Source organism: Emydura macquarii, unplaced genomic scaffold, assembly GCF_026122565.2.
Source record: "Emydura macquarii macquarii isolate MOO-44397 ecotype Brisbane River unplaced genomic scaffold, CSIRO-AGI_Emac_v2 contig_3343, whole genome shotgun sequence".
In the NCBI taxonomy this organism is placed as follows: domain Eukaryota; kingdom Metazoa; phylum Chordata; order Testudines; family Chelidae; genus Emydura; species Emydura macquarii.
In genome coordinates this window covers 6,878,340-7,000,235 of record NW_027133480.1, presented here as the reverse complement: position 1 = coordinate 7,000,235, position 121,896 = coordinate 6,878,340, and the positions used below count along the sequence as shown (strand labels likewise).

The 121,896-nt window shown below is 39.9% G+C and overlaps 2 protein-coding genes across 2 annotated transcripts; one reads left to right on the top strand and one right to left on the bottom strand.

Moving 5' to 3' along the window:
- The first annotated feature begins 2,488 nt into the window (after positions 1–2,488).
- Positions 2,489–17,523, top strand: BNIP3 (BCL2 interacting protein 3). Its single transcript, XM_067533467.1, has 6 exons — positions 2,489–2,689; positions 8,027–8,210; positions 9,413–9,497; positions 13,911–14,017; positions 14,119–14,268; positions 16,308–17,523. Exons 1-6 carry the CDS (start codon positions 2,644–2,646, stop codon positions 16,357–16,359), a joined length of 624 nt encoding a protein of 207 aa, XP_067389568.1. The 5' UTR covers positions 2,489–2,643; the 3' UTR covers positions 16,360–17,523.
- A 13,328-nt stretch (positions 17,524–30,851) lies between these two features.
- Positions 30,852–73,362, bottom strand: PPP2R2D (protein phosphatase 2 regulatory subunit Bdelta). The gene is made up of 10 exons (XM_067533468.1): positions 73,238–73,362; positions 72,700–72,795; positions 53,858–53,955; positions 46,386–46,551; positions 41,503–41,615; positions 38,431–38,608; positions 37,334–37,498; positions 35,571–35,740; positions 35,397–35,488; positions 30,852–33,003 (listed from the first exon to the last, which is right to left on the bottom strand). Exons 1-10 carry the CDS (start codon positions 73,242–73,244, stop codon positions 32,724–32,726), a joined length of 1,365 nt encoding a protein of 454 aa, XP_067389569.1. The 5' UTR covers positions 73,245–73,362; the 3' UTR covers positions 30,852–32,723.
- Positions 73,363–121,896: the final 48,534 nt, after the last annotated feature.

Below are 121,896 nucleotides of genomic sequence, written 5' to 3'. Positions count from 1 at the left end.
CTTAGGTATACTTACAGTGAAAACAAGAATAAATTTATCATCAGAGAATAGAGATTCAAATGATAGTAAGTAAAAATATTGGAAACATATTAAAAATCATAACACAATTTCTAGAGCCTAAACTTAATTCACAAGACATTCCCCCGTTTCCTATACCTTCCCCCAAGTCCTTTCCCCAGGGTTTTCAGCCAGGATGGCTGAAATCCCATTCATCAGATAAAACCTGCTGGAGGCTTGTCACTAACTGAAGGATGCCTGGGAGTTCATTTGCACTCCAGTTAGACCAGGCCAGACCTTTGTACATATGCACAGAACTCCTTACATATTTTATGTACATTAATCTTGCAATGGTTATGATGACCAGCATGACACAGGCTTTCATTAGAGACCTTACATGGCATTCTTTTGATAAACCCAGTGGATCCTTGTACACCTGTGTACTCCTGTGCCCTTTACCAATTGGCATCAAGAGGTTTTTGCGTGACAGAGGGAATTTATTTGGCATAGTAAATGGGCATATAAGTAAGACTAATGGGTTGAAAGTAAAGTTAAGGCTGAAGTTCAGGGGAAATTTCCTGACAGTGAGATCTATTAGCCTGCAGAAAAGTATGCCAAGGAAAGTGGGAGAAACTTCAATGCTTGACACATTCAAACTAGAGTTAAACTTTAGGAATGAATTAAATAGGTGGAGTCGAATTACCTGATTCAGAAATTATATAAAGTGATTACTGTTAATGTCATTCATTGACTAGCAGGGCATGTAATCCCATGATGTACTAAATTTGCAAAAAATGGAGTGTTTTCTCTTAATAAGCGAGCAAGTGAACACCATGCATTGTTCCTTATGTCATTAGGGAATGCAGTGTAACCACTCAGTTCATATTACATGAGCTCAAAAGGTCTCATAAAAGTGATAAAATATGAGTGGACAGTTCCTATTCTTTCTGTGAAAGATTATATGGAATTAAAAGAAAAAGATCATCTTTCTATATGCTTTTGAATACTCATTTATTTAATGAAATATATTCTTGCTATAGAAGTCGATAGGATGGAAAGAAAAAAACCTATTACAGTTTATAGGATTTTAGAATAATTTCTATAGAACCCTATTAGTTTCATCCCTATTAAACTCAATAGAACTTTTCCAAAAGGTTAACCTTTTTATTTTATTGATTTTATAGCCAAAATCTATGTTAAAATAGAAGAGCTTGTAAAGAGCAGTAGTTTTAGGTCAGACCCTTAATTTTTAAATCATTTTTATTTTTAACTGTTCCTGGAATTTCTGAAAACAGTTTCAGGTGATATCAGGAATGTGAAAGGAGCAGCTCCTTGTTGTACCTATGTTTCTATTTTTTCTATGCAACACAACAGTGTTTTCATAGCTGTGCAGTGATCTAATTCTTATTACATTGTATTTATTAAATGTGTGCTCACAGGGTGTTGTAACTACATATAATTATGAACCCTTTTGCCACCAATAAAGCGAGAGTGCTGAAAGTTAAAAAAAAAATCAATATAAAATGTTGTTTATTTCCCAAAGATGACGCAAAAGCAATTTACAAAACTGAGATTTGACTATGGCACTTCTGATCAGAAATATGTGTAGCACTGTAGCGTAGAGATTTCTTGCAACAAAAAAAGGGATTTTTTTCCCCCCATGGCTGTAGTAAATCCATCTCCTTGAGAAGAAATAGCTAGGTTAACAGAATAATTTTTCTTTTGACCTAACAGCATCCACAATGTAGTTTAGGTTGATCTGTCACACAGGCTGTGAAATTTTTCACAACCCTGATGTGATGTAGCTAGGTTGACCCAAGTTTAGGTGTAAACCAGGCCTACAGTGGCTAAAGGCCAGTGCAATTAATAAAAAGTAGGGAAGGTAAGTAAACAAGTCGCATAGTAAGCTGAGGAATGAATAAATGATCCAGACATTAGTGCTAGAAAATGAGGTCACGCCTGTATGCACAGAAATCGATGCACATTAGTACGCTGGGGAACCACCTAGCACTTTGATTTCTCATCCAATCTGAAATGAGGCCACTGCCACTGGCCACACCAGCTATACTTAGCGTCCAATGCAAACCAGCCCTTGTTTGCCACAATCAGGAGTGTGAGTTGTAACTTTGGAGCTTCTTGGGCAGGGTTTGCGGGTGCTGGGGGTTAAACTCTGTAATGTGCAAAACGATTTGTAACAGCCTTCCCCCAGAGCGGAGCGAAAGAGCAGGCGCCACTAGGACCCCGAGGACAGTGACTGCGCGAGTCAAGCAGTGCCTGCAGCTGCCCTTGCTGGCTGGCTGAGTGGCTGCTCTCTGGCGTCCAGCTTCTGTGCTCGTTCTCTGGCAGCTCCCCGGCTCGTCCTGAGTTCGGCAGCCAGCGTGTTACAGGCGCAAAGGGGGAGGAATGTGATGACAACCAATCAGGACGGCCCGTTCCCTCGAGACGTCATAATCACAAACAAACCCCCAGAACCTGCAGCTGCTGCAGCAGCAGCAACAACAATAACAGACCGTGTCAGCTGCTGGTCAGTGCCCGCTTGTGTGTACGTGGTGGCAGGCAGCAGCAGCAGCAGCGTCGGCGGGAGAGAGCAGGCAGCGAGGGCAGACTGAAAACAGAAACGCTCCTGCTCAGAAGCCTCCAGAGATAATGTCGCAGGGCGAGGGAGTCAGCCTGCAAGAGGAGAATTTACATGGTAAGAGCCACCCGCTGCCTGCGACCTTCCCCCTTCACTAGCAATGGCTGGGCCCTCGAGTTGGCAGGCCTTGCTAGGGAAAGAGCCCCGCCTGCGCTCAGGGGCTACTGTTCCTCGGTAACAATGGTGCAGTCAATGTGAAACTTGCCCAGCACGGATAAAAGGTCAGCACTTGCAAACGGACGGTGTGATTAGCCCGCCCTGCGCAGGGAACATTCAGGGCTGGAGCAATTAACTCCACGTCGCGTGGGATTATTGTACCTGGGCTAGACACAGGGTTAATGTGAGGAATTGAAAAGTCACACAGTCACTGCTTTGACAATCTCACCCTTACCACAGAAATTACATTCTTTTGCCATCAATAGCCCCTATTGATGAAAGGCACTTGGGGATACTGTATACAACACTGCCTGATATCAATTGTGTTCCTTAGATTGTGAGCTCCATGGGGCAGGCTTGGTGGGTTCTTCCCCCGGGAAGCACCTAACACACTGATCTTTTACAGGAATGAAATAATAATGAGCTGTCGTGTAATGTCTTTATGTTCAAATTTACCGGTTCTAGTTTTGTCATTTGCACCCCTTGCAACAAACTAATAATTTGACTGAATATATTCTTGTTTCAAAATATTTCGGCAGCATGGATATGGAAAAAAGTGAGATTGAGTTAGAACATATGCATGTTTTACTGAGGGTGAAAGAGGAAGTGAAATCACGGCATGTATTTGCAATACTTTTTGTTTTAAAAATATGGAAATCGGTTTGCAGAAAATCTTAAATGAATCCTTCCTTATTCACCTCAATTTGGAGAAAGTGGGTATTTCCTACATACATGGGAGGTTTGGAAATAAACAAAGTCTAGTGTACTCAATATTTCTGACTCTTCTCTGGGATTTCTCTTTGTGTCAACGTGACAAACAGAGAGATTTGGTTTACTTGATTGCCCACTGTATTTATGATGACTGTTTAGGAGTTACGCAAGTTGCAAACCACAAGAGGCTGTTTTGTAACTCTCAGGGCCTTGGAAAATTATTTTTTTTAAAGGGACCCAGATAGTCTTATTTCTCTTATCACTGACACATGCAATTGGACACACATTGCATAAAAGGACTTCACCCGATATGTCTCTTATTCATCTCTTAGTTGGAAAGGCTGGAATAGGCAAACATTTATATGGGTACCACATCTGGAATGGGACATGAGGAAAAGTTTGCCTGACAAACCCATGCTTAACATCTGGGATATAAATATCAGGTTTTCTTGGGAAATTAAGTTCTATTTTATGTATCTTGAGTTTGTAATTTTATAGCAGTTCTGGCAGGAGATTCTCAGAGAGCTCATGAAGAGGGACATCTACTTCTCCACCAGGGAAATCAACGCTGGCTCAATGTCTTGCTGACAACGGTGATGAAATATTCTGAATAGGATGAAAGAATGGAACACGTTCAAAAAGCACTGAAATCTCAAGCACACAACCTCACCTCTAAGGACAGCTAGATTAGGATAGATTCTCAAGAGACATGTGCACCTTGGTAAAGTACAGAATGTGTTATTTGCAAAGCAAAAGGTACTGAGTCAGAGTTAAGAGGGTGTGTGATCTAGTGTAATTGCACGTTACTTTTGATGGTATGTTGGAAGTGCAAAGAAGTTTGTTGGGTAGGCGAGGATTAAGACAATGAGCATTAAGGCATGTGAAGGAAAATTGTTTTAAATGGGGATTTCACTGACCATGAGGTTTTGATGTAGAGAGAGACTCTTCTAACTGTAAAATAGAGTTTTGCCTTCTCTCATAGCAATTTACCATTTCAGACTTTGGAATTTTTTGCAAATGTTCTGTGCACTGACTAATTTTGGAAGTATTGTACTAAAGGGATTCACAAATCCAGTGATAATCCCACAAGGGACTCCATGCCTTGTCTCATGCTAGTCCTTATTCTTGCATAATACTGCCTGGTCCAGTGCACCAGTTAACATTCTTTTTCTTCAAATCCCTCCCCATGACTCATTCCATTCAGGTGGCCCTCCAGCCCCGCTCCACTTCCACCCTCTTGTTAATGTTCCCATTCTTTATAAAAACATATGTCCTCTGTATCTAATCTCTATTGCAGCAACTCATTTATAGTAATCTAGCTATAGCTCCAATCACTAGAATATCCAAATGCACAGAAAAGAAGAACTAACATGGTGTGTATGTAAATATAAGTTTTAGCTCATGAACTTTTAGTGTCATAACTCTTGTCCTCCCTATATTCTGTCATACATAGCTGTGTTGTGTCTGAATTATGTTTTAATTGGTTTTAATTAGTTTGCTGTTTGAAGCAGTTTTGCATGTCTGTGGAGCTGAATAAATAAGAAATGATCATTAATAATGGATTTGAGAGCTAGGATTTTGACAATTTTAACACTATTACCACTAGCCATTATCTGATGCTCTGTCTGTACAGTGCTTACAAATCATGCCCAGACCTCTTTCATCATGAGAACACAGTTAAAACATATTTTGATCTTGTTCAAAGACTAAAAGATGGAACTGTGATTTAACTCAGTTGCAGCTGGGGGCTCCTTACACTTGCATCTGTTGTACAGATGGGCCCTTAAAGGCTGCAGAAATAAAACAGGTCTTCGGTATTATCATAGCATGCTAATAGAGAATTACTTTTGATTTCCACTTGTTTAGAATGGCCTAATATAACCATTTACTCTAATCAGATATTATTGTGCATTCTAATAATTGCAGGTATACAGAAATATTTTAAAAGTCTAAAATCAGTCATAAACACTAAATTATCACTACACTCTAACATTGCTGTAAGTCAGAAAGAATGAGTGGCCATTTGCAATCAGAGATAAAATGCTGAGTAATTACTGTGATTAAAAGGTTACCTATTCAAACATTAACTTAGCATTAAGGTAACATCTTTCAAGTTCAAAGTGCTTTAAACATTATTTAAATAATCAAATATAATTATTCTATAAAAAGATCATGTCCAGATTCACAATAGTAAAGCATGTTAAATTATTTGGGTACAAAGCTGACAGCATGTGAGGTAGTAATCAGTTCATTGCATGTATGTACAAAAGCAACCTCTATATTTCTGGTGTGCTTTGGACAAGAACTATTTGATTAATATTTTTCTAGCGTGCTAGCAAAAACCAAAGATTTAAAGTATGGTACTTTCACCAATAGGATTGTATTATGCAAGTATAGTCTGTATTGTCTGATGGTTGGCTGAGTTAGGTAGTGTCACCAGCGCACCATCTGTTGATGAGCTGTTCTTTTTCCCTGTAAAGGTGAATATGGACAGGCATAGTTTCAATTTAAGTTCTTTCATATCCTACACAGTAAATGGAGGAGCAAAAGGTGGGCGGGGGCTGGAAGAGGCATTTGGAGCAAGGCAGGACAGGATGGAAGCCAGATCATAGGCTCAAACTGCTGAAGGTGCAGAAGCCAGGACCACAGTCACATCACATCCACGCTGATGACTCTTCTGAGCTTTTTTCAGGAATTCCACCAGGACAAATCAGAACAAGGAAGAAAGGTTTTTGTAGAGACCGTCAGATAGATGAACAGTTAGGAAGGCAACAGGTGGTGGTCTTGTGAAATGTTTTCCCCAACTTTGGTATCCCAAGTTATTTTCATGCAAAGCATTATATGGATATCCACTTTTTAAAGGAAGGGTATTAAAATTGTCCAATTAGTTACCCACTACACAAATTGACTTGACTGGATTCCTGTCTTATCTCCAACATTCAATCTACTCAGAACACAGCCAGCAAGATCCTCTCTGTTGTTTCACTCCAATTACATTTCATACTTCACAAATCTCTGCTTTGACTCCACTCCTTCTGCGTTCTATGAAAGCTGCTGATTTCATTTCTTTGTGTAGGACATGCCCCCTACACTCTGCTCAAGCCTCTGCCCTACCTATTTCTTTTCCTAGTCATAGTCCTGATTTTTTGGCTTCATTTAAACCTCTGGTAAGAATTGTCCCTCCAGTTAATACATGCCCCTACCTCCCCTTTCCTCATTCACACATTAAAAGTCCCACCTATTATCTTCACCAAAATGCAAATACAACTCCACTGTCATCTGCCTACTTGTGTTAATTGTATTGTGCCTGGAATGACTATAGATTATAAACTTTTCAGGGTAGGGACACTATATTATGTCTATATTTACTATTGTAAAGGTCTGTGTATATCAACATTTTATATAAACAAACTCCATTGACTCGTGTGTATATATATATAATTATTTAAGTATTATCCACTTAGCTGATTTTATAAATGAAGAACCAACTCTAGGTCCTTTGATATACTGGTTGGTGCATTAACATGGAAGTTAATTGTTACTGAATACATTTTGATAAGACAAATTAATATGTCAATGTCAACTGATCTTCAATATATTTTAGGTAGCAATAGCTGATCTAACATTTGCCAAACATCCCTTATTGCCTAACAGTAATGCTTTAAAATGTGTTTAATGAAAAAGTTAAACAAGCACAACGTTTTGAATAAATTAACTGTTAAAACATTGGCAGAGGAAGTCAATTCTTGATATGAGAATCCATATCTTTCAACTGCATTGACCCATGAAGATGTACACAGTGGACTATCCCAGTGACTTAAAATAAAAGCTTCTCTATCTAAGCATAGATGTAGACACTTTGTACTATCATGTTTCTCCTGTGAATCAGAACTGCATGACGTATTAGCTTTCCAAGAAAAGCAGCTAAGCATTTGGTAGGCATTCTTCCCCACTTCATTAGCTGGAATACTAAAGGCATTGGGCAGAACTTTAGTGTACATTTTGCATCACACTGAAAAGTCACCCCGGTGGGAGATCTGACAGTCTAGCTCTTAAAGCTCCTTTTACACAGTTTGTTGTCCACAAGTGTGCAGTTGCCACAAAACAAACCATATTACACAAATGTATGACGGCCTGATCTAAAGCCCATTAAAGTCAATTCAAAGACCCCTATGGACTTTAATGGGCTTTAGATCAGGTCCGTAACACACAGGAAAGTGGCATAAAAAGAACAAACAATATGAACAGTATCAGTATATTTACCATGGGGAAAAAATGTCTTTCGATAACTATTTTGAATATAATCGAAAGGGTTACAGCTTTAGCCCTTTGAAAGGCTTGTTACAATAGTTTTACTCTTAACCAGCAATAATCTGTGTGTACCAGGTGCACCCACTTCATAGAAAGCGGGACTGAGATTATCACACCTAACTTGAAAAGTGTTATGTGGGTGTTGGTCTATTTTTTTAACTTTTAATACTTGTCTCTGTGGCTTTTTCCTGTTTTGTTTTTAATTCTGCCGAGCAGGTTCCTGGGTGGAACTGCACTTTAGCAGCAATGGAAATGGCAATGGTAATACTGTCCAGCCAACAAGCCAAGAGCAAGTACCGGACTCTATTTCTATTTACAATGGGGACATGGAGAAAATACTCCTAGATGCCCAGCATGAATCTGGAAGAAGCAGTTCAAGAGAAAGCTCACGCTGTGATAGGTAGCTATAAATACATTATTACAAACACGGCAGTGCTTACTATAAGTGCAATTTTCCGTGTATGTGTGTGATTACTTATATTGTGCATGTGTTTATATACACATACATTTATGTCTGTATAAAAATTCACAACCAAAAGGTAGGTTTCTTTTAAACATAGGTTAAAAATAGGAACACTGTTTCTGCAGCAGCCCATTCTGAAACCATAAAGAAATTATAAGCCATGGAAAAGTCACCACATTGTGAAAGGGCCTTCTCAAGGGTTTTGACATGCTGTGACTTTGTAGGGAAAGTGTATCAGCATCAGATGCGCTTTGCACAGATACACTGCTTAATCACTGGCAATAGTCATGCTTTAATAAAAGAAAATCTGATGATTTCACCGCCCGGACTAGCACATGGTGGCTGCCATCCTAAGAGATTGTATAATCAGCCTGTGCCGAAACAGTGCCAATGCCATTCCTAAGGTGTAAGGTGTTACTTTATTAGCTGTATGGAAAAGTAATGGTAAAAAGGGGATGATAAAAACAAAATGTGTGCTTGTGGTGCTATATTTATTTAGAAGACTTTAGGTCATTGCTGAAATGATGATGCTTTGGCTTATATCTAATTTACAGACCATAGAGCTTTCTAGTAGCAGCATATAAAAACAATTTATATATGGAGCAGCTCTCATAAATTGACTTTTATTTCAATGGGGCCATGACAATTTACCGCAGTGGAGGGTCTGCACTGTAAAGTTTAATTTGATTGAAGGAACTGGAAGGCTTATGAAATGGGCAAGAGGAGGTTGAACCTCCCATTTCTAGGTGGCTGGTTTGAATGCAGGCCAAAAGCCATCATTGTCTATGGTCTATCTGCCATTCTTCAGTGATATTTATGAACTGTGTTGTGGGGCCAAATCCAGTAACCTTGTAGACAAATGTCCACATCTGCAAAAGTAAACCAGCTTCCTTCTTGTCAGATGCAGTCAAATGAGAGTGGAGGGTGGGGGTTGTACTGCGTCCCTCCATTAGGTCGGGGTTGAGGCAGATTAGTGAAGAAGCTTGTGCTGGTCCTGCCCATGCTGTAACTGCCCAGTAGGAGAATCTGCAGCTGTGCCAACAAGGTTTGTTCACTAACTTTTAGCTCCCTGCATAGAGAATTTCAGCATGAAGAATGTAATGAGACCTTTCCCCCTCCTTGTGCTTCTCTTTGCAAAGCCCTCCTCGTGCCCAGACGCCTCAGGACATTAACAGAGCTTCTGAAACGGAGAGTCACAGCAATGGAGAGAAGAATAGCTCTCAGGTAAAAGTTAAATCGCCTTCCTGTGAGAATGTGTCTGTGACTATCACAGTTTCAAAACTAATATAAAGCATACATAGAAAAGATGAGACTGATACTTCAAAGACTAAACTACTGAGTAACTTTACTCCTGAGAGATTCCTTAGACACTCAGGAGTTTAAGAGTATGTGTACACTGCAATCAAACACCCATGGGTGGCCCATATCAGCTGACTTGGGCTTGCGGGGCTCAAGCTGCAGGGCTGTAAAATTGCAGTGTTGATGTTTGAGCTCAGGCTGGAACCCAAGCTCTGGGGCCCTGCGAGAGGACAGGGTCCCAGAGGACAGACTTCAGCCCAAGCCCAACCATCTACACTGCAGTTTTGCAGCCCAAGCCAGCCACAGGTGTTTTATTGCTGTGTAGACATATCCTAGGACTTCGTAGGATCAGGCCCCATATATGGACAGTTCTAAGCCACTAATTTGCATAGTCACTTTTTGAAAACATGAGCTGTGATTTTCAAAAGGAACCTAAGGGAGTTAGGTGCCCAATTTCCATTGTCTTATTGGCAGTTTAGTGCCGGAGTTCCTTAGGCTTCTTTGAAAAATTCCATACACATAGGTAAAAATGTTCACCTTCAGAATTTACAGTAGTGATTAGGAAGAATGGTTCAGTAGGTAGGCGACAAGGAGACCTGCGTTTGATTCACAGCACAGCCACTTACATCTTGGTGTGACCTTGGGCAAGGTCACACAATCTACTCATGGTCTCAGTTGCCCGTCTGTACAATGGGGATAATATTTCCCTACCACACAGCAGTTTTGGAGGATAAAAGCCATTAAAATTGTGAGGTGCTCAGATATTACAACAGGGACCATATATAAAATATAGATACATCAATATTCCCTGACGTCATATAGATGACCTGCAAGGCAGAAATGTCCTTCTCCTAACATGACTGTCACCCCTTTGCATTGCTCAGGTTTATACCAGCAGGTGTTTGTTGGTTTTATTTCTAAATAATAATCTGCTGCAATGAGTGCATCATGAATTTAAAAGGAATAACTTTGGGCCTAAAAAATCCTTCCTTTGGTCTGTTAGAAATTATAGCCTCAGAGGTAAATTATAAAAGCAATGAACTGAGATTAAGCCATATGATCCGTATTCACTTTAATAACTGGAACTGAGTAGGTACATTTCTACTTGTTGCTTTGATAATTTACCCTTAATATTTTATATATTAAATATATTAAAACATTTATTTATTACTTTTGAAATACTTGAGATACTGTTGGTAACAAATACATCTGGTAAATCAGGATAAGAAAAGGATATTCATTGGAAGCAAAAAGTCACATTTTATGTACTGAATATTGTCAAGTTGCTGATATAAGGCTAAAATCACAGGTCTACACAGTCTCTATTAGATACTTGCTATTCTTCTTTAAATGTTTCATCTAAAACTCTTTTGTAGATAAAGTGTGATCAGTAACTCAGTTAAATGTAAGGATGACCTCCCTATCTATCTATCCTATGCTTTAACCCAAGTAATCAGCTGTCTGGATGCATCGAGAGTTTCATCCGGAGTATTTCTATATGCATGACTTGTAACCTGAATGACATTAGCAACTTTCACCATAATAGTGTATACATACACACATCACTGAGAAGAAGGTTGGCCTTGTGGTAAAGACTTTGTACTTGGACTCAGGAGATCTGGGGTCATTTCCCATTTCTGCCACAGATTTCCTGTGTGATCTTGGTCAAGTCACTCTTTTTGGACCTCAGGTCTCCATCTGGAAAGTGCGATACCTACTACTTCTTTTCTCTTGTCCATTGTCAGATTGTAATGTTTCCAGGGCTGGGGTTGTTGGACAGCACTTAGCACAATAGGGCTATGATTTCAATTAGGACCTCTAATTACTACCCTAGTACAAAGGAGAAATAACAACATATGGTAAGTTATTTGAGAATACCAGCATAACAGTTCATTGTGCCCTCACATGTGCTGTATTTCCTCTAAATCTAAAAAAGGAATGCCACTATACTTGCCTTTAAAAATAGAAAATTAATTTGCATTTCCTCTATCCTTTCTCTCCTTTTACTCCATCTCACCAAATCATGTATCAAATGCACTGATCCCTTCTGAGGTGGTTTCTAAAGTTACTTCTCTCTCCTCATTTAAATGTTTCTCAAAGACCCACTTTCTCTGCAGCTCCTGCAAGAAACTAGCTGACTAAATTATCTATGTAGGTACAGTCCAGGTATATATCATGAGTGAACTGTTGATATATTACACACAAAAGAAAACCTCCATTAAAAGAAAATAAGATTGCAAAATCAAGCATTTGAAAGTCACAAAATGCCAGAATTAAAGTTCTATACGACCTTAATTTGCCTCCCTGTGTGTACACATTATCATAGTCTTCGCTTACCTGATCACATACTTTCCCCCAGAAACACAGGACCCCTGCCTCATACAGTGCATACTTAATGAGCTATTCAATATTTTGTTTTCGCCTCATTGTTTAATGTGTGGCCTCAGGCCTTATTTTCTGCATATTATTCCAGTGCTGCTCTGAAGACGGAATTATTAATTTCCTCATGGGCTTTTCTGTAGTGCTCATTACTGTGGTATCTGAACTCTTCACAAACATCAATGAATTTATTTTCACAACACCTCTGTGAGATGGGGATGTGTTGTTATCCCCATTTCACAGATGGGAAACAGAGGCATGGAGAGATTAAGGTAAAAAGTATTTTGGTACCCAATTTGAGATGCTGAAGATCTTATTTTTCCAAGAATTTAGCATTACATAGCTATACGTTGAAAGCACAGCTCCCGTTGCAGCTATGAACTGCAAATCAGATGCAAGAGTCTCAAGTCAGGCACTCAAAAAAAACAAGGAACATAGGAGTATAGGACTGGCAGAGACCTCCTGGGTCATCAAGTCCATTCACCTTCTATTGTAGGCAACTCTGTTGTATAATTGTGCTCATAAACTTATCAAAGTGCATCTTAAAACTTGTTCAAATAATTAGTGACCAAGTGTGAAAAGATTTAAGGTTTAAGGTGATTTGCCCAGTATCACAGGCATTCTGTAGCAGATGCCCCAGGTCACTATTCAACTACTTTACCATGAAACCATCCTTTTCTTTCCCTGCTGTCCCCTGCCTCATCCACTACACACCTTCCAACTTCTGCAACACATAAGGCAGAGATTCTCCAGACAATCATCTCCTTCTCTACTGAATCCTGATTCATCTTCAAAGCGAGTCTATCCTGTGCACAGAATGAGGCAGGGGTCCTATGGAAAAAATAAGTATGTGGTCATGTAATTAAAGGCTGTATCATAATGCATATACACAAGGGGACTGAATTAAGATTGCACAGATCCTCAATTCTGGTATTTCCTAACTTTTGAGTGCTTGACTTTGTAACCTTAATGTGGTGGGGGGGCTTTTTTGTTTGTTTTTTTCCCACCATGTTTGCGTGTAGTTTCTTAGGTTTTTAAAAAAGCAAACTGAAAACACGGACATTCCATAATGTGGCCTCATATTGAAACCCTCATGGGTCAGCCGGCTTGGAAGTTTTAGATCCAGCATGCAGACCTTGCCAAGTGAGCTAAGGGAGTAACTGATACAGGTTGTTGTCTTCTATATGGCGCACCACTAGAGCAGGATGAGAGGGTTTGCTTGGAGTTTCAGTTATTTGCTGACAGCAGTGGAATGATGAGACTAGGAATCTTGGATTCCATTCCAGGCTCTGGAAGGGAGTGTACTCTTGTGCTCATAGATCCTTCTGCCTGTTCCCACCCCCCAAGTCTGACACCTTCTAACCCATCTCCCTCAAGCCTGTCTGTCACTGTCAGAGTCCTATCTCTTCCCTATCCCTGCCTCATATCAGTCCCATTTTCCTCACCTAGCCAGTCCCCATATCTGTTCCTCAGTGCCCATTTTTACAGAAATGGCAAAAGGTACAAAGGCCACCCTGCGCCAAATTCCAAGTCCCTGCGCCAAAGCATGGGGACAAGAGAGCTTTTCACATTTTATCATCATGGGCATAACAATTTTTTCCCTAGCCCTGTTCTCAGAAGTGATCGAACCATTTTGGCTGAAATTTTCCAAAATAAAATAAAATAAAAAATAATCAGCCTGAGGTAAACACCCAGCATAGAAGGAAGGCATTGAATACTGAATTAGAGGAAAACGTGGATACTGCAAGTGAACTTGAGAATTAGCAGGGGGTACAGATCAGAGGGCTGCATTGTGACGGTACAACTTGAGAGGGTCTTAGGTTGGGGAAAACCAGAGAGAGTCCTTGCAGAAAACAGTCAAATTCTGTAAGTCAATCTAGTTTTTAAAAGGGTGGTGGTGGTGGTGGTTTGTGTAGTCACAACAGTCCAATGCACTGATTGATAAAGACTTTGTTTTAGTCTGAAGAAGATTTTCTTGAAAGAAGAAAAGAAGTAGAAAGACTCTTGCAGAAAAATTCAGACTGGATATGGGATTGGTCCAGCAGGCCTGAGAACATCCCACCAAAGTGAGTGTCCTCAGCATCTGTAATCCCTCTGATAAGGCTTTTATTTTTCTGGTGGTAAATTTATATGGTAACATGATGTTTGTTTTCCCTTTCTAAACTAGGGAATTTCTCTTTAAACACCCCAAGCGTGCTGCTTCTCTCAGCATGAGAAACACAAGCATGATGAAGAAAGGAGGCATATTCTCAGCAGAATTTCTAAAGGTTTTCCTTCCATCTCTGCTTCTCTCTCATTTGCTTGCCATAGGGCTAGGGTAAGTTCTTTATTTTTAAAAAAAGAAAGTCATTCTACTTTAGCTTTCTCCCATCTATTCTCTGAATAGTGTCATCCCAACCTTCTTCATATGCTTAAAATGTAAATGGTACAACCACAGTGATCAGTTATTCACTAACCAGTATACACTACTTTGAAGCTATTTTATCACAGAAGCAAAATAAAACATGGCCAGACCTGGCCAGTCATCTTATATTTTGCAAGTCTCCTACCTGTTGCTTGTGGCATTGTTGCATGGATCGTTTTTCCTCAATGCTTTTCTCTTTATTTGAGGCCTTACCTAAAGAACGGTCAAAAGTTGAAGTTAGGAATTATACAATTATACAAATTATACAATTCGTAATATTCAGTTCTGTTGTGATGGGTGGATTTTAACTTTAACTAAAAAAAGCCAGTGAGTTTTATTGTGCATGTTTCTGAAACACATGACCTAGTATAAAAACAATGGGAGGGGTCTTCTTCAAAGAGCATTGGGCCAGATCAGAACAACCTTCAATCACACCTGTAGGAAAGGGACTAGGGGAAGAGATCAATCCCCTAATTCCATCCACCCAGGTATCCCCACAGAATATCTGTCAGGGAATCTGTGGGAGGCGAAGCCCATCTACATTAAGGCCCCATGTCCACTCAGGCCCTCTCCCATGGAGGTTCACAAGGGACTTCCCACAACCCTTGGGGGGTGAGCTTTGTAGAGAGGAGATACATGACAGTCCAGAATTGTCTTTTCCAAGGAATCTCTGTGAGGCTAATGGGATGATTTGCTTCCCCACCAGCCCCATTCTTCCTACCCAGTCTCTGCCCTCTCACTCACCTATGTAGATCCTGGAGGCCTCTGGAAGTTCCAGAGGTGGGGGAGGGGGTATGTGTGTGTGTGTGTGTGTTTGTGTGTGGAAGGTATGCCACATTTCTCAGAGCCATTGTATTATAAATAAACAAGATAAAGCTTGCTCATTCCACAGGGTAACATGACTTGTTCTGATCTCATACCAGCGTAAATAGGCACTAGTTTTCTTGCAGTCCAAGGGGTTACACCATTGTAAAGCTGTTGAACATGAGACAACAATGAGGCTCAATAACTTGAGTATGGCAGTGCTGTTTACAATAATCCTATTGGCTTGTTTTCAGCATTCCTTCCCTGATGGACATTCCCTTCTTTCCTCTCTGTTCACACACCCAATCCAATGCATTAGGGTCAGACTGGTAAGGGAGAAGTACTTGAAAGGAACACGCACTTCTAGGTGTATGAGGGTGCAGATTAGTGATCTTCATGTACAAATCCTAGACACTATTAACTTAATAAAGTAAAAACTGATTTTAAACAAACCAATCTTACTTCCCCCAAATCTTAAATGTGTTGAAAATCACTTAAAATTAGTCTACAAAGTTGATTATATAAATAAATAGAAATGAAAAACTATATGACTGTTCAAGATTTTATAGCAACACACTGAAGTATTCCTTCGAAGTACAAACAAGACTAGTGTAACATAATATGTACTTCATTACTTGACTTTCCAGAATTGCTCTGAACTTGCAACATTCAGCTCACTTAGGCACACAATAGCACAAGATCACAACTTGTAACACCTTAATAAACTGTTGCGTTTAAATGGGGTCACAATGGTAATATTCATAGCGGTCATTTCTTTCAACTGAGGAGAGCAAATAAATATAGGACAGAATGTAGAACAATAGTGAAATAACGAACAAATAATAAAAAGTGATTGATGAAAACACTAAATCAAATAACAGTGGGTGTAACACAGCTGACACTGAGCACATTATTTGCCTCTTAAAATCCGGTGTGACTTATGGGACAAGAGTACACACAATTACGAACAACTGAAAATAGGTGTTTATAACAGAAACTGTTTTGTAATCTTAACTATAGCAGGTGCTGAAGCTGCTATTATAAGTTACATAGGTAGTTATCTGATGAGGGAAAAAGCATTCCTTACATGCTGTACAGTCTTTTTAAAATGAATGCAACACTTGTTCACATATATTCTCTGCCCCAAGGATTTATATCGGAAGACGTCTGACAACCACAACTACAACCAGCACTTTTTAAAGGGAGGATGAATTCGGTCAGGCTTGAAGTAATGACAATATCCATCTGGGAATACAAATGGTGAATGGCAGGAACTTCTGAGCTAGTGATAGCTACATTGAGCTGTACTGTTTGTTCTGTAAATGTGTTACTACTTTAGTAGTAGAGTAGAAGAGATACTGAAGCCAAGCAATCATGTATAATTTTTAGATCAATTTATAAAGCATGTTTCAGATTGATTAATATCTGCTGTGATGCTTGCTGGGGAAATATTGAAAATTAAAAAAACCTGTGTTAAAAAATAAACCCTTAGCTTTCATATACTGATTCTGATGCAGGTAGGAATTCATCTAAACCATCTAAATATTTCAGAAAAAGAAAATATTATCATTATTAAAGTGTGGCCTTATATATGCTATTAGAGAATCCTATGATTTGATTTGAGGTGACATCATTTACTTAAAGTTTTGATTAGCTATTTTTCATTTTGCATATGAGAGACATGAAATGTTAAGACATTCTCTAGATGCTCAGCTGGTACATACGGCGTAGCTTCAGTGGAACTATGCTGACTTATAGCAGCTCAGAATCTGGTCCACAAAAGCCTCAATTAAAATTTGGTCCTCAGTGCCTAACACATTATTTTCTTTGCAGTGCCCTTTATTATTTTTCAGTTAACTAAAATTCTTTTGCTGTACCTTCTTGCAAAATATAGCTTTTAAAGAATTTTTTTGATTTGTTGGCAAAAAATCGTATTTCCATCCTAAATTGGCCTACTTCTCTTATAAAGCTGAAGGAACAGCATACATGCTTATTTATATGTATGAATGGAACTCATTTTGATTCAGGAATTTCATCTTACTATAATAAGTCAAAAAAAAAAAAAAAGAAAAAATCTTTGCCAAATTCATAGGAAGTCTTATGTATTTTAAAAAAATATTCTGGATTCAGAGTTGTTTCCCCTTAAGGCAGTGTCTTTTATTATGCACACGCGGGTGTACACGTGATCTGCAGACGCAAAGTCAAATCTATTTTGTTTGTGATAACATCGTTTAAAAATAAATTTGCTCCTAACATAGATTTTCTCTTTATCATTTGGCAAATGTTGACTTTTTTCTTTTGTGCTTGGAATGGAACTGAAATTAATGTGGCTGTTTACAACAGCTCCATTAACTGCACACGGTGTTTGTGTCCTATCACCAACAGTGTCATCACAGCTATGGGGAATAGTTTCTGCTGCAAAGGCAAGAAGTGGCACTCATGACCTGGGCCCCAATCCTGAAGCCAGTTATACATGTTTATCTTTGCGAGTCAGACTCCTCGTGTATGAAGTTAAGTACATGTGCCTTTGCAGGAACAAGACTTGTTTTTGTACTTTTTTTTTTTAAATAATGTTTCAACTATGGATTTATATGATTTCTTTAGTTTCTGAATAATCTTTCCCATCAAATTGTAAGCATTTGAAAATAGATGCAATTTGGAACCTAAAAATCCTGACACAGTTTTACTCATTATAACCCTAGCTGAGCTCTGTGTGGGTAGACACCTGAACTTCTGCTGAGTTCATTCCATGATTGGGAGCCAAAGTCATGAGGAATTATAACTGATGCTTTTTATTCAACAATTTATTTTGGTATTTGAGTGGTTGTCAGATGAAATGTCCAAGAAAAAAAAGTATATTTTAGTGTAAAAGTCTTAACACCAATTATTGTATGTAATTTTTAAAAACAGAAGTGAGCACCAGGAGGTTTGTTTTCTTTTTAATTATTAATAGTAGGTAGCAAATAAGCTTATATTCTTCAAATTGCAGGGGCTTTTTTCCCATGTAGTCCGTGTGTGTATGTATATGTATCACATCTTTATGTGATAGGCCATAATTAGAGAAATAATTTTTAAGAAGTTTAGCAGAAGCTGTGAAATGCATTTGAGAGAGACTTTCTGGTACCATTGAATTCAGTTAAGCATTACCATAGTATATTGTAACATATCACTTATAAGAAAAATACCAACCATTAATAAAAGGAAGGAAATATATTTATAACAGAAGCAAAGAAACCTAAGAAAATGAAGCAAAATCTAACACAGGGAAACAGAGTTACCATTGTGGCGTCCTGCTTGTGGGAAGGATGCTGGGGAATGTAGCTCTGTGGACACTGACTTCCAGTTGATTAAGTGTGGCTTAAAACCTTTTTTAGCTCAAGTGTGTTACCCTGTTGAGTCCAAGCTCTAGACCCTCAAGACTGCATAAGAATCTGTGCCACAATACTGTTTGCATGCCATGAGGATCTAAAATCTGTTCAGCTGCATTTACTGCACCACCATTTTAGGTTTTCTATTGTTTTGTTCCATTTCCAGTATAATTTTTCCCATAAATTAAGATAATTTGAGTTGCCAAATACCTCTCATTTAGATCATCCCTTCTGACAGGATTGATTTCTTTGCCCCTAACTGAATTCTTGTATGTAGGTGACAAATAAGTTGTTAAAAATAAAGAATAGCTTTTTCAGCAGTCTAAATAACAATCGCTTTTGAAGCAAATTTCACTTACTCTGCCGAATATATCCATGTGGGTCATTTATTAGGATTTTGCACAAGCCCCAGCATCCTCAGCATCAGAATCAGGACCCCGGTGTACTAGGCTCTATAAAGGCTTACAGTCTAGGGTCCTGCTAAGTGCATCAGAGCCTCACTGATTGCAGTGGGGGCTGCCAGCAGATGCAGGGGTCCATCTTCACAGAGCTTCTTGCAGGACTGGGGCCTAAAGTGAAGCTAGATGCTAGACAAGATGTGTTACCAAACATTGCAAGCCAGAGGACTGGGAGAGAGAAAGAGGATGAAGGTAACAATAGGATCACCTAATTACACTGGCCAGCTATCTGCAAAACTTGATGGTTCCAAATCAACATTTGGGAGATTTTTTTATTTTAAATACCTATTATCATCTATTCCCTGTGTCACAGAACTTAGCTATCTCACTGTACTTAACTCAAATGCCTAACAGACAATGGCAAGGAAAGCCCTTTTGTCAAAGATTCAACACTTGTTCCCATTCAATGAAAGGCTGAGCATGCTCTCAATCCATATCAGTGCCACCATCCTCCCCCCCAAAACCTCCAGCCAAGGTTTCTCGACATGCAAAATGAACTGATACAACAATTGAAGGCATGAATTAAAAGTGATTGTTATTTCTGTTCCAGTTTGTGTGCAGGCAATCCCTAAGACAAAAATCAAGAAGAACTTTTTTTTTTTAATTTAAAAAAGAAATACAAAAGAGTATAAAGACATCTTCTCCCTCTTCAAGTCTTCTTGAAGGGTAGGGCTCAATCTTTAGAGAGCAATACAGAATAGTCAAGTCAGTCTATTCTGATACTTTCAGCAAGAATAAGTGGATCAAAGGCGGCATTTAGCTTTCAGATTCTCTCTCTCAGATAAATTTGACACATCTTGACAGTGCTGTGCGTGGGTAATGTAACTCACTGGGAAAATTCAAACTCCAACCTGGCTCCTGTTCTAGCACTTCTGCTTCTGGCATAAAAATAAAGGTGATTGATTCCCATGGGAGTTGCAGGTACTCAACTCCTTTCTAGATCGGGCACTAAGTCCTTGTTTCTGCTCCAGCTCAGAGCCCCGTTTACTGCAGTGAGAATCCATCCACATAGAGCATTTTGCAGAATTGGGACCTAACTTTGCTGAAATCTAGCACAAGGCAGAAAAATAGTGGAAACATCTTTTCTTGAGGCTTTTCAAACTACATTGAGCAAAGCATTATAATACACTCTCTGCGACCAATTCTAGTCCAGCAGAGGAGAAGGGTATAAATAATTTCCATTGACAATACTATTGAAAGTTATATGCTACATATGCCAAGACTAGTGGGTCCATTAAAATCTAGTGTCACAACAGAGAAGAGGTCCAAACATACCTAGCTAATAGTAAACCAACAGTGGGAAAAAAGCAAACAGCATAATTAAAGTTAAATATATTTTTATTTGTAGCTAATCCAGGAGACAAGGCCACCAATTCAACAGAAAAGCTTTGGTAAGGAGTAAAAACCATGATAATAAGTGCTAAACAATTATTGGCACTCCTTAAATTACTTAAAATAGTAAGTACCAAATGAGAGATGTTATCACTTCAGTTTCCCCCAGTTCCGGGATCCACGTTCAGTAAACTTGTCACTGTTCTGACATGCTATATAAATCATGAAAAGTATTCGAAAGATACTCACTTTACAAAAAAGTGACCTTGGATGTCATTTTAAAAACCATCTTACAGGCAACTTCTAGTATTATAGACAAGGGATTATAGGACCAACACTTCAGACTCACTCCAGACTCTAAATGTTTAGTCATATCAGAGAGTTAAATTTACCAGCAGCACAAAAAACACCCACAGCCTTCTGAAGTCTGCACCACAGCCACAAAATTTCTGCTAGATAAAATCCTTAATTGGCAGAAGATCAGAGATTATAGTGAAATCATTCATATTGCCCCTGATATATGTTATATAAATGAAAAATGAAGATCAACTTGGCCAAGTAAAGATTCACTAGACTACGGGGGGGGGGGGGGGGAGTTAACCATCTGACCTTTTCACATGGTTGAAAAAAGGCACAGCTGAAGGACAAATATAACCACATTATCACAGCAGTATTAATCTAGCACTAGTATTACTATATTGAAAATTTAACAATATTGCACTATATGGTATATATACATTATTGTAGAAAGTACTAAACTAGCTCTATCTTGTGGTCAAATTATTTCTTTCTTTTTGTATATGCAGTTCCTACATGGATTTCCTGCTTCAACTGCCAGTTCATTTTTACAAGCCTAGAGTGTCCAGAATACTCTACAAATACACAAATATAACTAGTGGACGGCTAGAGTATATATTATGGGCTTAGAACTCTCATTATATCCTGGGAATTAAACAAAAAAACAAACAGTCACTTACCTTACAGTACTGTATAGTACATTAAGTTAGGAGCAATAGATCACAAGTCCCAGCCGAATAGAACCCAGGGACCTCTCATTTGAAACAAAAATCATAGCCCTAGTTGATAAGCCACTTGCTTGCCACCTAATTGGTTTTCCTTATCAAATACAGGACAAAACTTTTGGTTTGACTGGTTACAATTTCTATGTAGTGTATCCTTGATCTTATTTTCCATAGGGTCTTTTGGAAGGATGTCCCCTTCTGAAGTTGTGACTCATGTCTTTCACTGGTGAGGCGGCTGCTTTACCACCATTGGGTTGCTGTTTACAGGAGGGACATAACACACTGCTCATCCTGGTCTGGGGACCCCTTCAGCCAAGAAGAGGTATAATACAAATACCTTGACACTGGGGATTAGCCTGTTTGCTTGATCATCCCAGGAGCCTGGAAGGATGCTGTCTGCTCCGCCAGGATCCTAGCACACTTGTAAATACTATAGGAGACACCTCTCTGAGTTTTACCCATTAAAAACAGGAGTCGTCATGAAAGGAGGAAGGGATACACTTACCTCCCTGTAAGTGATGGTGTGGCTGTGTGAAGAATGGAGTCCTCACATGTCTCTGCTCTGGACACAGACTGCCTGAAATGCTCCTCATGCTTAAGTGTGGAGTCCGCCTGTGGAGCAGGGAAAGGGCAAAAAGAGACTCTCCTTCTCATTTGTCAGACTCAGAGCCCCTTTCCCTAGCAAAGTGAGGAGCCACAGGCTGAAAACCAGACTAGTAAAAAGCCCATTACACTGCAGCCCATGGCAGAGTTTCACAGGAGTGACAGGCTCTTCTGCAGGCCCAGACATGCTGCAGGGTAAGGAAAAGGTAGTGAGCCTGTTCCTGAACGCCCTGATTGTCCCTGTGAAGATAAAAGCCCCAGCAAAGAGTTTCTCAAGGGAGAAGGCAAAGAAGGGGTTTAAACCAATTTTTACAGCATGTGCTCATTAACAATATGAAATACCACCTTCTGAAGTGGGTGCTTGCTTTTGCCTTTTTGGGACCAGAACCTCTGGAGTTTGCAAGACTTACCCATGAGCCAATTGTGGGGGGTTCCCCTCTCCATGGGAATCCTCAGGGTCTTGGTTAACTCTCCCATGGGAGTCAGCTTCAGGTGGAGTTGAGGCCTACGTGCCTGTCCAACTCAAAGACCCGTTCTCCAGCAGAGCAAGGGTCAATAGCTTGTGACAGCAGAGCATAGGCTGCCCTCTCAAGCCCATGCCCTCGCAAAGTGAGAGTCGATGGCTTGTGACAACAGGACACAGCTCTACTTCTGATGCGCCTGAAAAACTGCCTACAGCACCTGTTGAACTGAGCTCAATACTCCTCGCGCTTCCTTGCTGCAGAAGTGGAAAGCAAAGGCAAACCCACTCAATAGGTGCTGTACAAGAGAAGCCAGATGGTTCAAGTGTCAATATGCTGGTAATTCCTAACCTCAGGAGAGGGGGAAAGGAGCTATCAACTGAAATTAGTTAATATTCCATGAAAACTAATAAAAATTCAAGTTTTAAAATAAAAACGGCCTGGAGAAGCAAAACTGGTAACTTGTTCCGCCACCAGAGAGAGAAAATCTGGTGACCTGAGTCCTGAAGCCTCTAGCAACACTGGACCACATCCAAATTCGGCAGGTGGGGAGTATTTTTTATTAGTGATGAATGAGGAAAGAAGCTAGGCAAGGAAAATGGACATTTTCACTTTTCACACTTTTATAGAAATGCTACGAGGGTCAAGCAATGACGTGTTCTAGTAGAGAAAGAGTTAGGCACATCTGGTACAGTTTGAATTACAGGTATCAATGGAGAAATACAGAAAAGCCACATAATTGCATCATATGTAATTTATATTTAAATATGTTATTTAAATTAAACCATGAAATTAAATAGGTTTGATAATTCCATACTCAATACCATGAAATATACTTTTTAGCATGAGTGTCTCCATAACACTGTTCATAATTCATTCATCTAGTGTTAAGCATACCTAGATGCCTTTAGCATGCTGTAATTTCACATTTTGCAAGTTATATTAAAATGGGGTATTAGTCTTTTTCTCTCCCTTCCATCTGCCCTACCAACAGAAAGTCCCAGTACTACTAATTAGTGTAAGATAAGTGATTTTGAGAAAACAGTTACCTGAAAATGTATCTACTATTAGAAGTTTAAAATGCACACTGCATGAGTACAATCTTTATGTTTCAGGGAATCATATTTTAACCAAGTGAAGCACTCTGTTATATATATTAATTACTTAGACTTACAGGAGAGAGATACAAAAGCAAATACATTGATTTTAATTCTCTAGTTTATCTTGGTGCTCAGCTCCATAGTTTTCCATTGATTTTTCACCATTAACTTACCTACCAACTCTGTTCTCTGACTCCTCTCCTCCCCTCCCCACCCCACACCTTCTCTGAGGAAGGTAAGCTGGTTGGCTCTCAAACCTGAGCAGACTTCTGTGAGTAAACTCCTCCCCTCAAAATCCTCCCGAGGCTGCCATACTCCTTCATTCCTCCTTCGAATAGGTGATTAGGGATAAATGGAACAAGCCTGATAATGGGAAGTATATTAAGAAGAGTGACCTCAGGCTCTACAACATCCAAAAACCAAGGACTCCATTGCTGGTAAGGAAGGTTGATGCTGCTGTAGTATCCCTCCCTAGGGATATGGTTATTTCCTCAGCGGGGGAGTTCTCCCTTAAGACATCCACAGATAGAAAGATGGAGGCCACTCTCAAGAAGGGCTTTGAAGCCTCCTCCATCACCTTCTGAGCATCCCTGGCAGCTATGTGCTTTGCAGGAGCCTCTTTTTCCTGACTGGAAGATATCAAAGCCCTTAAGCACAGAGATCACCCTGAGTTTGGCTCCACTTTAAAGAAAGTCTTCCTAGCAACAGAGTTTGTAGCTTATACCTCAATGGATGCAATGAGGTCCTCAGCCCAAGCCCTGGCTTCCAGCTTAGTAGCCAGGAACCACGTATGCCTCCAACCCTGGAAGGTGGATATTCACTCTAAGCAAGTCGTGTGCATGGCTCCTTTGGTTTTGGAACCAAGGCTAAGGTGGTGACTGATAATATGGCAAAATCCAAACAGGCTCTCCCTTCCCCACTAAGAGCCCTCAGGAGAGAATATAGACCAGCCTTCAAAGAGAGGCGCTTCTCTCACTCTTCATCAGCACAGAGGTACCAGCAGATTCCCAAAGGGAAAACAGAAGGATCAAGGTCTGGGGGGGGGAAGTCTCAAGAGGGACCTCAGTCCCCCCTCTCCCCAATTCACTTCATGACAAAGATTTCAGATGCCTCCACCCAGAACTGAATCTAGGAGGCAGGGTTTCCCATTTCCTAAAGGAATGGTTTTCAGATAGTGAGCCAGGGATACTCCCTGAAGCTGGGGGCTTCACCCATCAGTTCTTCATCCAGTCACCCAGCTCTGATGATCATGTCAAACAACCCGATTCAGAACAAAATTCCTCATCCTCTGGATAAGAGAGTCGGAGAGTGGTCCCACAGAAGTAAGGTTCTCCTGGTTCCTTCTGATCATCATCATTATGCAGAGGCACATGGAAGGGTATCAGAACCATTGTCAACCTCAAAGGGCTTAACAAGTGGATGAAGAAAATGAAATTTCAGAGGGAGACCTTGGTCTCTGTGGTGTCATTCCTGTCCCAAGGGGACTTCTTGACTTTAGTAGAACTAGCGGATGCATATTTTCCATAACCCCATCAGACTGTGCCACCACAGACTTCTGAGGTTTGCCATGGCAGCAAACATTATTGAGTACTGAACACTCCAGTTCAGCCTGTCCTTGGCCCCTGGGGATTTAGAAAGATGGTGGTGGTGATGATAACCAGACTCAGGTTGCAGGGAACTAACACATACCCTTTCTGGAATGACATCATGATCAGACCCTCCATCGCAGTCAGCAGCACAAAGGGCCACGTCTTGGATGTTTAATCATCTCCATGTGCATGGCTTCATCATCAATGCCAAGAAAAATTCTCTGTTTCCATCCAGAAATTAAATTTTCTTACTCCAGAGCCACATAAGGCCTACAGAACACTATGCCTCCAACTGCCAGGACTCCTGGTGTCATGCATAGGAATCACTCCATGGGCACAATCACATATCAGAAGTCTTCAAGCCTTCATACTGAAGCTGTGGGATCACTGCATGGAACAAATGAAAGAAGTACAGGTTTGAATACAGGTGTTCAACTCTTTACAGTGGTGGTCAGCCCACGACAATGTCAGCAAAAGCATGCCCGTCTGCTTTCCAGATCCTTTAGTCCCCACAACCAACGCCAGCCTGGAGGGCTGGGGAGCTCATTTGGGGACCTTAACAATCCAGGGCCTCTGGAGCCGCAGCAAAACCTCCTCGAGGTGAGAGTGGTCAAGCCAGCGGATCCTGAGGGGAAACTAGGTCCTGGTTCAATCAGACAATCTGACTAAACAACCAAGGGAAAACAAGGAGTCCAGCACTGCACACACAAGCAATAGACATAATGAGGTGGGCAGAGCAGTTCCTCCTTTCCCTCAGAGCGATCCACATCAAAGAGGACCTGAACCAAAAGGCAGGCGTAGGGGCAACAATTCCAAGTGGTGCCCGAATCAGGAGGTATTTGATCTTGCTGTTTAGATGTTCAGCCTCATTCATCAAACTGTGTGAGAATCATAAAAATGCAGAGGCCAAAATACTTCACAAGGGGTGCAGACCCCAGTGTGACATTTTGGGGATCACCCAGACCAGTGAGGGGTTGCGTCACTGACTGCCCTGTAACTCTGGGAGCCTATCCGACTATGGCTCAGAACCCTGACACCAGTAGCCAGCCCACAAAGCAAAGGTTTCACTTTGGCTTCCACCAGCCTAGGTACTGCTTGTAAGGTGACCCCAACGGCTCTATCAGACAGATCTCCCCAACTTCATCTCTCCAGAGTTCTTTGCTACCAGAGTCTCAGACTTTTCTCTCTGGTTAGACACCCCCAAAGGTGTGAAAACAGCCCCTCATCAATTCACTTTGGCACATACACTCCACACAATTTGCACACCACAGACTTGTTTAGGGTAAAAAACAAAAAGTTTATTTAACAGAAAAATCAGATTCAAAGATGAAATAGTAAAGTAAAGCACACACATACAAGTAACGCAGAAAAACAAAGATGCTACTTCAGACTTCACACTTTTATATCTGACAGATTCCCTTTTCTAATGTAAGTAACCTATTGCCTCTGAACAGTTTCAGAGCGTACCCCGTATCACAGAGGGGATGCAGCATTTCACAGATTCTTTCTCAGAGGCTGTCCCTCAGTTTCTGGATGAAGACTTGTTTTAAGGCTTCTTTTAAAAGGGCTTTTTTCCTTTCCCCCCTCCTGGCATGGGCACTCATGGTTACTATGGGCAGGGGAAATTCTACCTGGGATGACTCAGTGTTTTCCCCATTAACCCTAGAAGCCCCTCATTTGCCTTTGCTTAGGTTGTACAACACTAGATGTCCCCTTCCTGCCTGACTCCTCCCTCCTTGCTTGAATGACTGCTTCACTGTTCTGTTGTGAGGTGATGCTGAACTTGCACCAGTTTACAATCATAATTATGTATGAGAGACAGACAGATATACAGATCGTGGTTATGAACACATGTATGTCAATCACCATCAAATTCAGAACTTTAAAAGCTTTCATAAAAGACCTTACTTGACATATTTATACATAGTAACATTGTGTACAACCAGCTGATTTAATTGCTTATTCTTTGGGGTTTGTTCAGACTCTCTAACCTCCCCTTGGGAATTCTGGACCCTGATTATCTCACCCAGATCCATGGGTACAGATTCCTTATCACACAGTTGGCCACAGGGCCTATGTTACACATTTTCCCTTTCCAATACTGGGGAAGGTGGTCCAGAAAATAAAATGAGAACAGGTGATGATAATACTGGTGATTCCTCAATGGCTGAGGAGATCTTGGTTTTCAGATCTGATAAGAGTTGAAACAGGAGACCCAACTCTAGCATCCGTGGAGACCAGACATCCTGTCACAATCCTCTCTCTTTTCATCCAGACCCAAAATAGCTTCAACTTAACAGCCTGACTATTGAGAAGGAAGCACTAGACAGACTAAGTCTGTTCTCCAGAGTTAAGACATCATTTTTTTTATAGGAAAGTATCCAGACTAAAAGCATATTCCCCTGTCTGGGCCAGATTCAACAACTGGTGCTGAGGGAATGTGAATCCCAGAAATCCAGGAATTCCAACCATTCTGGGACTTTCTCCAAAAAGGCATCCAGGCTTTCACCCCAGTGCCATTGTGTCTGTTCTTAGTTGTGTGCTATTTGCAGGATCCTCTGGCTCCCTGACAGACAATCCCCAGGGCTAGACGTGAGCAGTTTGATTAGCTAGAGTAGCGTGTCAGGCCACTCTTCCCAAATGGGCCTTCTGCTAGTTTTGAAGTCTCTGACAAGCCTCTGAGTTCAGTGTCAGCCTTTTATTTAGCTATTATGACTTGTTTCTTAGTAGCTGTCACATCTGCCAGGAGAGCATTAGAACAGGCATTCTTATCTATACAGAAGCATTACTATGTGTTCCATGAGAACAAGGTGGTACTTTTGACACCAGAATTCTTTCTTCCTAAGGTCAATTCCTCCTTCCACACTTCCCAAGAGGTTGTGTTTCCTTCATCCAAAACCACACCATCCAACTGAAAAGGTGTAGCACCTTAGATGCCAGAAGAGCACTGACAATCTCTCAAGTGTACAGAATCTACGTGAAGATTAGGCTCCCTATTTGTGTCCTTCCACCCAAAATGCTAAGACTCAGAGCTTCCAAGTCCTCCATTGCTAAGTGGATTACACTACATAGCATGAAAGCCTACAAATCATCAGAGGCTCTGTCCCAGAAGGGATCTAGGTGCACTCCATGAGATCTTTAGCAACAAATGAACAAATGCATCTACCTGGAAATTTGCAAAGCAGTCAGTTGGTCTCCAGCTTCATTAAGCACTACAAGGTGGGGTCCTTGTCTTCTGCAGAGGCCTCCTTTGGGAGGAGGGTGCTGCAAGACAGTGGCCCAGAAATAATACTGAGTTCTGCATGAGCTCACAAAAACAGCAAGGGGTGGGGAGATGGCTGGGTGGGTAGTACTTCTTTCCTGTCAAACTTTTGTTTCATAGTCCCCCCCACCCCCCATCATATATCACTGCTCACTACTTCCCAGATGTCTAGAATTGTGGGAGACACTGGGCTGCAAAACAGAAAATTTCTGATAATTTATGGTAGGCAACCTTTACAGCTTGGAAATTGCTCCTGCTTGCTGCCGGATGCGTTGAGAGGGTGCAGCCAGGTTGTTTGGCACCACCTTGATCCATCTCTCTGAGCTGCAGAGAGAGGAGAGCAACCCCAGGTGTCGAGAATTGTAGAATAAGCTGCTAGTTGAAAACAAATTATCAGTAAGAAATTTTCCATTTAATCTATAGCCCTCAAAAACACTTGATCCTCATTTTACAGATGGAGAAACTAAGGCACAGAGGGGTGAAATGACTTGTCCAAAGTCACCAAGCAAACTGAACCATGAATAGAACCTAGGTCCCGAATCCCAGTCCACTTCTCTAGCCACTATGTAACACTGCCTTCCTTTACCAAATGGAGTTTTATACAACTGATTACTGCATACAAATCTTAAAATGTTCTAAAGGGAAGATTCTCTTTGATCTGCCTGGTGCATTTAAACATCAATACATTATATGGGAATGTAGGGAATAGAGTATCAAAAAATAGGTCAAAAAGGAAAATTTTGAAACGTTTGTAAATATTGGTGCAAAAATTCAAGATGGTTACATTTTTCATTTCCTCACATAATTGAAAATTACTCCCTCCTAAAGAGTTCTCCTCCTCCTCAGAAACATTTGCATTGAATAAGGATCTTTATTTCTTAAACTGGATATTTTTGCCTGCCAGGATGAGAGGTTGGAACTTAATTTCTCTTGCAATATTTGTAGACAACACTTCTAGACTTGGAAGAATTCAAATAAAAAAAAATTGACAGATTATACTAATGTGTATTTTTTTCAAAGTATTTTTTTTAATTTTTATCAATTTAAATTTTCATAGTTGTGGGAAATTATGGGAAGGTGTCAGACAATTATTTATGACAGCAGATACTGAAATTCATAACGTTAAAACTTTATAACAGTTAAAATACAAACTGTCAACATCAAATGTCATCATACACTAAATAGCCTTAAATCAAACTCTAAGAAGTTCTCAAGGAGTATTTTTCTTACTTTACCTACCTGCAAATTTTGATTATCAGTGAAAATTTTTTTAATCAATTTGTGCGTACACTATGAAATCGACGTTTATCAACTTTTACCGATAAAAATCTAATCCTTTCAGTGCTACACATATTTAACACTAACAGTATTTCTGCTGCTTATACCTCCCACTTGAAATCATACTATAATCCTGTCTCCTTAAGTACTTGAGATACCATGGTGTTGGGTGCAGTATAACAAACTACCTAGAAAAGAGACCATGGAAATTCTGCTCCCACTAGCATCAATTTTCAACTGGAAGTTTTCATCTTGATTTCAACTGCATCAGGATCAAGACTATTTAACTTGAAGAGTAATATGGTGTTACAAACTGATTTCAGACACCAAAACATTAACTGATTTTATTAATCTCAATTTTTATTTTCATGCAAATATTTGAAAATTGGAGTGGAAGAATCTCATCCACCAAAACAAAAGGACAAGGAAAATTGTTTCCAAGTAAGACGCATGTTGAAAGCTTTTCTTGAACTACTATCAGCGGTTTAACCAAAAAAGAATAATTTTTTAAAAATTCTATTCTTTTACATGAAGTAGCCAAATATAATATCTCTTACAAAATCTATTAGTCTTATCCTCAATCGCATCTATGGTTATTTAGGGTTTGCTGGGCCCAACTACAATGGCTCTATAATAGGCAGCACAACAGTATTTACAGTCATCCAATATGGCGAGATGTCCTTCTGAATTAAGGATCTGACCTAACAAATACTTAAGCCTGGTTTACACTAGAAAATTAGGTTGCTTTAACTACATTTGTCAGAGGCGTGAGAAATCCACACCTGAGTAGCTTCAAGCCAACCTAAGTCTCTGTGTAAACAGCATTAGGTTGACAGAATAATTCTTCCACCAACCTAGCTGCCATCTCTAAGCAAGATGGATTACCTGTGTTGATAGGAGAACTCCTCAGTCAGCATAAGTAATTTCTACACTGAAGCTGTGCCGCTCTAGCCTTTTAAGTGTAGACAAGCCCTTACACATTTAACTTTACCCAGTGGAAAATTAATGGGACCATTCAAGTGAACAAAGTAAAGTGCATGAGAAGTGTTGGCAGGAGATTCTATAGGCTTCTGCTACATATATTTGATCATTTTTCTTTCCTAAGAAGCATACTAATTTAATATGGAAGTCTATAGTGAATTATGTTGGGGGAACTCAGCTAGAATTTCAATTTCAGAAGCAAAAATAAGTAAAAAGTTGTCAAAATACACAGAGCAAGTTCAGGTAAACATTTAAAATTTATTAAACTTTTTGGTCAAAATAATTGAACAAATATATACAATCCCATTGTATTAGCTCTATTATGTATTTTAAGAACAAGGTCAAATCTAATGCTTAAATGACCTAGTTCCACATTTCAAGATTTGCAAATAGTGTCACAACCAATATACAGTATAAGATTTTTTTTATTTAAACTTTATTTGTAGAACCCCCAAAAGTTAGTTGTATTTACTAGCTTATTGTGAACAAGAGTGGCACTATGGACATTAATCGAGAGGGTAGGAACAGAGACATTTTTCTCTTGCATATCCATATCTGATTTAGTAATCATAATACACCTTCATTTTATTAAAAATGGAGTGTAAACCACACTTCTGTATTTCATCAGGGAAGCTCAAAGGGTCTAATTTTCAGAAGACGCCTCTGATTTTGCAGGAACATTTTATAGCCCTTATACATCTAGGTAACTTGATGCTATTAAAATGTGCCTGCAATTATTTCAGGTACAATTTTACACCCACACCTGTTTTGGGTGAATAACTGATGGATGAGTTTTAGGCCCTTTTGAAAAAAAAAAAGAGTACCAAGAATTATTCTTTAACCTCATGTGACAACAGAAACAGACATTACCACAAATGCATTTCACATCAGTACGTAGCCTCCATATTGCCCAATCTCATGGTGTCAATGGATTAGAATGTTAAAATTTGTTATTTTGTATTGCTGCTTGGCATAAGTTCATTTTTTTAACTGCAATGTGAAATTCAATATACGTATTATGCCAAATTATTAATATTTAAAATAAAATGTTTTTTCCAAAACAAAAGTACTAAACAGGTAAAAAAAGTAATGCACATAAGGTATGCGTCTATGACAAACATTTGAGAGGCATCTGTTATACTGGATTCTTAATTGTCAAAGCAGCAATTTTGTTGAATGTTTTATGGTATTTTCCCTTCTGTGTAAGGTGATCTTCTCTTTCTATTATGGCTCTAGATGTCCTTTTACCAACCTTTTCAATCTCCTACTTTGTGTATAAAGTATGATGTAATTTTACAGAAAACCAACACAACATAATCTAATGACAATTTTGTGGAAACTAATTTCAGAGTTTGAAATATTTCATATTACATGAAACTGTTCACACCTGCCTGTCAAAAATAAATGTTCTGGGACAAACTTGTCAAATCTCCCTATCAGAATTATTTTGCACAATCTCAATACATGCAATAAAAAAATAAAAAGACTGAATACATACTTTCAGATTTAAAAACACTTTTTATAGTTTGTTATTTTTATTAAGTGGTTTACACCAGAAGGTGTGGTTAAAGATACAGTTGGTGAGTAAATATACATGGAAACCTGTCTACAAACCCAACTCAAGACCTACCTAAGTGCTCAGAGATAAAAACATCTAAGCCTAGATAAAGGCCAGAGAAGGAATGTTTACAGGCATAAAGCACAATATATGTTTTGAAAGGCCCAAATATTACAGCAGAGAAAGAGCGCGAGAGATAGAAATTACATTTTTATGACAAGTTTTCTTCTTGGGTGTTAAATTTTTGGTCTATAAACTGGAAAGGAAGGCTCAGACTTAAATAAATACATTTGAGTATTGGCCTTTGAGCACTGTCCATCAATTCTGCTTCTAGTGGGCTTTTTCTCGTTGAAAATTGCAACTCACATCCCCCCTCACTGAAGGCAGAACTACACCATGAACTCAAAACCAGGCAAGCTTCTCTCCTTTATCTATAAAGGGAAGTAAGTGCATCAATGTTCTTTACTGGTAGGACAACAAGGCCTTCTCTTTTACAGAAACAACTGAGCTTAACTATGCAAGAAGACGACTTTGTCCTCAAGTAAGTCATCTTTAGTTAATTTTGTCCTGGAATATATACAAGTTATTGGTGGCAGCTACAGCAATGATGTTCTCTGTGGGGTGCCATGCTGTATGAAGGATCTTCTTGTTGAAGTCCAGACTGTCAACACTTATCTCATCTTTCTTTCTCTTACCACCTGTACACACTTTGCGTGGCTTTAAGATGGCACGAGGCTTGCTACTCTCTCTTGATGCTTCTAATGTAATATCCCGTCGTGTGTTACGGTCAAACATCCTAAAGAAATTGTTGTAGGAGCCAGTCATGATAGCACTGTTTAAAACCAGAAGAAAGGGAAATATTTACTTAGATTATTACACACCATAATATGCTATTCCATTTAAATGTTCCTCTAATTTACTTCTTCTGTGCACAGAATGAATGACTGCTGGAGCTCAAGTTTAAGACTAGCACCTTGCACTATATTTGTTTTCCTCTTACTTTATGTCCTTCCTCATTGCTTCTCCTTTGATCCATCTTCCCACATCATTCATTTCGTATTCCATATTCACCACTGCCTCCTCTCTACCACTCTCTCCCCATCTGCTATCCTACATACCCTCTCTCTTCATTCTCTCCTCTCTTACACACAGACAAATCACTCATGAGCTTTCCCTGCTCCAGCCCTCTGGATCAGTGCAAGAGAAAATGGCTGGTGAAGAAGCAGCACCCTCCCCTTCACAGATGACAGCAGAACTTCCTCTATTCTTCCGCTCCGACTATCGCTTCCCTAGCCCTACACTCTCTTCATTCTACAGCACTGGAAGCAGACAGGGGAAAAGGTAGTCCTTGAACCACCATCCCACACCAGCTAGCAATACCAGAAATGCAGGGCAGCTCTCTTGCACTGCAGATACTTCGATGTGTATTTCAAAACTGGATTCCAAAGCCACGCCCCAGTTGCCAATTATCTCATACCCAATTGTCAAAATCGCTACCTTCCCCTGGTGACAATTATAAAAGTTAATACTATATCATAGTGGAAATTTAAAAATTGACAATACTGTTAAAAAAACAAGGAATAGTATCCTGAGTGGATTACACTAGAGAATGACGCAGTGAGTGGGAAAGAACTTTTCTGGGGTGGAAACAGTGCCACATAAATTGTGTGACAAAGACGAGATCAGAGCCTTAATTATAGCACTGGTTTGTTTATATATAACATTCTAAACCTATGATAGCTCTTTTGACTTTGAGAAATCAAAAGGTAACGCAAGTAACCTTTTGCCTGAAAAATTCAGAAACTGCTCAACCCTGTTGAAAGGTATTTAACTCATGTATTAGCAAAAATGTAAACAGACTGACACCACTTATTTTTGGAACTCGATACAAATAGGGTAGATTGCTAACATTCTAAGTGAGATTTTTGCTATGACCCTAATAATAAGCTCTTTGTCATGATTACAGGTGTAGCTGCACCTCTGTCCCCTTTCTCATCTCTCTGAGTGCACCCCTTCAGGTATTATGCCTCATTCTTTTACCTATTACAGGCTGGATTTTTGCAATGCTTCCACTCCTTGACTGGGACCCGGGCTACAGTACCATATCAACCATTCCTACCCTGCAGATCTGCCTGTGTTTGGGCACCTGTGGTTCTTCCCTTAGGGAATCTGTGACCAGTCTATATTGACCAAACAACCTTCTTAAAACAAAAACATTGTTTATTTTGCAGCAGAAACAAAGCGTTAGTTATTTTAAGATCCTTTTTTCCTCTAAGTCTATATGCATGTCTATTTTACTTAAGAGTCCTATCATCCCATGATGGTGATCTGGGTAGGTCTAGCTTCTCCAGACATCCCCAGTGAGCTCCTATGTCACAGTCTAATTTTAATCTGGTTCCCAGTAGGTTCTCTCTCACCCAACAGCATGTCCATCTTTATACCCTGCTACAGTTCTTTTGTTCTCTGGTATTTGGCAAGTTTTGGTCAAAACCTGGCTGTGTGAAGATCGAGGTAGAATCAAGCTAGCAGTTCTGGTATCGTCCCTTAACAACTCTTCAGCGTTTAACACTTAGCTATCTTGAGCCATTCTTCTCCTTCCTGCCTGTATTTCAGACAGACATACTCCTAATTGAGTTAATATATTAATATTTTCATACAGTAAACACCCTCAATAATCAGGCGAACATACAGTATCAATAAGTTCTTAAAGGGCAGCGTGAAATTCACCACATTCTTGTATAGCACTTATTATCCAGAAATTTTGAATGTCTGCATGCATTGTATAACAAAACATGTAGAAGATGTAAAAATTTATTATTGTTTAACTTTGACAACAAATTTAAGTATAAAACCCAATAAAAATGTTGAAAATAAAATTAAACAAAAATTGATCTTTCAAAATATTGAAAATCAGTTCTTTGGTGGGATTATTTTAAAAAGTTATGTAAAATGGTTTCAGAATAGTTTTAAACTCATAATCCCAACAAGCTAATTGTATGCAACTGCAGCAATAATTTAGATTAAAATAGGCTTCATTGAGAGAAAGTTTACATTGGCCTTGCCCCCATTTGAGGATGCAAAAGGTGAACAGAATTAAGACCCTGATCTTGCAAAGTGTATAGAATTCAAAGGACAGTTCACACACTTAATATAAGCATGTGTAAGTATTTTCAGGACTGGGAACTAAATTTCTGAAATTAACCTTATTTCACAAGTTAACCTTACCTATCAGAACCATTCCAGCAGCACTCAAACTTGTCAAAGATGCAGTCATTTTCATACAGAGAACAAAGCTTGCTTCGAAGATATTCATGAACCTTAAAACATTTAAGATGTATTAGACAGGTCTAAAAAAAGAAAAATATAGCTTTTTTAAAAATTAAAATATGAACACTTTACCTGATACGTCTCTACAGGCCTGTTTTCCATATTGAGATCCCACACTTTAACTGAAAGGTAGTCTCGTGTCATCATGTATCGACCACTGTGACTGAATTTTACATCAGATATTGAGGAAATAATTTCTGAAAAGAATGATCTGCTGCTGGGATCTTCAGGTTCTTCAAAAACTGTAAATTAAAATGTAAAGTAAAATTGAATCCAATACACCACAATTTTACAAATGATAATTCTATTCAGTATTTACATATTTTAAAATTGTGGACCTGAATACTAAATCCCCCATTAAAAAAAAAAGAGAAAAAAAACTGTAGCCCTGCTAATTAGTTTTTTTGTTTTTAAAAGGTGATCTTTCTTTAAAAAGGCACTACATTCTGGTAGCTAGAATCACTAGATGCTAAACTCCAATGTGTTCTCCCATTAGGACATATCAAGAAGCTGAAATTCCTGGAGCTTGGGGATGAGCATTAAGGAGGAGGAACTAACTCTCTTCCCACCCCCTCCACCCAGCCAAAAAAATGTATATGAATTTCAATTCAAAAGTCACTGTGTTCGCATTCGGACTACTGATTAGTCTCTGCTTTTATCATAAAGTAAAACTAAAAAAAATTAAATGTGAAGCAACAAGAGAAGTCAACATCTCCAATGTACATTTCTTTTACAGATTCCACATCTTTTAGTGGTGCTGAAGGGTACATGTTTTATTTATGTGTGAATATAAATTGCATCACACACAAAATGTACTGAAAGAGCAAGTCTGAATTTACACTTAAATTGCAATCAGGATCTTTGCTTTCTTGAACCATGCAACTTGGTTAGATTGAAATTCACTCGTAATCCTTCAAATCAATGACAATATGAACGATTCAATACCAAGGGAATAATACCAAAGTTCTTTCCATAAACCTTTTATAAAAACATTGTAGACTACTGTATGTTTTACAGAGTAAAGGAAACTAACAAAAATATGATAGGAAATGTCAATGGCCAATCTAACTTATTATATAAGCTAAACTAACTAAAAAAGGAAATGCACCATACCATACTTGCCACAATGTTTAAGTATTTCCCTTCCCTTATCAAAAAACCCTCATCTCTGCTACAGTACATGAGCCTATCTGGCAATATCAATGCTATTTAGGAAGTAATGATATATAAAACCATTACTACTGTAATACAACCAAGAAATAACAGGCTGTGTGCAAAGATGGGCCCTAGTCCCTATGGTGGAAATATAAAAGCTTTCCTCACCTATATGAGGCTGTCAGGCTCAGTGGTTCAAAACACTGGCCTTTCACCTCTGGGAACTGGCTTCAAATCCAGCACAGATCATTATGAATAAAATTCATTCCAATAGCTGTAAATGGTCACAAATGAAATGGGTTCTGGCAGCCTCAGCCCAGTTCCTAATGCACAAAGGTAGATGTCAATAAACTGCCCTGAATTGGCACTTGTTAAGCAGATACCTTTGAGAAGCACCAAGACTGAGTCTGGACAGAAGACAGGTCTCACTGGTGCCAAAAGCACTTGAGTCACATCGTCAAATGTCTCATGCTACACTTCTGCTTGGTGATGGCCTAGAACAAGACAATTAAAATGTTCCATTCTACAAAACTACCCTTACCTTTGTAAGTTCTTTACCAATAAGCAGAATTTGACATTTTAATGTTTGTTTATGTAAGTAGAATACCTACATGTTCTCCAGAACAATTTATATGACAAACAAGTCTATAAAGCAAAAATATATATCCTAAGTTACTTACATTTTGAATGCCTATCACAGAGCGCTGAAGAACGCATATCACAGAGTCGTATAGTTCCTTTGCTACTACTGTAGACAAACACATTACAATGATGAGGGTGAAACTCTGCGGCAGTGATCACTTCTGTCAGTTCCTCCATGTTAGCAGGCTTAATATCTACAATGTCTGAAAGTTTGTTGGTAAAGGCAACAAATAGTATTTCACATTTTAATTGTTTCTAAAATATAGTTTCCAAAGGATTGTTAATTTTGGCACTGGTATATTTTTAGAAGCACAAGGTGAGTTCCTCCCTCCTGCTGTGGGCCCATTTACTCATTGTAAAAGGTCTTGAGTACCATAAAAATAAATTCTGGGCTGTTCCTAGAATCTGTATCCAGTATCATCAACTAAAAATATTTGTGTGGAAATTTTTTGCAGGATCTTACTACTGAACCCTGAATGTCATTCATTCCCCCTATGCCCTGAAATGACTAAATGGCTATTTTATACTTCTGAAGTCTTTGTTTTTATTGAAAACACCTATGTTACTTGCCAAAAATCTCTCTTAACTGTCATGGACCATTTTGGCCTTAGATAGGCAAGCCTTAATTCATAGCAAAAGGGTCGTTTTCATTATTGTCTGTAAGACATATAGATATTTGGCATGCAAAATTCTAAGTTTTTGCTTTATTTCAAGATAAATATCAGACTACACAGCTGATGCTTTGAATACAACAGAAGATAGAATTCTCAAGCAAAATGGAATTAAAAAAAACAAAAACAAAAAAACAATATTATCAATAAGCTCATTTAATGGAAGACAGATCCCCACACTTAAGAAATATGGTCCCAGAATGTTACCCCCACTTCACTTTCTGCTCCACAAAATAAAACTACCTAAACTCTACGTATCTCCCTACTTGTAGCTTTCCATTTAAAAAACACGTTTTGCTGTAAATTAGCGCATTTGAACTAGTGTTTAATTATATGACTGAAGTTAAAGAGAAGTATTTAGGCACTTATGTTTAGTAAAACTGAAGATAACAATAAAAGTGTTTCTATTAATAGGCAAAACAGAAATTATATATAATTGTAGAATTTATACAGAAAAAGGATACTAAAACTTCTATCTGTGATTTCTAAATGCCATAGGTTAATTCTTAGGTCATCTGCAGAAAGGTATGTTTCATGATCACTATTTACTGAAATAGAGTTTATGTGATACGTATGTGCATTTGCAAATATCCTTCGGGGACTTGCTTCTACCATTAGGTCCATAGGTTTCAATATTGGCACCTGCAAAGGGAAAGATAAGATAAAAGAAAAGTCAGTTTTTACACGTGGGGATAAAGTTCACTGTAAAGATAAATGAGTTAGAAATCTAGGATTCCGAAATTTATATTAAAGATGAATTAATTCAACTACTGTATATATATTAATATTTGCTATTACATAAAATAGACTACAGAAATCAGATTCTCTCTCTTTACTGGAACACAGTTCACTTAGTTCTGGAACACTTTTCAAATCCACTATGCAAAAAAAGTAACAAAAAACAGCTGCCCCGCCCTCTGACTTTCCGTATTAGCACTCTCAAACCAGATCCTGGATTGACTTTTCGCATTTCAAATATATAAAGTCTCTCCCCTACTTCCCCATCGAGAGATAGGTACATGTTTATACTGAATAATTTGGAGATACTCAATTTGAAACTCTCACATATCTGAAAACGTATCTTCTGTAGTTACTTATAAGATCTATAACTGAAAGAAATTAGCGAAAAAAGATAAGATAGTTTACACTTCAAGAATCTGACAGCACTTGGTGCACTGACTATTTCTCTTCTAAAAGTCAGTTAATCCATTGTATATATCAACAAGGGAGCTGAAAAGACCCTTAAAACATTTAAAAATGGAATGAAAAAAAGACTATTTGAAGAATGAACAGCCAGAATATGGACTTTTAAAAGAAAGTTAGTTAATTTAAAAATGATATCAACTTGACCATGCCTTATAACATATAATATAATCTGATGTTTTTTGTTTTTTTTTAAAACTGAACTATTGACAAATTATTCTTAACACTCCAAGCGGAAAGCTAAAAGAAGAGAAAACAATTTCTTAAAAAAAGGTTAGAAACAAGAAATTTCTGGAGTTGCCACATATCTTGTTTGTTATCAAAAACATTCCTCTTCTTGCCAATAAATGATTAATCACACTTTAACAGTTAAGGTAAAAACATGAGAAAAAATATAATGGATGATGTGGAGTGCTAGGGTGAGGTGGACTAAAATTACTGTTTCAGCATTCATGAGTTATCTAAAAGAACAATCAAAATCCAAGAATACTAGAATTAAGGAAGGGTTAAGCAACATCTAAATTACAATTAATGCAGTTAAGTGTCAAATTCTCCTGGATGTAAAAGTGCACCATTTAACTCCTGCTGCAAGGCAGCACAGTGGACACAGCAGCCACACAGAGGGCTTCCATTCTCCAAGCCCAATGGACATGCTCTCTGTGCCAGTTTCATAGACCAGCATTGAGGGAACATGGATGGCTTTATGTGAATCCAGTAGGCCTAACACCCCATGTGGCCTGGAGTGGCTACAACTAGATTCTGGAGCAGCTGCTGTGGAGAGGGGAAGGTACTGTGTGCCACATTAACAAAGATACATTCCCTGCATCTAGTTATTTAGGTTTTATGTGGGTGAAGTAAATTTCTTCTAAAATGCACAAAAAAGGGTGAAGTAAAATTCACTCAATGAAATCTAAAAGTAAGTTTTGAGACAAGAATGTGAAAGTGAAGTAGCATCAGGTGAACATATTAAGAGATCAACTGAATCATTCCAGAGTGACTGATTATGAAAACACACGAGGGTAAATATCACCAAATCTCAAATAAAAGGAACCTGTCATTATAAGTTACTGGTGAAACTAAACCCTGAACCACAAAGCTTTCCAGTAAGTGTGCTGTGCAAGCAGTTTTTACTATTTACAGCTACAGGATGCTAAGAAAAATGTTACCCACACTTACAGTCTTGCTTTGGAAAAGTGACTTGACCTTTCATTTAAATTTGATTGGGTTGTGACTGCCTTTAATACTGTGTTTTATCACCTCAGTGACAATAAACACATGCCCAAAAGTAGGAAGTCTTCTTCTTTCTGCTCTCAAAGAATTTTTAAAGTATTATGCCTTGTCTTGGCACAGTGTTCAATCATATCTTTTCTGCAATGGCTTTATATTTTGTATTTTTAAAAGGGCAAATCAGGATTGGGAATGGCTCCAATACTCAGTTTATGACAGTGCGATGGAAGAAAATGCTATCAATAACATTTTTCTGCATATTAAAAACATTAAATCCAGAAACACTAAATCAAAATGATTAGGAAAAAACTTTGTGACCTTTCCAATTTCAGAACAAATTCCACTCGATCAAATACAACATCAAATGACTCTTGCAATGCATCCTTGAAACCATTAAATTTAGACCTAGATGACCAACATGGCCAATGGCCAAACAGTTTGTTTTAATTAAAAAGTGAGCTGACCACTATCATTGAAAAAAATTATCTCAATTTAATTTTCCACCAATGTCAAAGGTAACCACTCTATTTTAAGTGCAAATTTATGAATTTACACAAGTACTGCAAGATGGTCACTAGCACAACAGGCTATTCAGGGAGATAAATAGAAGTGATGCACTTTCTAGGTTCAAAGGCAGCTTAAGAGTCTAAAAAACTGATCATTCAAAAATATTCTTCTATCTTATAAATTATTTAGATGAGTGAAAAGATATATCTAAAGAAAAATGTTATGTATTAACTTAATTTTAAACAGACTTTAAAAACCCTATTTACATTTACAACAGCATTAAAATGTTCCAACATGTCACTAAGAAGCCCATAAAACAATATCCGTATCGTTGAAGTAGTCTGGTCTTTAATCTTCCCAAAGCATCTGTGCAATGTTTTATGGGCCCATGAATTAATAGAACGTCAGGGACATCTTTTCATTTAATTTTGTATTTTTTGTATGATCTTGAAATACCCAGTACAGTTTTGATTCCAAATAATACAACCTGCAATACAAGACACAACTTTATAAGTGAATAACACTTCTTTTTAAATGTACAAAAGAAAAGCAGATTTAACTAGAGCCAAACTAAAAAAAAAACAAAACAAAAAACATACTCGTAGTGCTGTGATTCTAAATGGATCCAGAAGTCGTCCATCTTCATCTTTCAAGTTATAACCTTCAGCTCTTTTATCCCTTTCACTTATTTTCCATAATTTAATAGTTTTATCTAAAAACAAAAATTCACATTCTTGAAATTGAAATTACAAAATTAAAGATGATTCAATAAATTATTATAAAGTTATATGCTAGTATAAACTCTTCAGGGCATGGATTGTTTCTTCATCTGGATTCCCTCAATGCCCAGTATAAAAAGGCCTCAATTCTGATTGAGGCCTTTGAGCACTACCATAGTATAAAATGACTGAAGCACAAACAATACATACTAAAAGTATTTTACTTTGTTTGAGCTGCTTATGAAACCATTCAGAACTTTGTCATTGAAGTTGCTGATTTTAACTAGTTATATAAAATTTTCAGACAAAAACACACATTTAAAATGGCATTAAAGTTAAGAGTACATATCAGTATATAGAGATTTGCAGAGATGTTGTAATTATGCCCCAAACAAGCAAGATAAACTGAGAAAGTTTGGAATTAAAATTGAAATTAAAAGAAATTCAGATATGTTAATGGATGGAAGTGCACAAAGTTAAGGCCCTAATTAATATCTTAATTCTGTCCTGTAGCACCACCAGAAAATAATCATATAAAGGCATTTTAATATCCCAGATTAGACAAAGTCCAGAGAGACATTAGATTTTTCATATTTTTTCCCTTATGGTGTCACTATAGGGACAGAGTTAAGGTTGTCTGAGTGCCCTAACAGTACATTTTCATTCTTTAACATGTCTGGATTTTTTTTAAGTTTAACCTTAACTTTGAACTTCCAAGAAATAGTTTTCTCAGCCATTCCCTGAAATAATGGATTCCAATCTGAGGACTAGAAAAGCTATGTTGGATTTATGATTCAAGGGGGCATAAAGCCATGCCAAAATTTATAAACGAATGCAGTTTTTCAGATGCAGTCAATTTCCCAGACAAACAGCAGCCTCCTCCTCCCTAAAAACAAACACACAAACTATGAGCCCTTCTTACAGCAGCAAAACTAGACCTCTCTTCCTACCTTCTGGAGCCAGAAAATAATTACTTTTTTGAATTTAGCTTGCAGCTTCCCTGCTTTTTCAGTATGGTTAGATTATATTCCGTTGGAAAATCTAGCTGTGAAAGAATTCTATTCTCCCTCAGGGTCACCAGTCCCTATGATCCCTTGTGCCCATAAGGATATTGAACTATTAAGACAGCAAAGCTCTTTTTCTATTATAAAAAGATGATTTCTACTATAGAAATCAGCCTCAAGGGACAAAAGTAGAAAGGAACATTACCGTAAGCCCATGAGTGTAGTTGTGTAAAAAGATTTAAGGAGGAGCACTACACAGGGCGAACCACCTTGTACAGAAAGGTCCAGGAGCATCTCAGTTGGCTGGTTCATACAAAGAATTAAAGCCTGAACTTCTGGAAACTAGCAGGTCATCTATGAGAAATAAGTTGTCCAAGGATGAGGCTGTGAGCTTTTCCACATACGATGGATTGAAAGATCTGGCAAAAATATTCTGAGGACCATCCACAAGAAGTATTAATGCAAATGTGTCTTTTGACTGACTTGGTCCCACCAACTTCCATGTTAAAATTTTTCATGAAGGCATTCGTTTATTCTCTAGCTACCATGCTTACGGCAGAATCAAGGAACCAATGGGCTTCTGGACTAAGTGGGGGTTCTGGCTTTTGAGAGGAAAGAGGAGTAATGTAGGATCAGAAGCAATGCAGGATCAATGACCCTATGAGGCCACAAGCACTGTGTATACTTATGTCTGTTAACACACCATAAATGGAGGGGCGTTTCTCACAAGATGATCTCTACAGGAACACACTGCACCTGGAGGAGACTGACTCCAAAGAATGCTCTGAGTGTAAGGAAAAACATTCAAAGCATCTGACTTTATTCTAGCTAATCCTGAGGTAAAAACATGGTTGGGGGGAAAAAAGTCAAGATAAAATCTAAGACAGAAGTCTAGTCTCTTTCTATCTACTAGGACAAGGCAACCGCAGAAAAGGATATGTCATCCACTTCCATTTAGAGGAGGAATGAGATCTCAAAGAAGTTTGATATTTTCATCTGTTGTTAGAAAAATTTACTCTTCTGACTGAGGGAGGGATGTTTTGAAAAAAAAGTTTCTCCTCCTTAAGAAATAAGGTTGCACACACATACGGTTTGGGTAGCATGCATGATGTATTTGCATTTAATAATTTGTTTCTGTTATACCCCATCAAGTCAACAAAGAAACGTGCAGTTGAACCAGTGATTTCCTAGGGAGTGAGACTTCCTTTACATTTTAAAAGTCTAAGAAAAGTGTGACCTATCCATTTGAATCAAGCTTTCTTTCAGAAGGGTGTTATATGCAATCTTTTCACAAACAAACAGTAGACTAATGTACAATGTTGAAATGTACAGGGATTTTTCTGCTGTGTTAAACAGAATACTAAGGACATCAACTGTCAAACAGGTGACCATGAATAATGGACAAGCCCTTGTCCATTATTATATTATATAGAATATGGGTTCTCATCCTGGAGGCCATGATCACTTTCCCCCACCCCTTCTTTATGGGATGGGGTGTCCTGAAATTATGGGAAGAGAATCCAAATTTATTTCTATTGCGAAGAGGTCAGATTACAGAAAAGTTGAAAACACACTGGATTCAGAGAATAAAGAATTCATTTGTGGACAAAGGTACAACATAGACAAGTGATTTAGTCAGGAAAGTAGACTGTTTTAACAGGAGTCAACAATGTCAGGAAAGAAAAACAATTATTTTTAACTTCACAAACAGGAGGGGAGCAGACTGTCTATTCAGAAATTCAACATTCTTTCACTCAGTGTTGATGAGGGGACACCGTAATAAAAGGTGGATGATCTTTGTTGAGTAACAAGACAGGAACATTCTCTAAGGAGCTTGGGTTATAATATTGCCAAAGGGACTGTAACTTCAACGGGAGACACAAAGATACAGTTCTGGCTGTTAGAAAGCCAAGAAATTTCTACCGTGTAAGGAACAAGATAAACTATTCAGTTATTTTGTAACTTAAAATTTACAACTGAAGTACAAGTGCTTTTCATAGAATCCATATAATAGAGATATTATCTTAAACCTTTTTGTGTGTTCTTTCCATTCTATAAATTGTCTAATTCAATTTAGAATATGCAAAAACTATATTTGTAGACTTGATAGGTATCTGGAGAAAACTGTTTGCTAGCATTCTGAAAAAAAGTAAATTCTGTTTTGGGCAACAAGGAAGAATAAACCTTATTTCCAAACTCCAAATGCTAATCAGTAAAGCTATCACTATTTTTTTTTAAACGTATAAACTTCAAGGTCTCTGAGTGAGGGGATTTATTTGGATTACAAACTGATCTGGTCAGGAGCCTTCTTTTAAATCGTATAAAGTAGCAAGTACATCAGCAGCAAATAATGATAACTTGTGTGACAGTTAGATGTACAGTAAAACGTGGGCTTCCAGAGGCACGTAAGACATAACCCAACCACCAAAGATACAAAATTTTTTCATCTTCACTTTATAAGTTATTCTATGATAAAAACACCAGTGCAATTGTATACTGCAGTATTCCACATGAAATACTACAAGTTTTAAGGGACATTAAACTTAATCACGCTTACCCATTTTTTAAATCTATTAATGTTACAAATAACCATAAGGTTACATTAGTTGAAAGATTAAAGAAATAATTTTGATATTGTCTGTTTTCAGCATTTGATACTACTTTTGTATTCAGTTTCATTGCTTCCTTGTATAGTTTCCATCTGTGTTCGTCTTTCACATAGTAATAGGGGAGAAAAACAGTTACAACTAGGGGGAAAAAAGGCAAAATTGACAGGCAGATTTCAGGTCAGATGTAATGCTTGAAACTACTGTTGGATTCTTTAAAAAAAACCAAAGAACTGGTTAAATTTCAAGTTCACACTCTCTATAGACTTGCCAACTGGCATAGCGTAGAATTAATAACCTGCAAAACCTTCCCTATTAATAGGGCACTGTGGTGAAACAGGGGTACTACAGTGCCAACAACAACAACAGATTAGAAGATAAACTGGGGAAAATCTTAATAGTTAATAAAGCAGAGAGGAGAGGTAGGGCTATATTTCAGATTTATTTAAGTGAGACTCTTAATTTTGTGTATGGCACCTACATATCATAGTCATGTACATAATGGAAATACAAATGTTTCCTGTCAATACAGCAGTTTCTTTTAGATTGTAAGCTCTTCCAAGCAAGCATCATGCTCTGATGTTTGGGAAACATATCGCATTGTGGGCACAATGCTGTATCACTATCATCCGACTGCTCTAGTTTTCACTGAAGAATGACAGTGCCACTTGATCAGAGAAGCAAAAAGGGGGCTTAAAGCCTCCTTCTCTCAAACTATGCTAAGGATCTGGGGCTAAATCCTGCCTTGTGCGATATTTGTGCATGGTGGGGGTAGAAAGAACATGCAGCTTCTTCACTTAGTCTTCAGATCAGGCAAGCAGAATAACAGGCAAGCAAGATACTGCTGGCAATTATGTTAGCCTGCATATTACATCCAATGGCACATTCGGGGGGTTGGGAGGTATATTGTCCCACATTCCACTAAGACAACTAGTGCACAATTACTTCTACTGGCGAGAATTAAGTATTCTAAACATACGATATCAAACCTAATATATTTTGTATGGAATTAGAATTATGAAAAAAAGGATACTATTCTGTTGTATGGAAGTAATGAACAAATGGATCCAGGGTAAGATTATGAAATTCTACTGGAAGTATCAAAAGATCTTGCTGTTTTACAAAACCAAAGTATACAATGAAATGTCCTTACCATTTGTAGACAGCAGGAAATGAGCAGCATTCTGTTGTGGTAACCACCTAATTTTATTAATTTTTTCCTCAATTTCTAGACTTTTCAAGTAGTCAAATTCAGGTTCATGACTCTGAAAGGTACTGTAAACGTTATATTCTCCCCGAGAATGAGGACGGCTTTTATTCTGCAAGGAAGCATAACATTTATATTAATGAAACAGAACTTCTTTATTTCTGTACCTAGAAAACAACAACACTTTATATACACTCATAAGAATAGATAAAGTCAACCAACTATTAATCACGAAATAAATGTGAACCAGGAATTGTGAAAAGCTACTGAGCAAGGTCTTGATGAACTGGTCAAGATCCATTAGAATGATGTTCTGTGTAACTGATCTTTTACAATACAAATTGTAAGTTTAATTTAAAACTTCCATTTTTGATTAGTTTTAAAAATTGCAAAATCCAGTTTGTTCCTGCTATGTTTGATGCACCAGTATGCTCTCTGCTGGCAATGTTTTAGCCACAGAACTTCACTGCACATTAGACATGCCTTATACGGTTAAGGAAAGACCCCATTTCTCACAAGATGTGTGGTTTTGTAAAGTTTTTAAAATGTATTTTATATGCCATTGTTAAAACATATTACAAACTCTACAAAACAGCGCATATTGGAAGTCAGTGGACTCTTACCACTATTGGGCAGCTCCAGTCCACAGTAGGGTTCTGTGGCTGGTATGTCAGCAACAGAGAGCATGTAGTGCACCAAATAGTGAGGGAACAGTAGATCTGCGGCTGGTCTTGAATTAGAGATCTGCAGAGAAATAAAGAAGTTTTTCAGTAGTTTTAGAGTAGATTAATATTATGCAAATGTTTCTTCTTGCCCTTGTTATTTGGGACAGTCAGCACATAATTACTTTGTTTTTTAAATATACCAACTGACAGTAGTGCAGATTTCCATTAAAAGCAACCTGCAAATGGTCATCTCCACTTAGCAATGTGTGTTAAAACTCCCAACAGTCAAGCAAAGAGGGTCCAATCCTGCAATGTGCTGAGCATCCTCAACTTCCATTAATTTCAATGGGAGGTGAGGACACTATGCACAATTCAAGAGGATGTAAACTTAGCTTCCGCTCTTTTAGTCCATTATGACATCCATTCCCCACTCTCGTCAGCAGACACTTGTTCAGATGCTTCCCTATATTCTACCAATAACCACCATGAAATACAGCCAGAATATTGAATAGGAACTGAGGCCTCACCAGCCTTGTTTGGGAATTATCCCAGATTTTAAAAAAAGTCATGTATTATGTTATCCTTAACTGGTCTTAGTTTTAATTTTTTTTTTTTAAATTAATGTGAATAGGCACCAAAGAAGGAACAGGAAGAGAGATCCTGTGAACATTAGAGTTAGCTCTGTGCTTACTATATAGCACATTAATGTAGTCATATATGGAATAGGCAGTGAAGCCTATAGTTAAGGTTGCCGAGCACTTCGCATTATAACTGTGCTTATAACTGTCAAGCTTTATATGTTTAGACTGAAATTTTCTATGGCAAATGTCTGCCTCTGGGTTGTTTTTTATTAATTATTGTTAAAGAAAGTTTCAGCTACAACTCAGCCATTTCTGAGAATGAGATTAGGGAAAAACTCAATTTTTTCCTCATGTTAAATTCTTATAACTTTTGTTGAGAAGCTCTAGCTACTCAATACTTTGGAACAGCAACTTGAAATTTGGCACCAGGGTCACCTTGTTATCCAGAATGTGCCTTTGAAAATCCACTCAAATCTGGCCTATCTATAAGCCTCTGAAAACTCTATTTGCATCTGCTCAGAGACTTAAGAGTTGAGCAGCTAAATTCTCCAAAGATTGTCTGTATGGGACATGCTCCAGCCCATAGGGTTAAGCAGGACTTCCCTGCAGTTGCTTACCCCAGCAACTAAGGACTGCTGTGGTTCCAGGCACCAGAATTAAGAGTAGGAATACTGTTTTCTGTCTTCTCAATACTCCCACAGATGATGCCCAGGTAGTGTTGAGAAACAAAAAGCAGCATGACTAGAATGCAAAGGGACATAGAGCTGTTGGGGGGGGGGGGAGGAGGAGGAGATAGGGACTGGGACAAGAAGCCAAGGGGAAAGCAAGACTAGTACTAGAACAAGATCAGGTTGGCAGGACCAGGTGCAAAACTGTTTGTAACTACTTGAGTATGCTCCCCTCAGAACCTTGAATAAATTCCTGAATCTTTATATTCCTCTATCAATAAATAGACATTAAACCTTCTAGCAAAACATGTGCCTCATCTCCCTCTAGTGGCTGATCCACACAGAAGATGACAAGTCACTACTACTAGCAGTTAGTCTGTCAACTCAAGTGGCAGAGGTCTGTGCTGGGGATCTAAAGGTTTGTGAAGCAGATAAGCCTATATATGAAAAATGTACCCCAAACATGAGATTTTAGAAGCAAAGAGACTTTTTGCTCTCACTGAAGTCAATCTAAATTTTCAGAGTAAAAAAACTGCTGCTCAAAGTTGAATGAGAGCCAAAAAATAAAAGGGGATGATATGAACATCTCTCTGTAAAGCACAAACTGTTCTTCTATGTGCATGACTCCGTGAATGTCATGTTTGTGTTTTCCTATTATTTCAGTTCCAACTTTTCATAGTTTTGTATTTTTTTAAATTAGTACCAAGTTGGGACTTTTGTAGGTTGGTTGAAATAATGTCTGTGGACTGACCCATGACTTCAAATGTCTCAAAATAGCTTTGGACCTGCTGTCTAAACATTTTTCAATCTGTGGATTTTCTGACCTGAAATTACTGCAATCAGGAGGTTCTTTGTTTGACAAAGGTGACCTATATTGAACCCCACTGGGCAATGGTCATGACTTCAGAAGAGGAAAACTCCATTCTAATTCCTCAAGGGACTCCTGAGGAGGTATTCCAAAGGGAAGGAAACAGCTAGGCCACCATCTTCAAAAACTGAATTAAACGAAGTTGCCAAAGCTTGTTGGTCTGCTTGCTGCTGCAATGCCTTCTGGCATCTGGCCATTTGATGCCTCCATGCCTGAAAAAGAGGCCTGCACATGCTCCATCCTCCCAGCTGGCCACGAAGGGTAGGTTCCAGCAACATGCAACATCTAAAATTCAACATTTTCAAGCTTGTTATCTCCAGAAACGCAGCAACTCCGTCAATGTTAAAACATCCGAGCTGATAAAACCACTGCTAATATTTTCAAACATGTACCAACATCTTGAAGTTGAATTAAACCACAAAAGTATGAAATTCAGGGTCTGTTTTCTTTTACAAGTTTTGTTAATAGACAGACCTCTCTAATAAAAATGCAAGAATACTACCTAAGTAATTCTTTTTTTATTTTAAAATCCAGCAGATGGCTAGTAGCCAATGTGTATGTGGAAAGCTAAAACCTACAGATTTTGAGAAATCTGCAAGGAAAGAATAAAATTTACGTAAGAACCAATCATATAGGACTTATTGTTTTACATTTTTTCTCCAAGTGCTATAAATATATTTGGGTAAACAAATAATGCTTTGTTCTCAAGAAGCTTTTTTTGAGTCATTTTAATCAGATGCTGGTCACAGGCCCCCAGAGGAAAAGTGCTTACAGGTTCCATATACAGTCATGCATGTCATGTTGTAATGGTTAGGAAACGGGGCTGCCACCCAGAAATCCAGTTCCACAGTAGCTGGAACATCAGTTTCCACCCTTGAGAGAGGTGAAGGAAGCCAGGTCCATTACCTGAAGGATACACTTGAGCGGGACCAAAAGTGGTCTAAAGTACACTGCCCATAAGTGATGCCAGAAAAGAAAAGAAGTTGACTTATAGACATATATTGATCATTACTTTGTAGGTTGCACAACCTCTGAGGACCTAGGGTGAATACCAGCCAGTCATTTTTAAGTCTGACCAAACCCCTATAAGTCTGTACTCCTCACATGTTCGAACCTTTCTGATGAATCATGTGGAAGTCAATATGGCTCCACTTGATGGAATTTCTTTTCAGTTTTCCTAGGTTGTTAAGAAAAACAAATTACACACAAATATTCACGTTAAATAAACATTAAGGATGCAAAGTCAAGCACTCAAAAATTAGATAATCCCAGAATTAAGGTTGCTGTGCAACCTTAATTTATCCTCCTTGTGTATATACATTACAATACTATCAAACTATTTTGATTATTTTGATGATCATTTACTAGAGAGACAAACAAGGTGGGTGAGATAATATCTTCTATTGGACCAATTTCTGTTGGTGAAAGACAAACTTTTTTGAGCCACACAGAGCTCTTCTTCAAGTCTAGGAAAGGTACTCAGATCATTATAGCTAAATACAACAAGATGGAACAAATTGTTTACCCTAAGTAGTTAACATATACTGTCAGAGACCATTCAAGGTGGCCAGTTAACTCCTTTGAAGTCAAAACAAAAAAAAGAGTGGTAAAAGTGGATTACAGATTGTTGTAATAAATCATAAATTAGTGTCTTAAATCCATGGATTTTAGTGTCTAGTAAAGTTATGAATTCAAACTCCCAGACTAGTCCTTTGAAGTTGGTCAGGTTTCCCTTGAGGACAAAGACTGAGAGGTCAGATATGGAGTGAAACGTTTCTGAAACGTGCTCGCCTACAGCTTATATGGTGTTTTGGTCTTATTTTTCTATGGGAGTTCATTCCATATCTGACCTCTCAGCCCTGGTTCCCACATGAAACCTGCACATCATCATCAAAAGTCAAGCCTGGGAGCTTAAATCCACCTGAGAAGTGGATTACCTACACAAATAGGAAAACCCCTCCCATTAGGGTAGGTAGTGCCTACACTGAACTGCTACCGAAGTGTTGCTGTAGCATTTCAAGTGTAGACAGACCCTCATTACAACAATTTGTAATCCACTAAACCCCCCCTTTGTCTTATGACTGGAGAGGTGCACTTCATCTAGAACAGCCTCTTGAAATATGTATTAACTACTTATGCTAAATAATCTGTTCCATTTTGTATTTAGCTGTGACACTCTGGTCACCTTTCCCAGACCTAAAGAAGACCTGTGGTTAGCTCGAAAGGTAGTCTTTTACCAAGAGAAGTTGGTCCAACAAAAGATATTACCTCACCCACCTTGTCTCTCTAATATTCTGGGACCAACACAGCTACAACATTGAAAACAATGATCATATATTATTTTTTCCATAGGATCCCTACCTCACAGAATGGATGATGCTCAGGGAATGAGGCTGCTGTGTGTTGGACCCTTGCCTCAATTGCTGTAGAAGCTGGAAGGTGCGTAGTGAATAAAGAAGGGGATTGCAGGAAGAGAAAAGACGGTCTCACGATTTACAAGGCTGAACACTACCCTGAAGAACTGAATTTTGTCCCCTGCCTCTACAAAATTCCTACCACAAAATTCCTATTTGATGCAGAGCATGTCATTTAAACCAAACACTTCAGAGGTGGGCACTAATTATGTGTTCCCCATTTTCTGAGTGCCTGACTTGACACCTAGGGTCTGAACTGAAGAAATACTGATCGCACTCAACTGGAAATGAAGTCAACGAGTGCTGTGCTCGGAAGATACAGAAGGTATTATAAAATGCTAAATTCTCTAAAAAAAAAAATCAAGCCATAAACACCTCAAATTGTGACCTAAATTAGTGGATTTTATTTTTTACCTTAATCTCTCCATGCCTCAGTTCCTCATCTCTAAAATGGGAATACCACCATCTAACTCAGGGGTGGGCAAACCATGGCCCGTCTGAGCCTTTCATCAGGCCCTCCAGCTGGGCCTGGCTGGAGTGCAGCACCGTTCCCACCTCCCAGCCCCCCCCCACTCCCACCATGTGGACCCAGCGGCATCCTGGTGGGAGCACAGCAGCCACTCCCCACTTCCAGACTTGCCCTTTCCCCCTTCTCCTATCACATGGGCCCAGTGGCGCCCTGACCAGAGTGAGGCGGCCGCTTCCCCCTCCTGACCCCGCCCCTTCCCTATCACGTGGCCCGCCATACAATTTCATACCCAGATGTGGCCCAGGCCAAAAAGGTTGCCCACCCCTGACCTAACCTTACAGGGGTGTTGTGAAGATTAATGTTTGTGAAGCATTCAGATGCTATAGGGATGAGTGCCATAGACAAGCCCATGAGGAAATTAATAATTCCGTTTTCAGAGCAGGATTTGAATTGTGTGACGTAAATAAGGTATGGGTCCACATATTGAATTATGAAACTAAAATGAAATATTGAATAACTACCCATTAACTGAACAATGTCCATCCTGTGGCACTTCATGAGGCAAGGGTTCTGTAGAAAAAAATGGTATGTGATTTTGAATTAAAGACTGTGTCAAAATGCATACACACAACAGGGACAAGTTAAGATTGCACGGGCCACCTTAATTCTCGTATTTCATAACCTTTGAGTGCTTGACTTTACAACTTGAACATTCTTTTAACGTAGTTTTTTAAAGATATAAATCTATAATACAGATATAAAATGAATGCATATGTAAAAAGAGGGCTCAGAGGCAAGATTTTTCTCATGCTTTAAAAGCAAGGTATAAAAATGTTCTTTGGAGGCAGAAAGGAAGTGAACATTCCATTTGGTAGCAGCAACCACATAAAGATTTATTTTACATATATGGCAAAAGGATGGTAATCCAAGTATTTGGCTGTGTAAGGCTCAAGAAGTAAATCTGTGTTCTCTACATACCATGAGCTCATAGTGCAGTATTCCAATGTACACCAGTGTTGTAATAAACTGGATTTTGCACCTTTTCAATTTAACAATGTGTATTTATCAAGATTGAGGATACAGAATTTTTCTGCGTTTTTCCCTCCTCCTACTGTGAAGATTATAGCATTAACAATATGCCCCTGTAAAGAGTATATACATGCTGTCCCACTCCGAGTCACACAGGAAAGTTTTAACTGGTGCCTACCACATCAATAACATTAACTGCCAAACAACTTTTGGATGGAGGCCTGTTCTATGCTCTAGGCTAGGTTGTCACACATTTTTGCTGCTTCTGCTATCTTTGAGTTTGCTGCTCCTAGAACACAGCAAGTTGGTGATGTTTCAATTTTCAAGCACTCTCTACTGCTCTCCTTGAAGCTGAGCTGACCATGCCTTCTTACTGAAGACAGTTAAAATATTTCTGAAAGAGACCATAACTTATCTTTTAAGTAACCCTGACCCTGAGCTTTGAGTTTAACAACAGGTGCCACAGCAATCAGCAGAATAATTGTGACTGTAGGGGCTAAACAGAAATACATGGAACGGACATTGCTTCAAATACAGCACTGAGTTTAATAAAGAGATTGGGGCAATTTCAAACTTTCTAAAAAATCATCACGGACTAGAAAACAACATGGAAACATTTAAAGTTGGTGACATGGAAAGTTGTAGCCATATTGTGCATGTTAATAAATGAAAAGCTCAAGAGCAGCTTTAGTAGGTACACTTCATGGCTTTTAAAGTCACTGACCTCTTGTTCCCTTTGAAATATAACCACTCTGCCACCCTTGTCTCCTGTCGCAAGAAGATCTCCAGAGTAATTAAATTCAACTGTTGAAATAATATCAGCTGTAAACATAAAACAGAGACAAAGCAGCATTATAATGTGTATACTAAGCCAAGAAGTTTCAAGACCTAGAAAATGAACACTATACAGAGGAACACAACTATTCCACTTTAGTAATATGACACTAAACAAATCCTATCTAACTTACAGCATTACTATCCAAAACTAAAGCCAATATATTTTGCGCATGTGTCTTATTTTTACATCTTATTGCTATATATTTGCTGAGTGGCAACAGTATGCTCTGTGCTGAACAGAACAAGATAGAAAACTAAGCCCCCAATGGTAAGTCTGTGCTGCAATCAAACACTCACAACTGGCCTGTGTCAGCTGACTTTGCCCACCGGCAGGGCTCAAAATCTAGGGCTATAAAATTGCAGATGTTTAGCTTAGACTGGAGTTCAAGCCCTGGGACCCCTGAGAGGAGAGGCTCAATTTTGTAGTCCCAGTCTGAGCCTCATGAGCTGAAGTCAGCTGACAAGGGCCAGCCATGGCTGTTTTATTGCAGTGTATGTCCCAAGAGGCTTAGGAACTGAAAGCTGTACTAGACCAGAAAAGTCCATCTAGTACAGTATCCATGCCTAGAATCAGAAGAAGCTGAAAGATATCCTGCAGTAAGCAGGCATGAAATAACCTGCCCTCTGGGGAAGTTTCCTCCTAAACTAATCTCTAACTATTGAGGGTTACAACTTAAAATATGAGAATTATATCCATTCAATTTTTTTTTTTTTTTTCATTTACTGCAACAATTCTGGATATTCTTGCTATCCAAATAAATATCTAATCTTGTTTTGAACCTTGCTAAGTTTTTGGCCTTAATGATATCTTAGAGCAATGAGTTTCACAGTCTAATTGGGCATTGCATGAAAAAATATTTCCTTATCAGTTTTGAATTTACCACCTTTCAATTCCTTTGAATAACTCCTTGCTCTGATGAGACAAATGAATAGACATTCCTCTCAACCTTCTCTATGCCATTATTTTGTTATTTGTGTCTCCTGAAATTTGTCTCCTTTCAAACATAAAGAACCCCAATCTTTTTAATCACTTATGAGTTCACCAACACCTTTAAACATTTTATCATCTGCCTCTGAACCCCCTCTAATTCTGCAACATCAGTTTTGAAATGGGCTGACCAGAACAAAACACATCATTCCAGATAAAGGCATACCATAGTCTATAATCGCACTACAGTATTTTCAGTATTAATTTCCATTCGTTCCTTATGGATTCTAACTGTTTGCTTCCCGCCTCCCCCCCACTGCTGAACATTCAGCAGAGGCCTTCACTGAGTTGTCCATAATGATGCCTACATCTTTTTCCTGAGTAGACTGCTAGTTTAGAACCCAGTAAGATCTATTAGTACTTCAAGTTACTCTCTGCTGTGTGCATCACTCTGCATTTATCAATACTTAATTTCATCTGCCATTATGTTACCCATTTAATTGCTTGATTAAGGGCCCTTTGAAGTTCCTTACAGTCTTCTCCAGTTTTGACCAAAAATTATGCTATCTGTAAATTTGCCACCTCACTGATCACGTCCTTTTCTATATTTTTTTAATAAATAAAACATTAGTCTTACCATATAGTGTTGTGGCCCCCCGTTAACATTTTTCCATGATAAAATGACCCTTCCCCCAACTCTGTTTCCCATCTTAGTCAGTTTCTGATCCATGACAATACATTGCCTCCTCACATGACCTGAAACATTCTTTGAAGTTCTAAAATAAATTTCCTTCAACATATATGGCATATTCTGAAAACAGGATGGTGTGGTATACAGGTTTTCATTGGCAATTCATTAGAATGACCTATCTAATTCAAAAATGGTTTTGACAATCCTGAGCTCCTTCGAGTTGACACAAACTGAAATAAAAACATCATCACCCCACCACACATATACAAATAAATGAAAGAATAGGTGTGTGTATTACATACACCCTGGAAACTGGAAAATTGAAAAAAAGCAGAGTGAATAAGCAAATAATTTAAGAAAGTGGAGGCAATCCAAACCTTGATGGATAAAAATCTATACATTTAGGATATTTTCAAGAATCCATTTCAAATTTAAGTGTCCAGCCTTTAAAAGCTGCAGAGTATTGCTGTATAAACAACCGCATTGCTACTGGAAAATCTGAAAGATGTACAACAACTAAGACCATTTTCACTAGTGGAAACTTTAGTAAACTGTCTGAACAGAAACTGAAATTAATCCCTATCTTAAGCTATTACTGATAACCTTTGAATTGAAGGGTGAAAAAAAAACAGATATAGGGAAGTGCCTAACTCACCTATTTATCTTTCAGTTCTAACCACCTATGCTGGTTTGACTCATTCTCTCAAAAACCATTAAACAAAAAGCAGAAATTGGTACTGTTGAAACCTTGGGAGAAAATCATTACACACGTTTTTCAGAGACTGATCTTCTTTAAATGCCGAATAGTTGATGTCACTTGCCTAACATAGCTCTATTATTTACTATTTGCATTACATCAGCACTGAGATTGAATTTCCATTATGCCAGGCACTGTATATATAAGATACAGTCCTTGTTCTGAACACTTTACAATTTTAGTAGACAAAACAAAGGGTGGCAGGATACAAAGTGGTGAAGTAAATTAGGCAAGCTCACACAGCAGATTTGTGACAGATCCAGCATCAGAACCCACTTTTCTGCTGATTCCCAGTCAGTGCCCTGCCCACTGAACTATGCAGTCTGGATTTCATACAGCACCCAAAATACATGCTGGGTGTATTACAGACATGTTAGATATGATGAGGTGGATAACATGACAGGATAACAAAAGAAGTGGAGGCAGTGGAGTTAGTGACAAAGTTCAATGGTGGCAGAGGTAAACAGGGTCACACAGACATTTGAATCATCATGCAACTAAGTAGCCAATTGGTTTGACTGCTAGAGACTATAAAGGTATGGGCTTTTCCAGTGGAGCAATCCTTTATTGTGCCACTGCTGGAAAAGTAATGAGGCCATATATGAGGCGCAGCCACCAGGACAACTTTTGAGTGGGGCTGAGACAAATATTGTAAATTGCTAACAGTACATACAGGGAAGTAAGTTTTGGAGAAGGAAGCCAAATGGGGTACAGAAGAGTATACAAGATTACTCCACAGTTCTGCTGTTGCCATGGGGCTGAAGGAGGTGCACAGAGCATGGTGGAGCCACCACTGCTACTTTCAGTTTGGAAAAGGGTCATTTAACTTCTGCTTCTCTAGCCTGTCACTCTAAGAATATTTTTAGAACACATCTATTTTTCTCTCTAAAATCTAAAGCTCTCTTTTAAACTTACATAAGAAGTTTTTATGATTTTACTGCTGTATAGGTAACAAAAACAATTAGAGGGCCACAAAAATTAGGAAAAGGACTGTTACAGTTAACTACATCTAAGTGTTCTTTTGGCTCTTTCAGCCAAACTGTCAAGAACAAAATTTGGAACACAGCGTACAGCAATTGAGAACTATTAATCCCTAGATGACAAAGTAATTTTTCATCTCCTTTATAGAAGTTAACTTGGCTTGTCGTCTCCAAGAGCTGTTGAAATGAAAAAACAGCTTCCCATAAGGTTCAAGGTTACCTGAAAAGGCAAAAATGATTGGGCTTTTGCTCTTTTGGCTTTATGATACATAATTTGAAATTTGCCTTTTTTTTAAAAATGGGGTTATTTCTGTTAAACTTAACCCTGAAGAATTTCAAATCTTCCCTTCTTGTGTTAGAGCACTCTTTGAATGAATCAGACATACTGGAATCTTTCTGAACCCCTGGTCGAAGGGGTTATATATAAAGTATTTTCTTTGAAGTGTTTGAGTTAAATTGGCCCTAGCAAAAATCAGCTTTAAACAGACTGAATAAGTTATTTTTCTTTGTAGGTAGGTTTCACTTCCAGGGTCATTATAAAACAATAGTCCCAATTATTCTCTAACCATCCACGTAATTCCAAGGGTAGACAAGACCTAAGTATTCAACTTTTTTTGTGTGAGAGGGTGGAAGAGAGTTAAGAGGGAATAAAAGGACAATAGAAAACCCTTTCCACCTTCCTCACGCTGTGCTACCCACCCCAGCCTCCAGCACTTTCAGCCCTTCTTTATGCATTACGCACAAACCCATACTCTCTCCCTTACAAGCCGCCTTTAATAAAAGCAACCAGAATTGCAGGGTTTTGTTTTTCTTTTTTTTAAAGACACCACACTAAACTTCATGTATTTTGTCACATAAGATTTTGTCACTTGATGTAATCACATTTGTCACATAAGAATTTTTCTTCTACTAGTTGCAGAAACACCGACTTCCTCTCCTACCAGAATATATCAGGCAATCCTTGACAAGAGGGAAGTAACCAGTACCAAATTTTCCCAGAAAAGTGAGAAAAGATCAAATAGTATCAACATCATATCTTCCCGCAGCCCTTTCTGAAGAGAAAGAATAGGTTTCCGGGCCTACTATATCATGAAGCATCCATCTTGGGAGTGACACACCCACAGAAAGCTATGAGATTAATTATGTATTACTTGGCAACAGCTCTGAGGGCTTGTCCAACTTGCTGTCCCATGTTTCCCTGAGGGTGGCTGAGACTCTCTGCCCAGGAAGCGGTCATAGGCCTCAGCAAGTCTACTTGTAAATTAGGCAAGAGGGCAGGTCTTTTGGATTTATATGGCTCTATAACGCACTGTTATTAAACTGGCAATGATTTGTTGCTTTCTTACTGTGACAGAATGGATCTGAAGAAGTACATACTTTCTGGAAGTGGTTCTAATGATATAACAACTGCTCTCTGCAAATCCAATATGTAATTTTACTTTTAATATGATGTTTTAGGGAGGAAGGACACTAAAATGTCATGGGACACATGACAGCTTCGAAGTTGAGTAGCCATTTCTAGGACCACTTTATCATCCTGAATTTTATGACACAATCTCTACGGATGAGACTCATCTTTTTTGATCTGATATTAGGGCATTTAAAATGACCACCTTTATAATAAGATAGGAAACAGAAGTCTTGCTCAGCAGTTCAAAATACTTGTCAATGTGTGCAGAAGTGTGTTAAAATTTAGTGTGGATACTCTCAATATTGAGATGCCTCAGTTCTTCACAGCAACAATGAGGATTTTCACCATGTGGGTGGTCTGCTAACTACATTTATAACTTGAGATACCATAGAAGGACAATAGGTTCTTCATAATTAAGGTCACAAATAGCTTCCATTAATTATTAAAGCCATATTTTTGCCTGTTTGCTTTGGCCTGCATAATTGTTTTGGCCTGAAGACTGCCATATTCACTGTAAAGGCAGAGAAGAATGTTTCTGAAAAGTATGCAAAAAGTTCAAAATCGTTTGGAATTACAGGTCATTTACAATGTATCCTGATTTGAATTTCATTAGATCTCAAAACCAGCCTGCTACTGTCCCTGCAAATTTGCATACAGTTAGATCTTTTTGAAAACTTTTGTGCTGGCTATATTTAGAGAAAAGAAGTTTTAGTTAAGCAAAATTAATTATTTTTTTGGATCATTTTGGGATCCAATCCTGCCTCACTTCATTAGGATTTTAACATAGGTTAAAAATACACCTGTTTTTCCCCATTCATTAGCTACAAGAAGATAAAGGAGAAAGGGAAAGGGCTGAAGACATGGATCAATGCCACAGAAAGAGAAAACCAGCAGTTGCTGGAGTTCAGTCATGAAGGAAGGAAGGAAATACCTTCACTTTCACCCCTTCCATAGTGTGCCACTCTATCCTACAGAAGCAGAGGCACACAAGGGGGCAAGAAGCAGAAGAAGGTAAATATACATGATTATGCATCCAGGACACAATCCTGTATTTTCAAAAGGAACTCTGTTATGGTATTCTCTGGACATGTTTTCTATCCCCTGGAACTATGTCAATAATCTAGATCTACTAGAAGAGTATTTAATTCACTTAAATTATTCTGAAGTTATTTCTACTGTACTACTGGCAAAGTGATTTAAATGAACATTTAATTATTACAAATTCCAACTGGTACAGATACAAGCAGCTTGTTTACACAAGTATAATTAAACAAAAATAATAGAACGTCCCCATATTATTCCAATTCCCATCACAATTATTCCAGTAGAAAAGTAGCTTTTTTCCCAGTTTATCTTAAACATTTTTCAAGCTACATAAGCTACATTGAAGAAATAATTTTATTCTGAAATGAGAATGTCCAGTTGGGGAATTACACTGTAGAGCAGAACCAGTTAAGAACACCAGATTAATGAATTAATCGGTCAACCACACACATTTGGAACTGGAAGCATGCTATCAGACAGCAGCACAGACAAAAACAAAAAAAGCAAATACAGAACAGTACTGTGTTAAACGTAAACTACTAAAAATAAAGTTTAAAAAAGATTTGACAAGTAAGGAAACTGTTTCTGTGCCTATTTCATTTAAATTAAGATGATTAAAAGCCGCATTTTTCTTCTGCATAGTAAAGTTTCAAAGCTGTATTAAGTCAATGCTCAGCTGTACATTTCTGAAAGAACTGTAATGTTTTGTTCAGAGTTACAAACAACCTCCATTCCTGAGGCATTCATACCTCTGAAGTTGTACTGTACTTGTATAAACGGTCAAATGTTATTATATAAACAAGTCCATGTGACCCATGGTCTTTACAAGACCTACCTCTCTGCATGTCTGTTCAAGGTAATAAGTATTTTTGCTTTACAGGAGCTGAGTTGGGAGACAGAGGGCAGTAGCTTTTCAATGTTCGCATGTTACAGCACTGCTGAAAGGGACCCAGCCGCTGGGTCATCATCTGTTTTAAGCCTCCAGAGACTGAACCAAGGCCAGCCAATGGCCCAATCCATGGGTCATTAAGCACATCCCCAGGGTGCAAACCCTCTGTCTAGCACCCGCCCCCTTTCCCTCCTGAGAGTTGGAACCCACCCCTAGACTCAGTCTCTCTGTTGCTTAAACTCATTCTCTCCCAGAACTCTGTCAAAACGTGAGTCTTCTGCCTTACTGTTTAACTTTCTCATGAGATAATGCAGTACTTGTTGCATATAACAATACACATAGAGACTTTACTCAGAAGTCACCGCTGCTCTTGTACTTAACAGATAAAGCACAAGAAATTACAGATCATTTAGAAAAGAATGAAAATCCTAAATGCAAAGCCTCTTGTGAGCTCACTCTTTCCTTGGGAGTTCTTGGGGAAACATCTATGTTCAGGTACACAGGTACAACCCGCAACATGTTGGGTTGCTTCTTCCTTATCTTAAACTGGAGAAAAGTGGCCAAGTAAAAAGGCCATACCCTTTCATAACTTTTAGCCCCCTTTGCCAGGTGACATCCTGCTCAGCCTCCTCAAGTGATCAAACTCCTTCCAGGTGAACTTTCCCAGATAAACTAGTCTATTGTTTAGAGCTATTCCATTTAAATGGGAGAGCACTCCAGATTTAATGACTTTCTATTGTCAGCCTTGTATCTCTACCCTATTGGAATTTCAGTCCAACATGGAGGTAAAAGGACAACAGAGAAGACAAAGGGCTGCCACTTCAAGTTTGCAGCTTGGTAAAGAGAGTTCATAATCTCTTAGAGAATGCAGAAATTGTAAAGATGTTCTCACAATTTGGAGATTCTATGATAACCTGATTTTAAGGTCTCCTATCTTAGAAATGACAAAAAATATCCACTGTTGAGGTACAGCTCTTCCCTTTCCAATGGCATAAAATCCTGTTTCTAGCCTTTACAGGTTACATGGTATTCAAATTTAAAAAGACCAATTATAAGATTGAATGTCAACTGCCTTGCTCCTCAGAACAGTGTATTTTGGGGAAATTACACATTTTTGGACACAGGGAGAATAAAACCTTTTGCCAGGTTTTTTTTTTTTTAAATGGTTATTGTTTGGAATGTTCACAATAGTCCTGGTGGAAATGGATTAGTGAGCAGAGCACAAAGGTGCAGGGTAAATGCAGTGATTACATGACTATCATCACAGCATGTGGACATACACAGGGAAGAGATTTTAAGGCTGACAAAATAGTAGCTATGTGACAGTACTTCTAAGAATTAGTCTGTACCTAAAAGAGTTCCAGAGGGGTAGCCGTGTTAGTCTGTATACCGTAAAAACAACTTGAGTTCTGTAGCACTTTAAAGACTAACAATTTTAATTTCAGTAGGCATAAGCTCTCATGTCTGTACCTTCTCTATCCCTTTCCCTGCCCAAAAAAGGATGCAAATGATTTACCATTTTCTTAAAAAGGTGATACCTCCAGAAAGTAACTACGCAAGGTCATTTATAGGTTAAAAAAAAAAAAAAAAAAAATGCATATACCTTTAGAATATTTCACATCATGTTTTATCATTTGTAATATTTTGCTTGTCATATTAAATTTTTCTGAAGTGGGGAAAAATCTGATGGCTTAAAATCAGCAACCAATTCTGTTGGTTCTTCCAGACAGTTCCAACAAGACAAGTGTTAAAGAGCTATACTGGTCATTACACAATAATTCTGAAGAGTGTAATCATGCAGGATTTAGCTTTGTTAGCATCAATGAGAATAAGGCAGCTGAATCTCTGAATAACAATGTGAAAACATTTTTAAAACCTATGATTTTTTTTTTTTAAAAAGCCTAGCAGTGGAAACTTGTTTGTAGAGCACCATGGGTAATAAATCTTAAGAAGGTAACCTCTGAGTAACCTGACAAACCTATGGTAAAAGTAAGGTAAGGATTCTTCAGGTCAACAATGCTGTCAATGCTTCTTTCTCTAGTTGGAGAATTTGTCAACATTTGAAAAAGCCTCTGTGTCTATATTTAAACATATGTGGAAGGTTCAATACAATGACAATAAATTTTCTTTAAAAGTAATGACTGGTTGAACTGTTACATTTCAACTTACTGCAAAGTCAAAGTGAAGTTCTGATCTCACAAAAAACTGTCTGCAAATTCACTCCCCCTGAAATCAATGCGTCTCTGCATGCTCAGAGCCACATGTGGAACTCCATTGATTTCAATGGGTGAGCACCCATTGCGATGAATTGGGTCTTCTGTCTGTACCAGTTCTGAATTGTGGATGATTTTATCAAATTGTATCATGAAATTACAGTGGCATAGAAAGCCTATATGCATATGGATCCATCATGAATTAGCAGGTTGTGTCATGTCTCTGCCAGGCCAGAGACAACTGAATGATGAGCACTCAAGGATGGTCTATTCAAAGTGTGACACCTTAGGACAATGAGTCTGCTCTAGCTAGGCACTTCCTCTGCTTGATTATGCGGGAGTGAGATGGGGCAGCAACAGCTTTGGAATGTAATGGAAAGTTACCAGGAGCAAAACAAAAGAAAGCAGGTGGCCCCAGCAGGAGTCTATATGTGAATTTGCAAGGGAAACAGAGAGGAGGAGAGCCATTTTGATCAGATTAAGATGAGGGAGCTGCTCAAGGGACAGGGTAGGCAAGGCAGTGGAGGACTGCGCCTGCCTGCCTGACAGAACACAGCTGATCTCCAAGGAAAGGATGAATTAGTGAGGGACACTGCATTAAGGATGCTTATTTTGTATTATGTGTACTCTCCTGTGCTTTACATGATTAAGAATAAAAGGGTATAAAGATGTTATGCTATAAGAAGTGTATGTATGTGGGTATATGCTTCACAACTATTGCATGCCACTGAGTTAAAATGTAAAACAAAAACTTCAACTACTGGATGGAATTCTGAGATAGGGGCGTGTCTAAGTAGAGGGGAGGCTGAAGGGTCAGTTCTCTGCCCAGAAGGACTAGGGGCTAGACAGTGAGTTCCAAAACTTGGGGGGGAGGGGGAAATCCAGCACACAGAGGGTTTGATTCCCTTCACAGCTATCATAGGGGATGGCCAAGATGGGGCACACTAGGATATGTGATACCAACATGCAGTCATTTGCAGGACTGGGGCCTAAACTCATCCCTTTAGTTCAAAGGAGGATCAAGACACATGAAAGTCCAAATGAGGCTTAAAATACAATGACAAAGATGCATGCTACATAAATTCTTAAAAGGTTTTGTGAAGTAGTAACACTGCCAGAAGCACTTCAAGTATAAACAACAAAATATATCTAGTTAGCATGTGATTACAGAAGACAGCTGCTTTAGCATAGTCCAAATACCAACAAACAATGCTTTCAGGAGAAACATTTATGACAGTGTTAACAATATTGGGAAGCCTAAAAAAATTTCATATTGTTAGTCTGATAAGGATCTTAGGTTCCTTCCAATATTTAGGCAGCTCCCTAACTTGTGATCCCTGAAATTAAAACAGGAAAAAGGTCTGTAGTGAAAGCCAGACAAATTTTATCCATAATACACCACGAACCAGATTTGAAAGTGACTAATGGTTGGTCTACACTACAGAGTTAGGTCAATGTAAGGCAGCTTACGTTGACCTAATTACATCAGTGCCTACGCTACAATGCTGCTTCTGAGGAAAGTGGCCCACTACATGGACATAATTTCACGACAAGAGGTGTAGCACTGGGCAACTCAGTGTATGTGTAGATAGTGAGAGATGGGGGAGCAGGGGCGCAGAGAAGAGCCTGAGCCTGGCCTCCTCCCATCTCCCCTCAATCCTCATCGGGAGGCAGCTCGGCTCAGGCTCCTCACCCCCTCAAATCCCTTACCAGGAGGTAGCAACAGGGCTCTCCTCCAGCACAGGGCTCAATTTCACAGCAGGGAACCCATCAACAGTGAAGTTAATATTTTTATCAGTTTCATGGCTCCTATTATTTCTTGTTTTGTCTTAGGCTCAGACTATCAGCCTGGGAGTCCAGGGGCTCCTACTATGATCCCCACATGGGGCTGACAACTCAGGCTGACTGTCAGAGTCAAAATGTGAAGTAATAGCAGCTGTGAAAGTGACAAGAATGTCAATTTCACTGCTGATAGGCTCCATGCTGTCAAATTGTCAGGTTGTCAGTGCTGGAGTAGGGGCTCATAGGTGTGAGCCTGACACCTGCCTGACAGTTGCAGGGAGCAGCTGTGAGCCCCTGGCCAATGACTGAAGCTGTCAGCCCCAACAATGCTGCACTTCAGTCGATGGAAGCACTCCTGGTGAGGATGCACACAACTGACAAAGGGAGCAAGTGTGGACATGAACCACCACTTTAATTAGTACAGTGGCTGTATGCTGACTTAATTTTATAGTATAGACAAGTCCTAAGGAATATGGCCAGTGACGGACCGGGACTAAAAATTGGCCCTGGCATTTAAAGCACGCTGGCCAGGGTGCTGCTGGCCCACATGGTGGGAGAGGGGCAGGGTGAAGGGGCAGGGCTGGGACGGGGAGTGGAGCAACTGCCGCATTCCAGCCAGGGCGCCACTGGGCCCATGTGGTGGGAGAGAAGCAGGGCCAGGAGGGGGGAGTGGTTGCCGTGCTCTGGCCAGGGCACCGCTGCTGGGCCCATGCGGTGCGACTTGGGAGAAGGGTGGGGTCGGGAGGGGGAGGGGAGCGGCCGTAGCACTCTGGCCAGGGCACCGTGCTCCAGCCAGGGCGCCACTGGGCCCATGTGGTGGGAGAGGAGCGGGGCCAGGAGGGGGAAGTGGTTGCCGTACTCCGGCCAGGGTGCCGCTGCTGGACCCATGTGGTGGGACTTGGGAGAAGGGTGGAGCCAGGAAAGGGAAGGGAGTGGCCGTAGCGCTCCAGCCAGAGCACCACGCTCCAGCCAGGGCTCTGCTGGGCCCATGTGGTGGGAGAGGGGCAGGGGGGAAGGGGCAGGGCTGGGAGGGGGAGCAGCTGCCACGCTTGGCCAGGCCCAGCTGGAGGGCCTGATGAAAGGCTTCCGTGGCGGGCCTACCAGATCTTGAGTACACCAGCCCCTCTGGCATTTGCCAGAACTGCCGGATGGCCAGTCCGCCCATGAATGTGGCTATATCTTTTGACCTCAAGGACTGAAGCATATCAATATGCTCAGACACAGAATAGGATAAGACTCTTCCAAGAGCACTGTGCAAATTTATTTGAAAAGAAATTCCTTTGAAAAGGAAAAGTGATTGGACCACTTCTTTTGCAAATTAGAGAAAGTAGAAAGATAATCACCGTTCTAATTGGTACTTACAAAGCATTAAAACTGAAGCGTACATTTACAAAGTTACTTTAAACAAAGTTAGGCAACCCCCCCGCGTTATCTTAACCCCAAATTTCACACACAATCCACATAGAGGCTGTAGGCAAAATATTTATCTGAAAATAATGCAATGTAAATTAAGATTTAAATAATCCCTTTTTAAGAAGTCTACCTTTGTTACACTTAATGCCAAGCAAGTGTTTCAGTTACTATCCAATTTCCTCCTCTAATACCATTCTTCAGCTGTTGCCAAACTCTCCTACACTGAAAACGACACCCTTCTATATGAATAAAATCTAATATCTATCATCATTTTACATGGCCAATTTGGAGACATCATTGATACCCTGAAATACTGCACTTCCATTTGTTTAAAGATATATGTATATCTATAAGGTGGATAGAAAGCTGGCTAAATCATTGGGCTCAATGGGTAGTGATCTACGGCTCGATGTCTAGTTGGAAGCCGGTGTGCCCGAGGGGTCAGTTTTGTTCAACATCTTCATTAATGATCTGAATAATGGGGTAGATTGCATCCTCAGGAAGTTTGCAGATGACACTTAGCTGGGGGCGGAGGGTGGTAGATAACCTGGAGGGTAGTGACCGAGACAAACTGAAGGATTAGGCCAATGCACTGCTACTGACTAGCTAAACAGCAGTTCTGCAGAAAAGGACCTGGGGGGTTACAGTGGACAAAAAGCTGGATATGAGTCAACTGTGTGCCCTTATTGCCAAGAAGGCTAACAGCATACTAGGCTGCATTAATAGAAGCATTGCCAGCAGATTGAGAGAAGTGATTATTCCCCTCTATTTGGCACTGGTGAGGCCACATTTGGAGTATTGTGAACAGTTTTGGGCCCCCCCACTACAGAAAGGATGTGGACAAATTGGAAAGAGTCCAGCGGAGGGCAACAAAAATGATTATCGGGCTGGAGAAAATTACTTATGAGGAAAGGCTGAGGAAACTAGGCTTGTTTAATCTGCAGAAGAGAAGAAAGAGGGGGGATTTGATAGTGGCTTTTAACTATCTGAAAGGGGGTTCCAGGGAGGATGGAGCTAGGCTGTTCTCAGTGGTAGTAGATGACAAGGAGCAATGGTCTCAAGTTGCAGTGGGGGAGGTCTAGGTTGGATATTAGGAAAAACTTTTTCAATAGGAGGTTGGTGAAGCACTAGAATGGGTTACCTAGGGAGGTGGTGGAATCTCTATCCTCAGAGGCTTTTAAGGTGTGGCTTGACAAAGCCTTGGCTGGGGTGATTTAGTTGGGGTTGGTCCTGCTTTGAGCAGGGGGTTAGACTAGATGACCTCCTGAGGTCCCTTCCAACACTAATCTTCTGTGATTCTATGTTATAAAAAACATTCTGTACCAATCTCAGCAAAAATGATTCATTATAAATAGGGCCCTCCCAAAGTCACAGTCCATTTTGATCAATTACAGGGTCATAGGATTTTAAAAATTTCACGGTTTCAGTTATTTTAATCGTAAATTTCACAGTGTTGTAATCACAAGAATCCCAACCCAAAAGTGAGTCGTGGGGAGAGAGGGGATGTTGCAAGGCTATTATAGGGGGAGGTCGCAGTATTGCCACCATTACTTTTGCACCACTGCCATCAGAGCTGGGTGGCCAGAGAGCAGCTGCTGGCCAGCCACCCAGCTCTGAAGGCAGCACTATCTCCAGCAGCAGCGCAGACGTAAGGGTGGCAATAAGCGCTGCTTTCAGTGCTGGACTCTCAGCCAGCAACCAGGGGTCTTCCTGCAGCCGGGGGAAGATTCCCGGAGGCAGGACTGACCTGGCCTCAAGAGCAGCCCATGCAGGGGAAGAGAATGTCCTATTCCTCCCAGCCTGTTCAGAAACAGCAGCTGGAGCCTGGCGCACTGTAGGTGCTTCAAGGGACCATGGCACCTCCTTGCTTTTGGGGCTCTGGGCAGTCACCCACTTGTCCACCAGTAAGGCCTTCCTCAAAAAGTGACGAACACCCCTCCCCCATACCATGCCATCCTCACTTCTGCGCTGCTGCTGGCGGCGCTGCCTTCAAAGATGGGCTCCCAACCAGCTGCTGCTGCTCTGTGGCCACTCAGCTCTGTGATCTGGTCTCCCCTACAATAGCCAGATTTCAATGGGGGAGAGCAGATTTCATGGGGGAGGGCAGATTTCATGGTCCATGACGCGTTTTTCACAGCTGTGAATTTGGTGGGGTTCTAAACTATGTATTTATAAAAGCTGTTTCAGCACAGGGACAGCACCAGAAAGAAAGTAAGCTTCAGTTTTCTATATTAATCAAATAGGTTAAAAAAAGTTTTAAAACATACATTTTAAGTATAACTTACCTGTATGAGCACATAGTAACAATCCTAATAGATTATATCACACACATTAAGAACGGTATTTTCATTAAAACAGCATCATACCAGAAATAGATGTTGAATATGATCTTGTACATTCAAGAAATCTTTTATTTTAAAACTAAAAGCACACTTGTCCAAAAGTTGATATTTTTAACTCCCTCAATAGTTGCATACTAAACATGATTACTCTAATAAGTTTATAGAAAAATTATCAATTTGTGTATTCTATGCATTTGACAGCACTTTGTGTACCGTCATTTGCAGATTTCTTTATAGAATTAGTTTTCTCCACTTTCATCTCTTTTTCCACAGAGCAAAAGATAGAGAGAGACATTTAAAAAAAATGTATTTGTAAGACCACAAAAAGTGACAGGATATTTTCAGTTAGCTTAGTATCTGCAACATGACTACATTTCAAGTTGATAGTGCCCCATCGTATACATTTATATGGATAGCCTGGTAAAAGACTGAGATTAGACACATAGTTCAGTAATAAAGGCCTAAACCCAACCCTTAGAATCAAGTACTGCAATGTTCACAATAGGTGCAGATTCTCAGACTTCAGTGAATGCTGCAAGGACAAAAAGATACACACTAGCAGAACTCAATGAAGACTGGGGAACCAGTTATTTTTTAATTTGATTATAAATATTTCTGCTAAAAGACAAAAGGTGAGAGAAAGAACCCTAATAAATGGCAAAGTGTAACAGTACTTCAAGTGTTGCAAATAATAAATATAATTAAAGTCTCAATTCTGCAAAACACATGCACTTAATGAATTTAGAAGTCCACTAAGGTCAATGAGACTACTTACATGCGTAAAGTTAAGCACAAGGTAAAGCAGTATCAGGAGCAAGTGAGTCTACAAGATTTTGATTTGTACTATGAAAAAAAATAAAGCTACCCTCAAAATCCTTGTTGTAAATTAGAGAACACTGGTTTTCCCCTTTTAACAGGTATCGCAATTTCTGCTAGCAGCAATTCCAATATTCTAAGATTTTAGAAAGTTATTTTTACATTAGCTAATTCAGCAAAATTGAAGGCATGTTACCATTAGAATAAGGTAATACGTACAGATAAACAAGCAAGATGAAAAGGAGGTAGCCGTTAATCTTGATTTTACGAATTCCAATTGTACAGAACCCCATTTTATCCAGTAAGTTTGTGTGTCCTGGATCTTACTATAATGGTATTTTATACCCCTTCTCCCCAGTCCCATTTCATTAACTATGTGAATGTCACAAGATTTCCATTAAAAAAAAGATTTACCTGATGACGCTCTGGCATAATTTCATTTTTTTAAAATTAATTTTAAAAGGGACTTTGATATAGAGCTAATTAAGTGCCCCTTACCTGAAGTCCATCTTTTTCATATAAAAACTATTTAAAACACTCTTCAAAAAACACTTAGAAATAAAAGATCCAGTTAATGCCTTCAGGCTACTCAAATTTTACTATGAAAAACCATTTTATGAACAAATGAATTAAATTTAAAATCTGAGCAAAAAGACTGAAGAAAAGGAACGTTAAATGCCAAAGCATCACAGTGGTAAACTTTTACAAATATTGGGTTCAACGCACACTTGAAGGAATGGGATTGAGTACAGCAATGGTTCTCAACCTTTCCAGACTACTGTACCCCTTTCAGGAGTTTGATTTATCTTGCATACTCACAAGTTTCACCTCACTTAAAAACTACTTGCTTACAAAATCAGACATAAAAATACAAAAATGTTACAGCACACTATTACTGAAAGATTGTTTACTTTCTCAGTTTTACCATACAACAACAATTGGAATATAAATATTGTACTTATATTTCAGTGTATAGTATATAGAGCAGTATAAACAAATCATTGTCTGTATGAAATTTTAGTTTGTACTGACTTTGCTAATGCTTTTTATGTAGCCTGTTGTAAAACAAGGCAAATATCTAGCTGAGTTGATGTACCCCCGGAAGACCTCTGCCTCTATGCGTATCCCTAGTTGAGAACCACTGGACAAGAGAGCGTGGACTTCGCTTCCTATGCCAACAAGAAGGCCAGCTGCACACAAAGGGGATTCACTCATATTATAGGGCAGCAAACACCACCATCATCCTCTGTGGGTTCCACCAAGAAAAGGTAATTTTAGCATGCTGATGGTGCTAAATAGGAGACCTGCTCATGGAGGCTGCTTAGAAATAAGCTGATCAGCATATTACCCAGGACCCCTGGCTGTACCCTCTTCAATACCAGTACTGTCTACTTTTCAGACTGCACTGGCAAGCAGTTATGTGAGCCTTGCAATACTACTAGAAGCCATTCTTTGGATGGACTTTCTACCACCTTGAGCCAAGATCTCTGCCAGATTTAATGTAATTTATGATGCTAGAGTGAATAAGACCACAACAGTTACTTCTGTTTTCACTTAGGCAGAATTCCTAGGCTACGTTTATACTGACGGTGGCAAATTCACCGCCGCCAGATCGATCTTTCTGGATCGATTGAGCGGTCAGTGAGACCCGCTCAATCGATCAGGAAATCGACTGAGTAAGTCCACCCCCTCAAGTAGCATATCGCTAGCCGACAGGAACGCTGTTCCCATCAGCTCAGCGCAGTGTAAACAGCGTGCAGAAGCAGTCAACGTGAGTTACGCAAACTACTCTGCGTAGTTTGCATAACTCCTGACGACTGCCGCTGAATTTCCAGGTAAGTGTAAACCAGCCCCTATTGATTTAACAGGTACTTAATATCAGGCCCATAGTTGGAAATTATGTTGTTAAAAGTTTTATAACTTTATACAGTTTTTCCCTATCACTGACTATGCCCAGGAATGGAGCTTAAGTCTTTTTAACCTGCCAATACATTCTGTAATGATGTGGGTTGAATCTTTGATAATATAATTTTCTTCCACACTAAACTGTAATGTTACAAAAATCACTGAACGAGGTAGTAAAACTAACTGGTTGTTTAGAAAGGAGAGAGATTCTGATTATATACAAATATCCTGGTAATCAGCAGTGACCGGAAGGTAATTTTATCATACTAAATATTTTGCCAAAACTGGATTGTTTCTTAAAAATATGAACAGAGGTGACATTTTAAGCTTTTACACAGACAAGAAGTTTAAAGAAACAAAGACAGTGTTTCAGGAATGCCTGAAAAGCTCTTAAGATATTTAGTTTACATATAAATACCAGAAGATTCAGAACTTTAAAGTTGGTTACAAAGTGTAAAAATAATCAACTGAAGTATACACCCATCTCTAGTCTGAATATTATCTGTTCCAATAAATTAAGTCTCTCCCCATGACAGATATTTTGGATGCAATGCTGTTTCTCCAAAACAAAAGTAACATGAAAACTAAAGTTTCCTCATAATATTTTTGCAGGGGAAAATAATATGGATGAAACAAACTAGACGCAATCAAAATACATTCCAAAGTAATTCCAAAACCAAGACCAATGCACAGAAGTAGCTAAATTGTGTGTGGTTTTGTTTTTAAAAAAGTTAATATAGTAGAAACCAAATACATGAGGCAGATGTATGCGGCCATATGACATCCTCTTTACAAGCCTGTATCTCAAACTGGGACAATCTGAACATGGGAGACCTTTAAAAACAAACTGTAACTCACTGAAACGCATACAGCAACATTATACACATCAATCTTGCCTATCTAAAGGTATGGACTTTTTAAAGCAAAATGTTTATCATTTTACCACTCTTATTCCAAAATGCTCCTCCAAATCTAACATATTTCAGTAGTGCTTAAAAAGTGCTCTTTTTTTTTTAAAAAAAAAGTGGCTATTTCCTACCCAAACGTCCTTATTTATAGCTTTCAAGTGTCATCAGGCAAGAATAAAAATCCTTCATTGCCACAGGGAAACTTGAAACACTGCTTTTGAAATGAATCCCAAATGAAGGAGCCTCCCTCTCTGTGTAAGACAGAAACTTGACATGACTACGTTTAAAAAAATACCACTGTCACTATCCCATCTCCCTGGTGATTATAAATGAAGAGGAGGAAGCCACCTCTCTGTTATGCTCTCTTGTGAAAGCCGTTCTGAAAAGCACAGGCACCAGCTTAGTCATCGCACGCACCCCCACGCAACCCTCCTCCCCATCCTCAGGGATGCACACACACTGGGGCAGAAGAATTGCAGGCAGCACCAGTACCAACTACTCCCTGCACGCGGCGCGACACGTTAGACGAAAATGGGTGTTGGTGTCTGGATCTGAGGCTGGGGCCGGGGGTGATGCGGGATTAGGGACCCCTATGACACGGCGATTCCTGCTCCACCGAGGGCCGCAGCGCCCCGATTCCCCCCGCTCACCTTCCGCCACGTCCTCGTCGATAGCCCCTTTCACCTGGGAGAAGCACCACTGGAAATCGTTACCACCTCCTCCGCCGCCGCCACCTCCTGCCACCCCTGCGGAGAGAGAGCACGGTGAAGGCGAGCGGCGCGGGGAGCCCAACCCGGCCGAGGACACCTCACTCGGCCCCGCACAGCCCAGCGCCCCCCAACCAGCCCCGGCCATGCTCATCCCAAACCCAGCCCAGCTCCGTACCGCCCTGCCCGGCTCAAACCCCCACCCCCGCTCCGGCTCGGTCCTGCCCTTCTAACCAAGACCACACGCGGCGCGGCCCGGCTCGGCCCCGAACAACCCGGTCAGGCCCGGCTCCTCCTAGCCCCGCTGAGCCAGCTCGGCCTTCCACGATCCGAATCCGCGCTGCCCAGGTAGGCCTGACACGCTGCCCGCCCCTGTGCCGAAGGCGCGGCGCAGCGCCCTCCGCCCGGCCCCTACCCTAGGCCGGCCACAGGCCCTGGCCTCCCCGGCTGACGGCCGCAGCGCTGCATGCGTCTCTCTCACCTGCCATGTCGCGCAGTGTGTGTGGGGCGGGGGCGGGGGGCTGCGGGGCCCACGAGGGGGAGGCGCCGGCCGGGACCGGATCAGAGCCGCCGCACACAGCTGTAGCCGCTGGAGGTTTTGGGGTTTCAAAATGGCGCCCATTGCCGGTCGGCCTGATCCGGTGACGTCATCCGTCTGCCTCCCTCAGGGAGGAGGAGGTGGGTTGGGAGCTCTGGGCGGAGAAGGGAGCCGGCGGGGCCGGGCTGAGCCGAGCCGAGCCGAGGCGGGGCGGGGATGGCGGGTGAGAAAGGAGCGGACGGGGGATCTGGAAGACACAGGCTGATCGAAGGGGGAGGCGCACCCTGAGGGAGTAGCACCCAGGGACACCGTTTGAGGCGGGGGGACAGGAGCCTTTCCCTGCGGATTATCTAACGTGAGCTGTGTTGGCTGGCCAAGGAGATAGAAACCTGGTTAGTGGGGACTGAGGATGGGACTAGTAATGGGGGGAGGGGAACCCGGAACCAGTCCAGGAGCGGGACGGGCTGGTGGCCTCTAGGAGGCTTTAGTGGGTGGCAACGAGGCTGCCAGCAGGCCAGGGGAACGCACTTCATTCAGGCTGAGAGCAAAAGGGCAGAGAGATGGTACCAGGCGGTGAGAAAGCAGCAGGGTGTGTGTGAAAGGGCTGATGTTTAAACACAGTGCAGCTAACCCTGTTTCTGTCTCACCTTGGCCAGAACTGTTGAGGGCCAAACTGAGAGGTGATGAAAGCAACCCAGGCTCCACCTTGGTACGCAGCTGTGAGGCAAAAGGGTTGGAGCTGGGAAGGTTGGGCAAACCTCAGACCCACACATCTGGGTTGCAGCCAGCATGGAACTGTGACAAGGTTGAGCCCTGGTGGATGCACAGCCGAAGGCAGTTGCTCAGCTTTATCCTGTGAGATCAATCAGGACAGAGTGAACTGATCTGTTCTGGATACTGGTGTTTCCATTCCCTCATGCCAGTTTATGCAGTCAGTTCAGTAGTACTAAATCAACAATAGTATCAAAGGCCCCCAAAAGGTGTACCACTGTCAGAAAGACATCTGGCTTCTGAGTATATTTTTAAACAGCGTTCCACTTAGTATGCTAGACATATTTTTGCTATTAAATCCCCCATTAAAGGTAGGCATTCCCTTTCTTTAGTCTTCTGTTCTGAATCCTGCACGATAGCTGAACTAATACCATTGATGCATTACACAGTTTTACCATTATCTTTATGCCTTACCCTTATGCTATTTGCTTTCTTTAAATCCCACCATGTCTTTATAGTTTTAAGGATCTGATTTAAGTCCAAAATAGCAAGGAGAATTCAGTTAATTTACCATTTCGTCCTAAACCATGCCATTATGGCATGGAAGTAAATAGTATAGAAATGTAGGACTTCAATGGACCTCGAGAAGTCATCAAGTCCAGTCCCCTACTCTGATGCAGGACCAAGTAAGTCTAGACCATCCCTGACAATTTTGTCCAATCTGTTCTTAAAAACCTCCAGTGAGAGGGATATGTACTGTTCACATTTCCTACTTGGAACAGGGTAACCTTTCACATACAACAGTATTCTGTTTGCCTTTCTTGCTTCCCAAGTGATTTTTTACCCCTTGATGAATTTAATGCTCGCAAAAGGTATTATCTGAAGTCATTTGTTTATATATATATACAGACACAGTACAGACAATGGAATCTACAAACCTGTTTGCTGCCCTGCCTGCCAGTGTACATCAACCATGATCTAGAGAGATCACTTTTAGAACAATGTCTCTATGTCCATTCAAAATCTTGGTTGGTGAAAAGTTAACTAATAACTTTTAATTTTTTTTAGCTAATGCCTTGCACAGCTAATCTATAGCCTGAGTCACCCAAGCAGTTTAATTTACGCAACTAACTTTATACAGAAATGGTACTTTCTTGGAAAAATGCCCTGAATCTTTCATTTTAAAAAGAAAAAAGGTGTTAGAATCCCATAAAAATCCTTTAGTCCTTAATCAATTAAATGCAGCATACCACTGAAGTTGCATGTAATTGATTAATGCCAATTGGATTTCCTGTTTTAAAATGTTCTTTTTTTTTTTTAAACTTCATCCTGGAATGATACAACATGAAGTAATAATAGGGAACCCAATCTTGAAAGCTATCCACAAAGGTGCTACTTTAGGCTCCATATGAGCACAGGAGTCCACCCAGGCATATCATCTTGCAGGATGTGGGCCATAGATCTATTTTCTAGAGGCCCATATCTCCATTTAATTCTGACAAAGTCATATTGACATTATAAATGTGGGACAAATGTATTAATGTGATTTCAATTCATATTTATATTAACAGGAATAACATGTTTTTAAACAAACATAAAACCAACAAATACTACTTAAGAGCAGGATGTGCACATCTGGGTTACAGACTACGTTTTATTTATTGCTTCCCCAGTAGCCTCATTTATCTAGTTTTCCTGTAGACTGGCTTGTTTGATTCGATATACAATGAAAAAGAAGACACCAATGTTATGAAAGAGCCATTGCAACACCATAGTTAAAGTTGCTTTCTGTTTTGCATTTAAAGTGGGAGTTTAACATATGTTTTATATGAGAAACACAATGGGTGAAATCCTGATCCTATTGAAGTCAATTGTCTGCACTGCATCTAGGAGGTGTGATTCCCAGCATAGGCTCATAGAAGATAGGGTTGGAAGGGACCTCAGGAGGTCATCTAGTCCAACCCCCTGCCCAAAGCAGGACCAACCCCAACTAAATCATCCCAGCCAGGGCTTTGTCAAGCCGCACGTTAAAAACCTCCAAGGATGGAGATTCCAGCACCTCCTGTAGCCCGTTCCAGTGCTTCACCACCCTCCCAGTGAAAAAGTTTTTCCTAATATCCAACCTAAATCTCCCCAAGCATGGGTAGACAAAACAGCAGTGTGGAAGTTGCAGCATGAGCGACAGTTTGGGTTAGTTACCTGATCTCATACCCAGGGGTTTGGGTTGGCCTGGATTTGGGCGGCGAGTCCAAGCTACTACTATTGCCATAATGTCCACATGGCTATTTTTAGCACCCTATCTTGAACAGAATTAGCACAAGTCTGTCTACCTGTGTGGGGAATCACACGTCCTAACTGCAGAGTAGACATACCCTAGGAATCTTGTCATTGAGTTAAGTGGAGCGAGGATGTCACCCAGTATATCTACTCCAAATTTTCAGTCAGAATCTCTCTCTTGAGTAAACCTTGAATTTTCTGAGGAATGTCAAGAATATTGGTTAATTCATTTTTGAGTTTGAATCCATTAAAAATAGGCTCTAAAATAAATTTCATTCTGAAGCTCATCATTTTTTGAGCCTCTCATTATATGCCCTTTTAATCTAGAGAGTTAGTTGGGCTTCCTGGCATTATGTAATTATTTTGTTACATAAAGAAAAATAGCATTCTTTGTCATAACTGAATCTTTATGTGCCAAAGGTACCCAATGGAGGACATGAGTGAGTGTGATTTTTTCCAGAAGTGTGCAGAACAGATAATAGGGCAGAACGTTTAGGAGCGCTTTGGTTTATTGATGGTGGTGGCAGCGAGTTTGGAATGGGGGTGGGGGAAGGCTGACATCCTTACTAGCGCAGTGATAAGGTTGTAATGTTTTCTATATGTTGTATTGTGGTTGTTCTAGTGGTGTGTGTCGAGCTGGGTGTGTCTGGGTCAGACAGGAAAAAATATGTACATGTTAAACGTCTTAAGTGGGTGAGACTGGAAAAGATATGTACACCTTAGATGCCTTAACTTTTGTGGTTATGTGTTAATATGTTACATATGATACAATAACTCACAACATAGTGTTTTTGTGTACCAATATATCTATGGAGTGAGCTAGCTTCTTTACACATGCTATATAATAGCATATGAGTCTCTAGGTTTCATTTGAGAGGATGTGAATATTTACACAGGTAAACACGTTCTGGGGGCATCATGCGAACCACAAGTCCAAATTCAGAGCCCTGAGGATATGTGTGTAGACACATTCAGTATTCCAGTTCATGGCTGTTATGTATTTGAAGAATTTCACACAATTTTAGTAGAAAAATGTTTTTATTAAGTACATATGCACAGCATCTGTTTGTGTGACCTATTTATTTATTTACTTTGTTAGAATGTTACACTAACTTTGACTATTTTCCTGTTGTGTAAACTTTCTCATCTTACAGCTTGATTTCAAGACACTTCTGAAGACTGATATGGTGAAAAGTGAGAGGGAATGATCAGATATTTAGATTGTAAGCTTTTTGGGGCAGGGACTTTATTTTTGTTCTCTGTTTGCACCTACCACAATTCAGTCCTGGTCCATGACTGAAGTTCTTAGATGCTATAATACAAATTAATAATAATAATAATAATTTAATAATAATAATAAATACTGATAAATAACTTAGTCATCATCATCCTTGTATTTATTTGTATGCTATAAACCTGTTGTTTAAAATGCTGCACAGGTTGCTGGGTTTTGCTTATATTTGTGAAATACTGTGCTCTGTTCATTCTCTCATAGCTGTGAAGTTTGTTGTTTTTACTAAATGCCAGTGGAATATTTTTCATATGTAAAACATAGACTGTGTACTATTAATTACCAGATGAAAGAAGGGTTGGGGTTTGATGCCATAGGTTGCTTGGCAGTGTCTAGATAGACAAAGCTCTAGCGTTCAGCACCTGTACTCAGTGTAATGCAGAAAAGTGCTTCTAGTAGCTGCCTGTACCCCAGCATTGGATTAATAACTAGTGAGCTGGATGACAAGTGGGCATGATGCAAGAAAAAGGGCAAGAGAATGGTGTAACCTAGGAATCTCTTGGTGCCAGCTTGCAGAGGTATCCCCTGGGTCAGATTTGTGCATAATAATTCACCAGGGTGGCATGTGAGGAGGTCTCTACCAAGAGTCGGTAGCCCACTGGTCGTCATAATCACTGTGGACTGTGTGGATGGATACTATTTAAAGAAGTTAAAGTTAAAGAAGTTAAGTTCTCTGTACTGAGAATCTTATTCTTAAGGCAGGCAACCAGGAAGTGACACATCTTGGACAGGTTCCTTTCAAGGAGGTAACATATATTTATCTCTCTGTCTGGTCCTGTGTGTATTGGACATTGTATGTCTCTCAACAGCTGCCTAGTTGCATACTGAGCCAAATGTTAATCAAGAGATTGTGAAATCTTCAAGAGAAGAAATTTATAGGAGGAAATACACAGCAAGAAGGGATCCTGTAAAAACTGGATTGTTGAGGTGCCATCCCAGGGTGCACTGAGAAGGTAAAGCTGACAGTGTGACTTGTCTCAGGAATGAAGGGTCACAGCCAAGCGTGGCTGTAAAGTGCTAGAAGGGCTTTGGTGAGCATTGCTCTGTTAGATTTTTAAATGTCTAGTTATGTAACCCTAGGTTCTATAATGAATGGTATGATTTTATTTTATATGTAACTATTTGTTTCTGTTACAAGCTATTACTTGAATCTATACTTTGTTAAATAAACTTTTACTTGTTTTCGCTATAAACCGATCTACCTGCTATATTTTAAGTGGAGTGGTGATCTGAGGTGTGACTGGAAAGCTTTCTTTGGAAGTAGCGAATGGGTGAATACTGTGAGTGTCCAGTGGAACGGGTTAAGCATTCAAGATGTCAGGAGTTGGAGTGTTATACTTGTAAAAGAAAAGACTAGCAGGATCTTATTCAGTGGGGGACAAGGCAATATGCCGTGTTTATTGTAAATGTAAGAATATCAAAAAGCAGTCACACACACATGCATGTACACATTCATACTCAAGAAGTTCTGCAAGCTGGTGTGATATAATTGCCAGTCCTTTTATGTGTTGCTTGAGCCAGCCTAGTGGCCTACTAGACTGGGCATGAGGAGGGAGCCAGGCCCCTGTCGGTCATAAATCCAATGCTCCAGATGACAATTGCAGAACGAGACCCAAAGTTTCCATGTTTTTACCCCATCTTTTATACTTGCTGGCTCTCATGTAAGTCTGTGGGCCTTGCTGACTCTGTGTCTTGCTGCCTCTAGGTTCAGTATAGTTGTTAATCACCAGCTAATTGAAAGCATGACTATTCTCTTATTTCTGTACTTTGTTTGTTCCCAGGGTGGATCCTTCTGTATTTTAGGGTCGGGTTTTTTTGGGGTTTTTTTTTTTTTTGGCACTTTAGGGTCATTGATAGGTATTCTTCGGCTTCATGGTTAGGATGGCAGTCGGTGTCTTTACCTCTACCTCTATCTCACTTATACAATAAAACAAGGAGTCTACATCTGATTTGTTTGCACAGCTCCTGGCGATGGCTCACAGGAGTGTGCCTATCACTAACCTGCAGAGAGAGAGTGGGGCCTGTGTAGGCCTAGAGGAGAGTGATTGTGTTGCCCATGGCTAATAGAGTCAGGGAGCTGACCCATGGCAGGCACAGACAAGGCTTCCTTACGCTAATAAGACCTTGAGATATTAGCTCACTTTACTAATGACCTCAGTTAATGGAGTGGTTAAGGACTTTCCCCTTCTTCCTGCTGTCGACCATCACACTTGTCCATATTGAGCTTCAGCTAGCTGGATTTCATTAAGATTCCAGTTACTGCCAGACATCGGGTGATGCGCCATCCTGGAGAGAATGAAAGGGAGATATAAAACTGGATCTCATAAGCATACTGAGGACATCCATATGTTTGCATGATCCCCCCAGAGGCACTTCATATAGTTGTTGAGCAGAAAAGGTGTTAGGATTGAGCCCGGGGCCTGCACAGTTGAGACTGAGCGTTGTTGCCCCAAACCATTGTGTGGGATCAGTCAGAACAGAATGGGCAGGTGCTTCTGTCCACCCATGCCCAACTCTTGTCATCATTTGAGCAACACCCTGTGATCAATAATAACAAAGGCCACTGAAATGTCTGGAAGTGTTAGGTAGTGTAGCTTTCATCTCTCCAAAACCCTAGGGGGATTCTTGACCACCCAATAGTACCATGTCCTATCTGAAGTCTAATTGGATGATATGTACATAGGTATTAATTTAAGGGTAGAACCACGTGGCTCACAAATGTCTCAATTAAATTACCTTTGCCCTCAGGATTTGTGACCCTTGTAATTGTGAAAGAATACAAAACAAAACAGTTCTATATGCTTTTTATGGGTTTTATTACACATTAAACAAACTTAAAATTAAACCTCCAGCTAAAGACTAATTATACCTTTTAGTACACTAAGTAAGAATTAAACACACAGTTATCACATCAAAGTTACAATGGGAATTGACTCAATAAATCCATGAATTAACAATGATATGGAATGGAATCATGATCAGATCATTAGATGAACACAGTCAAGCTTCAGATCATGAAGTTAACATTCTTTCAAATGCTAACTCTGGAAATCTAAGGAGGCATAGTTTACTTCTCAGCCCTGTGAAGCTATATCTAGATTTCTGCAAGGTTTCCATATATTGAATGACTGGTATAATTGGCTCTCCTCTTCCCTACTTTACCCACTGTAATAGAGTAGTCAGCAGCTCTTAACCTTCTCTTTTGGACAAAGTGGTTTATGCAGTTATGCTTTTGCAGCTCAAGGCAGCCCAAGGTGATTTGAGGTAGAACTTGCTTAGGACTTGGATACACACTTGGAATTACTTAACAGATACTCATTCACATCTTAAAAAGTGTTAGAGGGAAAATCAGGAATACAGTGATCACCAATCCCCATGATCACAAAATATAAAAAGAAAAACGGTTACTTAGAAAAAGGGTTCTGTAGCTTGCATGGTCTTTGTTGCATTAAAGTCAGGGGACAAGATGATGTGTTTGTTGTACTTCATGCTGTTTGGCTTTCTCTGGGCATGTGGCTGGTCAGCTGGCATGGCCTGTGAAATCTTGGTATCCTCTTTCCTTTCAATTTGCTGTGGGAAAGCAGAAGCATTGGATTTTCTTGATGTTTTGGTAGCCCAGGAGGATCAAACCATCTTCTATGTTTATCTTGAACTTAGAGGTTGCAGTTCTTACTTGCTCCACCCTCATGACACATTCCTGGAGATCTTCTGAGAAAATCAGGGGATCACAGATCTCACCTCAATAATGTGTTTGAACCAGAGTTAATGCTGGGCAAGCTTGAATTTCAGTCAGTCTAAATAGCTCCTTCTTTTTACTGGCAGTCTTTTGACAGTATCCATCACCATACTGCAAACCAGACGTACCAAAAAGTATAAAAAGCATGGGATTAATGGTAGATTACTTCACAGATATGATTCCAGGACCCCTTTTTCTGCAATTCCTACACACACCTCCTTCTCTGAGTTCAGTTGGTGGGTGCGGATGGTACCAAGTTCCTTAAGTGTTCTACATGTTCTGGAGGTGATCAATGACATAATGAGAACTATTCAGGTACATTATCTCACACTCATCAATATTTCATTCTCTCTGCATTTCTTAAAATATTCTGGGTTTTTGTCTGACAATTGGGGCAACATTTTGTAGCTTCACCAGAAAAATGGTCACCTCTTTGCAACAGAAGCAGAGCTGCCTGAGATCCTGTTAATAGACGTTCCACTTAAGCTAAAAAGAACTACAGTTTATACAGTCTAAAGAAAACTGACATTTATATATTAGTCCTTACTGGTATAGGGCTATTTCCCTCACAAAGATGTCCATGAAACTTGTGGATATCACTTGTTGAAAGAGTTATTCTGACATCTTCTCAGCCCTTTCCTAGGTAAGTGAGTTTGAGACCGGAAGATAGGTGGGAATGATACTGGAATCCAGAGTTGTTTTCTTTAGCAGAGGGTTAACCACACCTTGTTTGAGGTTTGTCAGCTATTTGCTCTGACATGTCTTCTAATAAATGACCCAATTTCATCAGCCAGAAGAAACACGGATCCAGTTCAGATGAGGTACACTGCTTGCATCACAACTAGAATTTCAGTCATATATCTCATGTCAACTTTAGAAACAAGTTAAATTCCCCTCAGTTCACTTGTAAGTTACTTCGTTTTCGACAAGTGGTTCTTTGTTTTGCCCTGCCCTGCCCATGGTTAACCTCTGCCAGTGTGCTGCAGGGGCAGCACTCAGCACAGTTTTAATCAGTTGCTATAGTAAAGGTACTACGCATTTTTTTCCCCAGTGGAAATAGCAAGAAAGAGTACCCAGGTGAATCACTAGGTGTGTGTACAGTGCAAAACAAAACAAACAAAAAACACCTGCTGCAGAGAGTCTCAGAGTTGGGCTTGCAAGGCTCCCACTATGATTAAAAATAACAACGTAGATGTTCCTGCTCAGGAGCTCTGAAACCAAGCAAGGGGGATGGGTCTCAGAGCTGGGCTCTAGTTTGAGCAGGTATGTCTGCACTGCTATTTTTAGCCCCCTAGTCAGAGCTCAAATCAGTTGACCCAGAAGCTGAGATTTGCTGCCACAGGTGGATTTTTTTGTTTTTTGCAGTGTAGATGTACCCAATATTACCTTTCCACTTAAAATAGAAACCAAATATTTATCAATCTGTTAATAGAAATTCATTATTTTTCTATGTTGTCATCTACTATGTCTTATATGATGAATGTTATAGAATCCAGCTTCCCTGAGTTTAAAGTTCTGATTCCTAAAGAAAACTTTTCCTTGCATTTGGGGGGTAGGGGAGAGACACCTCTCCAGCTATAATTCACCATACGGCCAGGGATTGCCATTTATGCCATTTTAAGACCTACGGCAGTGAGATAAAATTACCTCACAGAAGTTAACGTACAGTTGATGTAGAAAGAACATCTGTCTATGACATTTCATCATCAAGATGCCATGGACAGTCTTTAGTTTGAAGGGAATTGCTCATCCCCTTGACGCTTTCTTGACTAAAGTAAAAATGAGCTTGATGTCACAATTCTCTTAGAAGATAAAGGAGAGACATATTAGTGAATTAGTCATAATTGTAATAATTATTGTAATAAGATTTCTATTCTGTGATACTTTGCTAAATGTCACAGTCACATCCCCACCCAGCTACAGCTGCTTCATTCTGTGGAACCTAATTAAAACTTAAAAATTCCAAGCATTTTTGGGTTTGTCCAGCCCTACCTAGATTCTAATTGCAACTTGTGTCCTTTCCAGGGCAGAAGAAATGTTATAAACCTGTCACAGCTAAGTTGTGAGTCATTTCTTTAGTTAGGTATGATTCCTGATACTCTACTCATATTCTAAAACAAAGAAGACAATCGCTATCTGGGATTTAAAACCAAGGCAGATTTATCATGACAGCACTCATACTTTCAGGCCTCTCCACCTGTATATGGCACTAAATGGATATTTAAAAAACAACAACAATAAAACAAGTATTTGTGTTTTGGGGCTGGAGGAACTAAAAACCTTTAAAGGTGTAGATCTCTAAAACACTGTTCAAAATCTGAAGAATATTTGTTTCAGAAATTTTGTCACAGCATTCTGCTCTAAACATAGACCAAATATTCATTTCCCTGAATATGAACACTTTATATATATGGTGTAGGAGAAGTCTAAAAAAAGGCCTTTACTGAGGGGGAAAAGAAAAATGACACAAACAGGTGAAGCTGCAGCCTGATCATTTCTCTTTGTTGCTGGAACTTTTCTACTTTGGGTTCAGTAAACAAGGGTGAATTTATTGAATAGTAAATTTTACTTTGGCCTTTAAACAGATACATTTTATTTTCTTTGTTTTCTTTTGGTTTATCTGAGCTTCCCCTGGAAGGGGTTAAGACCCCTGCAAGGAAATCAGCCTCATATTTTGAGAAACAGCCTTGGTGGAATAATTTTTTAATTGACCATGAAGTGAACTTAACATCCTTTATCTTAATCTTGTGACTGCATTTCACAGCCATATCACTTATATTTGGAGTACACATTTGCATGCTAATTTCATCTATAGGAAATACATTTTTGGATGACATCCACGTATTCCCATTGGAGAAAAGTGCTGTACATAATGCTACAGATGATTCAAATGCAGAAGCAGCTATTTCTTCACTTCCCAGAAAATACTATGCCAAGGCTGGCAAAATTTCTTCCCCTGCTATCTTCCCATTAACCACTACTCCCTAAATCAACATTTCTGCTGCTCTTAAATATTTAAGTAAATATATTTTGGTGTAGATCTACTCTGGAATTCTGATTCAGAAAAAAGTGAAACAATTTAGCGAAGCTGAGAAGCAATTGTATTTAATCTAACAAACTGGAGATGTGGGACTAAATGGATGAAACTCTGGGATCCTCTCAGAGCCAGAAGCAGGCATACTGTCTAATGTTCATTGTCCAATGGTGTGATGTCAGCTTGCAGCTTGCTTAGTGTACAGAAATTCATCCGTCATTTTGAAAATGTTTGTCCTTTCAATAAAAATTAAGTTCTCAAACTATGCAGAAAAGATACCATGCAGAAAGATACTTAAAGATGTAAAGTCTAGTGCAGAAATAATGGGTCCAATTCAGTTATGAAGTGAGCAGGAACCAGCTTATACCAGTGCTAAATTTGGCTCACCTGAGGGATTTAGATTATTTAAATTACTACTGGATATTGCTAATAGTATATGAGGTCATCTACTGGCTTGACATGATATGCTGGCTACTTTGAAATTTTAAATAAATAAAACATACTTAATAATTGAAACAATCTGGCTGCTGTCTGTTGTATATATTGGTATTAGGGATGGCTAACAGTAGTATAAATATAGAGAGAACAACTTAAAACAGAGGATGCAGTCCATATTTTAGATATTATCAATCTAGATGTAGATGTCATGGTCAATAGCTAAACAGAAGACACGCAGCAGCAGCTGAACTAGGACCCAGGGCCTTTGGCTTTAAAAATGCAGGCCTTATGAGCTGAGAGAGAATCTCCATTAATTGTCACTAGGGTCCTAGTGCGATTTTCCACATTATCTAAGCAGATTAGATATAAAAATTCCATTTGTTTCAATAGGAGTTAGGCAACTAACTTGCTTACGCACTTCTGAAAATCCAAGTGGTCGGCTGTCTGGCACCTAAACACCTTTTGAAAACCAGGTTCTATGGGCCAGATTTTTAAAACAGCCTGCACAGAATTTCCTATGCAAAAATGTGTGCATGTTTGTACACCTAATTTGTGTGCAATTACCAAACGGAGTATCTGTGGATTCAGTTTTCTGGCTAGACACATAACTGGCCATTTGCACGTGCAGATATAATAGTGGCAATTTATTTATTAAATAATTCTATGTGCATCTGCACCTCAGTTTTGAGTATCAAGCTAATGGGCATAAATAAGGCCCATAGCTCATAAAGAGGCACTGAGTGCCAAATTCTTCTTCCACTGCATTGAAAAATTACTCCATGGTGTCAGCATTCTGCACTGCAGGAAAGTAACAACTATATGTTGTTGTGAAATGAAAGGAGGAACACTTCCTCACACAAATCATGAGAAATGTAAAACACTGATAACACTCTGTGATGCTTCCGAGGGTACGTAGAGTTCTGAGACACTTCGCTACCACCTGCCCTTTATGTGTGACAGCCTTGTCTCTGCCTGCTGTGGGTCAGCTCCCTGACTCCAGTAGCCATGGGCAACACAAGCACTGCCCTGTAGGCCTATGCAGGCCTATTTCCCTCTCTCTCTACAGGTTAGAGATAGGCATACTCCAATCCCTGAGACCTGCAGGTGTTCTGCTGGAATGTCCAATGCCACACACATACAGTATTCACAGAGTCACTGCTTCCAAACAAGCAGTACAACCCAGCTTACCAGTGACACTTCAGATCACTGCTCCGCTTGACACACAGCACTTAGATATGTTTATATTGAAAACAAGTAAAAGTTTATTTAACAAATTATAAAGATTCAAGTAATAGCAAGTAGAAATATTAAAAACAAATGGTTACATACAAAATAAAAGCCTAACATATTCTAGAGTCTAGACTTACTTAACTAGGTACTTTCATGTCTTCTAGAACAATGCTCATCCAATGTCCTTCTAACACCCCCTATTCCAAACTCTCCAATACTATAAATAGATAAGACTTCCCCTAAACTATCTTCCCTACTATCTGTTCTGCACAGTTCTGGAAAAATCACACTCACTCACATGCTCCATGCTTTTACATTCCTCAGAACGTTCAAGGTTTACTCAAGAGATTCTGACTGAAAATTTGGGGCAGATATACTGAGTGAAACCCTGGCTTCATTTAAGACAATGACAAGAAAGGACATAAGAATGTCCATACTTGGTTAGACCAATGGTCCATCTAGCCCAGTATCCTGTCTTCCTACAGTGGCCGGTGCCAGATGCTTCAGATGGAATGCACAGAACAAGGCAATTTATTGAGTGATCCATCCCCGTTGTCCAGTCCCAGCTTCTGACAGAGATTTAGTGAAACCCAGGGTAGCATCTCTGATCATCATGGCTAATCGCTACTGGTGGACCTATCTTCCATGAACTTATCTCATTCTTTTTTAACTGAGTTATACTTTTGGCCTTCACAACATCCCCTGGCAATGACATCCCCTGGGCATCCACAGGGATTTCTGTGCCTTGTGTAAAGAAGTGCTTCCTTATATTTGTTTTAAACCTACTGCCTATTAATGTAATTGTGTGACCTTGGGTTCTTCTGTTTTGTGAAGGATAAATAACACTTCCTTATTCACTTTTTCCACACTATTTGTGATTTTATAGACCTCTGTCATATCCCCGGTGATGGGGTATACAGAGCCCACACTGGGCAAAAAGGAGTTAAGGAGCTGCTTGGGGCTCAGCTAACCTCACCCTGCCATACCTGCAAGAGATGCAGAGGCAAGAGGAGGAGGGAAAAGGAAGAAGAACAGCTCACTGGGGGCAGACCAGGGAAGAAAGCAGATCTGCAACTCGCAGTTCATGAGAGAACAGGTATGAAAAGGTAGGATCTCTCCCTACAGCAACTGTCCAAAGGTCCCTCCCTGAGAGAAGAGAGGACCCCCAACCAGATGGCTCTCGAGGGGAATAACCCCAACAATATGAAGGTAGAAAGGGGAGCCAGGTCTAGGTGACCTGAAGGGGGACTGCTCCGATGACATGGAGATGTAGGTAGAGGAACCTGACCATTATTTTTACTCTTGCAATGGTATGTGTGTATGTGTCTTGAGAAGAGGTGTCATATAGATTCCTAGGGTTTGTCTACTCTGAAGCTGGGATGTGTGATTTCCAGCATGGGTAGACAGATTTGCACTAGCTCTGATCAAGCCAATGTGCTAAAAATAGCAGTGTGGTCGTTACGGCACAGGTGATGGCTTAGACTAGCTGCCCAAGTCCAAGCCAACCCAACTGTCTGAGTCCAAGATCAGGTTGCTAGCCTGAGCTGCCACTCATGCTGCAGCATCCACACTGCTGTTTTGTTTACCTGTGCTGGGAATCACACCTCCCAAATGCAGTGTAGACATACCTGTATTGACTTCAATAAGGTCAAAAATTCACCCATTGTAGTTTTTAGTACATGTAGTATTTGTACATACATTTTGCAATGATTATGGTGACCAGATTGCTACTGGCTCTCAGTAGAGATGAGGTGCTACTCTGAGTGAATTATTACGCATATATCTGACCCAGGAGATTCCTATAAAATGCAGTGAACCTCTGGTGCCGTCTGCCAGTTGGGTCACATGCTCAAACTACAAAATACTATAAAGATTTATAATAAGGAGGAGTCTATAAATATTGTTCTGACAGAACACATCACAAGATCTCAAGAATAACTGGAAATACATCACTATATTGTCCAATTATATCAAGTTTAAAATATATGGTGAGCTGAAGAAAGGACCATTCTTTATTCTTCCAATGATGAACATGATCTTCATTAATATCCTTCACAGAACTGTTATGGGCAGTGAAACATCAGCTAACTTGAAGAAGAGAGCCAAGGTGAAGCTTAATACAAAATAATAGTACACAGACACTTGTTGAATCTTTTTTCGATTAATATGAACCACGCTTTATTCCTATTAAAGAATAATCTACCTTTACAAGATACTTTTAGATATTGCCACCCTTACTGCAAGTAAGCAAGCTACTGACGGAAGCTGAGATGTTCTAATTCTGTAAGAATTCATCCCTTATTAGTACAATTGAGTTCATTTTTGTACCACCCCCCCATTCTTTTTCCTTCAAGCTCTTTCTCCCCCCACCACCCCACATGCCTCTTTCTTGTTGATTTCACAATCTCTTAATTAGGATTAAGGTAGGCATCCATTGTGAAGCAGATAATACACAATACACCCATGACCAGCCAGAGAGAGAGGCATTGCTTCCCTCCTACTGACAGGAGCATGTTTATCACCCTCTAGTGACCTGCCTTAATTCCCTTACCTTAAGAACATAGTTTTCATATTATCCATACATATATTTTGCAATGCTTATGGTGACCCCAGACTTCCCTTTGGTAAATTTAATACCCAGTGGATCTTTATGGAACTCAATGCACCCCCTATTCCAACTGGCACCTGGGGTTCCATTTTACAGAGTACAAAAATGTAAAGGTTCTCTGTACAGATGCCTGGAAGGAAATTTGCAATAGCACCCATGTGTAGAGAGCACAATTTACTGTCTTTGATTTCATGTTGCTCTCATTCAAGCCTGTAATTTTGGCTTCATAGTTAACTTGGCCCATTGCTAGATGAAAGCCACCATAATGTAAACCATGTTTAAAACTTGCTGCTTTTTCCTGCACAGCATTGCCAAGATTCAACCTTTCCTCTCTGTCCATATTGCCAAAGCTCTTGTCAAAGTCTGATCACCTCACACCTAGGCTACCTCTAACCTGACACCCTGTCAATTACTACTGCTAACAGGGGTGCCCCCAGAAATGTCACAGGGTACACACAAATACACCACTCTCACTTTGACTTAGCAGGGCATCTACACAAATACGTTATCTTACACTAGAGAAAACCTCTTTGTGTCTGCCCTCCCCTAGGATCTCCAACACCCCTCTCCCATGTGGTTCCACTGTGTGAGCACTCAGCACAGCTCTCCATATTTGCAGCTGGTCTTGAAGCTGTTGCTGAGTAACTCCTGTGGGCAAAGCAGAGGGAACATGAGCTGCTGTGAGTCTGGGCAGTCCACGGGTTGTGGGGGAGGGCTGGTGCAGGAGCCAGCCCCATAGCAGTGATGAGGAATAGCAGAACTGGCTGCCCATCTGCCTGCTCAGGTTTGGGATCCATGGCCCTCTGTCATGACAGGGTCAGCAGGGCCAAACCTGAGTGGCAATGAGACCCCTTTAAACCAGGTCACAATGTCATTCACTCAATTTTGGCCCCACCCCTCCATCATGATGGAGGGGCCCTTGGCCAAACCTGAGTGGGTAGCAGGGTGGCCTATGCTGCTTCTCTTCACCACTGCTGTTGAGCTGGCTCCTGCATAGGCACCAAACCAGGCCAGCCAGAACTCAGGCTGCCATTTGCCCCCTGAACTGGGCCCGAGGCATAGGCCTAGGTTGCCCATACCTTAATCTGGTCCTGCATATTTCATGCACCATGCATAATGTGCATAGGGCCACAAGTGCCATTGATTACAAAAGTCATCTTCTTGGCCCATCACTCTGACTGTATCATCACTTCTAAGTCCTTTCTCCAGTTCCCCCATCTTCCAACACAAGTGTCTTACTTTTAAAGTCCTCTACAATTTAGCCCCACACTACCTATCCAATCTATTTTATAGCAAGGCTGACTCTCACCTTTACATCCCCATAGGTACAAATATTGATCTCTTACCCTGTGGAAGCATCCTGTCCAAAATTCAAGCAGTCTGAAATTAGGCATTAGACACATGACATCTAGCTAAATGAGAGTCTGTACACTGTGGTAATTCTGCTGTGAAGGATTGTGAGTCTGGGGAATGTGCGTAAATAGTGGATGGCTTCGCAGTGATGGGATTCCCTAACTGGCAGGGTGATATATGGCATGCATATCCCAATTTTGGCCCCAGACCATCTTGTAACGGAGTACATCAATAGAAAGGGGTACTTCTCTATGATACTGCAGATACTTGTGGATCACTGTGGGCATTTCACTGACATCAATGAGGGTTGGATAGGGAAGATGCATGACGTATGCATCTTCAGGAACACTGGTCTGTACAGAAAGCTACAAGCAATCTTTTCAGACCCAAAGATTCTTATGGGAGATGTTGAATGCCCATTGTGATCCTGGGAGACCCAGACTATCCCTTAATGCCACGAATCATGAAGTCTTATACGGGCAACCTGGATAGCAGCAAGGAGTACTCTAATAACAGGCTGAGCAGGTTGAATGTGTATTTGGCAGATTAAAGATTTGTTGGTGATGCCTTTATAGCAGGTTAGACCTAAATGAGGACAATATTTCCATGGTTTTAGTTGCCTGCTGTGTGCTCCATAATATATGTGAATGTAAGGGTGAAAAGTTTCCCCCACGGTGGAGCGCAGAGGTGGATTGTCTTGTGTCTGAATATGAACAACCAGATGTCAGGGTTGTTAGAAGGGCACAAGGAAGGGCCATTCGAATCAGAAAGGTCTTGAGGGACTGTTTTAACAATGAACACCAATAAGGTGTCTGTGTAAACAGCACTGTGCCATGCTATGACTGCTATCCAGCTTGAACTGTGTATCACTGAAAGGTGCAACCACCATTTGCACCACACAAATAAAGAGTGCTTATTTTTCACACAGCATATCTTTATTTAATAAAAGCGATACATTACACAGACAAAACATTGTGCTGGAGGAGTGAAAGCAGTGAGGGTCAGTGACAGCTGTGACAGCTGGGTGTATGTCCAGTTATCATTCTCGTAGATGTCTGAAGGGGTAGAATGAAGGGGGTACTGAGACGCTCTGGGAGTATCAAAGGAATGTGTGGGGTGAGTTTGGGGAGGCCATGGAAAGCAATTCTGGGTATTGGCTGCAAGAGGGGGCGTGATGAGTATGAATGGATTCTGTCTGCAGTGTAGTGATTGTCTTTAGCAGCTCTGTTTGCTCTTCTATGTCTTTGATCATGCGCTCATGACCTGCTAGTATTTGATCATAGTTTTTCCTTCTCTCTTGCCTACCAATTTTCTAACTTTCAGACACAGCGTACCTCCATGCCCTTTTTTCTATTTTTCCAGCCTCAGAGGCCTGGAGGAGTTCTTGGAACATCTCTTCTTTGCTTCTCTGAGGTCATTTTCTTATCAGCCACAGGCACTCCACAGGTGTGGGATGTTTTGGTGACAAGGGCACATCTGTGGAGGCACAATAAACAATGAACAGATGCATTATTATAATTGAAGTAACAGCAGCTATACATTATGTTACAATACACTTCTTGCTCACTGTCCCCTGGCAAGCTCCGAGTTTGGTGATCAACCAGGGCATGGTGAGTTGTGCCCGGGAGTTGGAGGTGGGGTCCTGAAGCTGGGGAAAAGGTGCGTGGTTGTTTCAGGTATCGATGCAAGTGGATAGGGACAAATTTTCATATTGTGCCAACATTTTCAATAGGCAGGGGTCATAGATGCGATATCTCACTCCTGAGAGTAAGCAGGGATGCTAGGGTGCATCTCGTCCATGCGAACAACTTGAAACCGGGTACCTATGCTACTCACCTGTGTGCTGCTTTGTTCCCTGCATAAGTTATTGCAGATTGACATAGGAAAGTGTCCTACAATGGGGGAAGAAACAAAACTGCTCTGCCGAGGAATCTCAGGCAGAGGCTTGCCGAGTACTGACAGGAAAGTTTCCTAGAGATCTCTTTGGAGGATTCTTGTGAAATCTCGACATGCATTAACACACTTCGCTGCCGCACTGGGTAGCTGAACAGTGGAATGGGAAGCACATGCACACATAGCTAGTCTTATGCATCTCTATCTCTTCAACCACCTCTATAATTTAGCAAAGCAAAGGACAGCTGTGCAACCTGTAAACGAGCAGCATCAGCTTAAAAAAATCCTTACTAGAGCTCCCCTCTCCTACATCCTGCATGCCAAAGCCGTGGGGCTGGGACCGGCTGGGATCTTCTGGGGTCAGAAAGAGATCCTGATTCTCCACATCATCAAATGACCTGTTTTCTGGCTCTGCATCACAACCCAACTCCACCTTCTTGTCCATGATTTCATCAGGGTTGAGTCTGGTGTCCGCTGCCTCCGGGCCCGCGGAAGTATCCATGGTGTCTTGGGATAGAGGTGGGGTTGCGACTGAGGATGGCTTCCAACTCCTTATAGAAGTGGCAGGTCTTTGGCTTTGCACTAGAGCAACAGTTTGACTCCCTGGTCTTCTGGAAGCTCTGCCACAGCTTCTTGATTTTCACTTGGCATTGCAGCGTGTCCTGTTCATAGCGCTTCTCTGCCATGGCATGAGATATCTGGCCATAGGTGTGTGTACGGGGTGTGCTGGGTGTGCCCAGGCACACCCTAATGCAGGGCTTGACAAACCCCTATGTGTTCCGTCCCGCGGTTCCATTCTGGGTGAGGGTAGAGTTGCTGCTGAAAGTGAGTGCGCCGCGAGATTTTGTGGCAGACGTAAACGCCCGGAGCCGCCACCGAAAGACAGTATCCCGCGAGATTTCGCGGCGGAGAGTAGGACATCATGGGAATTCCTCTGGTGGGTAATTCAAATGCGGCGGAATTGACGCCCCTTGCTGCTGAGCCACGTTGTGTGGCTCCTAGATTTTTGGGCTGGCTCCAAGCTCAAAAACAAATTTGTTGAGCTCTGCTAAATGTTCGCCTTAAAAAAAAAAAAATTCCCTGGGTGCATACCTTAATGAAATGTGCTGCAAACGCCTATGTATCTGGCCATAGGTATCATAGATCCTTTGGCTGAAGCGGAGATGGGACAGCATGGCTGAATCTCCCCAAATGCTGATGAGATTAGAAGCTCCAGTATGCTCCAAGTGGGAGAGCATTTGGTGTGTGAAGCCGCCATGCTCAGCTTGGAAGATGAGATGTGAGCTCTCCACACTGACCAAGCAGGAAGTGGAATTTCAAAATTCCCAGGTCTTTAAAGGGGAAGGGGTGGATGGCTGCAGGGCAGCGGAGTTCAAACTGCTGACCAGAGTGGTCACGCTGGACTTTGCGGGACATGTCTGGAGGCCATTTACTGTGATATAACCAAGGGCAGTGTCTACACTGATGCTTTGTTGCTAAAACTTTGCCACAAAAAGCTTTACACCTCTCGTTGAGGTGGTTTTATTTTGTAGAAAAAACAGGGCAGTTTTGTCACTGAGAGAGGGGAGTGACCGGGGGGTGGGTGGGAGGGGAATGGTTGCTGTGTGTACACCACCACTGTTTTGTCAACGAAAGCTGACAAAAGAGTATTGGTAGACAATACTCTCTAGTGTAAACCAGGCCTAAGAAAAAGAAATGAGAGTTATTTACAAGGTTAAGTAGGTAAACATAGACACAAATGAGTTAGTCTTAGTTTCCCAAAAGTAGTTGTAGCTGCTGTAGTATGCAAGCTCTATTTGTCCTTTAGGGCTAACCCAGGTTAAGCAGATGTCATTCCCTAACTTATGCTTAGAAATCTTGCTCTCCCAAAGTCCAAGCAGCACAGAAATAGTTTCTTTTTGTCAGGGATTTTTATTCTTTTCCTCCCTGAGTTCAAGCTGAGGGGATGAATTCACATGCAGCTCTCCACTTCATGGGTGGGAAGGAATGCAGTTAACAAAGTCTTTTGTTTTGTGTTTCACAATGGCTTACCTGGTTTTATTGGGCCTTCTTGGTGAGCAGGACCTAACACCTTCTGTAGGAAGCCAACATTTTACATTAATGCTTCTTTCCTGTTTGACTTACACAATTACAGAGGATGACAATGCAAACACTGGATATCAACTTATAATATGTGGTACAAAAGTTATAATACACGCAGCACTTTACAAGCATTCCATGAAGTCTAAACACTGAACACATTTTTATAACTCTAATATCCATTTTAACAGTGCTAAGATTCAGGGGAGCCAGATTGGTTCCAGGGATGTATTCGTTAGTGTTCAGTTGAAGCCTACGGGCCTTGCATGAGCTAGCACCTGGTCTGCTAGCATCACACATGTTAGTCTTTGACCATTTGCCTTTAATCCTTTGGGAATTTAGTACCTTGTATCAGGACTGTTTGTTTATCAAAGCTTCTTGGGTCACCACAAATCCTTAAATCTTATTTTGTGATCAAATGTCAGCTTTAATGATAGGATGATTCTGAGAACTAAATAAGGTATCTCTTTATCTGAGACAATAGCAATTTTCCCCTTAAACCATTATATATTGAAACATACATTTGTTTGCTTCCTGTGTCTTTGATAGTCTGAGAATTCAAAAATATATTATTGCTTTTTAAAATTATATTTGCCACAACTCAGAACCTTTACTGCCAGAGCTCTGCTGTGTTCCATTAGATTTTATACCTGTTACCCTCTCTTTTAATAGTCATGGAAGAAAATAGCTTGTATTAGCTACAATGTATGTTTATCTTTAAGATGTTGATATGTATATTGTTGTTAGAGACCTACCTAATGTTCTGGCTCCTAAAATTCATTTCTGAGTGTAATGGTGCCCTCTTCTGTTTGAAAATCATAGCTTCAACCTGTATATGAACTTTGAAACCAACTACCCTGTAGTTTCCTCTCTGCTGTTGTATTACTTCAGACTGCCATTCAGACAGATTAGGTTTTTCTGTCTTTCATGCTATTCATCTCATGACTATTCCCTGCAATGCTGCCTATCAGAATTTGCTTGTAAAAATTGGACAAATGCTTAGCAGTTCATAGTGCTTTAGGAACATTTCAGAGTTAATCCTCACATCTCTCCCCTCAGGTTGGTAAATGCCATTTTTCCCATCATAGAGATGAGGAAACACAGTCTGACTAATTGCTCAGTTATGGCTCTTTTGAGCCTGCACCATGCAGGGACTGGGAGGAGGTGTACTGACTGAAGGATGGTGTCTGTAGCTACTAAACCTACAAGGAGCTGGGGGATTGTGGGGAGGGGCGCTCTGCTACATATGTGCAGCCTTCCTGTGCGCAGTGTTATTTTCTTTGAAATGATAGGCTTCCAATATACGACATACAGGGGCAGGCATGATAACAGTCTTGTACACTTATGCCATTCAAAAGTGTCCTTGTGGAGTCACTAGTGCTACTTAAATCACTACAGAGCTGTCCCTCTGTACTCCCCAGCACTGAAAGCTAGATTATACTGGGATCCTGCACTCTCTCTCTCTTGCACAGTTGCATAACAAGAGGTGTAACTTATTTCTAAATTACTTGTCCAAGGCCACAGCAGAAGAACTCAGGAGTTCAAAGTCCCTAGTCCAGTGTTCAGATCACCAGACCATGCTTATTTGTGAAACTTCACTTTTCCTATCAACCAGCATAGCACACGTTTTACTGCAGCACTGTGTGAACTGTACAATCCTGAAAACTTGGCCTATGTAAACTGTACATGTCTAATGTTTAAAGTAAAGCATATTTTTCTGTTCTCTCATAGTCTCAAAAATTTTCCATTTTCATGTGCATTTATTAACACAGCCTTTCACGTTTCCAGATCAGCCTCCCTTGGTTGGGTGGAGCAGGTTGAATAGTCTGTTCAGCCATACATTCTAACTAGGCCTGATTCAGGGGTCAGACTTGGAGAAATCTGGGGAATGCAATTCTTCTTGTTGTTATTATAAGGGTCTGAGACACAAAAGTTTGATCTAAATCTGGATTCAAATCCTAACTTATCTAGGTTTTCTTTAGTTAGAGGAGGAGGATGGAAAAAATCAGGTCATTGTGAGAACTTGAGCACACTGAATAACTTTCAAAGGTCCTGGGTAGCATGACAGATGGCAGTTTCCTGCATATCCTTGGAAGAGCCTACCAAATTAAGTTTAAGTATATTCGGTGTGCATTGCATTAAATGCAAAGTTTATATACTTTTGTGGTCTGGGGTTGCATGTGATCTCTCTGCGGGCAGAGAGATGTGATGTGAGGCCTGGAAGTTCAAAGGACTATACTGAAAATGTGCCAGACAAGAATGGACTTTTGGGACAATATGCTTGAAGTGGATTTCCTGGGGATTACCTCAAGAGAGGCTAATGCCAATTCTCTATCTCCAGTTATGCAAAAACCCAGCCTTTTGAAGCTAGGCCCTGAGGAGAGGGTCACTGTGTGTTGATTACTTGTTCCCAGAGGCTGAGATCAAAGAACTGAGTTGTAGAAAGAAACAGCTGAACTGCCCAGGATGAGTTCTGGTTCTGAATCTCAGACAGCCATGAACTTACAACCATGGAGAAAACCCAGCTTTGGGTTTTGAAGGACTGACACTTATCAGAGTTCAAGGTTGGCATTGGGGTGATCTCTGGTAAGCTTATTAGCATGTGTGTAAGTTCTTTTATTTTTTTTAGTATATTTTCAGCTTAAGTGTACTTGCTTAGAAAGATCTGTATGGTAACTTGTAACTGCAGGCAATTACACTGTTAGAGAGAGAGGCTGATGTTCACCTGTTTGGGCTGTCTGGCTTGCTGGGAATCTCACAATATAAGGCAGGAAACTGTTCAACCTTTAAAACCCCTTGTCAGAAGGGAGACAGACAGGAGTCTCCATGGAGTTCTCCTGTGAAGTTTCTTCCATCTGAGGATCAGGATTTGACCCCTGCTGAAGTAATAGGGTGTTCGCCTCCAAACCTCATGGATATACAGCTCTCTGTGCCTCCATCCTGCTAATCAGTTTGATTTGCAGAGGCCCGTCAGTGTGTGGTTCCACTGCATGGGGAAGACTGTTGCTTCTGAGCTGATTTCTTGTGGATTCAGGGAGCAGGGGGAATGATGTGGTTTTCACTGATGCAGCTCCAACTCACCCTCTATCTATCCTTCATGTGCAGATCTGGACCCTTAGAAAGCTTTGAGTGAGGTCCTGAGAAAGGGTTCAGAACGTCTATGAAGCAGGGGATGACCCCCCTTCTGATGGAATCTGGGGAATGAGTGGATCCTAAAATTCCAGTGTTCTAGATTTTTACAATAAGTCTCTGTCTGTGTGTGATAGATACTTCTAATTGATTGTATCTGGTCACATGAGTGAACAGGAATGGAGAGTCTTAATTAAAATCAGATAAGATGGGATTCAGCCCTCAAATCAGCCTATTTGGAATCCTGGAGGAATAGGCAGAGCCTACCAGAACAAAAAGCCACCACTTTAATGAAGGAGGGGCCACAGAGCTAGAAATCAGCTAAACATGAGGGACAAAAAATGATAAAACAGGAGCGAGAGCAACCTGAAACAGATAGGGATATCAAACAGAGAACGCCAGACAGTGCTAACTGCACCATGAAAGAGTTAAGCCTTCAGATATACACCTTTGCAGGTGCGATAGGATGTGTTACCCAACTAGTTCTCAAAAGGCCTTATACAGCTGGAACGGGCAAGGTCTCCAAGGTAGAGCCAAATAAGAAATCAATAGGAGTTAGACACCTGAATACTTTTGAGGATCTGGTCCCAGTTTTAATTTAAGATCTGCTGAATAGGAAACCAGACTTTCAGGGGTTAAATGACTGGAGAAGGCGTGCAACTGGGGCTCATTTAAGATACATGGCTCAGCTGTCAGGTGTAAAAAGGAGCAAAAGGAAAGGCATGAGTTGAGGTGTAGAAAACGTTAGGTTGCAAACACTGCTGCTGATTTTATTAGTTTTGTATGTCAGGTGAAGGGATAATGTTGTGGTTTTTCTGCTTATGCTCTGCTGAAGAGGAGAGTTTTTTAAATATTTAAGCCCCAGATAAGAATAAGATGTTTGTCTGAGCTTCCGTTGTTGTGAGTTAGGGGCAGCTCTATTTTGTGACTGCTGGAAGGGAAAGGACAGAGTTATTTGAGGTAGCAGCATTCAGTTTAAATTTAGAGGCCAATAATTCTTTTTCTCTTTTCTTCCTCCCATCTCACATATGTGTTAGTAAGAACAATGTCTTTGGGGTAAAATACCATGCTCTTCCAAAACTAAAGGTAATACTTAGGGCTTAATTCAGCCATAGTGCCAAAGGATCAATTGAGTTTTACCTGTTTATGCTGGAGCTGAATTGGGCCCACTGTTTTTATCATTAAAAGATCCAGAGGGATACAACCATAGTTCAAGGAAGTAATGAATAAGCAGAAGCTTGAACTGCATTCCTGTCTCCCATTTATGATAGGGAAGCTTAGGTAATAATTGGATATGTTTAAAAAACAATATTAAACAAAACTCTGCTAGTTCTTGTAAAATAAATAAAACTATTAGTGGTGTTTTTTAAAGTGTCCACTTCAGGATGAAGCAGTACATTGTGCTTGACAGTAGCCAGTGATTTAGCTTGATCTATTTCCCCCTGCGTGGCCCTGATTTTGACAGTGTTTGGTTTTAAATTCTTGTTCTAATGCATTAATTCCCAATCTTTGAAAATGGAGCCCTCTTCCTGCCAGTCATGTGCGCATACTTGAACCCCAGTTTATCTTGTTAAGGGTCTACCCATCCTAATTTATACAAATCCATTCCCAACCTCTGCAAGGGATGTGCCCCACACTTTGGGAAACTGTTCTAGGTTCATTTTCTCATCCGAGTGAACCATGTTTTTGACAAACATATCAGATTTAGCCATAAATTCCTGAATTGCTGTTAAATCACATCAGAACATACCTGTCTGAGTAAGCATAATCAGCTGGTGAAATGATATTCACATCTCTCCATATTGAATAATCTTATGGGGAGCACTAAGGTGCTGAAATAGGCCTCAATGAACCTGCTCTTTTATGATAGTGCATCTAAATTTTTTTAAAAAATCTGCACTTCAAACTATGATTACATCTCCCCTCCCCCCTTCAAATATCTGGCTCTCCTCCATTCTAAAGATGATATCCATAGTGGGCCAAAGTGTTATAATGTTAGTAATGGCTATAACTGGAGAAAGAGGAGCCAAGTTAGAGTTAACTCTCCACAGCAGATAATGTTGCATGTTTGCTGGTGCAGTGGGACAGTACCTGCTGGTGGAACCATGGGGAGTTGGCTACATAGGTGCCCATTTACCTTTTTTAAGACTTAAGTGCTGGTTTGAGTGTCTAAATATAGAACTGGGGTGCCAATGAAGGTACCCAAGTGTGAAATCTGAGCTCCTCAGAGTGGCAGTAATCCTCTGTTGAGGTTTAGCATTTATTTTTTGTGGTCTTCTCAACAAAAATTGAGTATTAGTCCTCTGTATTAAGATTTTCTTGAAAATTTTCTTAAGCAGACAAATTATTAGGGTGTAAAAAATCAGGATGGGGGGTGGAGGATAATAGGTGCTTATATAAGACAAAGCCCCAAATATCTGGACAGTCCCTATAAAATTGGGACATTTGGTCACCCTAAAATTATTCTGCAGTTTAGCAAACCCTCAGGTTCCATCCCCTGACAAATATACTGAATATAGATAGTCCTAGAGCACCAGTCATCAGACTCAAGGCACTGGATTCAAAAGAGATAATTTCATTTATTAAAGGAAGTTAGCCCATCTCAAGCAATATTGAATTTTTTTTTTAGTAGATCTATATGTTCAATTAATGTGTTGAGCAAAACAAAGACTTTTTCATCAAGACATTCCAAGTATTAAAAACAGCAGCTAAGAGAAATAGACTAGTTAATGTAGTAGGTCATCTATGATACAAACTCCCAAGTATCCCTTCCAAATGTATGGGAAGGTTGCACTGGTTTTTCCTTTGCTTTGTGGTTAGATTAAACAGTGGGGTTGAAATACCTGCATGTTTCATTACAAACAGATGACAAAGATTTCATCTTATCTGAAGAGACAAGAAGTGAAATAAAAATAAAATCTTTCTCTTGTGACAGAGACTCTTCCTAAATTCTATGGTCCTTTTACAGCATCATGGTGCTTTAAAGACCAAAGTAACCAAAAGATCCAGGATGCTAAGAAGTTAGGGAAAGGATTTGATACAGGGCTTACATTGGTGTTGATTCATTAATTTTGATGGACTTAAAGCCATAGAAAAGGAATCTGGAACTAATGATTTTCTGGGTAAAACATATAGTCACTTGGTGGCACTATTGTTCCTTATTACAAAAGATTCACTGGGGAACACTTGATTGCAGAGAATTTCTCCTAAAAAAATGCCTAGATAAATGTTTAAATATTGGGCCCTTTTAGAAACAGTTACTACACATGATTCAAAACGGGGGCATGAAAGATATATATATCTTTTTGAAAAATGGTTAAAATACTATGGAGATTTATCATTCTGGATCAGGTTCTTAGGTTGTGGGTTTTTATTTTTCTTTAAAGTGTGAAAATATGTAAAATATAGGGAAATGTCTGACTCTGTTTTTCAGTATTTGCACCCTCTGAGTCCACGGGTGGAATACTAATATTGGAAAACCTCGTTTTATATGGAAATACTCCATCAAAGTTTAAGGATTTGTTTTTATACTCTTCAAGAATGAATGCATAATTGCTATCTGCTAATTCAGAAAACCAGGTGATGGATTAGTAGCTAAAAGACCAAGAGGCATAGCAGAGAAGACAGATAGTATGGTTGGTAAAAAACATATTTTTTTCCTAGGGAATCTACCATTAGTAGTCTTTTCCTGCCTATTTTCTCGTGTTTGTTTCTTGTGTTTACCAAGGAAGGGCAGCTCACCAGAGAATAACAAATCCATATTGTCTGCATAAATAAAAGCTGTAAGTTCAGGATAACTGACTGCCCGATTATGGTGTTCTGATCAGCATAAGTCATGTTGGATGTTGTGCTATATAAAATGGGCATTGGTACATTTAGGCTGCTCAAGTAAGGAAAACACAATGTAATGGCATCCAACAGGGACAGCTATTATTTTTTGAACAGAAAATTGAAGTTCTCATTCCTAGGGTATCACTTCAAATATCTTTTGGTAATAGTGAGCAAGCAGGTGTGAGGAAGTGCTCCATTTATAGAAAATAATTTGATCACCACAATAGAGGGGAACATTCTAGTATGAAGCTGCACTTCAAAGCTCCACGCATCCCAGATGTGTTTCTGGGGAAGTAGGAATCAAAAACCCTTTTGGCTGTAATTTTCTATTTTAAGTATTTATAGTCCCCATTTCTATAGTACCTGAGCACCTCCTGATCTTTATTATAGCTATTCTAACAACACCTCTGAAGTAGGGAAGTGCTATTATTCCAATTTTAAGATGGGAAACTGAGGCCCAGAGAAATTAGATGATTTAATCAAGGTCACCCAGGAAGCCAGTGGTGGAGCAGGGAATTTAACCTCATTCTTCCAAGTCCCAGCCTAGTGTCTTAATGGCTAATTCTAACTTCCCCACTCCTTTGACCCTGATGACTGTACTATTATTAGGGAAGGATGGGTTGTTTGTGCCCAGACTATTGCCCCTCCAGAAATTCAGCTGTTTGTTTCCTTCACGCTCCCCTGCCACTCATATGTCTTAGACAGATGCTCCTTTCCTTCTTGCTAAGTATTTTTGGGAGAGGGGAAAGGGTTCATTGCCCTTTTCTTGCCCACTCCCTATAAATTCAGGATTTTAGTGTGACTTCTAATCTATTCAGAACCTACCAGCTGCGGAGAGCCTTGTGGAAGGAGGCAGCATGAAGCTTTCATTTTGGAATACACTAGTGGCTGTTTCACTGGCCTTCATGTTAGTCTTCTGTACTACCCTGGGACAGGGCTTAGGCTATGTCTACACTAGAAAGCTTACGGTGGCGCAGCTTTATCTCTATAAGATCTGTTGGGTAGCCACTCTACGCCAACGGGAGAAAGCTCTCTCGTCAATGTAATTAAACCATCCCCAGTGAGCTGTGGTAGCTATGTCGGCGGGGGAAGCTCTGTTGCCAGCATAGCTCTGTGCACGCTACCATTTATACCAGCATAACTATGTCGCTCAGTGTTTTTTTTTCTGACACATGAGCGACATACGTTTTGCAGAGATAAGTGGTAGTGTAGACATAGCCTTAGATACCATCTCTGGTTTTCTGGTTGGTGTCTCTCAGTAGACTTAGAGTGCTATGATTGGGGCTGCTTGGGAAATTCTCCCTCCTCCCCCCAAATATAGATAACTGATTGTTTTTGGTTTTTTACATTGAAAAATTTCACGTTTGAATCAAATCAAAACCAAACAATTTTTTTGATGAAAACCTAAAAATTTCCCATGAAAATGGATCTTTTTTGCAAAAATTTTCATTTCCCTGAAAAGCATTTTTCATAAAAAAAAAAATTAGTGAAACATCTTTGACCAGTTTTAGCTGTGGGACACAATCTTGTGGGATAGCAGAATTTGCCCTGTGACTCGCCCTCTTGCCTCCCATTCTTGAGACACACGCATTACGTTTTCAAACTAAACAATTTTACTTTATATTTTAATAGTACCATTTACAAAAGCACATCAGGTTGAAACAAAATAGGCATGTGACAGACTGACTGATGCGAAAGCTGTATTTGGTCTCTTCTTTTCTCTTACCTGTGACATTTTTCACACACTTCTTCCTCTAGTTGGGAACACTGCACTTGTTAGCACAAACAATGCTTCCAGGAGCATTTTGTTTTTTACTTCACTACAAAACGAGAGTGTCAGAGTGATACCGTGAATAGACTATTAATTCATAAAGGAGATTAACTTTATAGAAAGGCCCTAGTTTTATTAGCTGCAATTAAGACAATGTCGGGAAGGAGGATGCACATTAGAGCAGCACCTTTCCACAGCATAATGAAGGATTTGTCAGCATTTCCACTATCAATCCCTGGTTTCTAATTTGGGAGGGGGTGTGGAATTGTCAAATCATATTTGAAATTTGATTGCAAATTGCATTTTTAGAGCCAAATTGTGGTTCAGCCTTCCCAATCATTCAGGAACATAAGGAGAAGTAATATGATCGTGGGCAGCCTCCTGTTGTAGGCATGTGATGCAAGGTAGGTAAACAGGAGCTGCTAGCCGGGTCCTCCCTCTCTCTTCCCCCCTGCACCGGCTTGCAAGAAGAGGACATATATGTATGTGTGTGGGGGTGACTATTCAGTCTTGGTCCTCCCTCCAGTACATTTTCCAACACAGCTGAACCAGTGTGTGGGGGGATAGTAATTTGCATGGGCCAATAGTGATTTACTATCCTCTGACAGCAAGCGAAGAACAAGGAAGGAGTCATGCCTTTCTAGAATTTTTCTGGGGTGCTGCAGCACCCTATGCATGCAGGGCTAGTTGCATAAGAACAGGCTAGTAGTTAGTTTTCTAAAGTAATTCATCTTTGTGTTAAAAAATTGTTTAATTTTCCTCCCTGGAAATGTACACTTCATGTTGCCATGAAACCCTAGGAACAACTCCATTTCCCCCCCTACTTTATACTGTCTATCTCAAACCCTGTGCCCACACTTGCAGAGAGGATTGGTTGGAATGGTCTTCAGAGCCCACTAATGCTGTCCTTCTGTGTGTTAGACACCAATGGCCACACACTGGTGTGTTGTGGAGCCAGGATTCAGCATTTAAGGGTCTGATAACTGCTCTAGTTTGAAATGGTTTTGCTAAATTGTCTCAAGCAATAATCAAAAAAGATACTTCAAACAGTAGCACTTACCTAACTGCTTATGGGCTGGTTCTATGGCTAGTGCAACATGATGAGTATGGGGCATATCACTGAGATTGTAAACAACTCAAGGCAAGAAGAAGGGAACTGTGTCTTTTATCTGTTTCTAAAGAGCCATGCCTATCTTTTTGGCACAATATAAATAACATCTGAGCAAGGCTGGGCTTTAATACTGTGCGATATAAAAGGAGGATGAAAGCGAAGTGATGTTTTAGGTGTTAACTAAACTGGTCAGATGAGCAATAAAACACCGACTGCTAAAGATGATGGATTTTTTGCTAGATCCATTTGGAGACCTTTTCCATTGCACAGCTGTCCACAATATAGCTGTCCATAATAATAAAGGAATATGTCATGAGATGTTAAACTGCTTGTGAGAGGCACAGTACTCTTTCCTGAACATTCCTCCATCTTCCTTACTGCAAAGAATAAAATCAAAATTAACTGAAAACATTGTTGTCTGTGGTAGACCTATAAGAGACTAGATGGTATCAGGCTTGGGAGGTTGCATTGTGTATCTTTGCTCAGCTGCAGTTAAGGATCTCAACCTTAATGTTATCTATATGTTTGGAGTTGATAGAGAACATGCATCCATATTTTTCATTCCTTCATGCAATCTTGGGTGAACTTTGAAGAAGGCAGAATACCCTTTCATACCTCACAACATAATTTTTATTTGGTATCACTTGAAAGAGCTGATGGAACAGGGAAGAATGATACAAAGAGCCCTGTGATCTCACAAAGTTAGAAGTATTTAAAGCGTCCAGGAAGGAATTTTGCTTGATTCATGTTTTGTTAGCTTCTTAGCACATAAAGAGAAGCCGTGTCAGTTTATACTCAAGACAAATATATTAACAACTCAGACATAAAAAGCAATTGTTGAAGAGCTCCAACTGAAGAATTTTCCTTTTGGTGGATGTTATGTCATACTAATATTTCCCTGTAATACAGCAGCAATGATATTTTAGTAATAACCATCTTTTGAAGGCAGCTTGTCAGTGATGTGCATGGAGAGTGAAGTTGAGCATGCCCATTACACAATACTGCACCTGCAGCCCAACAGACATTTTCCCTCTGTTAGTATGAATAAAATCTACTTGTATTAACAAACTGTGCAACTGAAGAACCATTAACTCCATTGACTGTACTTACAGGTAAGGAACTTTGTAGTGTTCTGTCTTTACTGTACTCTTCTGCAGCCTCTCCCTGTGTGACCGGAGAAGGAAGGACACTGGCTATGAACAACGGTTTTATTAAAATAGATACTCACTTCTGCACTCTGTCACAGGGACACAACCAGGTTGGTTGGAGAGAAAGCACAACATTTTGCTAACTGCAGGAGCACTCAGCCCATCTTAGGCTTCTTGAAACATCTAGTTCACAATGGGCAACTGCAGAGATTTAATACAAGTATCAGCAGAATTAGTCCTCTGCTAACATTGCATCATCTCATGTCACTCCCTTAACAATAACTTCATACCTTGAAATCTTCTTGTACAGGTGGGTTAACAGCATACCGCACTTCAAGAGATGTAACTCATTTTAGTTCCAAAGTTACCTATGTTCCCTACAAAGTTAATGTCCCCTCACTTTCATTGTTGAACATTATTTAAATCTTAAATAAGAAGTAAAGAATCCTGCAAGTATAGTTAGAGTTAATTATGCTAAATGAACAAATCCCACAACATGGGATTTAAATTTCCTGAATGAATAATTATTTTGTGCCTCATTGTGAGTCTTTGAATCACATGGTGTTCCACATCTGATACTACATTAGCTGAGAGGCATGGTTATAAGCTGGAATGGTGCTTTATGTGCTCACTTCCCCAAGCCAGTATAGGACCAAATTCTGCTCTGTTACAGCAGGATAAATGATCATCTGTGCAGTTACACTGGATTTATGTTGCTGTAACCAAGAGCAGAATTTGGCTTTATCTTGGCTTGGGGAAATGAATGCATAAAACATCAAATGTTTGTGGAATAAATACCTCTGGTTCAATGGGACAGTGTTAACTGTGGCTCTGCTTTAGGCAAATTTTCAGCAGCATCTTTTCAATTAAATGGTAAAAATACAAGAAATGGGGACAAAAGGAAAACAACAAAAAATGGTGTTTTCTTTTGCTGCTATTTTCCTAAATACAAAAGTGCATTGTTATGATAATTAGTTAGCTAAGATATCTCTAAGTATTGACTAACACTGTTGTTAACAAGCTTAACTTTGTGAAGAAGTTAATTAAAAAGAAAAATATTAAATGAGAGATGTTGATTTGCTTTTACTGAAGGGAAGATCAAATCCCAGACTAATTAATATAAAAAGTGGAAATTTCAGTAAATTGCTAACTTTTAGTACATGAATACACAAAGAAGCCAATGCATTTTGCAAATAAACTTACTGATGATTTTTTTTATGGTACTAAAACTACTTGGGGGAAAAAGTATGTACTGTACAGTCTGGCCTGAGGAAACTAAGATCAGATGATAATATATAGAGTAAACACAAAACGTGCAAAAAAATAATGATCCCCAATTGCTTTTGTGAAGTTAAGAAACAAGGGAACTAATCAAAGCCTAGGAAAAAACATGATTTAATTAGGAGAAAAAGGGAGGGAATACAAAAGGTCAGCAAAAATATTGTGGGATTGAATGGAATCTTTAATGAGTGCTGATGTTCTGATCTGGACCAACACTTAGCACTCAACAATTATAAAAGCTGCTCAATTAATTATTCCACTAAATAGGCAAAATATCAGATCAGTCTGTTTCAACACATTCTGAGACTAATCCTACTCTAATTGGAGTAATACCAAAACTCCAATTGACTTCAGTGAGAACAGTATTGGACCAACAAACACCACATTTGACGGATCAAACATCTGCAGTGCTATTGGAAAAAAAGATGTTAGAAAGGAAGTCTTCTTGATGAAGCTGCACTAGGGACAGATCCAATTCACACTGAAATCAATGTGTGTCTTTCCATTGATTTTCACGGGAACTGGATGAGGCCATGTTGCAGCAGTATCAGCAGTTGGATGTATACAAAATGGAAAAACAATGTTGAGATGTATGACCAAATGCACTCCTATATTCACACTCTACACATTATTGTAATAATCTTTGTACAAAATATGCCTTGTGTGATATCATTTGGAAACTAGTAAATTCACTGATCATTAATATCATGATGAAATGTGTGCAGCAACATTATATATAAAGTGATAAACATAAACTGAGTTTACCTGAGATGTGTTTACCAAACAAGTCTTGGTAAACCAGTTTTTCAAAGACAAAGGAAAAGCTGATGCCACTAGTCAGGTTGATGGGCAGTGAAGTGGCCATTCTTAGGCAAGGAAGGGAGGCAGGAACAGACCTGCATTTTAGCAAACAGCATGAAACCGCTTTCACCACGCGACTCCTTATCCCTGTATTCACAGTTGGAATAAATTTTATGTAGGGGTAACCCTCAAGAAAATACATTTCAAAGGGGGACTGGACTATAAAAGTGAGGGACAAAACACCCCAACTTCTCTCTCACTACTGATCTCTCTCTTTCACCTAAGAAGACAAATTGGGCTTTGGGAGCACATCCTGGCCTGAGAATTTGGTCAGCAATATTACTGGGCTCATGTGGTAAGGGATTTCACCTTTAACCAAATCTCTAGTTTAAGTTTTAGTATGAAGTACTTTATCTTTAATTTTCTTGTAACCATTTCTGACTTTACTTATACTTGTACTCACTTAAAATCTCTTTGTAGTTAAATAAACCTGTTCTCTTCTTTAATTAAAACTAATACAGTGTTATGTTTAAACTGAATTGTGTGGATAACTCCATTTAAAGTAGCAAACTGTTTGGATGATGATCTCCTTAGAGAGGCAATGGACATAAAAATATCTCAACTGTCCAGCACATGTTTTGGGAGGAAATTCAGGACTGGAATAGTGTTGGGGTCACCTTGTAACTGGTAACCAAGGCTGGTTGGAGCATGCTGGCAGGCTGCAGCTATACACAGACATACAGGGTGGGACCTGCATACTGTTTGTTTGTGAGGGGCCTAGGTTGGGAGCTACAGCAGCAAAACATTGTGAGGTACCCTAGGATACAGGGTAGGTGGTGACACAATCCTTCACTGGCTGAATTGCACCCTGGAATGTCACAAAATGATACTGGCAGTAAAATGATCTAATATGAGCAGAGCATATTGCTTAAGAGTTAAAACTGGTATTGGAAGGGTTATAATGGGTAGCGCTGGATGGAAATTTTCTGATGAATGGATTTCCTCGTCCTTGGCTCCTCAGTAGCCCCCTGAAGAACTGCTGTAAAGTCTGGGCTTTCAGGCTCCCAGTTCCTTGACAGTCTGCCTAGTGAGCTGCTGAGGAGCCTGGAAGCCCTGGCTTCCAAGCTCCCATGCTCCCCACCTCTTTGGGGCTCACCTGGTGGGCCAAGGATCTGGGGTGCAGAAAGCCCTGGGAGTAGAGGTGAACAAATAACTGATTTTGGTTTCTTTGATTCAGTGAAAATTGACTTCAAAATATTTTGTTTTGAGATTTGAACAAAATTGAAATCTATTTCAGTTCTGAGTTTAAACTCGAAAAAGAAATTAAAGTAAAATTCTAGAACAGAGTCATTTTTAATCCAAAAATCAAAACATTTCATTTTGAAAATGTCAATATGAAACATTTGGATTTTTTTCCCAACTGAAACAAGGCAAATTTACTAAATGGTTTGGTCCATTTGAACTTGCATTTATGGTGAAGAAAAGTTTCGTCTGAAAAATTTCTCTTAGCTCTCCCTGGGAGCCCTTAAAAAATCCCAGGTTTCCAGGCTCCCTGGCTCTGTAGTGGGATGCTGTGGAAACAAGACTTCTAGGCTCCTAAGTGACTCCAGGGAACATATTTCACTTTGGAAACATCAAAATATTCCTGCTGCTTTGGACTTTACAGGTCCATGGGAAAATACCAAGCTTTTGGAGGGTTGTTCTTATTTGAGACAATATTTTCCAATAACTTGACTTTTCTCAAAGACCATTTCCTGGCCAGCTCTATAATGGGATGTTGTAGCTCATGAAACTCATGGGAGGAAGAAATCAGTAGACAATCTAAAAGGATCGGTTTAGTTTTCTTTAAAAAAGATTTTAATTCTATGTTCTGTCTCACCTTTTATTAAGCTGTGACACTGATTGCTTTTTCAAGACCTGAAGAAGAGCTCTATGCAGCTCAAAAGCTTGTCTCTTCCACCAATAGAAGTTAGTCCAATAAAAGATCTTACCTCATCCACTTCATCTTTCTCTGATCCTGGGATCAACATGCTACAACAACGCTGTACTTTACTAAACACAGCTACCAGCCAGTAAGGTGCTGAATAGTGTCTCCACCTACTGACAAAGCTGCTTTCAGGTTTGAACTAGAAATGAAGTAGTGGTGCTCTTCCAAGCTATGCCAACTCACCAGGCTCCATCCATTTGAAGTGCAGTAATAATATTCCATAATGAGACCCAAATCACAGCAGATGGGAAAATGTTCAACATGTGATCATCTATTCTCTGGGTTTCTTCCCCTATGGTTGGTTAAATGCACCCCATAACTCTGCTAGACTCCTTGCATGGCTTTCTCTTTGGAAGAGCTCAGGATACCCTCTTTGCTTTGCTGCTCTCAAGAAAGCTCCTCTCACTTTGCTTCCACTTTGTGGAGCTCGCTTGCCTCCATGGTTTCTTCGCTTCCCATGTGGCTTGTTGGTTCCAGGGGTCAGATTGTGAAAACAGTTGGTGATATTCTATGAAACACTGCTTCAACCCAAGTTTCACTCACTCATGACAATATCAAAATGAGATGTGCAAATCAGACTCAGGAAGACTATACCGTACTTGGTTTATACATGGTTCCAATTTTCAAGGTTGTCTTCAATGCCATAAATGCTAGTGAATTTATAAATGAAAGCTTAGATTCTGGAGTACAAGACGGCAGGTGCTGCTTCTCCCCAAAAACAAAACAAAACAAAAAGCAAACAAAACCACCACTCACCAAGCCACCAAAAGATGGCACAATTTAAGCCCTGGTTGCCTATCGTGAGGCAGAGAAATATTAAAAATTATGCCACTGGAGGTTCATTAAGACGGATGGAAATAGACCAAACCAGCTGCATCTTGCTTCCCTCTTTCAACCTTTTAGAATCTTGCTGAATAAGGTCCTGAGGCAGACACTTCTTTTCAGGACATGCATCCAATATAAATAGGCACTGGAGTGGGTAGAAGATAAAGAGGAACTCTTATTGGCTTCAGAGCAAACTAGAGCAAGCCAACTATATTTATTACGTACAATGACAAATTTCAGTATGGAAAGTGATAAATGCAGAATTCTGAATGAAGTGACACACTAACTGGGGAAGAACAACAAGACTTGACCTGTTGTGATAATTTAAGATGAAATTTTGCAGACAATTGTTGCAGCAAGAAAGTCAGTTATTTATTATTCATTACTTTTGAATCATACACTAGCTATCAGTAAGAGCAGATGTCAAGTTCAGTGGAATCTGGTTTGCTGTTCAATATTTGCAGTGATCACTGGGTGGTATATAGCTTACATCTTACTCGTTAAAAACCATTTTCCATGCTAATTTATTTCCCCAATAATTTACAGATCATTGGGGTTTTTGGTTATAAGGATCAGATTGGAAGTGACTTATTTTCATTTCTATGACATTTTCATATTCAGGAAAGAATTTGCATATTTGTGTATAATGGGTGGGGGAGGGGGGTAAAGATAAAGAATTGAACAACTTGGGGAAATACTAGTTAGAGCCCATTTTAAAAGACATTGATCTTTCATGACAAAGAAATGTCTGTCAGAACTTGCTATGTCTTCATTAAGGACACACTTGTGCCATTTAGACATTAGGGGTATCTCAGAGCCATACCACCCCATGAGGGAAGTCAATAAAGAATTTTGCCTCAGGGGGCAGAATTCCTCCTCCTGGCATTTGGAGGAGGAGAGCCTGATGCTATACCTGTTTAGACGTGGACCTTATTTCCCCCACAGCTTTGGTCCCACTTGGTGAACGAGTGCAGAAGGGGATGGAGCAGGGCTGCACTTCCTCCCCAACCCCTTTGCAGCACAGGGACTGCTATTTATACAGCTCACTGATTCTTCATCTGCCTGGCCCTGGAGTAGATTCACCAAGGCACGATCCTTCTACTGTTCCCTCCGCCATTTCCACTGTGCAACACTTAAGTTGACTCTAGATGAAGACTTTGACGCTATACATATATCTGATTGGAAAATTTATTGTTTTATTAATCGATACTGGCAGACTCATCTGAATTGATGAGCTTAAAGGATCCTCCCTCCCTCAGGTTGATCCTTGAAACCTTGATCCCACAGATGTTTGGTTTGTAGACCTTTTCTATCTATATTAGTTAATGCAAATGAAGAATACAATAATTTGAGTATTGCCAGCAGTGTTTGTTCCTAATTTGAAGGAAGATAATGTGGACACAGATAGTAGCTTCAATCAGTGCTTTGAGGAGGGAAAAAAGAGTTGATGTGCAGGTTAATAAAAAAGACTGTGTTGCCCAAATCTGTTTGTCTGTGATGGAATAAATTTCTCCCTATTGGTATCCCCCCCCCCCCTTTCAAATCTTGAAAAATCAAGTAAGTTTCAGTGCAAAGTCATTCAAGAACCAGACTGGAGAAAAGGTGTGTGTGCGTGTGTGAGAGAGAGAGAGATGAGGTATATAAACCCCACACTGGGACAGACTGGGTTAAGAAGCAGTTCTGGGCTCAGGTGCCCAGGTCCACCTTGCTGCACCTCCAGAGCCTGCTTCAGCTGGAAGAGTAGCTAAAAAGGAAGGAAAAAAATAGCAGACAGTAGAGGAGAGACCAATCTTGGGAGCTCCTGAATAAGGGTATTGTAGAAGCCCTTTCTGCAAGTGAGAGGGTTGCCAGCACTAGCTTTCTGAGGCCCTAGAGAAGGGGTCGGGGAAGAGTAGCTGGCAGCTTTCTCTTAGGCTAAGTGCTTAGAGAAGCTTAGGAGTCAGAGCCCTGAGCTGGAATCCTGAATGGAGACAGGCGCCAATCAGGGACTGCAGCCTTCTTGAAATTCTGGGTGGAGGGAGATTGTGACAGCCTTGGGAAGGGAGTGAACCTGGGCCAGTGTGAAGCTGGGGCTAGCCTGCAAAGCTGAGTCAAGCTAGTCAGTTGTTTCTATTGTTTTCTGCTGGATTTTTAAGTGAAGGAGTTCGAGTCTTGTGGGGAAGCAAGTGGTAGGAAGTGGCCCAGGGAAGCAGACCTGAAGTCCTCTGTGGTGTTTGCTATTGCTGTCTCTCACAGGACCCTTGGTCAGACCCTGCCAGAGGGGGGGGGCCATGCTCCTCATCAATGATCTTTTTTGTGGAAGGGGCATAAACCCCTTTCTTCCCCCAACCCACTACCTTGGAGAGGAGGAGAGGATAAAGATACTGTAAACCTTGAGTCAAGGGTGTGCCACCCTCAAGGGCCCAGAGATGGGTGGATGACCCTTTCGTTTATGGGGACATTAGATTGTATATATTTTGTTATACTTTGTTACCCCAGAAGGGGGCAAACTCAATTAGCTTGGCTGGAGGGCTGAGTCACTACCGACCAAAAGGTGGATCACCACAGTGTTGGAGTGATTTGCTGGTGCGAGATGCCAGAGATGGGGGAGAGCTGGGACCTAGAGACTTAACTACTAAGTGGCACTATGCTTAAGTCAGCCCCCTCGCAAACGGAGGGAGAATAATTTAAATACCACTGACAATTCCAAAATCCACTCCCATTTCAAGGGACACTGGATGCTACAATGATTGTAATTTAGATAGTTAGCAATGGTGATTTAAAACTGCCATATTTGACTCTAGCATTAAGAATGAGTAATGGATTCCAATCTAGACCCATATGAGCAAAAATCAACTGGGAGTTTTGTTTAAAAAATTAGTGCAATATATCCCCATTTAATTTATTCTTCTTTTTGATATTTACCTCTCTCATTGCCACTCCCATAACAAACACTCTCACTACCGGTGCACAAAAACCAAAGCTGCTTATTTCCCTCTCCTAGAGATAAGAGGCTAAATTCTGCCTACACCAATGTCACTTACACCAATATAACTCCAATAGTCTCAATGCAATTGTACATATTTAGATGGCAAGAGAGTTTGTTCCAATGTGTTGATGTGAGATTATAATAAATTGGTCCTACTTGATCTTTCAGAAGAACTAATAGTGGACAGGTGATGAATGAATATGCTGCTGAATGCTTATAGTGTTTATGCTGTGGTGCCTGGGAAGGACTTAGCTCAGCTTAGATGGTGACTGATCATCATCATATAGAGTTGGGGATAGTCCCTTGGTGCAGGTGGTTTCCTTGAATGATCTAATTTCTTCAGCATGGGAGTTATGATCTTTCAAATACCCCTGCAGGCAGGTTAAAGCACATGGGTTGAGAGATTGTTCAGTCTGATCCTATTGTACAGTAAATTCTATTTTTTTTATAAACCTGTGATTTGTCCTTGCAGTTTATAATTGAATTTTACAATCAATATGTGTCTTGTGGCAATATGTATGTATGCTGGCAATATAAGTTCTTTTAGTGAGAGAAGGCTTCATTCTCCCTGCGCTACTTCTAGCAGGAATCCGATATATTTGCCTGCATGTGATCAAGATCCAGAGACATTTATTTTCACTGCTTCTAGCCAACTGGGTCTTTACGGCTTTGTAGATATTATTCTTTCAACAATTAGCTACTGAAGCTTTGCATGGATAGATCTTGCATTGAATAGCAATTGCTGGGTCTTGCAGCTGGCTCTGTTGCAGATGGACAAAGCCATAAGCTCTACCACTAATGATCGTTACCCTTCACCATAGGTTTGTTTGTGTTGGGACATGGGAAGCAGTTACATCAATCTAAACCTAAAGAAAAACAACAAGAAGCAGAAATACTTGGCACTTATACAATGTTGTGTCTTCAAATTACTGTACACGCATTAACTAGCCCTTGTGAGCTAGGTGAGTGTTACTGTCCCCAGTTAACATTTGAAGGAATAGATGCACAAAGAGGTTAAATGAATTGCCTAAGGACAAACAGGGAATCAGTAACTAATCCTTACTCTGCTACCAACTCTCTATCTTTGGGCTCATTACTAAAGAGTGTCTGCACTCTCGACTACTTTAGTTCACACTTTTAGACAGGCAGTCAAATTCTACTCTTATTTACACCAGTGTTAATCCAGCATAATTCCTCCAAACTGGGTGCACTAAATCGGGCATCTATGCCTAAATATTAGCTACCAGAAGAATAAAGCCTGATTTTCAGAGGTGCTGGATAGCTCCCACTGAAGTCAAAATCATGGATTTAGGTGTCTGACTTTGTGCTTATTTTCTTAAAAGAAAATGTTCACATGTGCATTGATGACTGACCCTACAACACCAATCTAGTTCTGGACATCTCACTCAGATTAGTTTGCCTAGTAAGGATTCGTTTCTTGTACTTGGATTCCTTGTACTATATATTCAGTACTACACATAAAAGACTATGTTAAAAGAATATTATGCTTGCAATGTCAAACACTCATGCAACCAGCTCTGCCTATAATACTTGTCCAGTGCACTTGTCCATCTTCCAAAGAGAAATGGCCCTTGAAGAAATACCGATAATCCTAGATCTAATAATCACAAAAACAGCGTTCGCTGTTGTTCTCCAGTATTCTTTCTCCTCCTCCCTCAACCCCACCTGTTTGGCAAACTCCCTGTTAAAATGATTTACTCATTTCTATATTCATCTTCCTGTCACACCTCCTCCGCTGGAAAAGAAGTTCTCTAATAAATAACATACCCAACAGTCCCCATTTCCTTTCCAGCGCTGGCCTCTTGTTTTTACACACTAACCAGCTGGAAGAGCTTATTTTCATGAATCTATTCTTTTACTTGTTATTCACCTTACTGTTTTTTCCTAGTTACACTGATGTTTGCTTAAAAGTTTGGGACATGCCCACCAGCTGCATCCAATATATTTTGCTCCACAGGAGCCAGTGCAGCACTCATTAAAACACAAAAGGTACTTGTTGAGTTCAGTGAATACTCATTGAATGTTAATGAACATCTGGGTTCTCGCTGTGGATGGGAGAACTCATTTTGCCTGAATTCGAACCCACTCTAGCATTATGGATCTGAAAGTTGTGCAGATTCTGAACTTCTGATCCATCTCGAATTTGAACATTTGTTGAGCCTCATTAACTTTATTTTAATAAGAGTTTTATGGGTGTGAATTTAGTGCTCGTGACAATGCTGGAGCCTTAAATTCCTGTTTTATGCAAGGAATGGGTACAGATCTCTTTGCCCTTAGAGGAGGTTTCTCCATGAATAGGTTGAGGCCCACTGGTGGGGCAGCTTGGTAAAACTTGCAATGCTGCTGCCTGTGCTACATTCCTGCTCTGTGCATGCATAAGTCAGTGAGTTTTATGTCCAAGGCTGTCACTCTGCCACATTTCATGAGCATTACGTTCTAGGTGAAATTTACCCTTCCTGAGTAAAGCAATGGCAATCAGATTGTGTATGGAACTAAACGTCAGTGTGCTAATTTATCCCATCCTCAACTCATGGGCAGCACTGCAGAGCTGGAGATTGGCCCCGCCATGGATTCTATGGTTGGGAACAGAAGATGTTGTTTCTCTGTCTGCTAGGTGGGAGTTTTGGACCACTGAATCTACATTTCCATGGCCCTCTTATAACCCCAGCCCACATCCTGAGCACACACATTGAAGTTAGCATGAAACCCCCTCTGGACCATGTAGTGATTCACTGCCACTCCCCATGCAACCCTCTTGCATAGTATTGCAATTGGCTTAAGTGGCACATAACAGACTTGTGAACTGGGGTGGCTGTCAGCCTTAATTCTGTCTGAATTCTAAGATGCTGGAAGACTAAAGCTGGACAAATCATGGATTTTTCAATTTGTTGGTAATTTCAGAAAGTTGAAGAAAAATTGTTTTGAATCAGATGAAAAACAAATTTTTGATTTTTTTTGGCAAATTGAAAACAAACAAACAAAAAACCCCTCAGCCAAACCTTAAACCCCAAATTTTAGTGTTGAACAAAATGTTCAATGTCAACATTTAAAAAAAAATATTTTGAAATATAAAATTAAAGGAAATTTCTAAGCAAAAAATAATTTTGACCAAAAAAATTAAAATGTTGTTTTAAAAGTGTCAAAATGAACAATTTGGAAAAACTGACACATTTGCAAAATGCTCTGGTGCCAGTACATCTGCATCTTTCTCTGAAAAAAGTTTTGATTGAAAAATTTTGCCCAATTTTATGGAAGACCTATGTAGGTTCCAACATCATTGTTTTGTGCAACATTCTTCTTTGTGCATCTATGAAATATAACAGAATGAATGGTAGGATCTCAGAGCTCTTACAGTATGACACGCTGAGAACTTTGAAATCCATGTATTGTACATATTAGTATATTATATTGACAGGTAGTTTGGGGATAATGTGCTCCAAAGAAATGGAATTTAGTTATTTATATAATTAACAGTTACATATGTTTCGAAGATCTCAGTTTTCCAGAAGTGAGAACTTCTTGCCTCTAGCTTTTTCCAGTTAGTACTATGTCCTGAATCATTTAGTGCCAAGGAAGTGTATGGATGTCACCGGTGTTCAACACATTTGTATTTCAGGTGAGCTTGCAGGGTTTCAGTTCCCAAACAGAGGGCAGTGTTCAGACATGGATAGAAATTAGTATCTAACTTTTCCTTCTCTTCAAATGGATAATCAAAAAATGTATTTGTCAGATTTTTAATAAAAGAATAAACAGTGTTTTCAATTTGTTAAATACTCGATGATCAAGGCTAGATTGCCATTTAAGAAGCCCTACTCCAGTTACAGTAACTGCCTGTCAGGAAGCATGTTTTAATATTTGTTCATCGCACTGTAAAAGGCAATCAGAAGAACAATTCAACTGAGAAAAATGTGTTTCCCTAAATTATTCTTCTAATTACTAATTTACAAAGAATTTGCTTATTAAAGAATGAAATTTTTTAAAATGTTTTCAGCTATTTAGAACAAAACAAAAAAGGAATGATTAACCTAGCCTATGTATCTGGGATGAACTGTTAATTTGATAAAAGCACTAATGCAGATTTTTTAAAACAGCCTCCCCCCTTCAGTTTACTGTGCAAGTGCTTGATTCTTTTACTTTTGATTCCAATGAGAGCAGGTAAGGGCCTTACTGTCTTCCATTGTGACTGTTTTCTAGAGGGCCCTCAGTTTTTGTTGACAGAGGGAATAAGAGCTAATTAGAGGGGACACCTCGAGAGTGGAAAGGGATTGGGCAAACCAAAAGGGCAAGATAAGGGTGTAAGTAAGAAAAAGGTGGCAAATAAGGTAATGGAGAAAGTAAAACAAGCATGGGTAGAGTATATGAAGTTGGGAAAGCAAAACTCTTAGTTAAGCTGCACAGAAAGCACTTCAGGCTTTTTTTAGTTTTTAATCATGTTTTTGGTAATGTCTGAGGGGCAGCCAAGAGTGAGGCCCTTATGCTAGGCACAGTACAATCACAGAGTAGTAGGCTGTTCTTGCCTGAAGAGCTTACAATCTAAATAGGCAAGATAGACACAGGAGGTAATGGGGTAATACACACAGGCAAAGTAAACAATGATGGCAGAGAAAAGCATGTTAGTTCCATGATTATTTTTTGGTGGTGCTGGGGTGAGTTTAGTTCAGAGAGGATAAGCTAAATGGAAAGAAAAGGGAAGGGAAGGCTAGGGGATCAATACATCCTGGGTAATATTTGAAAGTAAGGATAAATTGGTGTCCATGAGTTTAAGTAGTCCTCATATTTATCTTGGGTTAAACATTAAATGTCTTTGTTTCCTTGACCTTACCATTCCAGATGTTGTTAAGCCATTTGTATTAGGAGAGGGAACTGAGCTACCATAATTAAATAGATGAATGCATAGTCTGTAATAGAAAACTAATCTATAAATAATAACAAATCAATAGCATGTCTGTGATATTAATAGCATCTCTGACCACAGTGCCATTAGATGCATCTCCAATGAAAGGGACAGCGATAAGCTCATTATTTTTGTGATTGTGTGCCCAGTCCTATGAAATATTGACTCCTCCAGCTCCCATTCATCCAAACTCTCAAGTCCTTACTCCTGGCAGGACTCCCATTGCCTGTAATGGGAAATGAGGGCATTCTGTACCTGACAAGATTGGAACCCATAATTTCCAACCTCATTCCCAAAACTCATATGGAAAAGCCTTTCCCCCTGAAAGGAGCTGTGTTTCCATCATATGGTTTGTTACTAGGGTTACTTTCATAAAGGGTATCATTTTGCATTTCTTATTTTTTGAAAGCTGTTAAATCCTTTTCCATAAATCTTCTCTAGCTAAATAGGGTTGTAGTATACACTGTGCCCTATGAGTCTAACAGGAGTAAATACTTTACTGGGTGAACATACTGCATGCTTTTAGTATCTGAATGCAGAAAACAGCTATCTCCTTCCATTTATATACACGTACAGTTTTTACACTGGCGTTATCACTTATGGTTGTCATGAAGCATTATCAACAATCTGGCGAAACCCTTGTTGGCACTTCCATTAGACATGGATGGAATTTGTTTGAGTGGGTTTTTCAGACATGTGACACAGTAGATACTTATTTTCAATATGAGTCATATAGGAGTCATATATATTTCAGGAAAAATCATTTCAGAACTGGTGTCTGTTATTTTGCCACCGCTGAGACATGAGAGGAAAAAGTGGATTTGTGGCTAAAGCCCTTGACTGGGTCTCAGGAAAGCTGGGTTAAATTTCTAGTTCTGCTATAGACTTCCTAAACTTGGGCCTAGTTACTTAATATCTCTGTGCCTTAATTCTCCATCTGTAAAACTGAGTTGATACAGTTCAAATAGACAAGACAAATAAAAGAAGGGAAAAAGGAAGTAAGATGTTAAGGGCAGGAACTGTCTTTTATCAAGAGCTTTTCTATATGGGGAAATTTACCAGCATAACTATACTGGTATAATTCTACTGCTACAGTTATACCAGTATAACTCCCCATATGAACACTAGTATTCCAGAATAAGAGAGCCTTTTTCCAGTTTAGCTTATGTTGTTTTGGAAGTGACATAAACTTTCAAAGCAATGTAAGCTAAACTGGAAAAAGGCTCTCTTATTCTGGAATAAGTATATCCATATGGGAAGTTATACCAGTATAACTGTAGTGGTAGAATTATACTGGTAATTTTCCCCATGTAGACAAGAGGTTTGTATAATGCCCAGCACAATGGGGCTCTGATATCAATTGGAGCTTCTCAGTGCTACTGCAACAAGAATAGTTTATATTATTAACACATTTCAGAAATGAAAATGAAGATATTGGTCAATTAGATGTTACAGAATATTTCGAGGAGTGGAGAGGTAAGACCTATGTTTGTTTAAAACAAAAAAGTGGGGAGCTTCAACTCTGAGTGTTTTTACCTATGACGGATTTTTCCACAACAGTCCTGTGACCGTACCTACCAAAACATACCACATCTTTATTATGCTATGAGATTTTGATTCCAGTAAACATACTTCATCTAGATGTTTTCTTGCTTAATTGTCTTTAAAACAGAGCAAAATGCACAGGTGCAGATAGACCTGGCTAGATGACTATCATTCCACTAATTAGAATTTCACCTGCTCATGTAGAGTACAACTGAGACTTGTCATTAAAGCGTTTGGTTGTGGAGTGCATATTATAAGGCTGGCTATCACATGAAGAGTTTCCTGCATAGCAACCAAAAGCATTGCCAACAAGCCACAGGTGTACAGCACCTGAGCAGGAGAAAATGTGATTATCGTAGACACCACTCTCAGATTCCACTCCTCTGAAGTTTCACTTTTGCATCTATTAAATATTCTATTTGTAACCCCCTTTGGAGTTTGTCAGCTCCTGGGATACAGGACTGAGCCTTGAAGGGACCTTGCCTATGGACTACAACAGTGTCTCCATAACCTTGGACACCATTTTCCAGTCTGCTTAGAGTCTTTAGCAGGGACAGAATAGAATGTCACTTCCTGTAAAAGCCAGTTGGGAGGCTTGTGATGGGGTGATTTGTAAAGACAGATTGCTGGGCCAATGAGAAGCCAGGACTGCTAGTGTAAGGGGATAGCCTGGTGTGTGGTCCTTTGGTGTGAGGGGATAGCCTGACTCACAAACAAATGGACTCAGTTTAGTTTCACTTTTGGAGCACTTATTTTGAACTTAGGAGCTGAGAGAGAAATGGAACAGCTCAAGAGTTTCTGTTTAGGGAGATTTTGAACTGCAGTGGAATCTAGCAGTGGGATCCAGCTCTGCAGAGATCAGCTGTCAGAAAGGCAGAGAACCAACCCGCTGTTGGCTATAGGGCCAGCTGAGACCTTCCCAGGACTCTGGACCAGAGAGCCAGGCAACCTGCCATATTCGTGTGAAAATACTGGGCCTCTTTTGTTGTCTTCAAGCTGGCCAATATATGCAGTGTTCTACACTTCTCTCCAGACTCATCCTACACATTTAATCTTCCTGGGTTGGTGTCAGGGAGGGAACTGGGGATTAAGGTATAGTTGCGAATGGTAGAAAATGACAAATGTATTGTATTATTAATATAGTATTATTTGACTACAACCCTTTACTTTCCTGGATTCTCTGTTTTCTGACCCCTCAAAAGTCCCCCTTTGTTATACTGTTGTTTTGGGTGTGGCACATAATTTGTTGGGTTTGTATTATTGTATTTTGTTTGTGTATAGGGTCATATTCCTTGCTAAGAATAGCATTATTAGCCATTTCCAAACCCTTGTGTCCCAGGCACAGACAGGACTTCCCTTGAGTGAAAGCACCAGGCATCTCAACAAAGAACCCAGGACCCAACTCATGTAAGGAGAGGGGAGAAGCCACTCTGATTAGCAAGCACCAGGAGGGGCTACATAACTAGCTACGATAGTAAGTATATCTGCTTATATACTTATTACACTACCAGGTATTGATAAACATATTTATCAATCTGTACTCTATAGCTATATTGTCTTTCTTTTCAATGGCATCTTTCATCCAAGTACCTCCAGATGTTCTTACCCAATATTACTTAAGCCTGAGCATATTTCTCATTTAGGTATTAATATACCAATTTAGCAAATTTTTAAATGGAGATAGAGAGATGCTAAAGAGCCAACTATCAGACAATGTTCCTTCCCTTTATGGGCAACTACAATATATCAATAGGAGTTAGGCACCTAACCTGATTTGGTGCTGTAGAAAATCTTAGTAGTCCCTATCTACATCTTAAAGCACCTAAATACCTTAAAAATCTAGCCCTTCACCCTCCAAAGTGGTGAGCACTCCTATGAGATGTTGAACCCTCTCAACTCCTATTTAAGTCCGTGGTATTATCAGTTTGTGGTGCTAGTTGCGAACTTTTAGAGTGACTTCTCAGGGGCATAGAACATAGAGATAAGACTCTGTACACAGGAAATAAAGTCAGTCTTGAGTCCACCTCAATCAAAAGCATCCTGGGTCTCTAATCTCTACATGATGTCAGAGAGGAATCAAATAAAGACCAACAGAACCTCCCTGGGAAAAGGGAAACAGTCAAGCAAGCTCTCTGAACCAGCCAGAACAGCAAAAAGTTACACAGAGCTAGCAGCAGAACAGGTAGAGAAGAGGTCTGAAAATCCAGATCCCAGAGAGGACTGCTGTGGTGTGTCCATGATGGGAAAGTAAGGGACACTGAAATCAAGGCTATGCCCACAGCAACACCAGTTTGCTTCTTTAAAGGGTCACACCACCTTACTCTAAACAGAAACAAAGGAAAGTGTGTGTGTGTATGTGTGTGTGAAATCTATAATTTGTAAAACAGCATAGATGACTACATCTGACTCAGCCTTTTTCTAAATACCACCCCGGAAGAATTTAGATTTCCAGTCCCCAGAAGGATGACTACTCTGGGTAAGCAGAATCCAGAGCTATGTCAGGCTTCCAGTGTAGAGCAATCAAAGAAAAAACACCTGCTGTCTACAGTGGGACCTGCAGCAGAAGGCATTGTCTTTCCAGAAGCCTCACAGCTGCTCAAATGAAAAACTTCAACACAGCTAAAGAAAAAGTGAATAAGT

Bases quoted from the DNA above. Each gene is read 5' to 3' on its own strand.
- BNIP3 (XM_067533467.1), top strand. From the start codon at position 2,644: ATGTCGCAGGGCGAGGGAGTCAGCCTGCAAGAGGAGAATTTACATG. The intron at 9,498-13,910 runs GTAAAAGTTAAA...ACTTTGTTTTAG, and splicing joins GAGAGAAGAATAGCTCTCAG to TCTGAAGAAGATTTTCTTGA. The intron at 14,018-14,118 runs GTGAGTGTCCTC...TTTCTAAACTAG, and splicing joins CCTGAGAACATCCCACCAAA to GGAATTTCTCTTTAAACACC.
- PPP2R2D (XM_067533468.1), bottom strand. The intron at 53,956-72,699 runs GTGAGCGGGGGG...TTATGTTTACAG, and splicing joins CGACGAGGACGTGGCGGAAG to CTGATATTATTTCAACAGTT. The intron at 35,489-35,570 runs GTAAAGTGTTCA...AAATGTTTTAAG, and splicing joins GGCCTGTAGAGACGTATCAG to GTTCATGAATATCTTCGAAG.